The sequence below is a fragment of the Lithobates pipiens genome, unplaced genomic scaffold (genome assembly GCF_037356315.1).
Source record: "Lithobates pipiens isolate NorthernLeopardFrog02 unplaced genomic scaffold, aLitPip1_a1.2 Scaffold_13, whole genome shotgun sequence".
NCBI classification, from domain to species: Eukaryota; Metazoa; Chordata; class Amphibia; order Anura; family Ranidae; genus Lithobates; species Lithobates pipiens.
Genome location: NW_027507718.1, coordinates 309,525,841 through 309,670,019, shown reverse-complemented (window position 1 = coordinate 309,670,019; position 144,179 = coordinate 309,525,841). Strand labels below are relative to the sequence as shown.

Here is a 144,179-nt window from a genome sequence, read left to right as displayed (position 1 = left end):
AATGAGAAGGAATGGCTAAACCAACAACAGCATTAAAAGGGCAAGAACAGCTAAAGAGTCTCTGGAGGTCATCAGCGAAAAAACATATTATTTCACTATACATTCTTTTGATGTAGTGTTTTGTAGATGAGGTCTGTAGCGCCACCGAAGCTAATAAATCACTTGTGTTGATGACAGGCAAAGCACCTGTGCTTTATCATACAGGAAGCCTTGTAAATTACTGAAAGAAGCAACCGGTGACTCACAGCCTGGCTCTGGCATCGGCCTCCCCATGTACTCTGAAGCATGTTAGCGCTGTCTTTCTAATTAGATTTAATGAAAAACTGAAGCAGCCATGTGTACTTTTCGTTAGGAGGTAAAAACAAGATGAATGCAGATATTAAAGCATGCAGAATTAATCATACAAAGAGATGAGTGGAAGATCTTCAAAGGATTTGGTATTGTTAGAAATGTAAAAATGTTCGACTCGCCTTCAGAATACAAATCATAAGGATCTGCACTGAGTTATCCAGCCATATAGAGCAGAGCTAAAGCTAGAGAACACTACTTAATGCAGATGAAATTGAATAAAATGAGAATGAATTCTAAAAAGGCAACCTATCATAACAGAAATTTGGGAGCTGCCGACTTTGTGCCAGGAATGTAATCCCAATGCTTGCTGCACTGCCTAGTATGTCACCGACCTGGAAAAAAAAAAAGGGCATGTGCATATCAGGTGCCAACAGAAAGCTTTGGCAATGCAAAGGGGGTTATTTACGAAAGGAAAATTCACTTTGCACTACAAGTGCACTTGGAAGTAAAGTCGCTGTAGATCCGAGGGGGACATGCAAGGAAAATAAAAAACAGCATTTTAGCTGGCACATGATTGGATGATAAAATTAGCAGAGCTTCCACTCATTTCAGATCTACCCCTTAGGCTGGATTCACACCTATGCAGTTTTTGTGCTTTTTGCATTTTGCAGATTTGCACTTCAGATCATGTGCCATAGAAAACAATGTTAAATGGACTGTAGTGCAAATCTGCAAAATGCAAAAAGCACTAAAACTGCACAGGTGTGAATCCAGCCTTAGATTTACAGCGACTGCACTTTCAAGTGCACTTGTAGTGTAGAGTGGATTTGCCTTTCGTAAATAACCCCCAACGCATGAGGCTGGATTCACACCTATGCAGTTTTAGTGCTTTTTGCATTTTGCAGATTTGCACTACAGTCCATTTAACATTGTTTTCTATGCAACACGTTCTGTAGTTCAAATCTGCAAAATGCAAAAAGCACTAAAAATGCATAGGTGTGAATCAGGCCTTACAATTATCTTTAGACCTGGTTCACACCTATGCAGGTTGCAGTTTGCATATTGCAGGTGCATTTTGCGTTTTTCAATACACATTTTTGATCCATTGAAGTTTATGGAACCGAGAAACCAGAAAAAAGTCCCTGACCCATTCCATAAAATACACAGATGTGAACTACATCCTTAGGCTGGATTCACACCTATGCATTATTAGGCTGGATTCACACCTATGCATTATTAGGCTGGATTCAATTTTTTCCGCTTTTTGCATTTTGCAGATTTGCACTACAGAACGTGTTCCATAGGAAACCATGTTACATGGATTGTAGTGCAAATCTGCAAAATGGAAAAAGCACTAAAAATGCATAGGTGTGAATCCAGCCTAAGTGCTTTTTGCATTTTGCAGATTTGCACTACAGAACGTGTTGTATAGAAAACAATGTGAAATGGACTGTAGTGTAAATCTGCAAAATGTAAAAGGCACTAAAACTGCATAGGTGTGAATCCAGCCTCAGCAAACCACATTAAATGGACTGGTATTGTGTTTCTGCAAAACTGAAAATGCACTAAAAAAATTCATAGGTGTGAAACGGGCCTAAAAGTGGATCTTCACTGCATCGGAGCACCACATACCAAAAACACTATTTCATTTTTAATATTCAAAGCAAACTCCCCCCATCTATCCACGTTTCTTTGCTTTATTTTGTTCTGAAATCACCTTAAAAAACATCCTCCCAGCATTTCCGGCTGTGGCCATCTTGAGTAAGGGCAAATGATTCATGTAGCATTTACTTCCTGGAATCCATCTGCCCTTAACTCAAGCATGCAGGCAGGAGAGTGTGCTTAGCTGAGAAAATCACAAAAAGAGGAAAGTCCTGAATCCTTAGTCATAACACAATTCTCCAAAGGGTAGAAAATGTCTGTTTATTATAAATAAATCCAAGGCATACAGATGTGCAGGAACATCTCTTAAAAGAGAGGTATGGGGTTGGGGTTTTTTCCATGATCATACTCACCTAGGTGGAGGCAGCATTAGTCCTATGCCGCATCTGTCCCCTGTGGTCTCTACACTGAGAAACAAGAGATCAAACATCTCCGATCGCTCAGTTCTGATAGCTTAGTGAGCAGAGAGCTATAGACTGTCAGTCACAGATCTCTGCTCTGCCCCCTCCTCGCTTACTGGAGTGCTGGGCTGTGGAGGTGGCAGAGTGGCTGGCTCAGGCTCTCAGCAGCTCGCTGTCCATTGTATATATTTATTTTAAAGCCTTAGGGCTCATGCACACTGCAGCTAAAAAAACAGCTGCTTTTACAGGCATTAGAGATTTTATTTCAGTTTTAAGAAGGTTGTCCTTTCTGGGTCTTTTGTATGTTTTTTTGAGCTTTTTTGAGCATCTTTGAGCTCCTAGGAGCTTCTTTGAGCTTTTTTTAGTTTTTTTGGAGCATAAGTATTTTTTTTTTCACATATCCTCCCCTCAGCAAATTTTTCCTATTTTTGTGTGTGTTTTCAAGCTTCTTTGAGTGTATTCCTGCTCTTTCCCCCCTTTATGTGTGTTTTGGGCATTTAGGCGTCTTTTCTGCTCGAAAGCGCCTGTCAAAAACGTGAGTTTGGTGGGAGGGAGTTCTGCTTGTAAGAGCATATGCCTTGGAAGGGAATTTCCAAGGAGAAAAAAATGAGAGCTCAAAAAAAGCTCAAAGGCCTGTAGGAACAGCTTCTTTGAGCTGCAGTGTGCATGATCCCTAAGTTTTAAAGTCAGCACAAGCTCAACTTTGTGCTGATTACTCCTTTAGCTGAGATCTTTCTCCTTCAATCCTGCTCACCAGGAAATTATGGCAGCAGGGGTCATATGCATTCATCAAGAACACCAACTATGCACGCCCATTCTGACCCATTCATTCATTCATAGAATCTGTACTATATAGTAAACAAGCACTGCACTAAAGTGATACAAAAATAATGTGTGATACACATTTCTTTCTGAGTTTAGGCCAATATTTATTCTACTACATATTTTTGGTAAAAAAAATCGCAATAAGCCTATATTGATTGGTTTGCACAAAAGTTATAGCATCTACAAAATAGGGTATATATTTCTGGCATTTTTATTATTTAGCTTTTTACTAGTAATGGCAGTGAGCTGCGATTTTTAGCGGGACTGCGACATTGTGGCTGACAAATCGCACACTTTTGGGACCAGTGGCATTTATACAGCAATCAGTGCTATAAAAATGCAATGATTACTGTATAACTGACACTGGCAGGGAAGGGGTTAAGACTAGTGGTTATCAAGGGGTTAAATGTGTTCCCTGCATGTGTTTTCTAACTGTATGGGGGGACTGCGTGACTGGGGAAACACACAGATCCATCTGCCTACTTAGCAGAAAGACAGGATCTGTGTGATCTCCCCTGTCAGAACGGAGATCTGCCTTGTTTACACAGGCAGATCCCCATTCTGTCAATGCAGGGAACGATCACAGGTGGCCAGCGGGCATCGAGTCTGCCTGAAGTGCTGATTGGCTCGCCCGCTGGCCATTGGGAGCGCGTGTTCCCACAAAAGTGAGTCCCTGAGCCGAAGTACAGCTACCGCCATTCGCGGGATCATACCGCCTTGCTGCAGTATAATGACGACGGCTGGTCGGCAAGTGGTTACTGTTCCATTATAGCAAACATGAACAATGCAGAGTATTTTGACCACGTTTAGCATACTTTTTAATATCTGAAATCCAACAGACTGATACATGTATTTGGAGTGTTTATAATGTGCTATTCTATCTACACATTAGGACCACAATCCCACAAAAATATGTATAATGCAAACCTGTGAGATACTATCTATAGATTCACAGCACAGTGATGCAGAACATAATTTGAAGAACTCTAACACTGAACAATTGCTTCTCTATCATATTGGTTAATATCCACTTCATTCCATTACTCAGATAAGAATGGTTATCCCTTGGAATTCTTCTCAATTATCTTAAGTCTCTCACATGCTGTATTGTTATTGAGTAGAAAATGAAATGGGTATATGGTCAATTAAATAAATGGCTTGAGGGCATTGAATGAAAAGTGCGCTTTCTATATTGCTCTGCTGGTGCGGTAAAAATGTTTAAGTTATTCAAAGATTCCTATTCTTTGACAAGCATCAGAGTTCTTGATCAATGCTTCTTTAAGGTGAAGGGAATGAGACTGGAACTAAGCTAATATTGTAAGTAAATGTTTCATAGATTTTCTAAGAACTGGGCAAATAGAGCTTGGGGCATCTACTTTTATCATACCTCTACAGAAGTTGTATATAGTGCTGCACACATTAAAGTTTATTTTATGAGACATCATAATACTAATGGAGTTTGGGTACATTTCAAATATGACTGAATAAATAAAATGTATTCATTTTTTGGACATGATTCTTAAAGCGGAACTAAACTGTATCTGAGCACCACAAACCAAAAATGCAATTTAATTAAATTCATTTTTGATATTCAGAGCAAACTCACCCATCCATCCACGTCGCCATGCTTTATTTAGTCATGGCCACCTTGAGTAAGGACAGATGATTCATGTAGAATTTACTACCCGGAAACCATCTGCCCTTAGTTAAAGCATGCAGGCAGAAGGGTTTGCTTAGCTGAGAAAGCCCCCTCATTGATAGGTTTAGGATCGAGTTTGGAGACACAGATTCGGGGTTAATGTGAAAGCTGTATTTTATTCTGCTTATATTTAGCTTCCCCTGGATTCCCTCCCCTCCCCTACTTATTATGGTAATTAAATTGTTAATAGAAATAAGGTTGCGGAGCCTCCTTAATTAAAAGAAGTGAAATCTAATGAATGAAAAGGGTGGGCTGAGAGATTAGACTTGCCATAGATGAGCCAGTTTTTTCGTTCAATCAGTGGGTTGAACAAAAAAAAAAAAATCCACACATTCAATGTGGATGGGAGGGAATCTTGCCCACTGTGTCTTTGTATTCGGATAGCGGGGAGACTCCCTCTCAGTCAGAATACACACATCAGAACTGTAGGCTATATCCTGTAGCGCTGATCGAGCTGCTAAAATCCGACAGGGTGGTTGAACAGAAGTCAATCAGTGGATCAACTTTCTTTCAACCACAGTGGACATACATGGATCGAAATTCAACCCATACATGGCCAGCCCAAGGATATTGAGAAGGGAATTAAATAATTCTAGATCCTTCAGCCATAAAATAACAAGGCCTCTATCTCACTTTGATGCATACTGTGGAAAGTTCACAACGTCCAGTGAAATTAGAGTCATCAGAAATTTTAGTACAGAAAGGGAGCCTGTAGAACAATGCAAGCTCAGGCTGAGTTCTGTTTTTAGGTTTAGTATATATCCAAGGCATAGGGTGAGAGATAAGTGCTTTTTGTCCCGATGTTATATAAATAAAGGTTTAGTAGAAAAAAGGGAGGAGGGCAAAACATAAAGTTATACCCAAGCACTTAGAAACTCAGCCAAAAAATGTTTAAACGAGACGTTCAGCCTCAGCTTTTTAGGCTGGGCTTCTCCTATCCATTTTGCACTCCTGTGACCCATTTGCAGCAGAAAGTGCTCCGAAGTCTGCTCTCTGCTGACGTCACTGCAATCAGTCGAGGCACCACGTCATCCCGACTTAGGAAGTCTGGATCCGCCAGCAGCCTGGACTGATGGCAGTCTCGGCCTCTCAGCAAGCCACTGAGACGGCCGCTCCCCACCCCTCCACAGCTCAGCTCTCCAATGAGCATGGAGGAGCAGAGTAGGAGAGCTGCTGACTGACAGTCAACAGCTCTCCTCTCGGGGAGCCAAGAGAACCGAGCCATCAGCGGTGTTCGGTGGCTCAGTTCACAGTGCAGAGACTCCAGGGGACAGAAGCAGCATAAGTCTGATGCTGCATCCACCTAGGCAAGTATGAATCTAGAAAAAAAACAAAAGCATACTTCTCTTTTAAGTCCGCCCCCCCCCCTACGAATGTACATAAACTAGCATAAGCACACCCATTAAGGCAGTCTATGTAAGAAAATTAAGCTTGTGTGACACATGTTACATGTCACCATGCACACCAGAGTAAGAGAAATAATTCTAGGGTCAGTATTCATGGTTAACTCTAAAGTGATAACCTCTAGGGGCTTTTAAACATTGCCTAAGGAAAATATAGGGTGCCAAAGTGTGTTGTCATTTTGCAGGTGCACTCAATATAAAGCTTAATATCTTGGGTATCTAAGTACTCAGCACAAACTCGTCTTTTATATATTTTACCAAAATGTTGGTAATATATTGCTTTAGTGTATTTGTGTGCATTTGGAACTGCTACTATTTTATTCTCCAGTGTATCTGCTTTCAGAGAATATATCATGTTTGGGAGTTTTAACTAACCGTGATGGGGAAATTGTATATTTTCCCTTTATTGTTGGCTCACAATATCTAATAATAAATTCTAAACCTGGCTAAGGGGCATATAAAACATATAAGGATGGTCACTTTAGCTGACTTCATGCTAAAGAAAAGCCATTACAAACTGACCAGGTCCAAGTCCTTAACCACTACAATACAGGGCACTTTCACCCCCTTCCTTCCCAGCCCAATTTTCAGCTTTCAGCGCTCTCGCTCTTTCAGTGACAATTGCGCGGTCATGCTACACTGTACCCAAATGAAATTGTTATCATTTTTTTCGCACAAATAGAGCTTTATTTTGGTGTTATTTATTCACGACTCCGTTTTTTTTTTTTTGCGATATAAGCGCAAAAATAGCGGAAATTTGGAAAAAAAACTATATATTTTTTTCTATTTGAAAAGAAATCCAATAAAATCAAATTTTGTCATAAATTTAAGCCAAAATGTATTCTGCTACATGTTTTTGGTAAAAAAAATTCCGTTAAGTGTATAATAATTGGTTTGTGTGATCACGGACATATGTACGCAAATGATCATGTACATATGTGTGCAGGTGATCACGTACATATGTGTGCAGATAATCATTGGGACATGTGATTTTAGTGGGACATATGTGGGGGACATGTTTTTATTATTAGGGACATGTGTTTTTATTATTTGGGGACATGTATGTTTTGTGGACATGTGTGTTTTGGGGACATATGTGGGGACTGTGTTTGTACTGTGTGGTGTGTTGTGTGTGTACACTACACTGATGATCAGTGAGTAAAAAGCTGTAAAAAGCAGCCCATACTCACTGATCATCAGCCAGCTGCAGCGATCTGCTCTCTTCTCCTCAGCGGTGACTTCCGTGTGAGGAGAGGAGAGCCGATTGCCTAGCAACCGGCTGTTTGTTTACATCACATGACGGCCGTGATTGGACACGGCCGTCATGTGATCAGGAGGGCCAATCACAGAGCCCTCCTGCCGATCTGAGATGTGCCGTGTCCGGGTGACACGAGCACATCGGGATCGCGCCGCTGCGCAGGCGCGCGCGCGCGCGATCCCGCTGCTCCTGAATGACATTCCCAAACGTCCTATCAGGAGCAGGCGGCTCCCACCCGGCCGTATATACGCATTGGCCGGGTGGGAAGTGGTTAAAAGGTAATTTTGCTTGCAAGGGGAGCTGGCTGGGGGTAGGCTATTCCTTACACACAAGTCTATACGTACTACCGTTTTAAATTGGACATTCAGTCTCACATCAGTGCTACCATTAGGCATGTGTGTGAACCTGGTTATTGGCCATGCTATCATGGGGGTACTCCGTGGCAAACAGCATCTTTAGTATTCTTGTTATATTTTCTAATATTATTACATTTGGTATCTATATGTATCATTACTTGATTAAATGTTATATGTTTTGTGTGATCTCTTTGCACATATCAAATACAACCTTAAAAACTCAAACTATCACGTATCCATAATAAATGAAACCTTCATACCTAAAATGATTTTTAATGTGTCTAAAAAAAAAAAAAACTCAAAAAACTGTTCTGGCAGTGAAATAGTTAATGGATAGGGTTTAAGTGTGTGTACCCATGAAATTAACATGTACCTTACTCATAGTAGCAAGGTTCTCCTTATGGTGTGTGCAGTAAGGGCTCTGAACGTTACCACCTGTCCAGCAAAGGATACCATATACAGGGGCATCTCATAAAATTATAAAATCATCAAAAAGTTAATTTGAGTAATTCAATTCAAAAAGTGAAACTCATTTATTTTATACAGATGCGTTACACACAGAGTGATATATTTCAAGCATTTCTTTCTTTTAATTTTGATAATTATGGCTTACAGCTAGTGAAAACCCAAAATTCAGTATCTCAGAAAATTTGAATATTACATAAGAATTTTGTAATTTTTAATACAGAAATGTTGCTTACTAAAAAGTATGTCTATGTACAGTAGTATAGTATGTGCTCAATACTTGGTCAGGGCTCCTTTTGCATGAATTACTGCATCAATGCGGCATGGCATGGAGAGAATCAGCCTGTGGTACTGTTGTGTTATGGAAGCCCAGGTTGCTTTGAAAGCGGCCTTCTGCATTGTTGAGTCTGGTGTTTCTTACCTTCCTCTTGACATTGAATCTGTGGGGTTTAGGTCAGGCGAGTTTGCTGGCAAATCAGGCACAGTGATACCATGATCATCAAACCAGGTATTGTTACTTTTGTCAGTGTTGGCAGGTGCCAAGTAGCAATGGGCTGAATGTATCCCTGTTCCATTCGCATCAGATTTTTCGAACACCGCAAAAGTTTGGACCCAAATAACAAACCTCATTAAAAGTCAATGGGACCCAAAATGTCAAAAATAAAAAGTGCCCATTTTGAAGGCTTATATGCAAGTAATCGGGCATACAATGGTTGTAGGGGTCCGGGTCCTGCCCTGGGAGGCATGTATCAATAAAAAAAAAGTTTGTGAAAAACGTGATTTTTAAATGAGCAGTGATTTTTTTGTATTTTTAAAGTGAAAGCATAAAAATGAAAAATTCCTTTCAACATAGTGCCTGGGGGGGGGGGGGGTGTCCCCTTCGACTACCTGTAAAGTGGCAGATCTGTACCGTGTCTAGAATCTGCTGCAGAAATAATTGCATTTATAAAGCCCAAAAAAATTACATTTTCCCTGCAAGCTGCCTTTAGTTTGCTCAGCAACAGCTGGGGAGCCAGTGTGTATGATGATAGTGCACCGGGAACAAGATTAGAGATTTTTTGGATACATTCTGGTGTGCTTTGACTTTGGATAGAAGTAACGAGTGCATAAAAATTGGTCTTTGGCTGTCGGTGCGCCTTGCCACCTTAACCATACAGAGGTAATCTTGATGAAAGCAAGAATTGGCCTTGCTGTAAAAATTTGCAATGATATGCACCTGTTAAACAGGTGCAGAATAATTGGTCTTTGGGTGTCAGTGGTGCTTTCCCACTGTAAACCTGTAGAGGTACTCTCGATGAAAGCAAGAATTGGCCTAGCTGTAAAAAATTGCAATGATATGCACCTGTCAAACAAGCGCATAAAAATTGGTCTTTTGGTTTTAATTGTGCCTATGAAACCTATACCAAAAACATTCTTTCAGATGAAATGATTGAATACCCTCAAAGCTAGGCAGCCTTGAAGTCCTGCAGAAATTCCATATCCCAAAAAGACTTAATCAGTGACATCGGCATCAGGGGCTTCATAGCTGGTAATCCAGGACTGATTCATTTTTATAAAAACGGTCCACGGAGTCTGTGGACAGGCGTGTCCTATGATCAGTAACTAAACCTCCTGCCGCACTTCTGAAAGCATGCTGGATGCAGGGCAGACCATCAACTCAATAGCATACTGGGCAAGTTCTGGCCAGTGGTCTATTCTCATGACCCAGTAAGTCAGTGGATCGTCAGCTGGAAAGCTCTCGATCTCTGTTTTGGCCCGAGGTATTTAGTACCATTATGAATGTTTACTATTGTTTTATTATATTGGAGATTATCAGCATTTGAGCATTCAGTATATCAGCATTAGCACGTTTTGGAAGTGTCATTCATTCATCACACCTACTATTGTTTATTTATTTTTAGTTAGCGCCACATACCTATTTACTCTACCCTCCTCTTCCTCCTGCTGCACTGCCTCCAGTGCCCTGTCCATAATGCCTCTCAAAGTCTGCTCCAGTAGGAACATAACAGGGATTGTGTCACTGATGCATGCACTGTCACTGCTCACCATCCTTGTGGCCTCTGTCGGGAGCTGGGGTAAAGCCGAGCTGTGTTGTGTGTGTCTATAGAGTGAGACCACGGCTGCTCCCCATAGGAAGTCATTTTCTATTGTGGCACGCAAAGAAGAAGAGGCGCTAGGGGGTAAAAGAGCAAATAAGAAAAAAAAGTTTGAAAAAAGAAAGCCTTTACAATTACTTTAAAAACATAGTACAGTCTGTTCCATACTATTAACTTCTTATTGTTGTTTGAAATAGACTCTGCAATACAGTGTAAAGCTGTGACCATGTCATCCTGTACCATTGATTTCTGAATACCTCATTGTTCCGGATTGGAAATTGTACGTCCACATAACACTTCACATAGTAAATGTTTTTTTTCTGACAGTATTTACAAGCTGCTTTGCAGATGTTGAACATAGACAGAAGGATGCTTCTATCTTGAAAACTCAAGTGTTGTTCACTAGACAAAAAGCCGTTTACTCACCTAATTATTGTTCTCCGCCATATGTTGAAATGGAAATGTTACGCTTTTACATTCATTAAATGTCATAACTGATATATGGAATGTTTTGTGCTCAATTATACTAACTCGGGTATGCTACCGATTTTACAAAAACATATTTTTAAACGTCTTGTTTGGATAAAATGCTGCTGAAGGCAGCTTCAAAAGAGCACCAAAGTGAAAAGCAGAGAGAATTTTACATTTGCATCTCCATTACAGCCAAGGGAAGCTTGGCAAACTATTGCTCAGCTTATCTGGCAGTTTTAGCGACACACCTCATCTGCTTGCAATACATTTCTATTCTTTGCAGCCCCTAAGTTGGTCCATTTTTGCTCAGACCGCCGTGTAAAGATACCGCTGGAACAAAAATCAGCCAAATTAAACCTTGTGTTACCATCTGTACAGATAACTAGGGCTGCTGCTGCTGTTGAGCAGCCAGCCAGTTTCCACTTAGTGTTATATGAAATGTTATGCTTTATGTGAAGAGTATGCTGCATGAATACAAGTGATTCTATTTTAAAGATATATATATATGTTCTGTTCTGATGGATATTTAGAGGGAACTTGCCAGGCAGTACTAACCCTTGCCGAACACACCTTAATTGCCAGATCTGATAGAGAATGCTGAAGCGAACCGCTCAGATCAAAGCTGCACAGACAGCAGGCAATGCATTAATTGGGGCCTGATTACTCAGTTCTAACGTTTTCTGAATGCTAGTGTAATATTGCATCAAGAGTTCATGTGCTGGATGGTCTTCTGCATCCAACGATTATATGGACATAGGATTCATGCTTTACTCTTGCCTTGCTGAAACTGATGACCTTTAATCTTAGAAGCCCCAGGGGGGGTCCTATCGTCACTCCATGCCAGGAAAGTCTCCAAGACAGGCCAGCGGATTTCAGCAGTCTTTCATGTACACCCTAAGGTTGATTTACTTTACTTTACTTTACTAATTCAATTTGCAAGGAATACCCAATCATGTGCCAGGAAATTTTAAAAAAACTGAATTTTTGCTTGCGCATGTTTGGATGATGAACGTCAGCTGTGCTTCACCTCATTGGCTAAGCTCTGGGGAAAACTTTTCTTGCAGGATGAACAGCCTTTTTGCCTTTAGTAAATCGACCACTCTGACTTAGGGTAAGATTTAAAGCCCAATTTTAGTTAAAATTTGAGTTATAAAAATCAGCACAGGTACAGAGGTCTCAGGGGTCGCAATTGCAACCCTGCCCCATGCTCCATGAGCCTGTACAGCCCCTGACCACTTTGATAGCAGGGGAGGCATATAGAGGAACTGATACCATCCATTTTCCTCCTGCAGCCTTTCAGCGGCTTAAGTTTGTGAATGAACAGGAAGCTTTGTACAGAGTTATTCCCGTCTATTCATTCTCCCCAGCTAAGGCTGCAGTAAAGGCAATTGAGGGCTGTGTCCAGGCTAAGTTCGCCTTTGTTCACTTTTTTCTAAATTCCAGATCTCCTATGTGCCAATATAGCATTAATATACTTCTTTTGCAAAAATAAAAAAGCTTTCCATTTATTTTACACACATTCCCCTCACTGTCCTCATGGGTGGTTAAAAACACTGCTCCATTACTTCTGCCTTACTTCCTGGACAGACTTTAGGTCATGACACAGGAAGGAGTTGACCAGCTGACCTCATTAGCACATACCCTGCATCACCTACCCTCAGCTGGTCAACTCCTTCCTGTGTCATGACCTAAAGTCTGTCCAGGAAGTAAGGCACAAGTAATGTAGCAGTGTTTTCAAACAACCATGAGGATAGCAAGGTAAGCATGTGTAGAATAAATGGAAAGCTTTTTTCATTTTGCAAAAGAAGTACATTAATGCTATATTAGTGCATAGGGGACCTGGAATTTAGATGAAAAAAAGGTGGACTTAGCCTTTAATCTCCTTTCCCTGCCTCAAAGGTGAAACATCAGAGATCTGTTTAGACCCTTGATATTTCACCAAAGCTCCCCAAAGCGCCTAAAAATGTAAAAAAAAAATGTAAAAAGAAAATTGTAAAATCAGTAAATACATGAAAATAATAAAATAACAAAAATAAAAAAAAATAGTGACACCAGTGGCAGAATTACCAGAGTTGCCAGAAAGCACTTGCAATGGGGACCTGGCATTCTGTCACTGTGGGAGGGGGCTGGCTGGAGGGGTCGGGGGCTACCCTTTATGGTTCCTTGCATTGGGGCCCTAATGGTTCTAGTTATGCCCAGTACAAGCAGTTCTCCTTCCTCCTCCTTTGAGGAAAGTTCTTTTGTTGATGACTTTGCTTGTAACAAGATCTGTGAATGGAGCAAGAGAATCCTGTGATTTGTCTGAATCTACCTAATTCACAGATTATGTAACAAGCAGCATAATCAATGAAAGAACTCTTCTGAATTGAGGAGGAGGAAGGAGGGGGTGAGTCCCCATCAGACCAGTTATACCGCTGTTCTGAGCTGTTAACATTGTTAACATGCAGTGCCAGAAGTTCAGAGACAGGAAGAGGACAAGCATCCCTGCAGTGAAGATTTCTCTAGGATCCAGCTGCCTGCATCATTTTGGACATACCTAATTACAGGTAGGTGCTGTGACTGAATCTGTAGGGAATTTTTTAAAAGTTTTTTTTACCAAAACTTCAGCTTTAAATCTGCCACTATACTTTAAAGTAGGATAACATGTTGTGTTTAAGAATAAAGAGCAAACACTTAAAGTGTTGCAGTATAACTTCAGTGGAATCAATAGAAGTGTTGTATAATGTCACTAAAATGAAAATATGTGGTTGTGCTGCCTGCATTTAGAATTTATGGACTCTGCTCGCTGTGTTTAGGACACTTCTTGTTAAGCTGCAAACACTCTTCTTGTAATTTAGACTCATGAGTTTAGAGGCTAATGTGTTCAGAAAGCTGTATGGAGGGTTTCTTATTATTGCTGGAAAAAAAATAAAACAATTATCACCTTTCACCTGCTCAGTATCTTCTCTCTTGCATCTTGACTGTACATACAAGTTATTATAGAAATCAATGATTAGTTCTAACATTTTCTTTAAAACAAATTCCATCAATATTACACCTATCTTTCTACAAAACGACTTTCATTGCACAAAGCTATTCTCTCGCTGATTTTCACCTGAATTTTAAACTCTTGACATAGTTCCTCCAGATTTACCCAAAATAATAAAAAACATTTATGCTCCGTACACACCATCGGATTTTCCGCCAACAAAACCGTGGATTTTTTTCCTTCGGATGTTGGCTCAAAGTTGTCTTGCCTACACACGGTCACACAAATATGGCCAAAAATTTAGAACGTGGGAACGTGGTGATGTACAACACGTACAATAAGCCAAGAAAAAGGAAGTTCAATAGCCAGTGTGGCTCCTTCTGCTTGATGCAGAGCACGTGTGAACTTTTGTGCGACGGACTTGTGTACACACGATCAGACTTTCCGACAAGTTTTGTTGGCGGAAAATTTGAGAACTTGCTATCAAACATTTGTTGGTGGAAATTCTGACAGCAAATGTTTGATGGAGCATACACGTGGTCGGAATTTCCGACAACAAGCTCACATCAAACATTTCCCGTCAGAAAATCTGACCGTGTGTACACGGCATAAGGCTTCATTAAAGACAGGCATTGGCATCTGTTCTGTGTTCCCTGCATTTGTTATTGAGCTTGCATCTGGCCTGAGCTGCACACAGGCAGTCTATAGAGGTACATACAGATGCAGGAACTGCATGGACGCACTTGAAAACAACTGCATGTCAAAAGTGACATATGTACAGGGGTGGTTGCACAGAGCCGAGTGCACGCTGCTTGTGTTTGGATCTCAGCACCCATTCGTGCACGCATGACAAATTTTTACATGAGCAAAAAACACAAAAAAATTCTAACTGCATTCGCAGCTCTCTTTTTAGAACTACAAATACTCCCTCCTCCAAATAATAGAGATGAGGAGAGAGGAGGTATTTGCAGTACATTAGTTGACCAGCCTAGGGTAACAATGTTGCTTCTCTATAGATACAGTACAATGTGTGAGCATTGTCACTCTAGAACAGGAAAAATATGTTACTGGTAGGATCACCAAACACCAAAATTATGTTTCTAGTAGAAAGTATGGCACAGTCATTTACAAATAAAGCATTATATATATATATATATATATATATATATATATATATATATATATATATATATACACAGTAAAACTTTGGTTTGAGAGTGTTTTGTAAGAAAAGCATCATGTTTTGATTGATATACAAGTAGCGCCATGTCAGAACTGAATATAAAACAGAACAGAGGCGCCTCCAAGTGTAGCAATATGGTTACATTTAATGAAGGTGTAACATTTAGGAACTCGCATGGTTGATGATTAAAACAGACACATCTAAGTATACAGGCATCTGGGGTAAAGCTATCCACATAGACCATGCTCCAAGCTGCGCTCCACAAGCTCTTCAAGCCTCACTTTCAGATCGCTCTACTGCAGGGTAGTCTTCCCGGTCACCATTGCAGACTGACAGCGGTGAGAGCTGTCAATATATGCTTATTGGGATTTTTTTTTACCAAAAACGTAGCAAAATGTATGAAGAAATGTGATTATTTACTTTATTTTATTGGATATGTTTTATAGCAGAAAGTAAAAATTGTCAACCTTTTTTTGTTTATAGCGCAAAAAAAAAAAAAAAACGCAGTGGTGATCAAATACTACCAAAAGAAAGCTCTATTTGTGGGAAAAAAAATACATACATTTTATTTGGGTACAGCATCGCATGACCGCAGAAATGTCAGTTAAAGTAACGCAGTGCCATATTGCAGAAAATGGCCTGGTCATGGGGGAGTAAATATTCCAGAGGTCAAGTGGTTAATAATGAGTGCTGTATTTCTCATTAGGATGCAATGGTGGTCAGTGACAGCACCTCTTCTAACAGAATTCAAAAGCTCCTTATTATAATATTTTTTAGTAGTTTGGTTACTCTAAAGTGTAAGTAAACCACATTCCATATTTGCATTTACCTGTAGGTAAGCCTGTAATAGGCTTACCTATAGGTAGCAAAAATATCTCCTAAATGTGCTCTGTTTAGGAGATATTTAATTTACATGTAGCCGGTGACATCACTGGCGCATGTGCTCCGAAGGAACGGCCACCTGTGCCGTTTCTTCAGAGCTCCGTGCCATATACTGGTGGCTCCCGCGTGCATGCGTGGGAGTGACATCATCGTGACTCAGCTAGTCACAGAGCCAGAAGAAAGACGGGTGAAGATGAGAGCACCTGCAGCACTGACTTCTCGGCATGGGAATAGCTTTGTTTTAAGGTAAGTTTAAAATAATGTGCTAGTATGCGATGCATACTGGCACATTATAACTTTACCTTGCAGGTACAAGAAAAAAAAATTGTCCAGCACTTTACAACCACTTTAAAAAGGAACCTGAAAAGCCCCCTACTTCTGTGTTTTTTTTTTATTCCTTCTTACCTTTTCTGCAAAGTTATCAAGAAACATGCTCACAAGCCCAGTGAATCCAGTGTTGCTCTGCTGCGATCCACTGGTCAGTAGTCACATGCTAGGACCCACTATGTCATCATCATCCTTTCTGATGTTGTTTGGAGCCAGCTATCGCTTCCAGGTTTTTGCAGCCAGCTCCTGATGACGAGTCACCAGGTCAACCCTCTATTGTACCACCAGGTCCATCCCCCTGCCTCCATTCTCGCATGGGTGAGAATGAGATTTTCCTGCTCCTGCTCCATCCTAGAATATGTGATGGTGAAATCTCAGGAGGCTGGGGGATCAGGGATATCTCATCCTTGCCTGAGTGAGAAAGGAGGCAGGGGGAGTAAATAAGATCACAGAAAAATCTGGAGTGATTTTTTTAAGTGATGTTTAGAGCCAACTCACTTTTAGCAGTACTGGCTTTGTATAGGATTTGGAACACATACATTCTAACTGACATGGTTCCCTAGTTAGGACTAACATAACAATTGGTATAGTAAAAATGTATAGGCAAAGCACATGTACTTTAGTTAGGATAAAATTGTCATGGAGTACCAACCCTCAATACACACAATGGGAAAAGGAATTTGTAGTAGATATGTGCATTAAATGGTCTCCTCTAACAATTAAAGATACATATATGCATTTAAATATTTATTAGAAAATAGAAGACATATAAACATAAAAGAGTAGGGGGCTAACACACTCGCCCCTACATATATAAAACAGTGGTGTATATACAACATGTCAAATAGAGATGTTACATGGAAGTAGCCAACATGTTTCACTGTCAATGTATCTGCTTTTTCAGGACTTGCTTGCTTTGTAACTAACTCAAAATCTGTGTTAAACAGAGCGTAAACATACATATAAACAACTTTATATATTATGAGTTATAACTCCCTGTCCTTAGAGTGTGGCGGTATTGGAAGGGAGGGGGAGGGAAAGGAGGGTTGTACCTTTAAGCCATCCAGGACATCCGGATTAAGGGGAGACCAAAATGAACCCACATCGCAGGCAAGGACTACATAGCACAGAAAACACCCACAATCACAGGTTGGTTAATGTAAAGGCTCCTCACTTGAAAAAGAGAAATAAACACATATGTATATATATATATATATATATATATATATATATATATATATATATATATATACCTATTTGGACACCATATATTCCTCTAATAAAATGTAGCGTACAATCTAATACAGACAAAAAAGTAAAAAATAAAAAAAACAGCTAAGGTAGAGATATCTACATGTGAGCCAGAAGGTAAATGCTAACCTTGGGATGGAAAATGGATAGGGCTCCATTAAGAGATCAGTTCACTCCCTCCAGATATATGGTAGATCCACAATCATTGGTTGGTAATCCTATCCTAAAAGATGTAAACATACATGTATAAAAAAGAGGTAATGTCCTCCCATTACTGGAAGAGATACATACCCAAAAGGGTAAAAACAAAACCCAGACCGGTATTCCAAACATACCCAAGAAGTACTACAAGTATAGGTGTCACATGAGATCGCCCATGTGAAGATATAGGAAAATAAGTGTTATCCTCCTGCGGAAACCTAACAATTATTAGCAATAGCTTGTAGATATGATAGAAGATTTCCTACTTTCTGGATTAACATGCAAAATTTCTCCTAACTTTGTTTTTCTTCACAGTACTGAACATGACCGGATTTATACTTCTTTTTCCCTAAAGCAAGCTTTGGCTGTTTTGCATGTTTTGTTTGCTTCCCTCAAGCAACTAGAGATAAAAAATGAAAAAAAAAAGGAGAAAGCAGAATGAAGCAATGAAGAGATAGGGAGTGAAAGGGACTGAAAATAAATGGATGCAGATAAAGCTGAGATGAGTGTGATAGAAAAACCTTGAGAAAGCTACTTAGCTGAGTCTGTGCATGCAGGCTCCATACTGGAGCTGGATCAACAAAACATAGAGTCTTGAAACATCAGACTGAATGAATTCATTCATTTTCTGTAAAAAAGTGACAGTATCTGTAAAAAGCCCAAGCCTAGCCCACTGATACTCATTTTTCCACTACTGCGTCTTCCTTCTTTTCACGCAGAACCAATGTAGCCAGTATCAGCTGTCAGAGCCTAGCTGGAGTAGTAAAATTATTATTATTATTATACAGGATGTATATATCGCTGACAGTTTACGCAGAACTTTACAACATTAGGGCAGACATTACAATACAACACAATTCAATACAGGGGGAATCAGAGAGCCCTGCTCGTTAGAGCTTACAATCTAGGAGGGAGGGTCAGGTTATACAAAAGGGTAATAGCTGTGAAGGATGAGCTAATGTAGAAAATTGTGCAGTTGTTAGATGGAGGCAGGATAGGCTTCTCTGAAGAGGAACGTTTTCAGGGATCGCCTAAAAGTGGATAAATTTGGAGACAGTCTGACAGATTGGGTTAGTGAATTCCAGAGGATGGGCGAGGCTCGGGAGAAGTCCTGGAGTCGGATATGGGAGGAGGTGATGAGGGCGCTAGAGAGCAGGACGTCGTGGGAGGAATGAAGAGGGCGATTAGGTTGGTATTTTGAGACTAGGCTAGTGATGTAGCTGGGGACAGAATTGTGGATGGCTTTGTAAGTAAGTGTTAGTATTTTGAATTTAATTAGTTGGGCAAGTGGCAGCCAATGGAGGGGTAGCAGACACTGTGCGGTTTAAAATGAACTACTCTGTCATGTGACAGTGCTCAGGCCTAGTGATTAGCCACTAGACTCAAGCACTGTCACGTGGGATGAGGTCACCCGCTATACACCAGCTAAGATGTTAGGAGTGATGGGGATTGCTGAAAAGGTGATTATCAGTGGGTCATCGGGCACTTTTCACAAACACTTTCATATTGTGCTGCATGAGCAAAGTGACAAGGTATTCTTTAACATCATCCAAAGTATTTAGCTCCTAAATCCTGTTTTGGGCTGACAACATACAGCATTTTTGTGGACTGAATGTTGTCATCAGGGTTTAGACATATGTACCTGGGACTCTGAGACCTCCTACTTATAGAAACATGTAGAGGGTTCTCAAAGGATGAGACTGGAGGTGAGGAGCAGCTGTCTGGAGTTTTCTGAGGGCCCTGACCAATCCCCAAAAGGGATGGGTTGGCAGGGGGTAGGCCCCCTCAAATACTCATGGTCAGCACAGTTGGGGGGCAGTGGAGTGCAGGTGGAAGCTGGAGATGAAGTGAGGCTGTCGGTGGCCCTTGAGGGAGCCCCTAGTGGGGGGGGGGCGTGACCTCGGGCGAGCCTGGGCTCGGGTGCGGTAGGGACCTTGTTCCCCACACACAGAAGTGTCTTCACCAGAGGCACAAGAGCAAAGTAAGAGGACAGCAAGAGAACACTGTCAGGCAAATCTCCAGGGAGGAAGACAGCCAGCTGGGCTGGGTAGTGTTAGAGTCAGAGGATTGAAAGACATGCCTGATAGGACTGGGTGCAAGTAGTCTGGGATGGATGCAGAGTCAGTCTGAGAGGACTGTGGAGTCTTAGCCAGAAGGTCTAGTGAAAGGGGCAGCTGAAGCCAGGTGGGCTGGCAGTGCCTGAAGAGGTGATGCTGGGATCAGTAGCCACAGAAGAACAGCTGGGCACTAGGACTTCTTTTTGCTACACTAACAAAGGGGCCTGCGGTCCCTCCCTGTAAAGGGAATTTGCTATGATCTGATTACGCTCTTGTCAGACCTTCCATACAGTGCCAGCTGGTCCTGAGAGTTGTTGTTCTACAAGAAAGATTGTGCTGGAAGTAGAAGGAGAAGTATACCGACTGTATATAGTTGTGTCCCTGAAGAGCTCTGCTATTTCTTTGATCAAGTGGGCATCCCATGATACCCTCAATCCTATCCAAGTTCAATTTCCCTAATAAAATACAGAAACAAAGCTGCAAGCACTGATTCTTGTCTCCAGCATGAGATGGAAAATTCCGTGTGCCTGGCTGTGCAGGATGGGAGATACCTTCATTCACCAGCGGCTCCTGCTGGGGGTAGCGCTGCAAAAGCAAAAACAAAAAAAGTTGAAATATTCCTGTAGTACTGTCTAATGTGTGCTACTAGTAGTGAGAGTAGGTAAACTATACTCTGACTCATGCTACATGGTGAGTCTGTAATTAGGTAAGGTAACAAGAGTTCAGGGCTGGGTGACTCAATCCTGGCAGCTCTCTGGTGCTCCCTCCCCCCATGTCTAGAATGTTAGAGAATATTCTAGAAAATAATGGAAGGAGAATAGGAGGGGCTGCCTTGAAAATCATGGGCTCAAGTCAATCCCCAGGAGTGGGCCTGGCAGGGGACTGGGAAACCCATAGTGGTATGTCAGCAGGGTGTCAGGTGGAAGATGGAGAAGCAGTGCTGAGGGAGCCTGTCGGTGGTCCTTGAGGGACCCCTATCGGGGGGGGGGGGGGTTGCCTCTGGGCTGGAGCTTGGGAGGCTGGCCTGGAAGGATCTAACCACAGGAGGCAGTTGGAGGGATTCAAGCTGGAGAGGCAGCAGAGAGAGCAAGGAGAGACAGTAGATGAGCACGGTGCAGTAGTGCTCTCTCGAAGACAGAGGTGTGCCAAGTCTTCATCCAAACTTGCCCGGGGTAACCGGTGTGTATCAGTTGGGCAGGACTGGAGAGACAGTTAGGGGGACTGGGAAGAAAAACAGCCAGATGTGGCTGGTGGCAGCCAGGTGGGCTATCATTCTGCAAGCAAGTGGAACTGGGATCAGTGGCTACAGGAAGCAGATGGAGATCTTATGCTGTTCACTTCAATTTTGTACTTTGACAAAAGACTGGGGGTCCCTGCCTGTAATGGGCCTTTGCTGAACTAGTGAATTACTGTTAGTTCCCTTGGGAGTGAGCCAGCACGATCTGTATATAGAGGAACCAAGTGTATTCAGGAAGAAGTAAGAAGAAGAGTCCAAATATAGGGAGGAAGTTGTCCCTGGAGTTCTGTTTGTTGTTACCGTGGGGGCATCTCATAATCCCTTACCCTATCCAAGTTATCATCCCCTAACAAAATAACAAAACAAGCCAAAGATACTCTGTGTCTGGCAGAAATGTGGTGTGACTGACTGTGCAGCAATGGGGAACCCTAACTTAACCTCCCTGACGGTATGATTATTTCAGATTTTTGATGCTCAAAGTGGTACAATGTTTTGCATGGAAATTTGGCGTTTTATATTGTAGCCCTGTAATTCTTAGGAATAACTCAAATCTGTCTAAACAAGAGTCTAGTAGACAGCCCGGGTATGATAAAGTTTGAAACACAAAATCATAAATTATAATATAATAAATAACTATAAATAATCACAACAAATAATAATATAATAATAATAAAGATTATTTAATAATGCAATCAAATCAAAATCACTGAAATTTGCTCAGTTGCAGAATTGTCGCTGTCATTACTTTCAGTGTTTGATGATGGATTTCCCCACAATTCCCTATTGCTCAATTCTGCAAGTGATTCTAATTTATTATCACTGTTTTCTAGCTGGTCTAAAAACACTTGATGTAAAGGGACACTTTTTGGTTGCTTTGGACAATCTTCAGTTTCCAGGCAGAAAGAACAGTATTTTTAATATAAAACTGCATGCAGGGTACTGGAAAAACCACTAGGGACAAAAGGGATGTGGAATAATGTGATACAGTAATGTAATCTGTAAAATTACAGTGTATTGTGTTTTTTATTTTTTTTATTTGGCGCCGTTCTCCACCCCCGTGTGTTGCAACGCTCGCAGGGAATGGAGCTCGGCACTGTAATAGATCTGGCGGAGACACAGCTCGCACACAAAGTGGGGAGACATCGCAGGATCCTGGGGACAAGGTAAGTCACTTTGGCTGGATCCTGCGATACGATCCCGAGCCACACTTAAGGAGGAGATTAAAATTTTCCTTTAAATAGCATGCCTGGGGGGTGCCTTGGTCCTGCATGTGAAATCGGGTTTCTATACTATGTATAAATCCTAATAAAACAAAAATGACATTTACAAAATAAAAAAACGGCCAGAGATTGCATTCATTAATTTCAGATTCTTATCCTAGATGAGGGTCTGGTATAGATGTGGACAGTGATCTCAACCACCTGGAAAACGAATGGGGCCAGGTGGCAGGTGCTGGTACTGGCTGCTTCCTTTTATTTTTTTACCTTTACAAATGCCTTAAGCCCCATACACACTATTAGATTTTCTGCAGATTTTTGTCTTCAGATTTACCAAAACCATGAAGTGCAAGGACCTGCCTGATTGCATACAAACTGAAACTCCTAAGGTATGACCTCATATTATATGGTTTTGGTAAATCTGAAGGAAAAACTCAGCAGAAAATCTGATAGTGGGGGGGGCGTGTCCTACGGAGGAAGAGAGAGGACGTGTGGAAGCAGAGCTCCAGGATGGTGTTAACAATCCACTGCCATCCGGAGCTTAAACCAAGCCAGAAAGATACCATCCTTCACGGGGCTGCAGCCGCGGACACAATACGGCACTCCGCGGTGTTATTTGTGCGACCGGAACACTTTTTAACGCCGTTAACTGCCGCGAGGCTGAGAGTGTCAGCGGGCGCCATCTTGGGGCCTACGGATGAGCTGCCCCGCGCCGCATCCCGCCGCCGTACACACAGCATACCGGGAGAACACCACCCGAGGCTGAGGAGAGCGGCTCCCGGACAGGCCCTGAGAAGCCACGGGCCACCACCGGCAAGCTCCCGACTGCGACCCGTATTTAAAGGAGCGCAGGCTGCATCTCTGGCCTACAGCCTCGGCCCACAGCATGATCGGCACACAGTGAGTACTGCAACACTCACCCCCCCCCTTCTGCCAACTGCTGTCTGGCACCCTGACCCCCGCTGGAGCATATATCCTGGGGAGTATCCCCTTCCACCCTGCCCTACAGGACTTGGGTTATTTAAAGTTCAGGATCATTCTGTGGGACAACACATCCCAGCAGGCCCACAGATAGAAAGCCAGCAGCCATCTTACTACACCCACTTCAGCTCACCCCCTTCCAAAGAGGCCGCATACGCGGCTCGGAGCAGGATGGACGTTTGAGTTCTTAGCTCTGCTCCGTCCGGGACTTCTGCTTATCCCCGAGGGCTGTAAACACTGCGATTCGCTCTTTTTTCTTATATCACCCCTCAACCCGCGGAACCTTGGTGCATGCCGGCGAAGAAAAAAAAAGCACGGGGCATCGCTCAAAAGACCCTCACGCAGTATCTTCTCCGCTCTCAGGAACAGTCCGGCATGGCGCAAGATGGTGCCGTCAGAGGAGGCCTCTCCCCGGGTCCCGCCACCTCTCCACGTCCGCCGTGTCCATCCTCACTTGCTCCTTCATCTAACAGTGAGTGCCCTGGCTCCCTCTCCAAAGCGGATCTAGAGGAAAGTCTGGAAACCATGTACAACAGGTTGGCATCTAAATTCCAATCCGAACTGCACAAAACTTCACATGCCCTATCACAAGAAATCTCTGCCCTGGGAGCTAGAACGGAGAGGTTAGAGACTAAGCATGATGAGTTGGCGATTGCTCATAATGACCTTAGCAGAGAACATGAAGCACTATCCTCTACGGTCAAGTTGCTGCAGACTCAGATCGAAGACCTCGACAACAGAAACAGGCGCAATAATCTGCGCCTCCGTGGAATTCCTGAGTCTGAGTCTGAGCTCATTCCTGTGGTGATTAGATTGTTTAAATCCTTGCTCCCTGACCATGATTCCAACATGTTCAAATGTGATCGTATTCATAGGGCTCTTCGCCCCAAACCCCCGGAAGACAAACCCCCTAGGGATGTCATCCTTTGCATGAAGGACTTTCTCGTTAAGGAAGAAATATTGAGAGCAGCCCGCAACAAGCAGAGGATAACCCTTGATGACCACTTTATCCAGATTTTCCCTGATATTGCCCCGGCGACTTTGGAGAGGAGAAGGAACCTGAAGGAGATTACCACTGTCTTGCAATCAGCCCGTATCAGATACCGGTGGGGATTCCCGATTCGCCTGGTGATCCCTCATAATGGCACGACGTACTCCGCCACCACCGTTCTGGAGGGTCAAGAGATCCTGGTAAAACTTGGCTTATTGGATGCCTCTGCGATTCGCAGGCTACCCTCCACTCCCAGAGCTACACCTATATGGCAAACACCCCCTACCAGGAGAGACAGACGGAGGATCCGGTATGATGTTGGAGACCGGGTGGAAGATAGCCCTCGTTAATGGTACCTTACTCCGGCCCATCTTGAGGTTCTATATGCGGTTAACATTGACTCCCAGAGGACATTCACGCTATGTTTTTTTTTGTTTTCTCAAGAGATACTCTTTTTTTTCTCCTTTTTTTAGGTTTTTTTTTTTATTATTATTTTTTTCTTCTCTCTCTCTTCCTCTTCCCTTTTTTTTTGGGGGGGGGGGGGGAGAGGGAGAGGAAAAGCATATTTTTTCTACTGTCTTCTGCCCACTCCTCTGGAATTCTGCATGTCCCTAGGAGCTGTGTCATGGCTCCCCCTCCCAGTGGTTGGTTGCTTCTCTGGTGGGTGCTCCCTACCATTGCGCAACCCTACTGGGCACGAGACCTAGTTGTCTCGATGTATGACTTTCTCTTCGGTGTGGGAACTCTCTCCCACAGGCTACCACATCTATCATTAATGTTGTTCCCCAAGCCTATGTTAGAGGCTGGGATTGTTTTTTCAAATGTTAGTTTTATTTTTTTATGTTTTTTGGTTCTCTCTTATATAGGTCGATCATTTTTCAACTCCTACGATTCTTCTACAGCATATGTTCTTTTTATATTCCAGTTCTGTGATCTAATCATACTCTCAGTGTTACTGCATTGTACCCTACTCCTGTGGACTTTGGAGGATGCTGTGGGGACTCCCCTGACATTCTTGGACTTGGTGGACGAGTGTTCATTTGTGATTCCCCTCCCCCCTCCCTCCATCAGATTTGATTCCCCAACTATCTACGCGTTACCTCATACGCCATTTCAATAACATGTATTTCACACAACGTTAAAGGATTTAACTCCCCTTCCAAACGGCGTAAAGCCTTTACCTTTTATAAACAACTTGGAGCTAAAATCCTTCTTCTCCAAGAAACGCATTTCTCCCGCTCTTCCCATCCCAAATTTTTCCATAAAGATTTCCCTCAAGCCTTTTACTCGCTCCACACGTCCAAGACCAGGGGTACCGCCATACTCCTCCACTCTTCCCTCCCGATGGAGGTTAAGCAAATGTTCAGGGATCCTGAAAGTCGTTATATGATTGTGAAAGGGATTGTCCACAACAGGGAACTTACTATTGCTAGTGTTTATGCACCCAATGACGGCTCAGCAGCCTTTTTTTAGGTCATTTTTTGAGAAATTAGCACAATACCACTCCCCCATACGATCATAGGTGGTGATTTTAACTCAGTAGCTAACGCCACCCTAGACCGCTCGTCGACTACGGTCACATCTAGAGCATTCCCAAAATCTCTCACTAGTGGCTTACAGGATCTTCAACTCACTGACACCTGGAGGGCACATAACGTGGGTTGCAGGGAATTCACCTTTTTCTCCCATCCTCATAACAGTTATGCGAGATTAGACTACATATACACATCCCAAATCATACTTGCCAACTCTTTAGAGGCCTCCATCCACCCCTGTGTATGGTCAGACCATCAGGTTACATCCTTCACTACAGGGTTTATTAGGCTCGCCCCCACACCCCATTCCTGGAGATTAAATGAATCCATTCTCTCTGACCCAGCGGTAGATTCCCAATTAGCTCAATCTCTGGAGGATGTATTTTTCTCTTAACGCCCACCCAGACATTCAGCCCTCACTTCTCTGGACGGCACATAAAGCTGTCATCAGAGGGAAAATTATTAGTATTTCCGCTGCCCGTAACAAGTCTAATAGACTTAGAATAGTGGAGTTAACCAGGGAACTAGATCATTTATATAAAAATACGTCTCTACTACACTTAGATTCCACCAGGCAATCCATCGAACAAAAGCGCTTAGAACTAGACTCCCTTTTGTCATCCAAGGTGGAAAAGACACTCCGTTGGACTAAAGCCCGCTATTTACTATTTAATAACTCAGCATCAACTATGTTTGCTAGGAGATTGTCTAACTCGATTCGCCCCCCTCATTTATACCGGCTGTCTAATAAGGACGGATTTGTATCCTCACATCCCAAGGAGGTACTCAAAATCTTCGAGCAATTTTATACCAAACTCTTAGAGCCCCCCCACACTCTCCCCTCCCCTGAAGACCTGTCATGGCTTCATGACATCCCCTTCCCGACTCTTTCCACCTCACAACTTGACGAACTCAACGCCCCTATCACAACTCCGGAAATCTTAGGGGTCATCAAATCACTGAAAACGGGTTCTGCCCCAGGCCCTGATGGCTTTTCGGCCATTTATTACAAAAAATACTCCATGATCCTGGCCCCTAGAACATCCGCTTAGCGATGGACGTTATCCAAGACGCTAACCTATTTTCCCGCAAGCTCCTCCTGTTAAGCCTAGACATACAGAAGGCGTTTGACAGTGTTACATGGGATTACATCAACACGCTTCTACCACGCATGGGATTTCAGGGGAAATTCCTAGTAGGTTTCAAAGCCCTTTACGATAACCCTATGACCCGCATTAAGCTGCCTGGCTGTTGCTCTGAATTCTTCCCAATAGGTAGAGGCACTAGACAAGGGTGTCCCCTTTCCCCTTTAACCTTTGCTTTAGCCCTGGAGCCCCTCGTGATTGCCCTTTTGAGACATCCTGATATTACTGGTTACACTAAGGGTGACGAAATGTACAAATTTTGCATGTATGCAGATGATGTTTTGATGTTCATAACCAATCCCCATGTTTCACTCCCCAACCTTTTTCTGACACTGTCAAATTTCGCGAAGGTCTCTGGTCTATCCATTAATGTCTCCAAATCTGTGGCCCTTCCTATAGGTTTTGCTCCCACTGATTTAGCCCTTATTAAACAAAACTACTCCTTTACATGGGCCACTTCCCACATACCCTACTTGGGAGTAGGACTGCCCGGAAATTTCCGCGATCTCTTTGGGGTTAATTACCCCCCATTGATTAGAAAACTTAAAAATACTATTAAAAGCTGGCTTTCTTTACATATCCCCTTTATAGGGAGAATCACAGAGCTCAAAATGGTCATCCTTCCCGGGCTCTTATATCTGTTTCGCTCCCTACCGGTTAAGCTTTCCAAATCTTTTCTCCTCAACCTTCAGTCCCATTTTAACAGATTCATTTGGAATAATAGGTCGCCCAGGTTTGCCAAGGGAGTCCTATACAGCTCTATGAGAAGTGGAGGCCTAGGGGTTCCTCAAATTTGGTTGTATTATCTTACCTGCAGATTTACGCAACAAGCACAGTGGTCGATCCCTAACTCCAGAGTTCCTTGGGTACGGTTCGAGAGTGATTCGATAGCACCCTTTTATCTCCCTGGCCTTATGTGGTCAATGCATCGACCTCACTCAACCTTATGCACGCTTAATATTATAGTTGCGGACAGTCTACTGCTGTGGCACCGCTACAAACACAAATACAACCTCACTTCGGATAGCTCTGTGGGCGCCTCTTTCCTGGGCGATCCTAGGTTCCCCCCAGCCTATCTCCATCCTGAGTCTTTCAGAGTGTGGGTTCAATGCAAACTTACTCAGTTAAGGGACTTCGTGACGGGTTCTGACTTCATTCCCTTCTCGTATTACAGACCCAGCACCAACTCCCCGACGGAGAACTTTTCAGATACCTGCAAATCCGTCACTTCTTTCTCTCCCATTACAGACTCCGGTCCCAGGTCCAACTCACCATCTTTGAGGATTTATGTTTTAACTTCCCACGCCAAAAAGGCCTGATTTCCCTGATCTATAAAGCTCTTGAAGAACTTACAGTGGTTCAGACTCTGAAGTATAGATCACAATGGGAACAGGAGCTTGCACTAGGGGCCGGTGTTTTGGACTGGGAGGAAGGATGGGACAACATGTGTAAATGCACCAGATCCTTAACAATTAGGGAAACAGCTATTAAAGTAATTACCAGATGGTACTACACTCCGGTGCGTTTGCACAAGATTTACGTTCGTACATCCCCCAGCTGTTTTAGAGGTTGCAATCACCTGGGCACCTTTGTTCAAATTTTTTGGGACTGTGAGCTGATTCGACCAGTTTGGCAGGAGGTTTTGAGAATGATAGACAAACTCGCTGGTCGTGCGTTGTCCCTTACTTACCACCACTGTCTTCTCTTCCAAACCCCGCAGGACACCCCTAAACCCCTAGTAAGGCTCGTTCATTCCATCTGTGTCTCTATGCTATGGACTATAGCATTGCATTGGAAGTCCCCGTCGATCCCTTTATCTCAGGTTCTCTCACGCATTGATCAAGTAATGCTGACTGAAAAGATTTTACATACTCTGCATGACACGACTCATATATATGACTTAAAGTGGAACCCCTGGTTCCTATTCCGATTACAAAAATGATCACACCTTGGATTTTTTTCTCTTGGCTATCTGAAGAAAAAAAAATTCTTTTTTTATTATTTTTTTTCTCTTTTCTTTCTTTCTAGACTTTTCTCATTTCTTTCTTAGTGTTGTCTATTTTTATACATTACAAGTGTGAAGGTCAGGACATTGAATATTTTAGCTTTCCCTTTCTTGCAATCTTTCGTTGGATATAAGATCTATACCAATGTTTATATTCTTTGTATGGTCCGTAGAATCCTATGGTCTGTTCACCATGTTATTATGATCTTGTCTTCCAACTGCTTATGATGTATGTCATTTGATCCTTTTTGCTGACGCTGTTTTCTATTTATCGCTTTAATAAACTTTTTTGAAGTAAAAAAATAAAATCTGATAGTGTGTATGGGGCTTTAATGTTTTATACCATAATATTTCAGCTACTTACAGCAATCACAGCTCACATCAAATAAAAGGCTAGTAGAGCAGTATTCTTTGTAGGTTATTCCATTTGCACAGTTCAAGAAAGCATTATTTTCACCAGCTACAGGGTATAGGCCATTGGCTTTCCCAGCTCAGAATTCTTTTTGTTAACAATTTTAAGAATTTTACATACAGATAAGAATGCTGAAAGAGTGCATACATACTTTAATATAAGCCATCACAAAAGCAATATTGCAAAATAAACTACACAGAAAATCACCCTGCCTGTCGAATAAATAGTTGCTTGTCAGGGTCAGAGCCCAAATGGCAAGTTAAAGAGCATATGCACCTCATTTGTAATTTTATCAAAAAATTAAGTATATAGCTAATTTTTAACATAGCATCAGACTGAAATGACCAGAAATAGAAAAGGGGAGGAAGAATGAATGGAAGAATAAAAAGAAGAAGAATGGATTGGGGGGGGGGGGGGGGTAGGAAAGGGAGATTAGAGAATGGAAAAAGGGGGGAAAATCTCACTCCCCCATGACCGAAGTATATTTCCCTGGACAAGTAAAAAAAGTCCAATAGAACCAGTCAAGATTGAATTTTTCCTCTTTGCCCCGAAACGAGACAGTGATATTTTCCATGGAATAAATTTCAGTAACTTAAGTAAACCACATGAAGAGCGATGGGGAGGTATCCTGTTTCCAGAGTAGCGGTATGCATGCCTGGGCAGCATTCACCAGGTGGAGCAACAGAGAATATTTATAGTGTTTTCTAGATAGGTCAGAGTGGTGCAGGAGATACCTGGCTTGGTCAACATCCGTCAGCTGTTTGATAGTCCCCCTAACTTGATACCAAAAGTTGGTCAGCTTGCTACATGACCAGAATATATGTAGCAACACCAACAAATATTCAATGCTTTAGGATAGAGCTTTCCCAATAGTTTGGAACCCTATACCAGCATGTGAGCATTTTATACCCCAATTCTTGGTATTGGATGAGTAGTGAGCAAAGTACATAATATGGTCTCGTTGTTCCATTGAGAATTCCCCACCCAGATCTCGTGCGTATTTAAGTAAATAAGGAGGTACAAAATAATCTTGCATCTGGTAACCCTGGAAGAAACCCTGGCTGCTTCCTTAACAACCACTGACAGAGGAAAAAGCAAGTCACCAGCATCTTGTTCTGTTCTGTTGTATACATTGTATGAGATTGCATAACATTTCAGAATATGTAGTATAATACCCATCATGAAGGCTCGTAATATCAGGAAGTTTATACATTTGTACCATTTATTACTGGTGGCTAGCAGTTGTTGTGGTTAAATGTTTCTGACTAAAGAACCCGCTTAAAGCCATTAAAGCATTCGTTACACTAAAAAAAATAAAAATAAATGGATCTTGTCCCTTTGAAGCATGTTATATAGCACAGTGTTTGTGCTGTGTAATTTGACCCTCTCTATCACCTGAAATACCTGGCTGATCCTGCATGAGTCTACCCTCCCCCTGTAAACTGACCACTGTATATCATGGCTGCTGAGCCCTGGCCCTGAAGTCAGCTTACGTGTCTCCATCATCCACTGTCGCTCCTGTCTGCTCTCCTGCGTCTCCCCCATCCTCCTTCCCCCTCCCTGCCTGTCAGCTAGTGACAGTAACTCCCCCCCCCCCCCGCTGTTGGAATAATATCTACAATTTTATACTATCCATGCTGTCTCCTAATGCTGTGTGCCCCTGTGTGTGATTTATTTAAAAAAATGCAGATTATAACTTATTTCAGGGCTCTGCTCGGCACTTACGGGATGGGCTGGCTCTCTCGTACACTCCTCTTCCCATCCCAACTGACATCAATCAGGAATCTCAGCCCCTGTCAGATTGGGAGAGGAGAGAGTCGGCCAGTCACTTGAGTGCCAGGAGACACTCTGAAATAAGGTATAACCACTACAGCCCCGGACCAATAAACACCTTAAGGACCAGAGGTCTTTTTCCAATTTCGCACTGCGCTGCTTTAACTGGTAATTGCGCGGTCATGCAATATTGCACCCAAACGAAATTTGCGTCCTTTTCTTCCCACAAATAGAGCTTTCTTTTGATGGTATTTGATTGCCTCTGCGATTTTTATTTTTTGCGATATAAATGGAAAAAGAGCGAAAATTTTGAAAAAAAATGATATTTTCTTCTTTTTGTTATAAGAAAAATCAAATAAACTAAATTTTAGTCATACATTGAGGGCAAAATTTATTCAGCCACATGTCTTTAGTAAAAAAAATGTCAATAAGCGTATATTTTTTGGTTTGCGCAAAAGTTATAGCGTCTACAAACTAGAGTACATTTTCTGGAATTTACACAGCTTTTAATTTATGACTGCCTATCTCATTTCTTGAGGTGCTAAAATGGCAGGGCAGTACAAACCCCCCCCAAATGACCCCATTTTGGAAAGTAGACACCCCAAGGAAATTGTTGATGGGTATGTTGAGCCCATTGAATATTTTTTTTTTTTGTGTTAAGGGATTGAATAATGACAAAAAAAAATGATATATTGCTCACACATGCCATGGTTATATGTGGAATTGCACCCCAAAATATATTCCGCTACTTCTCCCGAGTATGGGGATACCACATGTGTGGGACTTTTTGGGAGTCTAGTCGCGCACGGCACCCCGAAAACCAATCACCACCTTCAGGATTTCTAAGGGTGCAAATTTTTGATTTGACTCCTCACTACCTATCACAGTTTCGAAGGCCATAAAATGCCAAAATAGCACAAAACCCCCCAAAATGACCCCATTTTGGAAAGTAGACACCCCAAGCTATTTACTGAGAGGCATGTTGAGTCCATGGAATATTTTATATTTTGCCACAAGTTGCGGGAATATAACAAACTTTTTTTTTTTTTGCACAAAGTTGTCACTAAATGATATATTGCTCACACATGCTATGGGCATAAGTCAAATTACACCCCAAAATAAATTCTGCTGCTTCTCCCGAGTACGGGGATACCACATGTGGGGGACTTTTTGGGAGCCTAGCCACGTACGGGACCCCAAAAACCAAGCACTGCCTTCCGGATTTAAATATAAAATGCTACCAAAAAAACTGTTAGCGATCGCAGGGATCAGGCCTGACTCTGCGATCGCTGCAGTTATGTGTTTAGTGTTTTGTAAGTGACAGTGATCAATCGATACTGCACTTGGGTGGGCTGGGCAGAGGGGCAAAACGCAGGTGCTAGCAGGTATCTGGGCTGATCCCGCTAAAAATGCGTTTTTTTGGAACCCTGAACTGCTGGGGACGCTAGTATAGATCTGATGAGATCAGATATTGATCTGTTCTATACCACTACAGGAGGTTTATGCTTTGCGTGTGGGTGTTAGCGGTACTGGCACTAACCTAGCGCTGCCTGGGGCGACGCAGACCCTGACCCTAAAACCTAATTGATATTACCCGCTGGGTGATCAGGGGGTTAAACCTTTATTGGGTAATAAATGGTGGGTACCCCGATGCTATAAAAAGCAAACTAACCAGAGTCACCTGTAACACTTATACGGTGATCAGTGGTGAAAGGGTTAACTAGGGGCAATCAGGGGGTTCAAATTTTTATTAGGTAGTATATGGGGGTCCCTGGCACTATATAAAAACCTGACGGGGAACCTAAATAACTAACTGGCTAACCAGCGTCACCAGTGACACTTATACTGTGATCGCTGGTGAAAGGGTTAACTAGGGGCAATCAGGGGGTTAAAACCATTATTGGGTAGTATATGGGGGTACCTAACGCTATAAAAACCTGGCGGTGAACCTAAAAAAATAACTAGCTACCTAACGACACTAGTGACACTAATGCAGCGATCAGAAAAACGATCGCTTAGTGACACTGGCAAAAGGGGGTGAAAGGGTTAACTAGGGGCAATCAGGGGGTTAAAACCATTATTGGGTAGTATATCGGGGTACCTAGCGCTATAAAAACCTGGCGGTGAACCTAAAAAAAAACTAGCTACCTAGCGACACTAGCGACACTAGCGACACTAATGCAGCGATCAGAAAAATGATCGATTAGTGACAGTGGCAAAAGGGGGTGAAAGGGTTAACTAGGGGAAATCAGGGGGTTAAAACCATTATTGGGTAGTATATCGGGGTACCTAGCGTTATAAATACCTGGTGGTGAACCTAAAAAAATAACTAGCTACCTAGCGACAGTAGCGACACTGATGCAGCGATCAGAAAAATGGTCGCTTAGTGACACTGGCAAAAGGGGTGAAAGGGTTAACTAGGGGCAATCAGGGGGTTAAAATCATTATTGGGTAGTATATCGGGGTACCTAGCGATATAAAAACCTGGCGGTGAACCTAAAAAAAAAACTAGCTACCTAGCGACAGTAGCGACACTAATGCAGCGATCAGAAAAATGATCGCTTAGTGACACTGGCAAAAGGGGGTGAAAGGGTTAACTAGGAGCAATCAGGGGGTTAAAACCATTATTGGGTAGTATATCGGGGTACCTAGCGATATAAAAACCTGGCGGTGAACCTAAAAAAATAACTAGCTACCTAGCGACACTGATGCAGCGATCAGAAAAATGATCGCTTAGTGACACTGGCAAAAGGGGGTGAAAGGGTTAACTCTAGGGGCAATCAGGGGGTTAAATCTTTATTGGGGGGTGATAGGGGGCTACCCTGGACCTAACACTAACTGCCCTGACAGTTTTAACTGTTACAACTGACACTGAATGCATTGATCAGTAAAGAAATGATCAATGCAATCAGTGACACTGTGACTGGGGGGGGAGGGGGGGGCGATCGGGGGGGGATCGGGGGGGGTTTGTGTACCTATGTGTACCTATGTGTCAGTGTAGTGTTTTGGTGCACTTACTTTTAGTCTTCTCCTCGTAGTCCGGTCAAAAAGACCGCCCCGAGGAGAATGACATCACTTCCTCCTTCCTGTGTAAACAATACACAGTGGGAGGAAGTTCGTCATTGGTCAGGAGCGATCCAGAGGGGGTGGCCAGAAACCAACAGCCATCCCCTCATCACGGATCGCTCCTGGAGGGAAACGGACCGCCGTATCCAGCGGGAGGGGGTCCGATCGGACCCCTCACCCGCTGGAAGGCAGGCACGTACATCTACGTGCTTGTGCCTGCCTGTGCCATTGCGATGACGTATAATGGCAATACGGCGATCCTTAAGTGGATAATCAGCATTTTTTCATAAATCGCACACATGGGCACACAGCATTAGGAGACAGCATGGATAGTATAAAGAGGTTAGAGTGGCTTAACCACTTTAAGCTTATTTGATGGACCATTGTATAAAAACCTTCCTCCACAATCCATCCCTATCTCTACCAATAAACCTGTAAGAGTGAAACATGCCAGAGCAGGACAGTCCTAAGGCAGGATCTTGAGAGCATCTATGATTGACCCAAGTAAAGTTTGTTTAATTTAGTGAAGTTATCAGTGTATGGTCCCTAGCTTCTGTTCAAACGAGTGCCTAAAGAAGCAAAATTGGGTCCGAACCCGTGTTCGGACTGAACATTTAGCTAATACCTAGTTGTTATCCCTGCCCGATAGAATAAGAAGTGTGCATAAGACACAGGATACTGTATCTCAAAAAATTTCAACATTGTTTTTTGCATTTATCAAACAGATATAACACAATGCTTTTAATGGTATGATTAACCAAATAAAAAAGAGTTAAATGAAATTGTTTTTTAAATACACTTTAAGCAGTGAAAGGCCTGTAGACTGTGCTGTAGAATTTATGTTCTTCAGGGGAGAACCTTGATGCTGTTCAGTTTATGCCAGCTGTCTTGACTGCAAACCAAGTGTGGTTTGCAGTCAAAGCTGAGAAAACATCTCTTCTAGATTTCTGTATTTTATTTATTCATATTTCTCCATGTGTACCTGAGTGCTGTTTATCAACAGAACCTTCATGCCAGACAATGAATTCTGTGACTTGTATCACCATGTCTATGTACTGTATATCAAATGAATAATATTCAATTCCTTCTTAGCAAATGAAAATGTTATTCTGAATTATTTTACAAACATTTGATGGGTAGTAAATGTTCACATTAGGAGGTATGTGAGATATTCTGTTAACAATAGGGGTTATTTGCTAAATATAAACTATTACTTTTACTATTACTTTTATATATTAACTGCTTCCTGGCCAGCCGCCGCAGTTATACTGTGGCAGAATGGCACGGCTGGGCGAAACTGCATTACCTTATGTTGCTTTGCCTTTTGGCCACTAGGGGCAAGAGCGTGCCGCCAGAGGCAGTCCCGATAAAAATCACAGATCGCCACCATTACTAGTAAAAAAATAAATAATAAAAATGCCATAAATCTATCCCCTATTTAGACTCTATCATTTTTTTGCAAACCAGTCAATATACGCTTATTGCGATTCTTATTACCAAAAATATTTAGAAGAATACTTATAAACTGAGGAAAAAATTTGCTTTTTTTTAAAAAAAATTGGGGATATTTATTATAGCAAAAAGTACTAAATATTGTGTTTTTTTTTTTTTTTCAAAATTGTTGCTCTTCTTTTGTTTATAGCACAAACAATAAAAACGCAGAGATGATTAAATACCACCAAAAGAAAGCTCTATTTATGGGAAAAAAAGGATGTCAAATTTGTTTGGGTACTACGTAGCATGACCGTGCAATTGTCAGTTAAAACAATGCAGTGCCGTATCGCAAAAAGTGATTGAGCAGCCAAGTCTTCAGGGGCTGAAGTGGTTAAGGAAGCACTTGCCACAGCATGATCTCAGTGCTCTCATATGGTAAGATGGCATTCTGAAGAAAAGTATTTTAGCATTCCATAGCTGGAAATAATATGTCAATAGCTGAATCAAAGCTGAAAATAAAAAAAATATTAATAACCTGTGTATATAAAGCTTACTAGTATATAAATAGTATGAAAAGGGGTACTTTTGAAATGTGGTGTGAAAAGGCTTGAAAACATTTCGATGTACTGATGTTAACAAGTACATAGATGGATTAATTCAACTTATATGTTTTGAGGAGTACAGAAAAATAGATTTTATACAGTTCCAAACCAGAAATATTTAGTAATTTTCTACTCATAATTGAAAAGAAAAGAAAGGGATTTTTTGTTGTTGTAAAGAAACTTACCTAGGTGGATACTTACCTAAGTGGATGCAGCATTAGGCCAATGATGCATCTGTCCCCAGCCAGCTCTACGATTGAGAACCGAGTGGTCAAACACAGCTTATTGCTCCATTCTCAGAGCTCTGTATGCAGAGAGCTGGTGACTGTCAGTCATTACTATCTGCTCTGCCCACAGCTGCACTCACTGGAGTGCTGGGCTGTGGAAGTGGGTGGGAGCAGCGGCAGCTCACTGAGAGGCTGAGCCAGATGCCGGTTCAGGGTTGTGAGTGGATCCCGACCATATTTTCTGAATCTTTCCCCAGTCTGGACTGGCTCTGTGACATCAGCCAACAGCAGGCTTCAGCCCACTCTCTGATGAAAGCAGGTCACAGGAGTGCAGAAAGCACTCCTGTGATGCACAAAGTACAGCCAATTTAGCTTTATCTTTACTTCTCCTTTCAAAGCTATTTTGGGTTTATAAAAAAAATAAACATACATACTGACCTGTATGCTGCAGTATTAGTGTGATTCTGAAGCTGCCCCCCCCCCCCCCAACTCTAACTGAAAGGTCTCATGACCCCTGATCACTCAGCTCTCAGACTTCTTGCAGCTGAGAGCAGTGATTGTTAGTCACTGCTCTCCACTCTGCTGCTCCAGTGGAGCAACCGGCTGAAGAGGGGGTGGGCACAGCTGGCTTTGGCTCTCAGCTGTCCACTGAGAGCCAGAGCCAACTGTCAACCAGGTAGCTGGGTGGATCCCGAGAATATGGTTGGGATTGTTCCAGAGCCGAGAGTGGCTCTGTGATGTCAGCTGACAATGGACTTTAGCCCTAAAGACCTTGGAGCATTCTGTTGAATTGGAGGCACCCTACTGGAGAGAGGAAGGCTATCTTCTCTCTGCCTTCTGGGTGCATGGGGATTTGGTAGTACCCACCCTTCGGGTCTAATACACTGAACCACTTTGGCCCACGATAGACATTTTAGGGCATCTTCTACCTGAGGTTTGGTGTACTGGTCAGGGATAGTTCTCCTGTTGAGTGTGCAGTAGTCAATACACATTGTCAGGGAACCATTTTTCTTTCTCAAACCCATTATGGGAGAGGCATAACAGCTCAGTGATTCTCAAATGGTCCCCATTCTCTTTAACTCTGCAAGCTGCTCACAGAGATTTTCCAAATCACCCAGTGGAATCTGTCAGGCTCTTTCTCTGAATGGCTCAGGAAGCTTTATCTCCTCCACAACACACAGGACACTTAGGGACCAAAGGCAGGATCCAGCTCTCCTTCTACTCATATAAATTAACAGCATGCAAACACAGACCATAAAGAAGCCCATTGCGTAAACTCTTTATCTACTAAGACATTACAATAGTGACAAGTAAAAACATACTTTCAATTGTGCCTCTGTTCAGCACTTGGATAAAACCTGTAAACCTCTAGTGGGAGTGCCACTGCTCCGCAAAGCTCTAAGGAGCCAGCGTGCATTCAACAATCAGTAGAAGTGATGTCACACCCTCCAGACTCCACCTCAATGCATTCCATTGTATCCAGATTTCTTCAGGAAGCAGTCCAGTTGTAATGTTAGTGCACATGAGAATTGTCCCAGTCAATCCTGCAGGCAGAAATAAGAATACTAGATGGCTGTATGGTCAGTCCCTATACGGCTCAGTCTCTCTAGCGGCACATAGTAAATCCCTGCAGCAGCAGCTCACCAGTCCCAGCAATATTGCAGCTCACCATTCGGTCATACAGAGCGATTAGTCCGCTATCTGCTCTGCACCCAGGTGGCTTTGTCTGTAGGCACCCCAAAATTCAGCATTCTGGATCCCGCTCAGGCCACCAATGTGCAGAAGTTGTAGTGCACACTGGACAGTGATGTGCACTCTCAAGTCTCCCTTACAGCTAAAGGAAGTTAAGTCATGTACAGCCCAGGAAAATCATCACAGCATGGTCTCTCCTCTAGACTACAGTTCCCACAGTGCATTGCTGCTCGGTTTAGCCTTTGGAACTCTCCCTGCTCAGCAGCTCCCTCCTCTTGCTGAAACAGCACCCCTACACACAGTACTCATTATCCTGTCTGCACCACACACACACACTTGTTCCCATAGTAGTATTGAGATGGTATCTCCTGGACACAGAGTTCAACAGTCAGTTTTCATGCCAAGGGTGTATGTGCATTAACCTCTTAGTTACCAGGCCCCAGAACATTGTGTTATCCCATCAGTGATCAATCTCCAAAATATGTGCCTTAGTGGCCAGTCTCTAGAGTATCAACTCCCCAGTAACCAATCTAAAGAGTACAAACATTAAATTATCCAGTAGCAGTATTACGATAGTGTTTCCTGGATATAGAGCACAGTAGCCAGCTTTCATGTCATGAGTCTATATGCATTAAATCTTTAGTGATCAGTCTTCAGAGTATTGTGCTAACCATCAATGACCAATCTCCATTGTGCAATAATCCCTTAGAGCTCTTTCACACGGGACAGATCAGTGATGATCCGCCCCGTGGACATCCGCTGAGCAGGAAGATGACATGTCCATCTCTGCAAACTGTACAGGGACGGACCTGTCAGAGCGCCGCTCTCCCCTATGGGAGATCGGATGACGACGGACCGCAGAGTCCATCGTCACCTGATCCGATCTGCAGACGGATGGAAAAGTAGGTTTTTCCTCTGTCACACTTTTTTGGATCAGAGCGGGTCGGATGTCAGCGAACATGTCACCGCTGACATCCAACGCTCCATAGGCCTCTATGGAGCATCCGTTCCGGTCTGCCTAAAAAGCTGACAGGCAGACCTGAACCGGTTGTGTGAAAGAGGCCTAAAAGACCAGTTTCCAGAGCATGTACACTAAGTCCTCATTAACAAATCTAGATTGCATTAAAGGATCCCCTAGAAAACATCTAGATCAGCCTTTCTCAAGCTTTTCAACGCAGAGGAACCCTTGAAATAGTTCTCTGATCTTCGGGAACCCATGCTAAAAATTAGAGATCTACAATTCATGATACATTAATGTGATGGTCAGTGGGAAGAATGGTCTTTACACTTGTGGTCATTGGGAAGAATTACCTCTTTACAGATAGCTAAAAAGATCATTGGGATCTTGGGAACTTATCTGAGAGGCAGAAATTGCCCAATGCTGAAGGAACCCCTAGCAACCTCTGGAGGAACCCTGGTTGAGAATCACTGATCTAGATACACAATTAAAATACATATACCCTGTAATTCATAAGGACTGACACAGGCAGATTTAGCAAAAGTGTCTCTCATGCATTCTAAAAGTGGTGAAGAATGTGCTTAAGTCTAGAACTTGTACTTGAATTTAGCTCATGCTGCGCAACTTTTAGAATGCATGTGAGACACTTTCGCAAAATCTGTCTGAGACAGTTTTTAATTCTGTATGACAAAAAAGAGTTGGTTTTAATTTGTTTTAATTTTACATTTGGTGCATCCAATGCGACACAATGTAAAAGTGGCACATTTTCGAACTACCTGAATTTGGTGCATGAATTGCTGTCAGAACCAAAAGTGTTGCAAATGCTTCATAAATTTGGTGCAATATATGAACAAGAGAGATCAATGCCAATTATACTCACTTTTTGTTGCCATCGGTTTAGACAACAATGTGTGTTGAGTTATTTTGAGAGGACAGCAAATTTACACTGTTATACAAGCTGTACACTCACTACTTTACATTGTAGCAAAGTGTCATTTCTTCAGTGTTGTCACATGAAAAGATAATAAAAGAGGCGCATGCGCGGAAGCGTCCAAGATGGCCGCATAGACCGGGAGCTCCGCGCCACCCTGGACTAACGACGTTCTGAGCCCTCGTTTCTACCGGCAAACAGTCACTTCGGATTGGGGAAAACGCAGGCTTCACACGAATGCCCGGTTCTAAGTCCCGACGGAACCCCAAACCCGCGCTTTCCACAGCGTTAGAGAGGTCAGGCCGATCCAAGATGGCCGCCGTTACCTCACAAAATACAGCCTGCAATGAGGAATCCATAGCGGACCAAGACTACACAGTTAAGCACCTTTCTTCCACCTCAACTTCAACTTCAAACGGCACAGTGAGTGAAATTCAACTCGGGACCCTATCCCCAGCATCCACAGACCCTCTTTTGAGTCATATTAGGGGGGAAAGTAACTCATCCATACAGCATATTTTACCTGTAAGCTTTACCCCATGGGACATAGTTCCTAAAGATGCGCCCTCACCTCCCACAGATTTTGCCTCCATGTTGAACGCATTTTCTCAAATGTTGTCCAGAGGTTTATCTCAGACTGCCACACAGATCACAGCTTCCATCCATGCTGATTTGCAACAACTAGGAACCAGGATTGATGTAATAGAGCAAAAATCAGATCAGTCATGCCTACGCATTAACCAAAACACAGCCAGGATTCAAGAACTCCAGGATCATTTAGAAACAGCCACAGCCAAAATTGACGACCTCGAAAATAGGTCGAGGAGATATAATTTCCGTGTTAGAGGCATTCCTGAATCTATCAAGGACATTCATCTCGCTATCCAAGACCTCATCAAAAGCTTAATTCCCACTATTTCACAAGATCGTCTAGAATTAGACAGGGCTCACAGGGCTCTGCAACCTCTTCGCACAGATGGTCTTCCTAGAGACATTATAGTGAAACCTCACTACTATTCAGTGAAAGAAGAGATAATGAGAGTTTCCAGAACCTCAGATTCTCTGACATTTCAGGATCATTCCATACAAATTTTTACCGATCTATCACCATACACAGTCCAAAAAAGACGAGCTCTTAAACCTCTACTTCAAGTTCTGACGAGCAATGAAATCCCTTACAGATGGGCCTTTCCTCTCCGCCTGAATTTCTCTTATAATAATAAACCATACCACTTCTCGACGTTCCAAGATGGTGAACGGCTTCTGCTTCAATTGGGAATGATCACCCAGGAACTTCCACAGACTTCTACACCGAAAGGATCCTCGTCATCCAAACGCCCATCACCGACAAGCCCCTTGACGCAAATATGGCAGAAACAGATGCCCAAGAGATCGAGGGAATCTCCACCAACCTGAAGATACACCTGTACTGTCCAATTTTTGTGGAAGGAAGGAAAAAAAAAAAGAAAAAGGACAGAAAAAAGGAAGAAAAAGTTTTTTGTCCTCCTTACGGTTTGTCCTTAGGGCCGAACCTTTACCAGGACCGGGTTGACATTTGGTCCTGTTTTTCCTGGAAACTTCTCCAGGCTTTTTCCCACAGAAGACATTAAAAAGGATATTTTTTTTTTTTTTTTTCTTTTTTTTCTCTCTTTTCTAAAGTGGAAAATTTCAAAATATTTCTCCTTTTTGACATATAAATTTACTGTAATGCCTGTATTAGACCCCTCTTCCTCTATAATTTTATTTTTCTCTTCAACTGACCTTTTGGCTTTTTATTTGATGGGTTTTTTTTTCTTTATTTTTATTCTTATAATGGCTCTTTTTGACGTTAAGTCAAGGTCACTCATATTGTAGAGGAAGAGGGGGGCAGTTGCACTTTATTTATATTTCCCCTATGTTTATTATAGTCTGGGCTCAGATTTTTTTTTGTTTTAGTGCCTTTGAGATAATCAACCTATGTGGCGAGGTTGTCCAGGGTGGGTACAATGCACCCCCCTGTTTACTTCGATAGGAGAACTATTTCTCCTACCGGGGTTTGTTTACAGCGACCCTTTTGGGCCGCTTTGGGATTTTTTTTCCCTTCCTATTTTTATTTATTGTATACATTACTAATTTTTTTTTTTTTTTTGGCTTGAATTGTTATTTTATATAATGCATATTCTGATGTACTTTTATTTTATTTCTATCTCCCTACTTTCTTCTTCCCCCTCTCCACTCTCCCTTTTTTACCCTTCCCAGTCTAATCACATCTTCCTTCCCATCTCCCTTGTACAGGATCAGGGCCTGGTTGGATTCTCCTCGTTTTTTTCTCACAAGCATTTCCTCAAAAGAACAGGTGTCATCTCCTATCTGCCAGGGAGCACCACAAAGACAGGTATTCCTTTTGTTCATAGTATTAACTCCTACATGCTCTTCCCATGAACTCTACCTCACCGGTACAATCTGATCTATGTATAATGTCCAATAATGTTCAAGGCCTTAATTCCCCAGTGAAAAGGCGTAAAATCATGCAACAATTTCATGCCCTCAAAGCTGATGTTATCTTGATGCAGGAGACACACTTTCCCATTTCTTATAACCCCATTTTCCTTCACAAAAACTTTTCTCAATTTTATTTAGCTAATGCTTCCAATAAAACAAAAGGGGTTGCGATATGCTTTGCCAACAAAGTTCATTTTCATCATTCTAAAACAATTAGAGACCCAGAAGGCCGATACATCCTGGTCTCTGGATCAATTAATACAGTAACATACACATTTGTTTCCTACTATGCTCCGAACTCCCGCCAGGACAAATTTTTTGAAAAGACTCTCTTGACGCTGAAATCCCATCTGAAGGGAATTGTTGTTCTGGCGGGAGATTCGAACATCCCATTTGACCTTTCCTCAGACAGATCCAATCCTACTAAGCCAATGCCCAAAAGACCTCCTAAATGCAGTCTTAGGGTTGCACATTCCATCCAAGCAGCAGGCCTAATAGACATATGGAGAGAAATGAATCCCCGATCCAAAGACTACACTCACTTTTCTATCCCTCATAATACATTAACCAGAATAGACCATATCTTTATTCCTCCACATTTCATATCTTTGGTTGAATCCTCCAAAATTTATGATTCCTCTCTCTCTGACCATTCCATCGTTTCATTAATTATTAGAGGGGGAGGAGGAGATAAACGACCGTTCCAATGGAGGCTTAATGAGTCTCTTCTAAACAATCCAGCTCACTGTGCGGTATTAAACTCAGCCCTTTCGGACTACTTTACAGATAATAATACAGACTCAATTTCGCCAGGCTCCCTGTGGGCGGCACACAAGGCGGTCATGAGAGGTAAAATAATTCAACTCTCAGCCCGACTCAAAAAGGAATACTCCGCAGAGCTTATACGACTCAAAGAGGAATTCCAAACACTTAGAAAAAGTCATAAAAAACATCCTACCCCAGAGAGCCTGGCTGAACTTGATAGAGCACGCATTGCACTTAATCTCTCACTCACTACCTCAGCAGAAAAACATCTGCGATGGACAGGTGCTCGCTTCTATTATCAAAAAGATAAAATAGGTGCCAAACTCGCGAGTAAATTGTGTCCTCGAACTCGTACCTTGGTCTTCCCTAAAATCAGACAATCGTCGGGTACCCTTACACAAAATCCGGTAGAAATTTTGAAATCATTTCATGATTTTTATGAAAACCTCTACTCTAAGACAACTCATACACATTCCAAAGCTAGAAATCAGTTTCTCGATCACCTCGATCTACCTCACATACATCAAACTCATAAAGAACTAATGGATGATTCCTTCTCCCCTGCCGAAATACTTGACGTCATAAAAGCCCTTAAATCAGAATCAGCACCGGGCCCCGACGGTTTCTCAGTCAGATATTATAAGACTTTTGGTCCAAAATTAGCTCCCTACATGGCTCGTTTCTTTAATTCTCTCCGGGATGGAGCCCCCCTCCCGAATGATTCTAACACTGCATTTATCTCTGTTATTCCGAAACCTGGTAAAGATACTAGTGAAGTGGGAAATTACAGACCCATTTCGCTGATCAATAATGATCTTAAAATTATGACTAAAATATTAGCCAACAGAATGTCCAGTTTTATATCTAACTATATTCATAAGGATCAGGTGGGCTTCATCCCGGGGAGACAGGGAACGGATCAGGTGAGAAGGGCAATTGACTTAATATCATTATTGAATTCGCACTGGGACGGGGGCCCGGCACAAGAAGGCCTTCTGCTGTCTTTGGACTTGCAGAAGGCATTTGATTCTGTTTCATGGCCATATCTTTTTGAAATTCTCACCAAATGGGGTTTCGGAGCAAATTTTATGAACATTCTAAAATCCCTATATTCAACCCCCTCTGCTCAAGTACGTCTATTAGGCCACCTCTCTCAACCATTAGATATCCATAGAGGTACTAGACAGGGTTGTCCCTTGTCACCGTTAATCTTTATTATAGCTATAGAAACTCTAGCCATCGCCATTAGAGCAGATATAAATATTAAAGGTGTTCGTTGTGGTTTAGAAGAGCATAAATGTGCTCTCTTTGCTGATGATATGCTTATATTTCTGACCTCACCCTTAATTTCCACCCCCAACTTACTTCATCTCCTTCGGGATTTCGGAACTATTTCAGGTCTCCAAGTTAACATTTCCAAGTCAGTTGCTCTCAATATTTTGGTTCCCTCATTAACCATCTCCCGACTTGCGCCCTTCTTTCCCTTTTCCTGGGCTACAGATAGGATTCCCTATTTGGGTATTTCTCTCACCAAAAGCGTCAGTAATTTATACAATGCTAATTACCCACCCGCCTTCAAATCTTTAGAAGCAGATTTAACTAAATGGTCTAAAGAAGGATTGTCTTGGCTGGGCAGGCTCAATGCAGTCAAGATGAACTTATTTCCTAGAATTTTGTACTTATTCAGAGCCCTTCCCATACCTATTAAAAAATCGAATCTCAACAAATTCCAATCAAAAGTGATTGGATTTGTCTGGGGAAAACAGGGACATAGACTGGCGCGTGACATCCTGTTCCGCCGGACAACCCAAGGTGGTTTAGGACTTCCTAACCTCTTTATATATTATCAAGCAGCACAACTAGCACAATTTTCAGCAATATATACTAAAACCAATTGTCCAGACTGGGTTTCTATTGAGAACCAGGCAGTACCTGACTACACATTAGATCATCTAATATGGAGACCAACAAAGCAAAGACCTGCCATATTATCTCCAACGCTTTCTCAATCCCTAGCACTTTGTGACAGACTATACAAAAACGAACACCTGATTTCCCCACTGAGACCTCTCGTACATTTATTCCATAATCCTGATTTCCCTCCTGGCCTGAACATCCAAGATTTTCATTGGTGGTTGAACAAGGGCCTTTTCAGAATTGGACATTTCATTACACCAAATGGACCCATCTCCATGGGACACTGCTACTCCAAACTAGAGATGCCCGATTCAGAACAATTGAGACTTTCACAGATTAAACGTTTTATACATTCTCTGGAACTTGACAAACCAAATAGTTACAATGTTACGATTTACGAGCAATGGTGCTTAAAACATGGTCATCGCAAAGGAGGTATTTCCCTTATCTACTCGTCCCTGGCAGATAGGAGTGACAAACCGACATATGCTTGTTCTTGGGAAGAAGACTTGGACATCCAACTAGATACGGAATTGTGGTTTCAAGTTTTTAGACGTTCTTCCAAAGGTATTTTAAATATTTCCTTAATCAAAGCTAATGTCAAAATTCTAACGAAATGGTATTATGTTCCTGTGAGACTTTCAAAGATGTACTCAGAGGTTTCACCGCTCTGTTTCAGAGGATGTGGTCTTTTAGGTACAATGTTACATATATGGTGGTCTTGTCCTCGCATACGAAACTTTTGGAATAACTTTATACATCTAGTGAGGAAGGTCACGAAAGCCCCAATCCCACAAGATCCTTCATATATCCTTCTGAACCGTAGGCTACACAATACCCCTAAACATACTCAACAACTAATCTTTTTTATGTGCTTGGGAGCCAAGATCACTTTAGCAAAAGCTTGGAAAACTTCTAGGGTTTCTCTTGTGGCTACCAGGCAAAAAATTTCATGGATTATGATTCAGGAACAAATAGTAGCTAAATTACGGAATACCACTCAACAATTTGAAATGACATGGGATCCATGGGCCCAACACATCAAAGTACAATTGTTTCCAGGACACCTTCTGTCTTAAATTCTACATGGATGGAGCCAGGACCCTGAATCCTGTACAACTCTCCCTTCCTTACCCTCCCTCTTCTCTCCTGACTACACTTTCTACTTTTCCTTTTTTTTTTTTTTTTGTTTTTCTTTAAGCAGGATTTCTCATATTTAGTAATTGATCAGATGTTACCTTATTCTACTACATTTTTCCATAGTTAACCTTTGTGGTTCGGACTGGAGTTTACTAGTTCTAAAGAGTTCATTTGGAATTTAATTGGGAATTTTGAAGTCCAACTGTTTACTTCCCTCCGGGGAGCACAATTTCTGGGTGCTGTCCGGGGGTTTAAAGGGACGTAGTTGGGGAGTTCTTCGGCGGGTGTCCCCCGAGCTATCCCACTCCACAGTGTGAGCCCATTGGGGTGGAGTGGTGACCTTGGGGGTCTCCTTAGAAGTTGCCGATATGTTTATATCTTAAATCTTCTACACCTCACATTTAAATCTAATCAAATTCCTTTCTTTTTTTTTTTTTTTTTTATCTATGTTTCTGTATGTATATTTATATATATATATATTTACATATATATATATTTTTTAATTTTTGTGTCCATTTTTCTTATATACATCTTTATTACAAATTTTCAATGAAATGGATCTTTACACTCCAAGCCCTTCTTGACATATAATATCCCCAATTATATCTGTATAAGATACCTTGTATATCTTGACTTTTTTTCTGATTGATGCATCCTGCTTCATTTGAATTCTCTGTTCTTTTTTTATGTTATGTTTTTGCTTTATTTCTATTTTCTGTCTATACATGATGTATTTACCAAAGAATGAAATTCAATAAAAATTATTGAAAGAGAAAAGATAATAAAATATTTACAAAAATCTGAGGGGTGTACTCACTTATGTGAGATACTGTATAACATTTTCCTATACAGTATTCATTGTGAGTTTGAATTCACCTCAGCGATCTGTTCTGTAGTTTTATGAACTTTGTGTGACACTGCTTCTCTCTTACCACTGCTTATCTCTCTACCATTGTACCTAATGTTCCATCGTGATGTGATTGTACAAAGTATAGCTGTGCTTTTTTTAGGCTATCCTTAGGATCCTCTCACAGGCCTCATTTGCTGACTGACCACCTTGCGAGAGAATCTGAAAGAGCAGCCTGGTGATTGACTCACCTGTTCTTCAGCACAAATATCGCTAAAACATGAGTTGCTAGTGAAGCCTGAGGACATGTTTAAAAGATAAAAACTGTTTACAGAAGTGGGCTTGTGTGTTTTGATTCATAATAAGGTTTATTTTCTCCGGCAGATTATGCAGTGCAGCAGGAGAGCCAGCAGTAAAACACTGTATGATTTTAACCTTAGTCCTCTGCAAAGTTATTTTTCCGACTCAATGCCAGACTGACTATTGTTGCCTGGGAACAGCCTTTTATATCTCTCAACTCCCACCATGCTTTGCTCTAAAAACACATATTTGTTTAGGCATTAAACGAGGAAAATTAGAGCAAAATACGGTTATTTTTTTATTTATATTCTTCCTTGGTATAAATGTACAATGTGGAACAAAATGAGATTTGTGAAGAAATATAGGTTTTCCATATCAATTGGCTATTCATGATATGCAAGTCCTATTTACCTTAATGATTGCTGTGAACTGTTTACTGTAACATATAGGCTCTTCATCATTACACTTTGCATGTGTTCTTCTAAAGAAAATCTGTGCTGAGAGAAATAGGAAGGCCGCCATTGTTGACTTGATTCTTACAATACTACCTGCATTCTTATCTCTGCTTCTGGATCAGCATGACAGCCAGGTAGCCAGCATGTACAAAAGGAGAGTGATGGCAGGCCACATATTTCTTTATGTACATGTCTCCCTTTGATTTTTTTGTTTGTTTGCTGCAAAGCGGGGGATGAGTTATAAAAAGGGATATAGCAATAATTTAGGAATAAAACTGTGACCTGTTTGTTCTTAAACATTTGTACTTATACAGTATATTGAGAATTGCAATAAGGCACAGCACAACTTCTAAATATATATATATATATATATATATATATATATATATGTAGCACTGACACCCGAAGGAGCGGCTGATTTATTTGGGCTTACCGTTACCTTCTTGACCTCGTGTATGTCTAGGGGTTTCCCCAGGTAGATGGCCCATGAACTGTGGAGACTGACACCAGATCCGCTTGAGGGATTTTTATTTGCAAGAAGAATAAACAAAACACAGTCCCTCAGAAAAGGGTTAGAGCAGCCTTTCTCAACCTTTTCAACACAGAGGAACCCTTGAAATAGTTCTCTGGACTCGGGGAACCCCTGCTGAAAATTTGAAATCTACAACTCATGATACATTAGTGTGATGGTCAGTGGGAAGAATGGTCCTTACACTTGTGGTCATTGGGAAGAATTGCCTCCTTACAGATAGCTAAAAAGATCAATGGTGTGAGAGGGAAGTTATCTGAGAGGCAAAAATCTAGCAACCTCTGGAGGAACCCTAGGGTTCCACGGAACCCTGGTTGAGAATCACTGGGTTAGAGGGTTTAGGTAGAAAATACAGGTACTCTTGTAACTTATCAAATAGAAAAGTCTCTCACATTAGGTAATACAGAGAATAGCCATTCACAACTGGATCCTCACCCCTATCGGATAGTCCTTCTCTCACTAGGCCTAGCAGCCGATAGGATGCTCAAACAAAGCGAAGCCTCTGCCACAGACTTGCTACAGGACACTTGAAATAAAGTCTCTGCCACAGACTTGTTGTAGAACACTTGAATAACTGAGGGATGTAGACAAACTTAGAGAACCCTCGTACGGTACCAGTATCTTGCAGCCAGTCCGGCGATACAATACGAGACAAGATTCACTTGGGGTCTTTCAACTAAGCCTCCAGGCTCCTTCTGAGAAGCCAACCTTTTGAGTGGCCCTCTCCCAAATAGTCCTCCCCTGGATGCTCCTCCAGTCACTGGGCTTCTCCACAAACTGAGATGGCACCGGACCACCTCTTAATCCTCCTTCCAGTTACTTTGCCTTGGGCCAGCCAGCCCCAAGACTCGGAATTGGGTGGATCCGCACCCCAGGCCATGAGAGCCCTGGGGGCTGGTCAGGAGGACCAGGACCAAACAGACAGAAAGCACTTCTGGACCTGAAACCCCTAAGCACGTGACGTCAGCACCTTAAGTACCCTCTCCCAGAATGCACAGCAGGATGACACTCCCACTGGGCTGGTTCCGAGAAAGAATTTGCACTCAATGCACCTAACTGGACTGCGTTCTAGCACCTGCCAGAGATGACAGCACCACCTATGGTCAACAAGCAGAACAAAATGCAATCCAGCTAGACTGGTACTGAGATCAAGATTTAGTATAATTGAACCCAAAACCAAACTGCGGTTCCAGGAATATTAAATGGCAAAAACACATAGCGCGTACTCTTCAGGAGTCGGTGCTACATATATATATATATATATATATATATATATATATCTACAGGTATCTCCCCCAGTTAAGACCCCATTACAACAGGTACAACTGACACTCCCCTTATTCAAATCTGCTCCTACAGACAAAGTTGCTAAACTCCTTTCTAACGCCCACCTAACCACCTGCCCCCTGGACCCTATTCCCTCTCAAACACTACGATCACCCTCTGACTCTGTCCTACACTCTCTAACTCACATCTTCAATCTCTCCCTCACCGCTGGCATTTTCCCCAATGCTCTAAAACATGCACTGGTCACCCCCATATTTAAAAAGTTGTCCTTGGACCCTACCTATCTTAACAACCTATGCCCTATCTCTATCTGACCACCTCATTAAGAATAACCTTCTTGATCCCCTTCAATCTGGATTTTGCCCTCAATACTCCACACTAACTGCAAAAACCAGCGGACACTATTCTGTACTCCTAATTCTGTACCTTTCAGCTGCCTTTGACACGGTTGACCACCCTCTCCTCCTCAAAAAACTTTACTCCCTTGGTCTCCATGACTGTTCTCTTCAGTGGCTCTCATCCTACCTATTCCAACGCACCTTCAGTGTCACTTACACTTCTACTTCCTCCACTCCTCTTCCCTCCTCCATCAGGGTCCCCCAAGGTTCTGTTCTTGGACCTCTTTTATTTTCAATCTACACCTCTTCCCTGGGTCAGCTGAATATCATTTCTACGCTGACGACACACAAATCTACAGAATCTCGCCACCCCTCATCTCACTCCATCAGTCTCCTCACGCATTACTAATTTACTAACAGACATATCTGTATGGATGTCACAACACTTCCTCAAACTCAACTTGTCCAAAACCGAACTTATAACATTTCCTCCCCCACGCGCCTCTTACCCTGACTTCTCTGTCAAGAACAATGGCACAACCATCCACCCATCCCCACATGTCAGCATGCTAGGTGTTATCCTGGACTCTGAACTCTCTTTTCGGCCCCACATCCAATCACTTTCCAAAGCTTGCCACCTCAACCTCCGCAACATCTCTAATCTACGTCCCTTTCTAACCAATGAAATCACAAAGCTCCTGATTCACTCCCTGGTTATCTCTCGCCTTGACTACTGCAATTCCCTCCTCATTGGCTTACCTTTAACCTCCCTGGCGGTATGATTATTTCGGATTTTAGGTGCTAAAAGCGGTACCATTATTTTGCATGAAAATTTGGCGTTTTATATTGTAGTCCTGCAATTCTTAGGAATAACTCTCTTAAATCTGTCCAAACCAGAGTCTAGCAGACATCCCGGGTATGATAAAGTTTGAAAAATTAAATCATAAATTATAATATAATAAATAATTATAAATAATTGTACCAAATAATAATATAACAATAATAAAAATTATTCAATAATGTAATCAAATCAAAAACACTGAAATTTGCTCAGTTGCAGAATTGTCACTGTCATTACTTTTCAGTATTTGATGACGGATCTCCCCACAAATCGCTATCCCTCAATTCTGCGAGTGATTCTAATTTATTATCGCTGTTTTCTAGCTGGTCTAAAATCATTTTTGATGTACAGTGACAGTTTTGGTTGCTATGGGCAATCTCCAGTTTCCAGGCATAAAGAACAGTTTTTATTATATAAAACTGCATGCAGGACACTGGGCAGACCACTAGGGACAACGGGGATGTGAAATATTTACATACAGCAATGTAATCTGTAAGATTACATTATACTGTATGTATACTGTTTGTTTCACTTTTTGAATTTGGCGCCGATCTCCGTGCCCGTGCGTCGCAACTCTCGCAGGGCACGGAGATCGGCGGTGTGATGCATCGAGCGAGACACGGCTCGCTCGTACAGCGGGGAGACAACGCTGGATCCGAAGGAGAAGGTAAGTAAACCTCCTCCTGGATCCAGCGACGCTGTCCCGAGTCTGACTCGGGGATACCGCTCTTGGTATAAAAAATCCACCCCGAGTCAGACTCGGGAATACCGTCAGGGGGGTTAATTAGACTATCCCCCCCTTCAGTCCACCTTGAATGCTGCTGCCAGACTCATCCACCTTACAAACCGCACAGGGTCTGCTACCCCTCTTTGCCAATCCCTCCATTCGATGCCATTTGCCCAACGAATAAAATTCAAAATACTAACGATAACTTACAAAGCCATCCACAACTCTGCCCCCAGCTAAATCACTAGCCCTGTCTCAAAATACCAACCTAATCGCCCTCTTCATTCCTCCCAAGACCTCCTGCTCTCTAGCCCCCTCATCACCTCCTCCCATATGCGCCTCCAGGACTTCTTCCGAGCCCCACCCATCCTCTGGAATTCACTACCCCAATCTGTCAGACTGTCTCCAAAGTTATCCACTTTTAGGCGATCCCTGAAAACTTTCCTTTTCAGAGAGGCATATCCTGCCTCCATCTAACAACAACTATTTCCTCTATTGACTCATCCCCCACAGCTATTACCCTTTTGTATAACTTGACCCTCCCTCCTAGATTGTTAGCTCTAACGAGCAGGGCCCTCTGAATTCCCCTGTATTGAATTGTATTGTAATGTCTGCCCTAATGTTGTAAAGCGCTGCGTAAACTGTCAGCGCTATATAAATCCTGTATTATAATAATAATAATAATATCTATCTATGTATATATATATATATATATATATATATATATATATATATATATATATATATATATATATATATATATATATAAATATAGATAGATAGATAGATAGATCTATTTTAACAATTATATGTTGTCATCCTCTTCTGAAGAGTCCCTTTTCTTCTGTAGCCAGCATCATAATCCATTTGTAGGCGGGTACAGTTTTGTGATATGTATAAATTACAAAGTGATGGCGCCAAACAAATAAATTAGTATTTAACAAAATCCAGAAAAATCTGCCCCTTTTTAACCACTTCACCCCCGGAAGAATTGGCTGCTCAATGACCAGGCCATTTTTTGCGATTCGGCACTGCGTCGCTTCAACTGACAATTGCGGGTTTGTGCGATGTTGTACCCAAACAAAATTGATGTCCTTTTTTCCCACAAATAGAGCTTTCATTTGGCGGTATTTGATCATCTCTGTGACTTTTATTTTTTGCGCTATAAACAAAAAAAGAACGTACATTTTTAAAACAACACAATATTTTGTACTTTTTGGTGTAATAAATAGCCCCAATTTTTTTTTTTAAAAGCTAATTTTTTCCTCAGTTTAGGCTGATATGTATTCTGCTGCATATTTTTGGTAATAAAAAACACAAAAAGCGTATATTGATTGGTTTGTGCAAAAGTTATAGCGTCTACAAAATAGGGGATAGATTTATGGCATTTTTATTATTATTATTTTTTAACTAGTAATGGCAGCGATCTGCGATTTTTATCGAGACTGTGACATCTGCGATCGGACACTTTTGACACATTTTTGGGTCGATTGACAATTATACAGTGATCAGTGCTATAAAAATGCACTGATTACTGTTTAAATGTCACTGGCATTGAAGTGGTTAACACTAGGGGTGATAAAGGGGTTAACTGTGTTCCCTGGGTGTGTTTTCTAACTGTGGGGGATGGTAGTGACTATAGGAGCTGAGAGATCGTGGTTCCCAGCTTGTAGGAACTCACAATCTCTCTCTCCTCACAGAACTGGGATGTGTGTGTTTACACACAGACATCCCTGTTCTGCCTCTCATTCCCGCGATCGCTCGTGGCCAGCGGTCATCACAACCGCTGACCACAAGTATCGGTACCCCCACTGGGCGCCCCGACGTATAGCTATATACCGACGTATAGCTATGACGGTTCGTGGGATCATGCCAACCTACCGCCGTATAATGACACCGGCTGGCCGGCAAGTGGTTAAAGTGAACTGATCACCCATAAACCTATAAACATGTAAAACAAAACAAAATGTAAAGGACGGCACTAATTCATCAAAAAAATTTAAAAACATATATGATTGCATCACACCTATATAATGTGCATAATTGGGTATTAACATTCCTAGAAGAAAAAGGCCACACACCAAAAAATAAAAAATGTGTAGTAGGTGATCTTAATTGTCCACGCTCCACCAACACTCATGTGAGAAGAAACAAAGTCACCAAATAACTAGATGGAAAAAAAAAACTTACTTAGGATTCAGATCCTTAGAAGGATAAGCCACATCAAAGGGAGCTGATCCTTGGCTTATTTCGCATCAACTGATAGATCTTTAAATTCATATGCAAGCAAAAGCTAAAAAAAACAGAGTACATCACATAGCGCAATATAGCTTGTAAAGGATAAACCATAGACAGCTAGATTGTGCACTTACATTCGTTGGTGCTATAAGCTAGCACTGGCATGTACTATGTACAGCTCTATAGTGGGGAATGACACCGTTCCTCTGACTCCCAGCATGCGTTCCAACACTCCAGAGACCGGAACTAGGCTTACCGGAAGTGATGTCCGTGTGGGCGAGAGCGCAAACCTCAATGCATTTCGTGATTTCACATCCTCCCTAGTGTCATTATAGGGGTTGTCTAGAGTGTTAGTGTTGGAATTAGAGAAGGTTTAGTGTTAGGGTTGGGAATACAGGGAGGTTTAGTGTTAAGGTTGGGGGTTAGTGGGAGAGCAAGTGTTAAGGATAGGTTAACAGGGAGGTTTAGTGTTAGGGCTGGAGTTACTAGGAGAGTTAGTGTTAGGGATGAGGTTACGTGGGAAGGTTGATGTTAGGATTGGGGTTAGTGATAAAGTTACTAGAAGAGTTCGCTTTAAGCCTGGGATTACTGGGAGGGTTATCGTTGGGGCTACTGGGAAAGTTTGTGAAGGGATGAGGTTACAGGGAGGTTTAGTGTTGGGGTTACTTGGAAATTAGTGCTAGGGATAAAGATCCAGGAAGAATTAGTGTTGTGCTTACAGTATAGGGAGGTGTAGTCTTAGGATTGGGGTTACAGAGTGGCTGGTGTAACGTGAAAGCTTAGAGTGAGTGGGGACCTAGGATAGGGCCTTTCTTTCTGTACTGCTAGGAAACATATCATATATATGCAAGAAGTAAGGTTTATTCATAGGCTGTGTAAATCATTCACTGAAAGTCAACACAATGAAGGTGCAAGATGAACTGTATACGGTAAATCACTTTTCAAATCTTCTCAATGTGACAGTGATTCACAGACATGACAATCCCACCACTGTTTACATTTTAAGCTTAACGGATAGCAAGCTTGTTATTGCTTGCAGCTATTAACCCCGCCTGGGCCTTTTAACCTCCAGATGGGTCCAAGCAGTAACTCTCATTCAAGGGTTTCAATGGAGTCGGACAGATGATATTGAGCTTGACGGCAGATCCCTGGTAAAAGCAACCCCAGTCCTAGATGATGATCAGAATGACCTAGGGAGTGCCAAGGAGAGAAGCAGACTCACCATAGATCTGGGGCCCCATGATGGCATCATATTGTGATGAAACACATCGGGCATCTTCATGAACCTGCAGGAACGGGAGTTTGTACTTAGCTGGCCAGATCTATATCTTATGCTGTTTTTAAAGCTTCTTGAGTAAGTGTGCTACATTCGTTGTAGCACCTTGCACCTTCATTGTGTTGACTTTCAATGTGTGATTTACACAGTCTATTTTTACACCTTTATTGTGTTGATTTTTGCAAAGACTTTCTGTTATTGACTCTTAAAACCAAGCGAGTCACATATTTTTATATATTTTTTAATTTTGGTTTAATTGATCACATTTGGTTCCTAATTTGTATATTTAGTTTTGGTGACTGTTTGTGGTCATGTTTAGTCTTCTATATTATCACTTAGTTTATTAGCAACTTGAAAAGCGATTCACATGCTTTGAACAGTGATCCACATGAAAATAAAATTTTTGGTTTTTCACATTCATTAGTACAGCTGTTTCAACCCCTTACTATTTTTTGTATGTATCTTACAGTCTAGCTGCTGCTCTTTTTTTTAACTTGGTTGTTAGGCTTAGTGCGGTTTGCTCCTTTTTATAACATTTATTCATACTAAAGGAGTTGCTTTCTGATATCATATTTAGGTTATATCATGTGGCTTATTTTAGATGCAAACAGGGTATTGCAGAACATATAGTTTATTTGGCACATGGTAAAATGTGTAATGCCCCTTACACACGATTGGAAATTCCGCCAGCAAAAGTCAGATGAGAGCTTTTCGTCGGAAAATGCAATGATGTGTATGCTCCATTGGACTTTTGCTGGCGGAATTTCGGCCAGCAAAAGATTGAGAGCATGTTCTCAATTTTTCGGTCGGAAAAAGTTCAGATCGGAAATTCCGTTCGTATGTACAAATTCTGACACGCAAAATTCCTACGCATGCTCGGAAACAATTTGACGCATGCTCGTTAGCATTGAACTTCATTTTCTCGGCTTGTCGTAGTGTTGTACATCACTGCGTTCTTGGCGGTGGAAAGTTCAGAGAACTTTTGTGTGACCGTGTGTATGCAAGCCAAGCTTGAGTGGAATTCCATCTGAAATACCATCCAAGTTTTTTACGACGGAAAATCCGCTCGTGTGTATGCGGCATAACTGTCTTGCTCCATCATCCTCTTGGCAAAATCCTGCACTCCTGAAATACTGAAATACTCATTTTCTGTACCATTTTATATTTGCTGTAGGTTGTGAGACCGTTTGTGCAAAAAGTTTGGACTTTTTTTTACTGTTGTCACACAAGTCACATCTTTCATTTCATCCCTTCTAATTGAACAATTTGGCACATCCAAAATGCAGGTTTTATGTATGCCAAATAATAGCAAACTGACAATAATTTATATGGCCCAATGGGCCAGCTAAAGAATATATGGCGTACTTCCCTGCACTACACTATGCACAATATATTTGTGCAAACAGTGCCCCTAATAAAACAGAGGTGCCCCAGGGACCTCTTTTTATCAGGCGCATATTGCACACTGACAGCATACACCTGTCACTATGTTACTGTGCAGGGAGTGATACACCGAGCTATAGCAGCTTAATGTATCCCTTCTTCTCTCTCCCCTACCATCAGTAAGTGGTCACAGGGGAAAGGAGCAGTGCAGGTAGCAGAGCAAAACAGAACTCTTTGGTGCCTACTCCATCTAGTAAGCATCTGTCTAAATGCTCATCAGAGGAAACCTGCAGCTGACTTCTCCCCTCTGCTTAGCTATGAAGAGGGAGGATGGAGAGAAGAGACAGCTTCTCCCAGCTCAGTCTCCCTCTAGTAAGTGTCTATACAGATGTTCATCAGAGCCTGCTGCACAGATCTGCAACTGTTCAGACCAGATGGAAGTCTGAGGCTAATATCTGCACCACATTGTAGAGCAGATATTAATGTACTGTATAGGGCATATACACAGAAATTCATTTGACAAATAAGGATTTGTCAATTTTGTTCCGCACATGTAGCAAATCATTTTAAACATAGGCTCACTATGTTGCTTATTTGGTGTATGTTATAAAAGAAGTTTCATTTGTTCTTTTCCCTGGTAGACAAAGTACATGTATAACTTCTTCCTATGGCCATCCAACAATGCAGCTAGCAAGGATATAGGTGCATTGATAGCTGGTGCTTGTCTCTGCCTCCAGGCACTTTCCTGAGACAAGTGCCAGCAGGTGGAATGCAGAGAGACAGGGGACTGGCACTCTTTCCTTATGCACTATCTTTGCTGTTGCTTGTCCAGGGAAAGGATATGTGGCTGGAGATAAGTGCCACCTATCATCAAGCTTTTCCTTGCTAGCTTCATTGTTGGACTGTCATGGGGCAGGGGGAGAGAGGACATCCAACATTTGTTTTCCCAACACATGTTCCTAATATTACATAGTTACATAGTAGGTGAGGTTGAAAAAAAAGACAAAGTCCATCCTATGTGTGTGATTATATGTCAGTATTACATTGTATATCCCTGTATGTTGTGGTTGTTCAGGTGCTTATCTAATAGTCTTTTGAAACTATCAATGCCCCCCCCCCCACGCTGAGACCACCGCCTGTGGAAGGGAATTCCACATCCTTGCCGCTCTTGCAGTAAAGAACCCTCTACGCAGTTTAAGGTTAAACCAATTTTCTTCTCATTTTAATAAGTGGCCACGTGTCTTATTAAACTGCGTTCTGCAAAAATGTTTTATCCCTATTGTGGGGTCACCAGTAGGGATGAGCTTCGTGTTCGAGTCGAACATACGTTCGACTCAAACATCGGCTGTTCGCCCGTTCGGCGAATTCCGAAAGGTTATGGGCCGTTCGTGCCAAATTCGTGTGGCGCTCACGGCCCACAATGCACTGCGATGGCGCAGTGCATTGCTGGCTCATGATTGGCCAAGCATGCACTGTGACCCCGCATGCTTGGCCAATCACAGCGCCGGCAGCGAGGAGAGCCATGATTGGCCACAGGCAGGATGCCTGTGGCCAATCATAGCTCAGGCTGGGTAGTACACGCCCCACACTATATAAGGCCGCCAGCGTGGCGGCCTTGTGTAGTGTGTTGGCGTCTGTAGCAGTTAGTGGGTGTTCTGTGTACCTTCAACACAGTATACACCGATCGTTATCGGCCGATTTTTCGTTCTTGCTCTTCTATAGTGGTTGTTGTCTGCGTGCCCTGACCGCAGTATACACCGCTATATTCATCTATATAGCTAGCGATATATCTATCTTTTATAATAGAGCTTGCAGTCAGTGTTAGGAGATTGTGCGTGCTGTCTGCGTGCTCTGAACGCAGTATACACCGCTATATCCACCTACATAGCTAACTATCTTGCTCGTTTTAAATAGAGCTTTCAGTCAGTGTTAGGAGATTGTGCGTGCTGTCTGCGTGCTCTGAACGCAGTATACACCGCTATATCCACCTATATAGCTAACTATCTTGCTCGTTTTAAATAGAGCTTTCAGTCAGTGTTAGGAGATTGTGCGTGCTGTCTGCGTGCTCTGAACACAGTATACACCGCTATATCCACCTATATAGCTAACTATCTTTCTCGTTTTAAATAGAGCTTTCAGTCAGTGTTAGGAGATTGTGCGTGTTGTCTGCGTGCTCTGAACGCAGTATACACCGCTATATCCACCTATATAGCTAACTATCTTGCTCGTTTTAAATAGAGCTTTCAGTCAGTGTTAGGAGATTGTGCGTGCTGTCTGCGTGCTCTGAACGCAGTATACACCGCTATATCCACCTATATAGCTAACTATCTTGCTCGTTTTAAATAGAGCTTTCAGTCAGTGTTAGGAGATTGTGTGTACTGTCTGCGTGCTCTGAACGCAGTATACACCGCTATATCCACCTATATAGCTAACTATCTTGCTCATTACCATGTCTGGAAGGCCAACAAGGAGAGGCAGACAGGCGCGAGCCGATAAAAGAGGGCAAGCAGGCTCTGTGTCTAGAGACAACAGTGCTGGTCGTGGACGCGGTGCATCGTCATCATCAGCACGTGGCCATGGGACACACTTGTCCTTCTTTTGGGCAGCTGGACATGTTGAGCCGCAACATGCCAACGACTTGGTAGAGTGGATGACCAAGCCCTCTTCATCCTCCTCATCCTCTCTCACCCAGGCTCAGGGTACTAGCAAAGCAGCTGCCAACGCATCGTCTTCCCTCCTCTCAATGTCATCATCAGTGACTCCTTCCCTAGACCCACCACGTCCTCCTGAGGAGTCTCCTGAACTCTTTGAGCGCAGTGTTGGGTACATGCTCCAGGAGGATACCCAGTGTTTTGTAGGCTCTGATGATGATACTCAGCTAGAGGAAGGCAGTAACGTGAATGCAGAGAGAGGGGATGCTCAAGAAGGACAGCAATCTGGCAGTCATGTTCCACAAGCTGCAGCATACTGCCAGGTTTGAAGAGGGAGGGGATGATGAGGGCACTGACTCCACGTGGGTGCCTGGTAGGAGAGAGGAGGAGGAGGAGGAGGCACATGTCCAACAAGGCAGGATGCCCTCTGGGGGCCAGCTTAGGGGCAGCACACCGACTGAATCACACCGCAGAGCTCCGCCTGTGCAGGGCGCTGCCTCTGCGTGTTATTCTAAAAGTTCTTTGGTGTGGGCCTTTTTTGAGACGAGTGCATCAGATCTCACCGCTGCTATTTGCAACATATGTATCAAGCGTATCTCGCGTGGCCAAAACATCAGCCACTTGGGCACCACATGCTTGACCAGACATATGTTGACCTGCCATGCAGCTCGTTGGCAAGCGTACCTCAAAGACCCACACCAATGAACAAAGCGGACCTCTCCTTGCTCCTCATCAGCTGGGATCTCCAACCCCACTAGACCTTCAGTCCTCTCTGAAACCTGCTCTGAGAGGAATGAAGGTGTAGAATTAGGTGTGTCACAGCGAAGTGCTTCCGGGCACTCTGCTAGCAGTACACCCACGTCCGATTATAGCAGGCAAATGTCCCTGCCCCAGCTGCTGGGCCAGAGAAAGAAGTTCACTCCCAGCCATCCACATGCCCAGCGGTTGAATGCTAGCTTGGCTAAATTGCTAGCACTTCAACTGCTGCCTTTTCAGTTGGTAGACTCGACCCCCTTCTGTGAGTTTGTACAATGTGCGGTTCCTCAGTGGCAGGTCCCCAAATGCCACTTAAAATGTACCAGTTGAAAATTACAAACAGATTCTACTTAACACAACAAACCTACACAGTCCCTGTCTTGTTTGCACCGCCTGTATACTGCTGTTCTGAGTATATAGGGCCTGGGGGCCACACGTATTTCCTTTTTTTAATATGGGTACGGGGTTCCCCTTAATATGCGTACAAGACCCAAAGGGGCTGGTAATGGGCAGGGAGGGCTACCCATGCCATTTTTCTCAATGATTTTCAACCATATTGCAGGAACCAGATATAACATTAAAACCGCAAGCAGTTTTAAATGACGTTATTTCCGTTAAATGTCATTTTGTGCAGGGACTGTTCTAAACACGGGAAACACATGGCACTTCACAGGCATACTACAGACACCCCCCAGGCACGATATTTAAAGGAATATTTCTTTTTTTTTTTTTCACTTTAATCGTCATTAAAATCAGTGCTCCCGCCAAAACGGCCATTTGTAAAAACATTTTAGGCATTGACCCATGTCCCCTGGGGCAGGAGCCAGGTCCCCAAACCCTTTTTTAGGACAGCATCTTGCATATTAGCCGTTAAAATTAGCACTTTTAATTTTGAACGTTCGAGTCCCATAGACTTCAATGGGGTTCTAATGTTCGTACGAATTTGGGGTCCATTTGAAAGTTCTGGTGCAAACCGAACCGGGGGGTGTTCGGCTCATCCCTAGTCACCAGTATGGTATTTCTAAATTGAAATCATATCCCCTCTCAAGCGTCTCTTCTGCAGAGAGAATAATTTCAGTGCTTGCAATCTTTCTTTAACTAATATCCTCCAGACCCTTTATTACATAGTTAGTAAGGTTGAACAAAGACACCAGTCCATCCTGAGTGAGTGTCTACAATTGTCCCTATCCCTTTGCATTGTACATCACACACTCACATTGGTCCCTACCCTCAAGGAGCCCACAATCCAAGGTCCCCATTCATATACACTAGTGCCAATTTTGGACAGAAGCCAATTAACATCTCTGCATGTCTTTGGAGTATGGGAGGAAACCAGAGTAAACCCACGCAGGCACAGGGAGAACATGCAAACTCCAGGCAGGTAGTGTCATGGTTGGGATTTGAACCAGTGACCCTTTTTACTGCTAGGTGAGAGTGCTACCCACTACACCACTGTTGCCCTTCTTTGTGCTTGCTCCATTTCCAGTACATCCTTCCTGGGGACCGTTGCCCAGAACTGGACAGCATACTCCAGGTTCGGCCGGACCAGAATCTTGTAGAGCAGGAGAATTATTTATCTTTATCTCTGGAGTTAATCCCCTATTTAATGCATGCCAATATTCTGTTTGCTTTTCTTGCAGCAGCTTGGCATTGCATGCCATTGCTGAGCCTATCTTCTACTAGGGGGACCCCCGGGTCCTTTTCCATCCTAGATTCCCCCAGAGGGTAACCCCCAAGTGAGTAGATTGCATTCATATTTTTGCCACCCAAATGCATTATTTTACATTTTTCTACATTAACCACTTAAGCCCCGGACCATTTGGCTGCCCAAAGACCAGAGCACTTTTTGCGATTCGGCACTATGTCGCTTTAACTGACAATTGCGCAGTCGTGCGACGTGGCTCCCAAACAAAATTGACGTCTTTTTTTACCCACAAATAGAGCTTTCTTTTGGTGGTATTTGATCACCTCTGCGGTTTCTACTTTTTGTGCTATAAACAAAAAAATAGTGACAATTTTGAAAAAAAAAACTAATTTTTTTTTTGACTTTTTGCTATAATAAATAGCCCCCAAAATATATATAAATAAAAGCATTTTTTCTTCAGTTTAGGCCAATATGTATTCTTGTACATATTTTTGTTAAAAAAAATCGCAATAAGCATCTATTGATTGGTTTGCGCAAAAGTTATAGCGTCAACAAAATAGGGGATAATTTTATGACATTTTTATTAATAATTTTTTTTACTAGTAATGACGGCGAGCTGCAATTTTTATCATGACTGAACATTATGGTGGACAGACGTTAATATGCCTGTACGTGCCCTTCTGCCGATGTATATCGGCGTGAGCCGGTCAGCAATCGGTTAACCCTCATTTGGCATGTAGTTACCCACCTCATTAATTTGTTAAGATCTTCTTGCAAGGTTTCCACATCCATTTGCAAATACAGAGATTGAACTGTTTACCCCATCCTCCAGGTCATTTATGAACAAATTAAACAGGATTGATCCCAGCACAAAACCCTGGGGGACCCCACTACCCATGTGCCTGCTCTACCATATACTTGTATGAGAAAGAATCCTGTTATCTTTGCATTGCTTCCTTTGTGTGAAATCTCTTGTGTTCCTGCCAGTCCCTCTGCTTTCCTATTAAAAACTGACCACAATAAGCAAGAGCACACATCATGGTCAGTTCTCTAGCTGTGCTGGGAACTTAGCCTGTTCTCCTCCAATGATCAGACTTGTCCTGACACCCCCCACTGCAAAGCCATTAACTAGAAAGCTCAGTGCCTCTCCTCCCCCCAGCTCTTTTGCAGCTGAGAACAGAGATAATGTGATTACTTATAAAAAAAAGGGAGGAAAAATGAAAATTGTATCATACTCACCGTCATTTTACTTTCCTGGTGCCTATCCATGGCAGCATACATGTGATAAAGCTCCGCCTCGAATCCTCCTTCAGGACTAGTGAATAGCATAACTTAAAGGCATAGCCCCTCCCCAAACATTCTCCGTAATATAGAATACTGAAGGTGGCAGTTTATGCTGCCATGGATAGGCACCAGGAAAGGAAAATTATGGTAAGTATGATACAATTTTCCATTTTCCTGGTGCCTCCATGGCAGCATACATGTGATAAATAACTAGCTCACACAGGTGGGTTTAATGCTTTAACGAAAAAAAAAAAAATTAGACACAGACATAGCGGCATGAAGTGCTCTTCTCCCGAACTCTACTGTTATAAGAGCCCCGGGATCAATACGGTAGTGTTTAAGGAACGTGTGGCGAGAAGATCAAGTGCTGGCCCTGCACACTGTTTCTAGAGAAACATTCGCCCTCGCTGCCCAAGATGCTGATACCACTCTCGTTGAATGAGCATTCACCTGAGCTGGAGGTGTTCTTCACCCTGTAAGCTTTTTGTATTAACTTGACAACCCAGGACGCCAAGGTTCTGGGGAAAGCTTCCCTTCCTCTATTTTTGCCCTATGGAATGATGAAAAGTCTTTCAGAGTTCCTAAATTTTGCTGTAGCTTCCAAGCAGGCCCTGAGGACTTTGGATATATTTAACTCATGGCAGGAGTTTGATTCTGAGTCGGAAAAGACTGGTAATGCCCATGGTTCCAATAGATGTGCTGTTGTGATGACTTTAGGTGTTCATCCCCCATGCCCAGGGAGTGAAGTACCAAAATCCTCCTTCCGGATGTAATAGCCAGGAGAAAAGTTGTTTTTAAGGTTAGATTCCAAATTGAGATTTTTTTCTACGAATGGGTGAGAAGATAAGACTTACAGTTTTAGAGGAAGGTCCCATTTTGGAAAGGAATGCCTGGTTGGAGGATGTATCTTCAGTACACCTCTGAGGAATGTAACCACTTAAGGATCTTCTGCCCACCTTGAGTTAATCGCTGCAGAGATTGCCGACACTTGCACTTTAAGGGAGCTCCGGCTGAGTCCCAAATCGAGACCAGTTTGAAGAAAACTCAAAACATCAGCAGTGGCAGGCAAGACTGGATCACACCCCTTTCCTGTGGCGTAGGCTAAGAACTTGTCCCAAATCTTCACATATATTGCATTGGTTGTTGGCTTTCGGGCTTTCAGCAGGGTGGATATGACTTCTTGGGAACACCCTAACAACTCGAACCTCCTCCTTTCAACCTCCATATTCGAAGATCCGGTTTGTGTGGGTCTGGGTGGACCAGCCTGCCTTGGGTCAACAACTGCGGGAAGGGGGGAATTCTGATAGGAGGCTTCACAATGAGGTGGCTGCCTAGGGGAAACCAAGGTCTCTTCAGCCAATAAGTTAGCACTTCTAGTATTTGGACGTGTTATCTTAGGAGCCTGAGGAGAAATTTTGAGATAAGTGGTCAAGGAGGAAAGGCGTAAGCCGCCTTGAAGTTCCATGGAAATGAAAACATGTCTACTCCCTCCACTTGTGGGTGTGAAAGGCGAGAGAAGAATCTCCTGAGCTTGGTATTCTCCTAGGTAGCAAAGGTCCACCTGTGGGGTCTGCCATAAATGGTGAATTTGGTTGAACACATGGGGGTGGAGTAACCACTCGTTGTTGTCCCCAAATCTCCTTGATCAGACACCACATAGTTATTTAAAGGTAATGTCACTATTAATGTGGGCAACATTTTTGTTTCCCTGCTGTTGTAAATTATTAACAACTTGCCGCCCGCCCTATTACAAATTGACAAAAGTGGTGGCAAAGTGGTGGCAAAGTTGTGGCAAAGTGGTTTCATAATCCTGATCGGACGTCATATGACGTGATCAGGATTATGAGCCGCTGCGCGCCCCCGGGGGCGCGCATCGCGGTGATCGTTGTTGCGGGGTGTCAGTCTGACACCCTGCAACTACGATCTCGGTAAAGAGTCTCCAACGGAGACTCTTTACCACGTGATCAGCCGTATCCAATCACGGCTGATCACAGTGTAAATAGGAAGAGCCGGTGATCGGCTTTTCCTCACTCTCGTCTGTCAGACGCGAGTAGAGGAGAGCCGATCGGCTGCTCCTCTGACAGGGGGGGGCCTGTGTTGATCGATTATCAGCACAGCCCCCCCGAGGATGCCCACACTGGACCACCAGGGACGCCACCAGACCACCAGGGATGCCCAGGATAAGGTATGCCACCCTAGACCACCAGGGATTCCAGTCAGTGCCACAATGCATGCCAATCAGTGCCCATAATGGATGCCAATCAGTGCCCACAATGGGCATCACTGATTGACATGCATTATTGTTTAGCACTGATTGGCATCCATTAGTACAGTATATTATAATACAATGCCGCCTATCAGTTCCCATCCGTGCCCACCTGTGCCGCCTACCCATGCCCACCTGTGCCGACTACCCATGCCCACCTGTGCCGCCTATCCATGCCCATCCATGCCACCCATCCATGCCCATCCATGCCAGCTATCAGTGCCAATTTGTGCCACCTATCAGTGCCCATCCGTGTCGCCCATCAGTGCCCCCCATCAGTGCCGCCTATCAGTGCCCATCAGTGCCGCCTATCAGTGCCACATATTAGTGTCCATCAATGCCACCTCATCAGTGCCACTTCATTGGTGCCACCTCATCGGTGCCCATCAGTGCCGCCTTATCATTGCCCATCAGTGTATCTCCATCAGTGCCCATCAGTGAAGGAGAAAATTTACTTATTTACAAAGTTTTGAAACTGAAACAAAAAAAAAAACATTTTTTTTTTTCAAAATTTTCTGTATTTTTTTATTTGTTTCGCAAAAAATAAAAACCGCAGAGGTGATCAAATACCACCAAAAGAAATCTCTATTTGTGGGAAAAAAATGATAAAAATTTCATTTGGGTACAGTGTAGCATGACCGCGCAATTGTCATTCAAAGTGCGACAGCGCTGAAAGCTCAAAATTGGTCTGGGCAGGAAGGTGTTTAAGTGCCCGGTATTGAAGTGGTTAAATTTATATATTTTTTTACATACCTTTGACATATACTATTTGAGTGTTCCTCTCTGCAAGCATTATCAACGCGCCTTCCCTGGGCCTCTGGGGCTATCTCCAATTGTCCAATTTACTTATTTACAAAGTTTTGAAACTGAAACAAAAAAAAACATTTTTTTTTTTTTACATTTTCGGTATTTTTTTATTTGTTTAGCAAAAAATAAAAACCGCAGAGGTGATCAAATACCACCAAAAGAAATCTCTATTTGTGGGAAAAAAATGATAAAAATTTCATTTGGGTACAGTGTAGCATGACCGCGCAATTGTCATTCAAAATGCGACAGCGCTGAAAGCTCAAAATTGGTCTGGGCAGGAAGGTGTTTAAGTGCCCGGTAATGAAGTGGTTAAATTTATATATATTTTTACATACCTTTGACCTATACTATTTGAGTGTTCCTCTCTGCAAGCATTATCAATGCGCCTGGGCCTCTGGGGCTATCTCCAATTGTCAATATTTTAACACACTTACCTTCATTTTGGGAATTCAAAGATATGTGGTGAGACCTGTCTTCCTACGTTTTTATCATTTGTTTTCTATGCCCTTGTAATTTGATAGTTTGTTATTGCTTTTTGAATTTTTGCTTGATCCTTGGTACAGTCACTAAGCCTAAGTAATAAATAAGAGATATATGTGTTGTATTTATGCTATATGCATTTCAAAAGGATATTTCTGATTTATGCTTTGTTATTGCAGCATACAAAAGAGCTTTACCATCAATCTCCTGAAGAAACTCTAATGAGTGAAACATGTCGAGAGTGGTAGCACTTTATATGTTTATGTCAGAATAACTTATATATCCTGTTGTATGGATGTATTATTGTTTTCCTTTTGTTTTTATCAATTTGTAATTTAATAAAAACCAATGTTTTTTTATACTTCTACTTCTGGTTCTTTGACCCATGCACCTGATACCGCTAAAGTCCCGAGGTTTGTTACCTATCAGCTCCCCTCTTTCTGCTTTATTTTATTGCCATTAGGTAAATCATTTGTCATGTTGGAATTAGCTGGCTCTTTCGGTGATTCACTAACCATCTCAGCTCTGATAATGACCGCAGAAGTATTTCTCTGTGTGCTAAAAGTTGATTCGCCCTTGTGATTTGATACTTCGTTATTGTTTTTTGAATTTTTGCTTGGTCCTTGATACAGTCACTAAGCCTAAGTAATAAATATGAGATATATGTGTTGTATTTATGCTATATGCATTTCAAAAGGATGTTTCTGATTTATGCTTTGTTATTGCAGCATACAAAAGAGCTTTACCATCAATCTCCTGAAGAAACTCTAATGAGTGAAACATGTCGAGAGTGGTAGCGCTTTATATGTTTATGTCAGAATAACTTATATATCCTGTTGTATGGATGTAATATTGTTTTCCTTTTGTTTTTATCATTTTGTAATTTAATAAAAAACAATGTTTTTTATACTTCTACTTCTGGTACTTTGACCCATGCACCTGATAGCGCTAAAGTCCCAAGGTTTGTTACCTCTCAGCCCCCCTCTTTCTGCTTTATTTTATTGCCATTAGGTAAATCATTTGTTGTGTTGGAATTAGCTGGCTCTTTCGGTGATTCACTAACCATTTTAGCTACAATAATGGCCGCAGAAGTATTTCTCTGTGTGCTAAAAGTTGATTCGAGTTGGTTGATAGTAAGAGGATTTCATCCAGATAGCGGTACATTCTTAAACCCCTCTCTCTTAGAGGGGCCAGAACAGATATCAACACCTTCGTAAACACCCGAGGGGAGTTGCACAGCCTGAAGGGCAGAGCCTGGAATTTCAGGTGGACATGACCCACTGCGAACCTTAGATACTTTTGAAAAGATGGTAGAATAGGGACGTGGAGGTAAGCATCCTGCAGGTCTATCGATATCAACCAATCTCTTGGTTGTATGACTTGGATGATTGTCTGCAGTGACTCTATCTTGAAACTCTCGAGATAGATGTATCTGTTGAGTCTTTTCAAATCTATTACAGGTCGCCTGTTTTCTTCTGTACCAGGAAGAGGGTAGAATAGAAACCTGTAAATCGTTCCGATGGGGGGACAGGTACTGCTGCCCCTTGAAGCTGTAGCGAGTTTATAAACTGATTTAAGGCCAGAGCTTTCTGTGGGGAGGTTGGCATCTGGGTTTCTTTGAAGGATGGGTGAGGATGCTGATGATAAAAGGTCCAGAAATGTCCGTACCAAACTGTTAATATGACCCATGGGTCCTGCCATCTGGCAGGCCAGACTGGGAAGACATATTTTAGTCGGGCTCCTACTAGGGGCGTCTCCACCCTTCTGACGTCAAAAAGACTTTGTCCCCTCCTGAGGAGTGGTGAGGGTCTTGTTCCTTCTGGCACCCAGAAAGGACTATGAGTTCCTCGCCACGATAAAGGGGCAAGACTGCCTAAAGTCTCTGGAGTTTGATTGCCCGAAAGTGAGACAAATAAGTGAGACAAATAATGAAGTAAGCCGGATTTCCCCACTGTTACTCAGGAAATTGCTTTATCAAGCTTCTCGCCGAAGAGGGATTTGCTATCAAAAGGAATCTTGAACCAATTTTGTTTTGATACAAGATCAGCAGTCCATGGTTTCAGCCATAGGGCCGTTTTGCCATGACCGAATGTAGCATTAAGTTAGTCAAACAAGGGACCATGTCAATGGCTGCTTCACCCACAAAATCCAACGCCAACTTAAGCTCCTCCAGAGCCTTGATTATGTCATCCTTGTGGACATCTTGGCAGAGGGCTGTCTCTATGTTTTTTGTCCATGACCTAATAGCCTAAAAAACAGACGTTAGCGCAATGGCAGGCCTGCAAGCCGCTCCTGCGGCTAGATAGCTCCTCTTGAGATCCAGATCAATTCGTTTGTCCAGGGGATCCTTGAATGACCTTGAATCATCCATCGATAAGGTCAAATTTTTTGCCAGGCGTACAACTGCCACATCTACTACAGCCACTGAACTTAAAGACTGTGTACCTGAATGCCTGGCTGTGCTTTCTGATGTAGGTAGCTGGTTACTGCTCGTTGAGGACCTGTCGTGCCAGGGTCCAGGTCTTGTGCCTGAACAGCCTGAGAAGCCGAATGGGCAGGAATTATGGCCGCCAGTTCTGAGAAAGAATCTTTCATGGTCTGTATGAGCAGATTGACCACCTGTCGACTCGCTAGTTCTCGGTTGGCTGCGTAGTCCCTGAGACATTCCATACAGACCAATTTATCAGGGAGTGGTACAGCACTACATGCCCAGCACTTCTTGCTTTGACCCTCAAGATGGGGGTAAAGGAGAAGGATGACGTCTTTGAGACCCAGATCTCCTGGAAGACTTATGATGTGAAGTGTGTGATCCTTGCTCTGGACTGCCGTCATTGTCACAGCGTCTTGAAGACATTCTAGACCGCTTTGCGGGAACAGGGCTGAAACAAACAGGGTTTGTTTGTAAGTGGCGCACTCTTTTTTTTTTGTATACTCACAAACATATGGTCGAATACCTATTGGATATAAGAGGATCTTGACTTTGTGACAAATGGCTCCAGGCAAAAATAGGCAGGAGGATCAGCTGCAGGAAGACAAAGCAAGAGAAATAATAGATTTATTCCAGAAAAACCAACAGAAATACTGCATTAGGAGTGGAAGTAAAGAATGTTACATACCTATTTTGCTGAAGCGTTTTCGACTGCAGGGCACACACTGGATATGCAAAGCAGCCCTGATACCAAAGTGGAGCCAAATTTTAAAGGGAAAAGAGGTGGGAAAAGCTTAATTTAAAAGTCCAACCCCTTACTGGCAACAGAAATTGATTTTAAGCAGTTTTCCCTGACGCAAGATGGCGGCCGAGGCCTCATCACCCAATGCGCAGTACACACGGGCTGAACGTCGACCAGTTTCTATTGAACCAGCCAATGCTGTCTGACATATGGCCCATGTGTACTACGCTTAACACAGCATGTAAAAAGATGGGACAAAGTACTACATGCACTGTAATAAGAAAGAAACAAGACTACTTTAGGTGCACATCATATGTGCACCAAAAAACTGCCAGAAACACAATAGTTTACAAGGCCCAATGTCTTTTTGAGCACCCATTTATATGAGCTAGAACTATTAACAGTAAGGTAAGAGATCAGTTTCAGTGAGAGAACAGAATAAAGAAACACAAAGAATTTTCATCCATATGTTACTGCAATACCAAAAAAATCTCATCTTTCTATTAATTATTAAGGGACGTTTGGCTAGCTACTCTTTGGATTTTGTAGGCAGAAAATAAAACATTTACTTTGTGCAGTTTTCGCTGCCAGAACTCACTTCGAATGACCCAGGAGCATTTCCTATTAACAGTGAGCTAACAATAGTGTCTAAATCATTTAGATTCTTCTAACTCCTCTGTACTTTACCCTCTAAGGGGGCTTTGTTTTTAAGAAATCTGCACATCTATGTATTTAAATATGTATACATAGTGTATAGATTGCTTTACCTCCCCTTGGACTTTTCTACATTTTGTGGTATTAGAGCCCAATTTTATGTTACACAGCCACACAATGTAGTTCAGAATGTTGACTCAGGAGTAGGTATGAGCTTGGTGTTCGAGTTGAACGGATTTTCGACTCGAACACCGGCTGTTCACCCGTTTGGCAAAGCCAGAACTCTGTGGGCCGTTTGTGGCATATTCGTGTGGCACTCACGGCCCACAATGCACTGTGCCATCACGGGGTCACAGTGCATGCTTGGCCAACCACAGCGCCGGCAGCGAGGAGAGCCATAATTGGCTACAGGCATGATGCCTGTGGCCAATTATACCTCAGGGGGGTTTAGTACATGCTCCACACTATATAAGGCTGCCAGCGCGGCGGCCTTGTGTAGTGTGTTGCGGCAGTCAGGGAAAGAGCACGATAGGCAGGGACAGTGTCTTTATTGCTTGGGAACCTAGCGCTTGTTCAGTGGGTGCTGTGTGCCTCCTGCACAGTATACATCTGAAGCTACCCTTTATTACTGGTGTTCTGTTTCTGTAATACAGGCATCTGCAGAAGTTAGAGTGGGTGTGGTGTGCCTCCTGCACAGAAGACACCTGAAGATACCCCTTATTGCTGGTGTTCTGTTTCTGTAGCACAGGCATCTGCAGCAGTTAAAGTGGGTGTTGTGTGCCTCCTGCACAGTATACACCTGAAGATACCCCTTATTGCTGGTGTTGTTCTTTTTCTGTAATACAGGCATCTGCAGAAGTTAGAGTGGGTGTTGTGTGCCTCCTGCACAGTATACACCTGAAGCTACCCTTTACTACTGGTGTTCTGTTTCTGTAATACAGGCATCTGCAGAAGTTAGAGTGGGTGTTGTGTGCCTCCTGCACAGTATACACCCGAAGCTACCCTTTATTACTGGTGTTCTGTTTCTGTAATACAAGCATCTGCAGAAGTTAGAGTGGGTGTGGTGTACCTCCTGCACAGTATACACCTGAAGCTACCCTTTATTACTGGTGTTCTGTTTCTGTAATACAGGCATCTTCAGAAGTTATAGTGGGTGTTGTGTGCCTCCTGCACAGTATACACCTGAGGATACCCCTTATTGCTGGTGTTCCGTTTCTGTAATACAGGCATCTACAGCAGCTAAAGTGAGTGTTGTGTGCCTCCTGCACAGTATACAGATACCCTTTATTATTGGTGTTCTGCTTCTGTAATACAGGCATCTGCAGAAGTTAAAGTGAATGTTGTGTGCCTCCTGCACAGTATATACCTGAAGCTACCCCTTATTGCTGGTGTTCGATTTCTGTAATACATGCATCTGCAGAAGTTAGAGTGGGTGTTGTGTGCATCCGGCACAGTATACACCTGAAGCTACCCTTTATTCCTGGTGTTCTGTTTCTGTAATACAGGCAGCTGCAGAAGTTAGAGTAGGTGTTTTGTGCCTCCTGCACAGTATACACCTGAAGATACCCCTTATTGCTGGTGTTCCGTTTCTGTAATACAGGCATCTACAGCAGTTAAAGTGGGTGTTGTGTGCCTCCAGCACAGTATACACCTGAAGCTACCCTTTACTACTGGTGTTCTGTTTCTGTAATACAGGCATCTGCAGAAGTTAGAGTGGGTGTTGTGTGCCTCCTGCACAGTATACACCTGAAGCTACCCTTTATTATTGGTGTTCTGTTTCTGTAATACAGGCATCTACAGCAGTTAAAGTGGGTGTTGTGTGCCTCCTGCACAGTATTTACCTGAAGCTACCGTTTATTGCTGTTGTTCTGTTTCTGTAATACAGGCATCTGCAGCAGTTAAAGTGGTTGTTGTGTGCCTCCTGCACAGTATACAACTGAAGCTACCCCTTATTGCTGGTTTTGTTATTTTTCTGTAATACAGACATCTGCAGCAGTTAAAGTGGGTGTTGTGTGCCTCCTGCACAGTATACACCTGAAGCTACCCTTTACTACTGGTGTTCTGTTTCTGTAATACAGGCATCTGCAGAAGTTAGAGTTGGTGTTGTGTGCCTCCTGCACAGTATACACCTGAAGCTACCCTTTATTATTGGTGTTCTGTTTCTGTAATACAGGCATCTACAGCAGATAAAGTGGGTGTCGTGTGCCTCCTGCACAGTATACACCTGAAGCTACCCTTTATTACTGGTGTTCGGTTTCTGTAATATAGGCATCTGCAGAAGTTAGAGTGGGCGTTGTGTGCCTCCTGCACAGTATACACCTGAAGATACCCCTTATTGCTGGTGTTCTGTTTCTGTAATACAGGCATCTGCAGCAGTTAAAGTGGTTGTTGTGTGCCTCCTGCACAGTATACAACCGAAGCTACCCCTTATTGCTGGTTTTGTTCTTTTTCTGTAATACATGCATCTGCAGCAGTTAAAGTGGGTGTTTATGCCTCCTGCACAGTATACACCTGAAGCTACCCCTTATTGCTGGTGTTGTTCTTCTTCTGTAATACAGGCATCTTCAGCATTTACAGTGGGTGTTGTGTGCCTCCTGCACAGTATACAACTAAAGCTACCCCTTATTGCTGGTGTTGTTCTGTTTCTGTAACACAGGCAGGCAGCTGTTACAGTCGGTGTACTGTGTCATCTGCTCAGTGTGCACCTAAAGCTACCCCAATTGCTGGTTTTCCCATTTCCCTGCAGGCCATTACTATGTCTGGAAGGCCAACAAGGAGAGGCAGACAGGCACGAGCCAATAAAAGAGGGCAAGCAGGCTCTGTGTCTAGAGACAACAGTGATGGTCGTGGACGCGGTGCATCATCATCAGCATGTGGCCATGGGGCACGCTTGTCCTTATTTTGAAGGCTCTGATTATGATACCCAGCTAGAGGAAGGCAGTAGCATGAGCGCAGAGAGAGGGGATGCTCAAGAAGGAGAGCAATCTGGCAGTCATGTTTCAGCAGCTGCAGCATACTGCCAGGTTTGCTCCAGTGATGAAGAGGGAGGGGATGATGAGGTCAGGAGGAGGAGGCACATCTCCAACGAGGCAGGATGCCCTCCGTGTGCCAGCTTAAGGGCAGCACACCAACTGAATCCCAGAGCTCCGCCTGTGCAGGACGCTGCCTCTGCACGTTATTCTAAAAGTTCTTTGGTGTGGGCCTTTTTTGAGACCAGTGCATCAGATCGCACCTCTGCTATTTGCAACAGATGTCTCAAGCGTATCTCGCATGGCCAAAACATCAGCCGCTTGTGCACCACATGCTTGACCAGACATATGTTGACCTGCCATGCAGCTTGTTGGCAAGCGTACCTTAAAGACCCACACCAAAGAACAAAGTGGACCTCTCCTTGCTCCTCATCAGCTGGGATCTCCAACCCCATTAGACCTTCAGTCCTCTCTGAAACCTGTGCTGAGAGGAATGAAGGTGTAGAATTAGGTGTGTCACAGCCAAGTACTTGCGGGCACTCTGCTAACAGTACACTGACGTCCGATTGTAGCAGGCAAATTTCCCTGCCCCAGCTGCTGGACCGTCAAAAGAAGTTCACTCCCAGCCATCCACATACCCAGCAGTTGAATGCTAGCTTGGCTAAATTGCTAGCACTTCAACTGCTGCCTTTTCAGTTGGTAGACTCGGCCCCCTTCCGTGAGTTTGTGTAATGGGCGATTCCTCAGTGGCAGGTGCCCAAATGCCACTTTTTCTCACGGAAGGTGATTCCAGCTCTCTACTGGCATGTGGAAGGCAATGTCCATGCCTCATTGGACAGGGCCGTCAGTGGTAAGGTGCATATTACCGCTGACTCATGGTCCAGCAGGCATGGACAGGGACATTACCTATCTTTCACGGCCCATTGGGTCAATTTTCTGGCAGCTGGGAAGGATGCAGGACAAGGTGCAGTAGTGTTGGAGGTTGTTCTGCTACCACGCCTCCAAAATGCTACTACTGGTTGTGATACACCTCTCTCCTCCACCCCCTCCTCTTCTTCTTCCTCCATGGCCTCTTCCAGTCCTTTGTACTTGGAACCAGAGGTGCTCCGTAGGCGTTCAAGAGGCTATGCATATACGCAGGCAAAAAGATGCCATGCCGTGCTTGAGCTGGTTTGTTTTGGGGACAGGAGCCACACTGGGGCAGATATTTTGTCAGCTCTGCAGAGGCAGACCGAGAGGTGGTTGATGCCACACCAGCTTAAGCCAGGAATGGTGGTTTGTGACAATGGCACCAACCTCCTCACTGTCCTCCAACAGGGACAACTGACCCATGTGCCCTGTGTGGCTCACGTCCTTAACCTGGTGGTGCAGCGGTTCTTGGGCAGGTACCCGGGCTTACAGGATCTCCTGAGGCATGCCAGGAAAGTCTGTGTGCATTTCCACTGATCATATAATGCCATTGCTCGGCTGGCTGAGCTCCAAAAGGAGTTGAACCTGCCCAAGAACCGCCTTATATGTGACATGCCCACCAGGTGGAACTCAACGTTGGCCATGCTGCAGTGGCTGCACAAGCAGCAGAGTGCCATCAATGAGTACCTCTGCGACTACAGCACTAGGACAGGATCAGGGGAGCTCGGTTTTTTTTCATCACGCCAGTGGGGCATGATCAGGGATGCATGCACTGTTCTGTCACCATTTGAGGAGGCCACGAGGATGGTGAGCAGTGACAGTGCATGCATCAGTGAAACTGTACCTCTTGTCCACCTCTTGGAGCATACGCTGGAATAATGGACAGGGCATTTGAAGCAGAACAGAGGCAGGAAAAGGAGGACTTCCTTGCCTCTCAAGCCCCCCTTTATCCAGACAGTGTTCCTGCTGTCCCACCCATCACACAGGAAGAGGAGGAGGAGGATTGTGTCAGCATGGAGGTGGAGCCTGGCACTCAGCAGCAGCAGTCTTTTAGGGATGATTTACAGTCCCAAGAAACCCGTGGACGAGTACATGGCTGGGAGGAGGTGGCTGCGGATCGTGTTGTCCTTAGTGACCCAGAGGACTCTGGACCGAATGCATCAGCTAACCTACGCTGCATGGCATCCCTGATCCTGCAAAGCCTGCGGAAGGATCCTCGTATTCTTTGGATCAAGGAGAGGGACCATTACTGGCTGGCCACTCTCCTTGATCCACGGTACAAGGGTAAGGTTGCGGACCTTATCTTGCTGTCACAGAGGGAGCAGAGCATGAGACATCTCTGGGAGGCCTTGCAGAAAGGTCTGTGCAACGCGTTCCCAGAGACTGGGAGGTTATAAAAACTCCTGGTCCTGGACAACATGTTGCTGAGGCTTCGGTCAGTCACAGAAGGAGCAGTGGAGAAGGTAGTCGTCTGACGGATGCGTTCAGACAATTTTTTAGTCCGCAGCCCCAAGATATGATCGGTTCCAGCAACTATCGCCAGCGTCTGATTTACATGGTGCAGGAATACCTAGGGGCAAGGTCAGACTTGGACACCTTTCCCACAGAAAATCCTCTGGCTTACTGGGTCTTGAGGATGGATCACTGGCCAGAGCTTGCACAGTAGGCAATTGAGCTACTGGCCTGTCCTACATCTAGCGTTCTTTCGGAACGCACCTTTAGTGCCTGTCCACCAACTCGGTTGATCGACTGACCTTCATAAAGATGAATCAGTCTTAGATCACCACCAGCTACCAAGCACCTGAAGCTGATGTAACTGAATATTTTTTTTTTTGAAATGTCACATCCCTTCAAGACTACCTATGCTGATGCTGAGTGACTGTCTTGTTATGTTGACTGACTATCCTCTTCCTCCTCAATGATCCTGCTGATAGCTTGGAAGAACATTTTTGGTTCTGGGTGACACCACCAGTGGCTAAAGCCCAATTTGTCAGCCCCTGTTTAACAGGGGCATGTAATTACAATTTTTCATGCAATGCTTTACAGCAAGGCTCATTCCTGCACTCCAACTAGAGTATCTGAGAGAGGGGTCAGTGTCGTGGCACCAGCACCAGTGCCTAAGGCCCAATTTTTCAGTCCCTGTTTAACAGGGGCATGTAATTACAATTCTTGATATAATATTTCACAGCAGGGCCTGTTCTTGCGTCCACCGAGAGTAACTGTGAGAACTTATAGTGTTGTGGCACCAGCACCACCACCACCACCACAACCACCAAAGGCCTAATTTTTCTACAACTGTTCAACAATGGCATGTAATTACAATTATTGATATAATTGTTCACAGCAGGGCGCTCCAGCGCCCACCAAGAGTCACTTTGAGGGCTTACAGTGTTGTGGCAACACCAACAGCTTAGGCCCACATTTCTGCAGAGCATATAGGGCAGACCCCTACTTTCAAACATCCAACTTACAAATGTCTCCTACTTGCAAACGGAAGGAGACAACATGAAGGGAGATGAAAAAAGACTGACGGCAAAATTATACCCTTCCCTATATTTTCCAAAAAGCTTAAAAATAGATTTTTTGACTGGAGCTGCACTTTAAAAATGTACTAATTCAAAATTACAAACAGATTCTACTTAATACAAAAAACCCACACAGTCCCTGTCTTGTTTGAACCTGCCTGTGTACTGCTGTTCTGAGTATATAGGCCCTGGGGGCACCATGCCTTTACTTTTTTTAATTTGGGTACGGGGTTCACCTTAATATCCGTACAAGGCCCAAAGGGGCTGGTAATGGGCAGGGGGGGCTACCCATGCCATTTTTCTCAATCATTTTCATCCGTATTGCCGGAACCAGACATTAAGCAATTTTAAATTACTTTTTTTTCCATTAAATGTCATTTTGTGCAGGGACTGTTCTAAACACGGGAAACACGTGCCACTTCACAGGCATACTATAGACACCCCCCAGGCACGATATTTAAAGGAATATTTCACCTTTTTTTCACTTTAATCATCATTAAAATCAGTGCTCCTGAAAAAAGCCGGGTTCCCAAACACTTTTTAGGATAATATCTTGCATATCAGCCATCAAAATTAGCACTTTTGGTTTTGAACGTTCGAGTCCCATAGACTTTAATGGGGTTCTAAAGTTAGTACAAATTTTCAGTCCGTTCGAAAGTTCTGGTGCGAACCGAACTCAGGAGATAATACAGCAGCAACAACGAAGACCTCTTGAGCTCCATAGGGAAAGAGAGCCTTGACTGATGAGGGCATGGCCAGGTGCCGGACAAGGTGGGTGATGGCAATGATTGGTGGAAACATGGGGGATATGATGGGCCTGAGCTCAGAAAACATTTGTCCCTAGTGAATTCTGGGTCTTTTGAAGAGTTGCCACCCTCCCGCAGCTGCTGTTTCTTGACCTTGCCAGCATTTAAAGTTGCTTTAATGTAATGTAAAATCAATGCCCTTGATGAAAAAATTAGAAGTAGGCTGTCTGTTCAGCATTTATGGTAAGGACAGCCCCCCCCCCTTTTGGAATTGAGTGCTCACAGTACGACTGTGACTGGCAGTGGCTAAATGTGTTGGAATTGAGTGCTCACAGTATGACTGTGACTGGCACTGGTTAAATGTGTTCACATGTTATGTGTTGGAATTGAATAAAGCTGTGGTGTTGCCCTTTCTAGCCAAATGGTTGTAAGTGTTTTATTTAATGGGGTGAAGGGGCAAGGGTTGTGGGGGTTCTTTGATCCCATTATGTTACATTTCATTTGTACCTAGGCCCCATTACACCTCAGCAGTCACGGAAGAAGTTTATAATATAAATATATAATTATATGATATAATCCAAAGTAAAGCTTCAACTGTCACGTACCTGGTCGAAGGCCGAAGTGCTGAGAGGGCTTCCCTTGCAGCTGAGTGCAGGGCACCCCTGAAGGTGGTGACAAGGAGTGCTATGCCCAAAGAAAAAAAATATGGGACCAAACATTTAGGCTTTAAATCAAGTTATTCGGTGCACCATTACAAGTATGGAAGGAGTGGAAATGTTTAAAAAGCACTGTACTTTCTTGCTTAGTTATTTTAGGCTCTGTTCACATCTAGTCGTTGCTATTTTTCAGGCATTTTTTTCTGGTGCTTTTTCTGGTGTTTCCAGGGCTGGTGCAAGGATTTTTGACAATGAGGTTTGAAACCTCATTTTGCCTAACCCCCCCCCCCCCCCCCATTGGCTCCACCCCTCACTGAGATTTTTGTGTCGCCTCTTCACCTGTTTCTTCAGCCTGAAGACAAATAGTGATGGCACCGGCTCGCTTCCTCACGCCAGCCATGGTCCACAGGTAAGGGCAGGATACAGACCATCTAGGGCAGCATACAAACAGCCTAGGGCAGTATATACAGTATCTCACAAAAGTGGGTACACCCCTCAAATTTTCATAAATATTTTATTATATCTTTTCATGTGACAACGCTAAAGAAATTACACTTTGCTACAATGTAAAGTAGTGAGTGTAGTGAGCTTATATAACAGGGTAAAATGTGCTGTCCCCTCAAAATAACTCAACACATTAAGGTCTAAAGCGCTGCCAACAAAAGTTCAAATAAAAGAACTCCAGGTGAGACAGGAAGCCTAATGACATCACAGGTGCCCGCCTCGGCTCGACTCCGCATACGATTAACACTGAAGAAATGGCTGCACTCCAAGATCCATCAAAATTCTTATTCAATAAACGACCATCCCAAGTGTTAAAGACAGTTCAAATGGTAGATGTGTTTAGTCAAGCAAAGTTAGTACACCCCTAAGTTAAAATGTCCAAACTGGGCCCAAAGTGTCAATATTTTGTTTGGCCACCATTATTTCCCAGCACTGCCTTAACCCTCTTGGGCATGGTGTTCACCAGAGCTTCACAGGTTGCCACTGGAATCCTCTTCCACTCCTCCATGACGACATTATAGAGCTAGTGGATGCTAGAGAGCTTGCTCTCCTCTACCTTTCGTTTGAGGATCACCCACAGATGCCCAATAGGGTTTAGGTCTGGAGTCATGCTTGGCATGTCCATCACCTTTACCCTAGGCTTCTATAGCAAGGCAGTGGTCATCTTGGAGGTGTGTTTGGGGTCATTACCATGTTGGAATACTGCCCTATGGCCCAGTCCCCGAAGGCAGGGGCTCATGCTCTGCTTCAGTATGTTGCAGTACATACAGGCATTCATCGTTCCCTCAATGAAATATAGCTCCCCAGTGTTGGCAGCACTCATGCAGCCCCAGACCATGACACTCCCACCACCATGATTGACTGTAGGCAAGACACACTTGTCTTTGTACTTATCATCTCATTGCCACTAGACCCGACTGACCCCATCTTAACCAGATACGTTTATCTTGCTCTCATCAGATCACAGGACACGGTTCCATTAATCCATGTCCTTAGTCTTCTTGTCTTCAGCAAACTGTTAGCGGGATTTCTTGTGCTTCATCTTTAGAAGACGCATACGTCTATTTCCCAAAGACAACCTCTGAATATAATGCTAAGTCCACTTTTTTTTTTCCTGTATAGGGCAGTATATAGACAGGCTAACTGTGTAACTGCCTGTCTGTACGAGATACACTGACAATGCTTTACAGGCTCCTAGTAAAAATAATATTGAATGCACATTTTTTTACCTACAAAAAGATCTGCATTTATTATTTTTTTTACAAAGGTAGACTTGAACCTCCACACCTAAAATCACCCCATTTCCTGTATTTTCAGGTCTCGGGTCACCACAATTCTTCCACGTTCACAACTCAGATCACCCCATCATTGTGTCACCCTGAACGCCTGTTCCCCTCTGCACCCATCCCCCCCCGCACCTCTGTACCCCTCTGCACCCCCTCACACACATATCAGTTCCTCTCTGTACCCCCCTGCAATCTGTCGCCCCCACACACACACACACACACACATTAGTCCCTTTCTGTACTCCCTGCACATCTGTTGCCCCCCCCCCACACACACACAAAATCAGTTCCTCTCTGTACCCCCCTGCACCCCCCTGCATATCTGCCCCCCCCCACACACACACACACACACACACGCACACAAATCAGTTCCTCCCTGTACCCCCCTGCACATCTGTCACCCCCCACACACACACATCAGTACCTCTCTGTACCCCTCAAACCCCCCACACACATATCAGATCCTCTCTGTACCCCCTGCACATTTGCCCCCCCCCCCCACACACACAACACACACACACATCAGTTCCTCTCTGTACCCCCCTGCACACCTGTTTCCCCCCACACACTCGCATACACACAACAATTCCTCTCTGTACCCCCCTGTACATCTGCCCCCCCTCCCCCCCCCACACACACACACACACACCAGTTACTTTTTGTACCTAGCCAAACAAAGAAGCTCACGTACTTTTTTTAGTGACGGATGTTTTGCTTAACCACTTAAGGACAGGAAGGATTTACCTCCCCAATGACCAGGCCACAACTGCGCAGTCGTGTGACGCTGTACCCAAACAAAATTGATGTAATTTTTTCCCATAAATAGAGCTTTCTTTTGGTGGTATTTGATTACCTCTGCAGTTTTTTTTTTTTGTGCTATAAACAAAAAAAGTGTGACACTTTTGAAAAAAATATATTTTTATTTTTTGTTATTATAAATATCCCAATTTTTTTTTCCCAAAAAAAAAAAATCTGTTCTAGTTTAGGCCAATATGTATTCTTCTACATATTTAAAAAAAAAAAAATCACAATAAATGTATATTGATTGGTTTGTGCAAAAGTTATAGTGTTTACATAATAGGGGATAGATTTATGTCATTTTTATTTTTTACTACTAATGGCTGCAATCTGTGATTTTTAGTGGGACTACAACATTGCGACAGACAGATAGGACACTTTTGAGACTTTTTTGGGACCACTGACATTTATACAGTGATCAGAGCTAAAAATATCCACGGATAACTGTATAAATGTCACTGGCAGGGAAGGGGTTAACACTAGGGGGCAATCAAGGGGTTAAGTGTTACTTAGGGAGGTGTTTCTAACTGTGGGGGCAGTGTACTGACTGGAGGAGGAGAGAGATTGCTGTTCCTGATCACTAGGAACAGCAGATCTCTCTCTTTCAGACTACGGGGTCCCCCGGTTCGGGTTCAGTCCGACAATGCCACAGCAGTGGCCTATATCAATCACCAAGGCGGTACCAAGAGTCTGGTTGCGCAAAAAGAGGTGAATCGCATACTTGTCTGGGCAGAAAGGCATGTTCCATGCCTTTCTGCAGTCTTCATTCCAGGAGTGGAAAATTGGCAGGCAGATTTTCTGATGTACTCTCAAGAAAAGGATTTTACAGGTAAGCTGTATATAAAAATCCTATTTTCTTGATCATACATCACGGGACACAGGAGCTTCATTACATAGTGGGATGTCCCAAAGCAATGCTCAGATTGAGGGGAGGGAGACACAGATCATAATTATAGACCGCCATGGACCAGAGGACCTAAACTGCAGCCTGCAGTACACTGCGCCCAAAGGCGATATCCTCTTGCCCTCTGACATCCACCTGATAGAATCTGGTGAATGTGTGGACTGATGACCAAGTTGCAGCCTTACAGATCTGAGCCAGGGAGGCCTGGTGATGCACTGCCCAAGAAGCACTTACAGCCCTAGTTGAGTGCGCTTTCACTTGAAAAGGAGGGATCTTCCCTTTAACACTATAGGCCTGAGAAATAATCTGTCTAATCCACCTTGAGAGAGTGGATTTTGATGCCGCCTGGCCCTTTCTAGGGCCTTCCGGCAAAATAAATAAGCAATCAGTTTTCCTTATCTGAGCAGTTGCCTGAAGATAGATACTGATTGCCCTTACCACATCCAAAGTGTGCAAAGATTCTTCTTCTGCGGACTGTGGGTCCAGAAAAAAGGATGGTAGGATTACATCTTGATTCAAATGGAATCCTAAAACCACCTTAGGCAGAAAGCACCTGTTGGGACGCATTACCACCTGGTCCTTATGAATAATTAGATACGGCTCTTTGCTGGAGAGAGCTGCTAGTTCTGACACTCTTCTAGCCGTGGATATGGTTACCAAGAAAACCAATTTTTTAGTCAAAAGAACTAACGAAGCCTGATGCAAAGGTTCAAAAGGTTGCGCCTGCAAAGCCAAGAGAACCAAATTCAGATTCGATGGGCATACCGGATGTTTGACTGGCGGCCTTATCCGCATAGCCCCCTGGATGAAAGCTCGCACCAGGGAATGCGATGCAAGTGGCTTCTGAAAAAACACTGACAAGGCCGAAATCTGCACCTTGATAGTGCTTACGGCCAAATTCATTTCTAGGCCTGACTGGAGGAAGGCCAAGATCCTGCTAATGACATACTTTCTAGGATGCCATTCCCTGAGTTCACACCAGGAAACATATGCCCTCCAGATTTTGTAGTAAATAAGCCTGGAGGCCGGCTTTCTGGCATTGACCAGAGTAGAAAGGACTGGTCCCGAAAGTCCACGGTCTCTCAGAATGTGGGTCTCAGCAGCCAAACCGTCAAATTCAGACTGTTTAAAGCAGGATGGTAAATTGGACCCCGTGAGAGCAGATCTGGCCAGAGAGGGAGGATACACGGCCTGCCTACTGCCAACTTCATGATCTCTGCGTACCACGGTCACCTGGGCCAAGCCGGGGCTACCAAAAGAACTGACTTTGTCTCCTCTTGACTCTTCCCAGGAACCGCGACAGAAGCGGGCACGGGGGGAAGGCATAAATCAAATTGTACTGATTGGAACATACCTTTCTGCCCAGACAAGTATGCGATTCACCTCTTTTTGCGCAACCAGACTCCTGGTACCGCCCTGGTGATTGATATAGGCCACTGCTGTGGCATTGTCGGACTGAACCCAAACAGGGAGACCCCGTAGTCTGAAAGACCAGTTTATGAGAGCCATATAAACTGCCCGGATCTCCCAGACATTTATGGGCAATAGCTTTTCGATCGCAGACCATTTCCCCTGCGAGCACGTCTCCTCCAACACTGCTCCCCAGCCTGTCAGGCTGGCATCTGTCGTAATAATCTTCCATGGAAGAGGAAGAAAAGTTTTGCCTTTCAGCAAATTCTCGGTTTGTAACCACCAGACGAGACTCTTGCGTGTCCCTGGGGATAGACGCATAGGAAGATCCAAGGACTGGGGCTTCCTGTTCCAAGCCGCAAGGATGCATCTTTGCAGAGGCCTTGAGTGGAACTGGACAAATGGAATGGCCTCGAAGGAGGCAACCATTTTCCCTAACAGTCTCATGCACAACCGAATGGGGGAAGATCTTCTGCCCAGAATTAGGCACACCAGATCCCCAATGGCCAAAGCTTTTGGCCTTGGTAGAAACACCTTGCCCTGAGCGGTGTCGATAACCATATCCAGGTATTCCAACCTGGTAGCAGGCTGTAGGGACTTTTCTAGGTTTATAATCCAACCTAGGCGTTCCAGGTGTTCTAGCGTTCTGGTAACACTGTGGTTCAGGAGCCTACTGTTTTCTCTATGAGAAGCAAATCGTCTAGATAAACCATGACGGCTATACCCTGAGCTCTTAGGTTTGCCAAGAGAGGGTCCAGAGTCTTTGTGAAGACTCGAGGGGCCGTAGCGAGCCCGAACGGCAACGCCACAAATTGAAAATGGCGCCGCTCTACCGCGAACCTTAGATACTTTTGGTGTGTGGGAAAAATTGGCACATGGAGATATGCATCCTTGATGTCTATTGATGCCATAAACTCTCCCCCTTGCAGGGAGGAGACCACAGTGGGAATTGACTGCATTCGGAAGGACCGGATGCGTAAAAACCGATTCAGATCCTTCAGATCCAGGATAGGTCTGACACTTCCATTTGGCTTTGGAACGGTGATTCGAGTAAATCCCTGAACCCTGTTCTTTTGGGTCCACTTCTGCTATCACCCCCTGGGATAGTAAGTGATCTAAGGCCAGAAATAGCGGTCTTTGCTTTACTGGGTCCCTGGGGATCCTTGACCTTAGAAAGCAAGAAGGTGGAATCTCCTGAAACTCTAGCTTGTAGCCCAGAGATACCGAAGAGACCACCCACTTGTCCCGGATTTCTTCCCGCCAGGCTTCCGCAAACTGCAGGAGCCTTTCCCCCACTTGGGCTCTGCTTGGCAGGCTTTCACCCCCAGGATTTCTACTGCCCCTGGGCCCGGCCTTGAGCCTTTCTTGTAGAGGAGGGTTGAGAAGGCCTTTGCCACTGCTTAGAGCTTGATGCTGCGGGAGAGAGAGAACGCCTAAATGATGGACGTTTGCTCCTTTTGACTGGAAGGAGATTAGATTTACCCCCTGAAATTTTTTGGACAAATTTGTCTAATTCTTCTCCAGACAAATGTTCCCCTTTAAACCCAATCAAATGCTTCTTGCATGATAGCTCAGCTGCCCAATTCTTTAGCCATAGGGCCCTTCGCATGTGTACCAACAGGAGAGACAAACGAGATGCTTGTTGGACAGACTCCAAAATCGCATCAATCATGAAACACAGAATTTGAGGTATTTCTGCATAATTCTCCACTTCCTCACTGGGAAGGAGGCCAAGCATCTGCTTAACCTGTTCCTTGAGGAACTGACACAACCCCACAGCTACGACTGCAGGTTACACTACAGCGCCAGTCATGGAAAAGGAGGCTTTTAATAATGTTTCCAGCTTCTTATCAGTTGGATCTTTAAATACCTGAGCATTATCCAAAGGACAGGTCAGGTTTCTATTCACGCAAGAAACAGCCGCATCGACAAATGGGACCCCCCATTTCTTGGTGAAACTTTCCTCCAGAGGATAAAGCATAGAAAACCTTTTAGGAGGAGCAAACAGTTTATCGGGATGTCACCAATCCTCATACAACAATTTATCCATTAAGGGATGAATTGGAAAGGAAAAGGCAGTCTGTGGGATTTTCCTGACTCCCAAGGAAGAAACAGAGGACGTAGCGACCTCAGCAGCAGGCATTCTGAATGTGGTACGCACCAATTCAGTATAATACTGCACCTGTTTTCTGAGCGCCTGGGAGGAGGGGACTCTCTCCTCTTCCTCTGATTCATCCGACTGCTCAAGATCCCTGTCCCAAGATAGGGATCTCTCCTCATTGTCAGAAGTGTCATCTGAAAGAGGAATCTCAGCAGAGGGAGGGGATCTACCCCTTTTCCTGCTATCTTTCAGGGAAGCTGAAATAAAATTCATGATTCTCCCTTCAAAACCCTCCAATGTAGCCCTAAGGGAGTCCTCAGTGACGTATACCGGTGCTGAAATATTAGGAGAGGCTGCAAAACCTGACAGGGGTACTGACTCATCCTGTGAGGCTGGCTCCAGTCTTGCAGGGGGGGATGGTAACCTACAGGCATTTTTAGAACCCCTAGACCTAGGCGGTGACTTACCAGTGCCCTTGTTACCTCCCCCTGAGACCCTCTTACTAGGAGACATAGTCCTAAGCTACAAAGCAGAGGTACTAGTACAAAGTGCAATCACTGTTGTGCTTAAAGTCTCACAATAAATATATATGCTTAAACTGCACAACCTGATGCTGAGTAGGTGTCTTAGGTTTGCCTGGATCCAATCCCTTGGGATGCTCACTGCCCACAGCTCCTGTGTCTCCACTTATAGCCCCCTGATGCTCTGGGCTTTTTAAAACTGCCGCCTGGCGCCTGCGCAGTACAGCGCAGTGCACACCGACGTGCACGGTTTGCAACCACACTCCCCCCTCCTCCTCCGTTAGCACAGGAGTGCACTCGGCGCGCGTGCATGCGCGTGCACGAGGACCACCGGTATCCAGAGGGGAAGGGAATCGCCATCGGAGCTGCGTGGGACCCCCAGACTACGTGGGACCCCTGTATTACCTTCATTGTGGCAGAGATTGCAGTGGAAACGTGAGTCATCTGGGAGAACCAGGCTTCACTGAGCGTGTGTATCTGAAAGGCATGTAAGTATGCATCAGGCTGCTCTTACTCCCTCTAGTGGTGGAAACCAGGTAAGACATACAACTACTCAATGAAGAAATCCATAATATAATTTATATAGGATTAACTTCCCTTACCTGTCCTCGCCGCAGGAATTGCTGAAAACAGACAGATTCCAGCCTTCACCCATCACGGCGGACAGAGTTGTGCCAACCTTCAGGTTTTTTTTGGGGTTCCTTCTCAGAAGAACCTCCTACCTGGACCTTGTAAAAGACTCTGCCAGAAACTTTCGTGCCACTATGTAAATAGTACACCTGGTTTTCCCAGAGCCCGGTCTTCCAATAGGAGAGGACTTACAGGCAAAACTTTGTTTCTTCGGATGACAAGGCCCGGGTACCATATCATCTTGGGAGTCAAAATATTGGCCCAAGATATGGATCCGGTTTGTTGTAGCCCGTAGGCCCCCGCAGGGACCTGCACAGAGCTTTCTTCATAGCACATGTTTTACGTGACCAACCACCATAGACACTGGTGAAAAAACTGAGGTGCCTCCCATATGGGAGGGGTTATATAGGGGAGGAATTCTCCTTAATTGGGGGTTAACCAGTGTCCAATCATCAGAGGTGCCTATATAACCCATTATGTAATGAAGCTCCTGTGTCCCGTGATGTATGATCAAGAAAGACCAGTAGTTAGCTTAGACTGTCCCTTTTCTTACTGATGCAAAACTGGCCTGCCGTCGGACAATTTCTACCAAAATTTCATTACCAATTAAGAGACCACAGATGATACAACAGTGTAAAATTGGTCAGCAGCAGGACATTTTTAATGAGGAAACTTTTATTGAAATTTACAAGAGTAATGTAAATTGGCTAGTAGCAGAACCATTTTAATGAGTAAAGCGAGGTTCAAGTTTGATAGAGATAAACAGCACAAGCAGGAGATTTAATACAAGATTTGAGGTACTTATACAGCATATAACAGATAATAGGCATAACCAGTATATGCCTAACTTTTATTTTTACTTTGGGGAATAAGGGGGTGCTGTAAAGTTGAATGATATCATTTCAGATGGATTAGGTGCACACTGTTTTTGCAGGAGATTTGACCATACAAATAGGTTTGTAGTTAGATTGGTTGTAACAGATGATACGTCTTCATTAAATCCCAGTGCTGTCATTGTTAGAAGGTGTTCTTGTCCAAATTGAGATTGCTTCTCATTAATCCAGGCACTGAGATCTCCAAGGATGAGCAATCTGGGGTGATTTATGTCCAGTAGAGTTATAATGCTATTTATTCCCTAAGGAAAGATATTTACATCTCCTGGTGGTTTAAAGTTGAGTAACATTTTAAAGCTCATTTCTCCAGATAGTTGCACACCTACAAATTAAAATGATCAGGTGTCAGGCTAAGAGCAGATAACAGGTAATGGTTCAAATGTGCTGAGTATGCAAAGAGTTCAATGAACAAGAGCACATACCATGAGCAGGTTTAAGCAGAGTGGGGTCAGCTGGAACCGCAGTGGGGATGAAAGTAGATATTGGCTGGACCTTGTAGTTAACCGCTGTAGATGAAATATAAAGAGTAGATATCAGCTGGGTCAAGCAGTAGCACACAAAGGTAACAACAGTGGCGGCTGGTGAAGTTTTAGGATGAGGGGGCGCCAGACTGCGCCCTTCCTTTTTGACCCCTCCCACTTGGTGAAAATGGGCGTGGTTTCAGTGAAATAGTGGGCGTGGCTCTAACATGGTGTGGTTAGTGTCTGAGATGAACGAGCGATGGAGGGAGAGGGAGAGAGTGATCGAGGGACAGCAGGCCCAGATACTACACAACAATAGAAATATGTGTATTTTAGAAAGTTTAACAATTAGTAGATAAAGATATTCCAAACACCTGGTGTTAGCGCTTCAATAATCCCGACACCATGGTTGTTATGGTGTCAGGATGATTGAAGCACATTATTTCTATTATTACATAGTATTATAAAATGAAATCATTCAACTCACCATCATGCAGAATCAGTAGGAGCCCTGAGCGTGTCACTAGCCACGTCGCCTGCCACCAGATGCCATTAGGTGTCCCCAGTGGAGTCCCTCCTTACATCAGGTGCCCCCCAGCAGAGTCCCTCCTTACATGCAGCCTGTGTCACATAAAATTCAGCCTGTGTCCCACCAAATGCAGCAGCCTGTGTTCTACCAAATGCAGCAGCCTGTGTCACCACCAAATACAGCAGCATGTGTCACCACCAAATGCAGCAGCATGTGTTACCATCAAATTGCAGCAGCATGTGTCACCACCAAATTGCAGCAGCATGTGTCACCATCAAATTGCAGCAGCATGTGTCACCACCAAATTGCAGCAGCATGTGTCACCACCAAATTGCAGCAGCCTGTATCCCCACCAAATTGCAGCAGCCTGCCTGTGTCACATCAACCCCCCTCCCCCCGTTGCTTACCTTGCTGTGTGTTGTCCTCTCCAGCGGTGTCTCCTGTGGAGAGGTCCGTTCCAGTTCCTGTTTCTTTTCTCCTGGGCACAATTGGAGAGAGGAACAGGAAGTGACATCAAACTGAGATGTCAATCAAACCGAAGCCACTCAGCACCTCAGAAAGCACCGCGAAGCGGCTAAACGCCTGCAAATGAAGCGCCACGTCTGCAATCTTGTGATTGCATAGACGTGGCGCTTCCCATAAGTGCACTGTGTCTGGCGTCGCATTGTGCACTTAAGGACCTGTTTTTGTATTTCTTTTTTTAAAGGGCCAGCTTTAAAAAACAGGGGCCGCCACTGGTTAACAACCCTACAACGAGCACTGATTGTATGCTGATATAGGTTATTTAAAGGTGACCTGGCCAATCACTGTTGTTTCCCATGCAAAGGCTGTGTCAGGTGAGTTTTGCTGGGTCTTAAAAGGAATCCTGGTACTGACATCAGGTTGGGCCAATGAGGAGGGGTTTAAGTTCAATTTGGATTTAAGCAGATTGCAGTTCTCATCTTGGTTGTGCAATACTGAATAATTTCTTGCATTGATACTTCAAGGATGGGTCCTGCATTTTCATCTAGCCAAGTTTCTATGATGGATGTTATGTCAAAGAATTCAAATAAATCAGCTATGACAGCTGACTTTTTTTTTACTGAGTTAACATTACATAGAGTAGTTGTGATGGGAGTAAGTATCTTTCTTCAAAGAGGCAAGGATTCTTTTATTTCTGATTAAAGAATTTTGTGAATCAGAGTAACTATTTTATAAATATTGTTTAAATGAAAATAAAATTAGTGCAATATTTACAGAAAATATATGACAAAATAGGCAATAGCAACAGCCAAATAAATTTGATTAAAGTATTTAGCAAAGTTGGCATGGTTTTTGGCTCTTGTACAGAATTAAGATCAATTCAGAGCGAATACAATTCTGACAGAGTCATTGGCTCTCAAAAGCAAAACTGGAATCTGGAAAAAGAGACCCCCAACTGTCAATTGCAGCAGCTTTTTTGTTGAATTTCCAGACGGTGTCACTCAGCCTATCCGCAACCCAATCAATAGAGCTGGGGTGAGATGTAGAAGTGCTGAAGCTTTCAGTATCCCTTATTAGACATGTGCGATTAGTTTTGTACGAATCAAAAATTCGGACGAATTTCCGTAAATTCGTACATTCAGTAGGATCCGAAATACGAATTGCTATGCTTCCGAATTTGGTACGAAATTTTGTTTACAACAATGGAAATGTGACAGGTGTTTTGTTGATCAATGAGAGGTTTTCTTCTGCTGCTGAGTGAGGGTTGGGAAAATGACCTTTTTTAATATAGGAGAGGGAGACTGGTACTGGTAGTCGATGGCAGATTCAGAATTGGATAAAATAAGAATGTTCATTAATTACGATTATTCGTTATGATGAAGTTAAAAACCCAGGAAGTCAGCACAGCACAGGGATGGTGGGAGCCCCTCATAATGATAGATTGATCATAACGAACGTTCGTAATTGTTAGGAAAAGTTATTGAACCTAACGAAAATTCGTATTTCGTACAAATCCAAATTGAATTTCGGACACAAATTAAGAAATACGAATTATCGGCTAATATGAAATGGTAACGGAACAAAACTAAACAAATTTATTGATGAAGCACATGTCTATTCCTTATTGGACACTTCTTTAATGCCAGTTTACTTATTACTGTATATCAATGTTTCCAGATGCCTATGCTTTACCATCCAACAAACAACATATTACTGCGCGGGATGCAATCACAATCTCAGGCATTATATGGATTTTATATGTGGCGTCCTCAGAAAGGTTATTTTGTCCTGTCAGCTTTTTGCACCTTATAATTTAGGGGTGTTTGGTATCTAATTGATTGTTGTTTTCTTATACATTCTGGTAGATGCTTGATATGAATATAATTTTATCATATCACGTTTTATGTGTAGAGTTTGAGAGCTGGAGATGTATTAAATGGCCCGTTTCACGTCAAGTAGAGCATACTTTAAAATGTTTATTGCTTCTAAATGGTTTTACAATCATTTTACAACATTCTATGACCAGAATACCTAGAGCCTGTTGTGGGCCTGCTAGAAGTTTTTTGACAGTTTTGAAATTAGGCCCCTTTCACACTGACGTCCCGTTCAGGCCCGCCTGTCAGTTTTTCAGGCGGACCTGAACGGGTGCTCCATAGAGCTCTATGGAGCGTCGGATGTCAGCGGTGACATGTCCGCTGACATCCGACCCGAAAAAGTGTGACGGAGGAAAAAGCTATTTTTCCATCCGTCTGCGGATCGGATCGGGTGACGACGGGCACTGCGGTCCGTCGTCATCCGATCTCCCATAGGGGAGAGCGGCGCTGTGACAGGTCCGTCCCTGCGCAGTGTGCAGAGACAGACCTGTCATCTCCCTGCTCAGCGGGGATCGGCGGAGTGATCCCCGCTGAGCAAACGGATATCCACGGGGCGGATCAGAACTGATCCGCCCCGTGTGAAAGGACCCTTAGGCTTAAAGTGGAAGTAAACCCTTCTATCGTTTTCAGTCAAGGAAGCTGCCATCTTGGCCTCTAATGATTCTTCAACTGCCATAATGCTGCACATGTGATCAGTTATGAAACCAGCCATTGGATGGTTTGAAAGTTTGGTTGAGAGCACAGCCAATGTGAAAGTTAGCATTTTTTTTTTTAAACTGGGTTTACTACCGCTTTAATTAGAAGTCTTTTGAGAATCTGCAGACCCTGGTGAAGTATTATTTATGCATTCCAACTCAATCTGCTTAATTCACCTGACCTGTTTTAAGCTGATTATTTTAGTGGGGGGGGGGGGTCATAAAATTTGATTGTGCTGTCTTGCAACTTTTTAAGAAGATAAAGTAGCACTGTGTACAACACAACTTGCCCCTTCTCCCCATTGGGGTCTGCAGACCTTCCTATATCACCACAGTATGTATTTACTGTGTTTTGTCCCTTGGCAGTCTGGCTCTAGGCTGGTGTTTAGTAATCTTGTATGCAAACACATAGACACACACATATACACAGGGAAGCACACACAAAAGCACACAAATATAAAGAAGTGCACACTCTCTTTTTCTCTGTCTCTCTCTTTCTATATTTCTATGAAGGTGTTTAAATGGAAGCACATGAGAAACTCCTGTTGGAAAACAGTGATATTCAGAAAGCCCTCACGCTTATCCTATGCTTTTGTTTAACATCATGGTGTGATTGCACAAGCATCAATGAAAACAGCTCTCATGAATAAACCCATTATCCATCTGCTTGTTTTGTTTCCTCATTTTTCCTCATGCAGTGGAATGAAGTAAATTCATAAAGAAGAGAAATTATAGGTTGTGTTTTTACAACATTCAGACACGACAGGCATATTTAAACATTAACTTTCAAGTAAAAGCATAAACACATACACTGTGAGTGTAATTTTCACCCACGGATATGACCTTACGTTTGCATAAAAAGATTTGAGGATGCATATGGGCAGTGAATGCTTTAAAGTGGTTGTGGCTAAAGGCTTAAGTTTTGTTTTTTGTTTTTTTGCCTTAAAGCAGAATTCCAGGCTTTTTTTGTTTATTAAAAGTCAGCAGCTACAAAAAGATTACCTGCTGAATTTTAATAAACAGACACTCACCTGTTCCACGGTCCAGCGATGTAGCCACACGGCCTCTCCTCCTAATCACCTCGGCACCTCCATTGAAACTGTGGGCACCCGGCAATGACAGCTTGTGGCTTCACGGCCGGGCGCGCACTGCACATGCACGAGTCTCGCTGCGCTCTCCCAGTGGACAGGCAATCTTCTGGGACTTGTCACATGTCCCAGAAGATTGCTGAGAGGGAGGGGCCGCCTAGGTGACTCCTCCTCTCCCCCTAGGCGGAAGCAGGAAGTCGGACAGGAAGTCCCACTGAAAACTAAGCACCCACTCCCACCTCAAAAAAAATGACATGCCAAATGTGGCATGTAAGGGGGCGAGGAGTGCTTAAAGCTGAAGTGGAACTCCACTTTAATTCATTCTTTGCATTAAAGTGGATGTAAACCCCATTCATGAAATTTGAGCTGGGCACAAATATCTTCAGAGTTTTGCATAGCTGTCTCCTGCTCCGTTCTTCTGTTACCAGCCTGATAACGTCTGACAAGTTCTCCATCACATATGATAAAAGCAGTTGGAGTTTTGTGTTGGGGAGGATGCTATAAATAGATTAGCAGAGCCCTCAACTATTCAACGATCAAAGCTGAAAGCCTCTACCTATGAGGAAAGGGGTGTGTGCCTTTCCTCCAATCAGCTGTCTTGGCTGTATGACCAGCCTTCACTGCAGTTGTGAACAGGAAGAGAACATCTACCTACACGATCTGAACTTTAAAAAGAATATATAAAGCTGAAGACAGCTGATATACATGTAAAACTTAAGTAGGGAGATTTATTTAATCTCTGTGTATCATCCGAGGCAATTCACTTTACTTGGTGTATGTGAGGGTTTACATCCACTTTAAGGTTAAAAAACCTTCCATGATCAGCACCACCCCAGCCCCCTGTATACTTACTTGAACCCAATCAGTGTCCGAGAGCAGTGGTGGTCTCCTCTCTCCCTCTCTCTTGCTCTCTCGCTCTCTCTCTCCTAACAGGACATGTAGGCAGCGGCAGGAGCTATTGGCTCCTGCTGCTGTCAATCTAATCAAATCCTGTGAGGAGGGGGCAGGGGCAAGGCCAAGCCACACTGTCAGGAAGGGCATGCCAGAACCCAAGATGGCTGCCGAAGAAGATGACCTGTTACCTCTGCCCCGTCAGAATGCTATTGGTGCACAGGCACCCTGTGACAGCTTTTGCCGCCAAAACAGGCTATTTAAACTCAGCCAGTTTCCAGACTCAGTGTTTCCTGTGTATCCTGCAATTACTTACCTGACTTCCATTCCTGTTGTGACCTGGCTTCCTGACTTTCCTGTTTCCTGCCTGCATCCGATCCCGGCTTGTCCTCTACTCTGCACCTGCCTGCTCCTTCTGCTACTCCACTGCCAATCTGTTGACGACCCGGCCTATAATCTGATCCCACTTCAGCCTCTGTTCCTGACATGCCAGTTTCTGTATGACCCGGCCTGCCTGTACCAGCCTTCTGTTTAGCCTTGAGGGTGCCACCATCCCTTCTGCTGCACCTGCACTTCTGCCTGTGGGGACCGGTTGCCTACTCGCTCCAGCTACCTGCCTACCACACCTCTACAGCCCGGCCAAGTGCTCCGATCCAGCTCCAAGTTCAGCGATCCCGCCAGGCACTCGTGCGACTCTGCATCTTGGTGCTTCCTGTCAGCTCTATCAGGGGCTCCAAGTCAGAGTTGTAAGAGAGGCCATCAGGGTCCATCACCAGGTACATGACACACACGCACACAGCCAGGCTCAGGATCAAGCCCACACTAGTGCCCCTGCAGCAAGCGACTTACTATGGGGACACTTGGAAGGGAGGAGAAACCAAGAGCACTAGCGGGGATCCCAGAAGAGTGTGTTCAGGGCACAGAGCAAGTAAGCATAATTTTTTTTTTTTTAAATTAACCTTTAAAATCACTTTAACTCTCCCTAATCACAACTTACAAATTGCATTACAATAATTTATAGCACACGGTGTACCTGCTCAATAACATACATGGCAATACTGGCCTAAATATCAAAAGAATATTCAAATAACTTAAGGAATACATTTTCAGTTTTCATTCATAATTATTTATTTATTTATTTGCACAGTGGTTAAAAATAAAAAGGGGACAGTACAATTACAATACAAATCAAGTCAAGTACGTTAGGAGGGCCTTGTTTGCAAGAACTTACAATCTAAAGGGAAATGGCAAGCAATACAACAGGAAATAATTGTGTGTGAATGAGTTGATGAAGAAAGCAGAATTTTCATTATCTTAGGTAGAGGCGGAATACTCTTCATTGCAGATATATGTTTTCAGGGATTGCCTAATGGCACACAGAGAAGGAGATAGCCAGATGGAGTAGGGAGATTCAGGGTGAGAAAGAGGCCTAAAGGTAAGTATGTAAGGGAAGAGTTGTAAATGGCTTTGGGTGTGGGTGTTAGATTTTCAAATGTTACTTGTTTGGTAAGTGAAGGCAGAGGAGGGATTTGCAGAGAGGGATAGCCTATGTAGAGGTAGGCCATTGAGGAATGAGTTGCAATATTCAAGTTGAGAGATAGCAAGAGAGTGAAGTAGTAGCTTGATGGTGTCATTAGGTAAGAAGGGACATATTTTGTAAATGTTACAGAGGTGATGACAGCAGGCTTTGAACAGTGATTTGATGAGTGTGAATAGGATAGGGCAGAGTCCAGGATTACACCAGAGGGGAGGGACTTAAAGTTGTGCTATTGATCTATATGAAGAAGGCAGTGAGGGGAGGGCATATGGGAGGAGAAAAATGTGCTATTTTTTTTTTTTTTTTTTGAAGATTCAGTTTTAGGTATTGGTGTGACATTCAGAATATGTCAGTTAGTTAAATAGTTATGTGCAAGGGGACTGAAGGGGTGAGCTGAGGGGTAGAAAAATGGATTATGTTGTTATCAGCATAGAGCTAGTATTAAAAGCCATTGAAGATTTCTAACTAACCAAAGGATGAGGTGTAGATAGAGCACAGAGGGAGCCTAAGGACAAAAGATGAGATTAGGCCAAAAGATAATGTTAGGTGGAGAGGTTGAGAGGTAGCTGGGGTGTTAGCATTAACAGGTAAAGTGACAGTCACCAAGAATGAGTGTGGTTATTTCAGAGAGAAAGTAAGGTAACCAAGGTGACCATTGTCAAGGAATCATCAGTCCAGAACATCATTAAATTACAGCAATCCTCAGAGAAATTGGTGAAAAAAGAAGTGGGCAATAATAGATATGTAGGCCTAAAAAATTGTAAAAATGGTATTGGCAGATTGGCAGTGGTATTGCACAGAATGACCCCAAATGTCTTCTGCTGGGGCCAATTCTCCCCCCCCCCCCAGTGCTCATGGCCCCTCCACCTTCTCAGTGCACCCCCATAGTAAGGCACTTCCTATTGGGGCATACTCACAGGCTGGCTCTCGAGTCGGGTTGTGTACATCTATAGGCACACAGTGTGGATCAGCCCTGCCCCCTGATCCCTCCTCACAGGATTTGATTGAATGCAGCAGGAGCCAATGGCTCCCGCTACAGCAGAGTCTCCTGTGGGAAGAGAGAGGAGAATAACTGCTGCAGAAGGCAACGCTGGATCAAGATAGGACTCAGGTATGTGTAAAGGGGGTGAGGGGGCAATACAAACACTGGGATTTTTTTTTACCTTAATGGAGGAAATACTAAAAAAAAACAAAAAAAAACACAGCTACCTAAAGTTGACTATATATATCTGCAGCGGGTTTCAGTGTCGCTGTTCTGCCAGGCTTTTCTGATTGGGGCAAAACATTTAAACTTTCTGCTGCAGCCAAAGCTTGCACAATAAACTAAAAAAAAAATATCTGTCTATGAATGGAGGCTCGGTGGGTGAATCAAAGGTCCTTCTCCACCATTAAGAGATAGTTTTTCATTTAAATGATTTATAATACAGCTTTGATAAAAGGAGGAAGGGTGGGTATTTTTGGCACTCTTAATTGGTGCAAATGACAGGTACCTTGGCTCTATTAACCCATGCAACACCGGCAGATGATGGCGGGGGGGGGGGGGGTGTATGGGAGATGGAGGATATTAACTAAACAAGGAGCCAGAAATACAAGGGACAGTGGTGTCTTTTTGAGTTGATTTTTTTTTTCTCTTGACTAAACTTGATGATTGTAAAGTCTTGCTTTTTTTGTTAAAAATAACAAGCATGTTATACTTACCTGCTCTGTGAAATGGTTTTGCACAGAGAAGCCTAGATTCTCCTCTTCTCGGATCCCTCTTCGATGCTCCTGGCCCCTCCCTCCCGTTGAGTGCCCCCATAGCATGCGGCTTGCTATTGGGGGCACCCAAACCAAGTCACAGCTCCGTGTGTCCATTCAGACAAGAAGCTATGGCCCAGCCATGCCCTCTTTCTCTTCTCATTGGCTGACTGACATTGACAGCAGCGGGAGCCAATGGCATCATGCTGCTGGCTCAGCCAATGAGGTGGGGAGTCCCAGGCAGACAAGACACTGTTCCAACATCACTATCTAGATGGGGCTCAAGTATTAGGGGGGCTGAGGGAAGGCTTTTTAACTATAGATAAAAAAATATTTGGTCTTTGCAACCACTTTAAGACAAAATCTGGCACTCAAACTAATAGCATTTATATATACTTGTAATTAACATATAAATGAAATAATCAGTATATTTTTATATCTTCCTGCAACTAAACTTTAATTAATAAATAGTAAATTATTTTTCTGTGACAGTATTATTTTGTTCCCAAAAAAGTAGCTAAAATGATGCAAAGCTTTAAACATGCACACCTTAGACTCAAGAAATAAAAGGGACAGGCTGTAAAGTTACAATAAGAAAAATAATAATGTCTCATAAACCCCTACTGGGAAAGAAAAAGCCTTTTTTTTTTTTTTCAATGCTGGAAAACAACCATAAAATGTGTTTATAGAGTACTTCAAAATAAAAAAAAGTATAAAATGTGATTAATGAAATTTCTAAAGTCATTGTTCCCTGCTAACAACATATTGCACACATGCTTGATAGTCAGGCCTTAATCACATACAGTAAATCCATTTTTGTCACAATACAGTTGAAACGGCTCCAGTCCTGCCGAACTGTCAACAAAGCACTTCTGAAGCCGAGAACGGTTTTGACAGGTGACAATTTGTAAGAGCTGACAATCTCAAACTACCAGTTAGCCACCATTTTATGGCTCTTTATTATTTTATTGACCCAGATATCCTTGGAACCCACTACCGTGTGATGTCATCACTCTCAGCCATATGTGATCATGCTTTATTGATGTTTAATTGAGGACCGATGTGAAAATGAGCAATTACAAGTCACAATTTTACAAAGCACTATGTAAGCGTACAGAAATGTCTGTTAGTTCTACATGAATTGTTTCAGCTGAAAGCTGAATAGAAGCTATTTTCCAAAACTTACTTAGCACTCCGGGCATCTGTCCAAATGTCAGTATTTAACTTGCCTACCGTCCAAATGTTTATATGCAAAGCAGGATATCTGCGTTCATCATTCCTAAAATTGTTTTTGTTCTCCTTCTTTTTTTTTTTTTTTTATATACGCATACAGAACACAAGAATCTTATTGGGCCATAATAAACATAACCAAAATGTACAATAAAAATAACACATACAAAGGAAACAATAACTTGTGACAAGAAGGTTTTATTTTGTCTGTTTACAGAGAAACAGGGGCATTGTAAAGCTTCAGTGGAGTGTCCCATAGTCTCCTTGCTGGTTTTACTCTGAAAATATAGCCAAGTGATTTACACATAGAAACAATAAAACAGGTGCGCGAGGATGATAATTTTGCCCAATCAGACAAAGCTACCAAATCATGAAAACACGAACAAAACAACACAATCCAAATATACATTGAGGTTCAGCAAAGTGTCACAAAACCTCCAGATAAATGATTTATTGAATTAATACAATGTGTTCAAACATATGCTTGAATGAATGATGTGATGTGCAGAAAATACTTTAAAAGAATGTTTTTATTTTTTTTCTTAAAATAACAAATCCACCTAAAGAGATCTGCAAATGAAAAATTGTTTTCATAATCAGTAAACTGGAAAAGTTTTTTTTGTCAGCGAATTAATCAAAAATATAAAGAATTTTTATTGAAGGTACAAACCACAAATGTATTTGTCCCATTTATCATTTACAGTTTAGATTGGTGGGTTGAATTATCCATTTAGACATGCCACAATCCAAAGCTGGTTGAAAGTGATTCAAACTGCTTTAAAATTTCCTTAACCACTTGCCGACCGCCGCACGACGATATACGTCGGCAGAATGGCACGGGCAGGCATATGGGCGTATATATAAGTCCCTACCTGCCCGCGGGTGGGGGGCCCGATCGGGCCCCCCCCCGGTGCCTGCGGCGGTCGGCATTCCTTCGAGAGCGATCCGGGATGAGGGGGCGGCCATTCATTCATGGCCACCCCCTCGCGATCGCTCCCGACGAATAGAAATCCCCCGTGACATCACTTCCTCTCCTGTAATGTAAACACAGGAGAGGAAGTGATGTATTCTCTCCTCCGTGTCGGTATTTTTCGTTCCGACACGGAGGAGAGCGGATCGGTGAGTTGCACAAACACTCTACACACACAGTAGAACATGCCAGGCACACTCACACCCCCCCTTTACCCCCCGATCACCCCCCCAATTACCCCTGCCCCCCAGTCACAGTGACACCAATGTCATTTTTTTTTTTTTTTTTTTGCATTGGTGTCATTTGTGACTGTAATAACTGTTAGGGCAGTTAGAGTTAGCCCCCTTTAGTTCTAATGTACCCCCCTAACCCCCCCAATAAAGGTTTAACCCCGTGATCACCCCCCGTCGCCAGTGTCACTAAGGCTGGGTTCACATTGCAGCGGTTTATGAGAACGATGTGATTCGCACCGCACTGCAGTGCAAATCACATCCGATCTCTGTGCGATTCGAGTTCAGCCATTCGCCGCACCCGCCGCACCCGCCACACCCGCCGCACCCGCCGCAAATTCGCACGGGACCCTTTTTTTGGCCCGCAGCAGAATCGGATCGCATGGGTGTTCACACCATGCGATCCGAGTTTGCAGATCGCACTGCGATATGCGAACTGATCTGGGGGTGTCAGTAACATTTCACTGACACTCCCAGCAGTTCGCATAGGGCAGTGTGAACTGCCGCCGGGAGGCATGCGATGCGGGAACCCGCCGCGGATTCGCGGCGTTTCCGCATCGCTCCAGTGTGAACCCAGCCTAATAAGCGATCATTTTTCTGATCGCCGTATTAGTGTCACAGGTGACGCTAGTTAGGCAGGTAGGTATTTAGGTTCGCCGCAGCTTTTTATAGCGCCAGGGACCCCCATATACTACCGCATAAAGCCCCCTGATTGCCCCCTAGTTAACCCTTTCACCTGTGATCACCATATAACTGTTACAGGTGACGCTGGTTGGTTAGTTATTTTTTTATAGTTTCAGGGCACCCGCCATTTATTACCTAATAAAGGTTTAACCCCCTGATCACCCGGCGGGTGTCATTTGTGACTAATAACTGTTAGGGCAGTTAGGGTTAGCCCCCTTTAGTTCTAAGGTACCCCCCTAACCCCCCCAATAAAGGTTTAACCCCGTGATCACCCCCCGTCGCCAGTGTCACTAAGGCTGGGTTCACATTGCAGCGGTTTATGAGAACGGATGTGATTCGCACCGCACTGCAGTGCAAATCACATCCGATCTCTGTGCGATTCGAGTTCAGCCATTCGCCGCACCCGCCACACCCGCCGCACCCGCCGCAAATTCGCACGGGACCCTTTTTTTGGCCCGCAGCAGAATCGGATCGCATGGGTGTTCACACCATGCGATCCGAGTTTGCAGATCGCACTGCGATATGCGAACTGATCTGGGGGTGTCAGTAACATTTCACTGACACTCCCAGCAGTTCGCATAGGGCAGTGTGAACTGCCGCCGGGAGGCATGCGATGCGGGAACCCGCCGCGCATTCGTGGCGTTCCCGCATCGCTCCAGTGTGAACCCAGCCTAATAAGCGATCGTTTTTCTGATCGCTGTATTAGTGTCACAGGTGACGCTAGTTAGGCAGGTAGGTATTTTGGTTCGCCGCAGCTTTTTATAGCGCCAGGGACCCCCATATACTACCGCATAAAGCCCCCTGATTGCCCCCTAGTTAACCCTTTCACCAGTGATCACCATATAACTGTTACAGGTGACACTGGTTGGTTAGTTATTTTTTTATAGTTTCAGGGCACCCGCCATTTATTACCTAGTCTCACTAGTGTACCCCTAAATTTAGGGGTGTCTACTTTCCAAAATGGGGTCATTTGGGGGGGGTTTGTGCCATCTTGGCATTTTATGGCCTTCAAAACTGTAACGCCCTTAGAAAGCCTGAAGGCGGTGCTTGGTTTTCGGGGCCCCGTACGCGGCTAGGCTCCCAAAAAGTCCCACATATGTGGTATCCCCTTACTCAGGAGAAGCAGCAGAATTTATTTTGGGGTGTCATTTCACATATGCCCATGGCATGCGTGAGCAATATATCATTTAGTGACAACTTTGTGAAAAAAAAAAAAAAAAAAAGTTTGTAATTTTCCCGCAACTTGTGGCAAAATATAAAATATTCCATGGACTCAACATGCCTCTCAGCAAATAGCTTGGGGTGTCTACTTTCTAAAATGGGGTCATTTGTGGGGGTTTTGTGCCATCTTGGCATTTTATGGCCTTCAAAACTGTAATAGGTAGTGAGAAGTGAACTCAAAAATTTACGCCCTTAGAAAGCCTGAAGGCGGTGCTTGGTTTTCGGGGCCCCGTACGCGGCTAGGCTCCCAAAAAGTCCCACATATGTGGTATCCCCGTACTCAGGAGAAGCAGCAGAATTTATTTTGGGGTGTCATTTCACATATGCCCATGGCATGCATGAGCAATATATCATTTAGTGACAACTTTGTGAAAAAAAAAAAAAAAAGAAAAAGTTTGTAATTTTCCCGCAACTTGTGGCAAAATATAAAATATTCCATGAACTCAACATGCCTCTCAGCAAATAGCTTGGGGTGTCTACTTTCTAAAATGGGGTCATTTGTGGGGGTTTTGTGCCATCTTGGCATTTTATGGCCTTCAAAACTGTAATAGGTAGTGAGAAGTGAACTCAAAAATTTACGCCCTTAGAAAGCCTGAAGGCGGTGCTTGGTTTTCGGGGCCCCGTACGCGGCTAGGCTCCCAAAAAGTCCCACATATGTGGTATCCCCGTACTCAGGAGAAGCAGCAGAATTTATTTTGGGGTGTCATTTCACATACGCCCATAGCATGTGTGAGCAATATATCATTTAGTGACAACTTTGTGTAAAAAAAAAAAAATATTTTTTTTTTTGTCATTATTCAATCGCTTGAGGCAAAAAAATAAAATATTCAATGGGCTCAACATGCCTCTTATCAATTTCCTTAGGGGGTCTACTTTCCAAAATGGGGTCATTTGGGGGGGTTTTGTACTGCCCTGCCATTTTAGCACCTCAAGAAATGAGATAGGCAGTCGTAAACTAAAAGCTGCGTAAATTCCAGAAAACGTACCTTAGTTTTTAGATGTGACAACTTTTGCGCAAACCAATAAATATACAATTATTGACTTTTTTTTTACCAAAGACATGTGGCTGAATACATTTTGGCCTAAATGTATGACTAAAATTGAGTTTATTGGATTTTTCTAATAACAAAAAGTAGAAAATATCATTTTTTTTCAAAATTTGCGGTCTTTTTACGTTTATATCGCAAAAAATAAAAATCGCAGAGGCAATCAAATACCATCAAAAGAAAGCTCTATTTGTGGGAAGAAAAGGACGCAAATTTTGTTTGGGTACAACATTGCATGACCGCGCAATTACCAGTTAAAGCAGCGCAGTGCCAAAGTGTAAAAAGACCTCTGGTCATTTACCAGCAAAATGGTCCGGTCTGAAAGTGGTTAATATTACATAGCAGGTCACAGTAAATTTTGCTTTCTGCATGTAACAACTGCAATGAATTACAGTGTAACAAAATATTTACACTATTTACACCATCAATGAAAGATTACTGTAGCTAGCAGTTACCAAGTAGGGATTAGCTCAAGGTTCAGTCCAAACAAAAGTTCAGACTGAAGATCAGTTGTTTGGGTAAATGCCACTTTTTTACTCCCCTTGGTTGGAACTGGACATCATATATAATAGCAGCAATATTGGTACTGTATATGACAGATACTTATCTGTAGATAATTGCTAGAGAATTGACGGATGACAGCACCCATAGCATCTGGTGAGATTACCAGGTCCTATTCATTTACTGGTCATGATATCGTAACATCACTGACCAAATGCAGCCATATGGGTTTGGGGGGAAGAGGCCATGTCTTCCCCCCCTCGCAAAGTACCCCACTTCAATGTTGAGGACATGTGTCCACATATGGTTTAGGATGGGGGCATGCACTCTCATCCCCCCCCCCCCTTTGATGGCCAGCTAAACTGCATACTCAGATTAGAGTCTGCTATAGTTTTTTTTGGGGGGTCCCCATGAAAATTTTTTGTTTTTTACATGAGATACCCCTTAACATAAATACAAGACTTTCATCAGGGTGAACGTCTGGTATTTGCAAGGGGAACTCCATACCATTTTTTGTGGGGGCCCCTATTAACATCTATAACAGAACTTCACCTAGGATAAGGGTATGCTATAGATTAAGTGATTCCCTGGCCATTTGTTTTCAAACAGCCAAACTGTAATTTGCCAGCAATGTAAACAGCATTTTATTATTTTTTAAATGTCAGTTTTGCTGCAGTAGGTTGTATACACTGTACATATGTGTCACTTCATTGGCAGGTTAAGGGCACCCACAGGCATGTTTTAAAAAAATGAATATTACATGTTTAATATTGACATTGTAGAATTATTAAGATTTCTATTCTCTGCAAAATGGATTTTGTTTTTAATTGTTTTTGCTTTGGTACATATCCACCAGGGTGTCCAGATTCCCATATCATTTGTTTGACAATTTCCTGCCCTTTGGTTTGGAAAATTACCATTAATGTTTTTTTTTAACATTTTGGCTTCTTTGACTTTGATAAATGGCCTTGGATTCAGCCACCGGAACTTTAGTCATGTTCTACAAACCCATCTCAAAACAAACCCAAGGTATGTTCAGCTCATCCCTATTACCAGGCTTGACAGTGGCTCTTGACAGTGCCAGTGAATTGTACACTGGTGGGGGGGAGTGACTTGTAGGACATACTAGAATCCTAGTATCTCTTTGCCATATACACAGTTAAAGCAGAACTTCACTGAAAAAAACACTTTTCCTCCTGCTCCCACCTCTGCCAATAATGAAAATGCTTTTTAGAGGGGGGGCGGGTACATAGATTTGACAGGTACCTGCTCTCACTTTTGCTGGAATCACCTAGGCAATCCTAGAAGATATGGAAGCATAAAAAAGTGGTGCTTACTCTAATGACATTGCTTACATGACATGTCAGTGCTTGGAAATGTCATGTTTGGAATGAGGCTTGGGTCATCCATGTGCTCTCCATAGCGAGGCTTGGTTGTGTTGTGTGAATATAAGCAATGATGGCGCAGCAAGCATGGCGACTGTGCCTCAGATGACATCACTTGTGAACGTAGGGTGGAGCAATTTGCTGACGTCATCACTAGTTCCAGAGAGCACAGGTCAGTTGCTACTCCAAGTAATCTCACTCCAGCTCACTGTGTTAATAACACTTTGCTCCAATTTTGTGCAGAGTGATCACTCACCTTAAATACAGACCTATAGTTTGATTCAGGTCTCTGTTTCTCTCCTCAATATAACTCACTAGCGATAATCATGTATATAAAAGGAAGCCTCTTATAGTGTAAAACTGTATAAAAGTCACTTTTATTCTACACACTTACATAAATATATAGACACCCACAAATAATACGCATTAGAATCAATAGATTTATAATCAGTAATTCTCACACCAGGACTTCTGGCCTCAGCCACACTGGAAACCACGTTGCCTAGCTCCAACACATTGTGCCATCGATCACGTGACATCTTCGGGGAAGTCACGTGATTGTGACGAAGTTCACCCCCCCCCCCCCGCCTGAAACCTCCTGGGACATGTCACAATTCCCAGGAGGCTTTGGGATCATTCACAGAGCACAGTACAGCACATGCGCAGTGGGGAGTCATCTGTGAATCCGCAAGGAGTCATCATGGCAACATCAAAGATTTCAGATTGAGCTATGCATCTATAAATCAGGCAGGGCACATCATATACCATATCACTGTAAGCTATTAGCAATCTCTAATAAATCTAGCCCTATTACAGAAAACATGTTACCAAAGCTGTTCCCTTTCGACATAAGCATTTATCTTTACATCAATGCTAGTATATGTGTGAAAATACATCCTAGCAGGTTACTTTACTAAAATATACTATATAAAAATATATATTTAAATGATGTCTTCTTTCATAAAGTTGCAGATGTGCACTGTTCATCTAAAGCAGGGATATACAATTAACGGACCTCCAGCTGTTGCAAAACTACTAGTCCCATCATGCCTCTACCTCTGGGAGTCATGCTTTGTGGCTGTCAGTGTCTTGCAATGCCTCATGGGTTTTGTAGTTCTGCAACAGCTGGAGGTCCGCTAATTGCTTATCCCTGATGTAAAGCCATCAGACCTTGTGGGAGTAGCACCTTAGGTGTTTCCATGTTCAACTACTCGATTATATTGTTATTGTGACTTTTAATTGCAAAAACTATTGGATAAAATCCATCCTGAATTTTTTGGATACCTTCCAGGCAAGTTTCCTATATGCTAAATTATTTTATATAACGTATGTACCAAAGTGCTCAATCTTCCAGATTGGACAAATGCATGTTTTTTTTTTTTCAATAAGATTTTTATTGCATGAGAAGAAATATTAACAGTTGGACAAGGATGATAACAGTTGTACAAGGCTGATAACAGTTGTACAGATATATGTATGTATTATAAATACAACAATGAGTATATAACATCATCAAAATAGATGTTAGACATTAATCAATATGATATAGGCTAATCGTATACTTTGTCAATTGGTATTACAACTTTAATAAGCAAAACCTTTAGGCAAGGCTAGTCCAAATATTGTGGATAATCTGATTGTTTGCTCAGAATTGTTTATTCATTATAAACTCTATACATACTGTATATATGTTACATAAGATATAATTGTGTAGAAAAGGATAGCAGAAATGACAAATGAATGTTCAGGATAGCCTACCTATCAGATTCAACTGCTTAGTTAGCTAATCTCTACTACTGAAGTTTTAGGCACTGCTCTGCATTTTTCAAGTTAGATCCAATTACAAAAAGAAAAAAGGGATGAATGCACAGCCGCCCTAGTATAATACTGCTTTATTAGGGATATACATGAAAGCTCACAGTAGTTGCATGCCCTTTTTGAGAAATAAAAACAAGCATGACATACTGCCACCCTGAAGCTGGATGAAAGATCACAGACCACCCGACCAGCGTGCATGGTGGAGTACGCATGTGCTCAGGCCAGACATTGAGAACAAAGCTGCTGGGAGAAGGTGGAGGAGGCAGGGTCAATATGTCACCATGTAGGTTGCTACAAGGGTGTTCTGATCAGCGCATAAACTGGTGATTTTTTTTTCCATTGTTTTTTAAGTAAAATTGAATGCCATCCACAAAGACACTGTCCAGTCTGTTAATCATTGGTGTAGCTTTCTGTACCTGCTCTCCAGACAGGTTTCTCAATCAGCATGGTGCCAGACACAGCACAAGGAGGAGATTAATTACTAATTAGTCTGTTTTACGTGTAAAAAGGAAAACACCGTACAGACTAGGCATTACCTTTAATTTGAAAAACACTGTAGTTCTGGTCTCAAAAATATATTTAAAAATGTAAAATATATTTTTCGTAGTAGAGGACGCTGAAAGTTATACATCAATGACAAATACACATTGAAATATTTAGCATGTGTGTGACAACCCAAGATCTCAACAATGTGTTTAGTCACTAAGAGACATTCTTTTCAGCTTGCCAGAAAGCATAGTTTTGGAATAAATGTAACCGTAAAACTGTCTACCTTATTAAGATCTAAAAGTGCTAACCCGAGAAGCTTGGCTGCTTTCGCTAACTTGGCAATTGATTTTAGGTTTCATTTCTTAAAGAACTCTAAATAGTGAAGTGTTTGCCAATCAAGTGTTTTATTTAAACTCATCCAATCCCATTCTTATCAGCGAGCCAGTAAAAAGAATGGCCTAGAAAGGTTTCTAGCTGTGTGGGCAACAGATCAGAAATCAATTATTTTAGACAGAAGGCAACGGCAAGTACAAATCAAGCCTCCTCTCATCAGATTCTAATTTATGTCCTAAGAAATATGCATGTAATTGTAGATAGAGTTGAATATTTCAAACATTCAACCTGCTTTTTAGAAATCATTATTGCGTGTAGGAGACTGGCACCTTGTGTAAAATATTCCAACTCATTTTCTCTTCTTGATGAGTGGTAATAAAGTACATTCTCTCTTTGTCAAGCATGTTAGCACAAACAGTAACTTGTCTTTATTTGTCTCATTTTATTGTAATTTGTTTTGTTACTTCTTCAAGTTTTCAGAAAACATAGTGGAAATGCTTTTTTGCTGAACATTTCTTTCTAATTGGATAAAATCTGAAATGTGGAACACAAAGGCTTTTTACTGTGTGATAGGACCAATTAAAGGGATGGGATGCAGCATATATATTGCAGCAACTTGTACTAAACGGCCTCTCTGGCACTGTGTCTAGCGCCTCCATATGTTCAAAACAAATATTGTGGTGGAACTAATGCCAAAGGAAGCCAAGGAGGCCGCTATGCATGATAAAATAGTCACAAGGCTCTCTTGTGTTTCCAACTCACCAGTGGAGGTACAAGATCTATTTTGTAGCTCCATTGGATAATTTCTTCCCTCTGGTTCTTAACCTAGTAGGCATAACTCATAGAGCTTCAGTGTTGCTTGCTAGTCTGTTTACAGTAAAGAATAGGCGTAAGCTACTGAAATGAAGTATGGGTAAATGTGCACTCAGTTTAGATAATTACAATGACTAAAAAAGCTGAAATTAGATGATGTGCCCTTTTAATAGGAAAAACAGCTGCATTAGAGGTAGTTTCCTCCCTTGTGTATGCATCATTACAGCAACTAGAGAAATGGAGTAATACGTCATTCCCCTAATTCATCTCTCCTGTGATCTTGCTTACTACACCAGTTGGCGTTCAAGCTTTACTATCACCCAAACAAGATCTGATAATATAGCTATAGAAAACACACTGAGGTTGGAGTCAGAGAAGCTGACCTAGTGAATTTGCTTACTCTACCTTCGTACACCTAGAATTCACTACTAGGAATATCACCTTACTCTGAGCGTGCCTACCCAGAATGGGTGATTTTTATGTACATCATACATTATTATATCAAAAATAAGTCACAAATTGTACAAGGACAGCAACAAAGATGACCCCTTGAACTTTCACTGTCAGATAAGGGTTGGGGGAAGACTGGAATATTTTATTACACACAAGAGAATGTATTAATTACAGTCAGCAAGGTAATATGTAGGTAGATGTGAGCCACCTTCACAGCCCTGTCACTCAGGGCGTTATTGACTATGCAGAATGCTCTGCCAGCATTGCTCTCAACAATGAGCAATAAATGTGTTGCCTCCCACAGATGTGTGTATACATGTTTGGTCCCAGATTTCACCATTCATTAGGAGAGGAGGTGAGGATACATTTCCTAAAAGGGGACACAGACATCAGTAAAAACCCTATCATCTCTGTTCTAGACTAACATGCAACAAAAAGTTATGCTAGTTTCATTTTTAAGTACCTAATTGTCAGAAACCATGAAATCAAACCGAGACAGAAGTACAGTTAAATCACACTTGTTTAATAATAAAAGTAAAAAGAACAAAGGTAGTCAAAACATAGCCAAATTTCAGCAACTGGAATGGATAGTCAGCCAAGCCAGAAGTCAGGGATCAATGTAGTGGAACAGCAAGCAGGATCTGCAGCCAGAAGGGATGTCAGCAAAGCAAGTCTTGTGCAGGATTGCAGGAGATAGTTTCTGTGATGTTGACCAAGGCGAAGGCAGAGCTCCTCTGGACTGGACGGCTTAAGTAGGCAGGACTGATGAGCAGGATATCATCAACAGCTGTGTAACTGTGGAGAGATGGTTCTAAAGGTTCTAAAGTGGTTCTAAAGCCCTAACGTTTTTACCTTAATGTATTCTATGCATTGCGTGGCAGAGTCCCCTCCCCGAGCCCCCCTTATACTTCCCTGAGCCCGATCTCGATCCAGCGCTGTGCCTAGCTCTTTCCCTCCTCACTGGGCAGATTGGTAGCAGCCGTTGGCTCTTGCTCCTGTCAATCAAGTCCTATGACAAGGGGAATTCAAAATTTAAAAAGTAGGAGATGGCACATCACTGAAAAACATATAAATAGTACACCGCTGACTCAACCAAATACTGGGTGGGGTTCCTGGAGCCAAAGCTACTGTAAATACAAACGGATGTAACCTGAGCTCAGAGGAGCAAAAGTTATCAAAGGGGCTCCCTATAGAAACTTTCACCATACCATGATTAAAACATTTGTGACAATGTTGCCAAGAAATGGATTAAAAATAGGCTGGACTCACAAGCATAAATTTAATCAAACCAAAGGGCTAGCATGAATGACCAGTGGATAAGGCTAGTTATAGCATCCAATGACACCTAATACCTAGACAGTTAAAGCTTGTCCATGGAAATGTGGCAAATAGGGGGAGGCATGGCAAGCAGGCTTTGAATCTCAAGCCATAACAGGTGAGTCACACATCAGCACTGCATTTCAGAATATATAGTGTAATTGTGGGACCTCACTTTCCCATGCAAAGATCACCCACAACACGGCTCGATCCATGATCCGTTTGAGACCATAATGCGTGACTTCCATTATGCTCCTTCAGTCAGACCTCTAAAGGTGTTGTCAGTGTCTGTGTTCTCCCAGACTGATGCCATTCAACAGTTCCTCGTCATGCTAATGAGCTCAGTGTGGAGTGATGCGATGCGCAAGATGTAACTGTGTGAGCATGCCAGAAAGACCGGGTCACATGGCACAGTGACGTCAATGCATTTCGCTCAGTTTGTCAGGCCATGGTAGTGATCAGCTTTGAGGGCTTATAATAGGAGGATAATGCTCCTCCCCTTCGGAGTCTTCATCCCCTAGGCACCACCAAATTATACAACCAGTATCATGGTTTAAAATAAAATGAAATAGTTGAAAAAAGTGTAAATACATTCTGGATCTAAAGTTATGATGGTCAAACTTTTAAGCTACATTCTGTCCAGCTGGGAAATTCGTCTAAGGCATTCAAAACATATAGACTCAGCAGTAGATATCTAGATGGCATTTGAGTTAAGCAAGAAGTTAAAGGGGAACTCCACCATTGGAGATTCTCCTAACAGAGCACAGTATCATTTAACTCCAATTAAAAAAAAAAAATTTTGATGAATGATCAGGTCTAGGGGTCAAGGAATACTTTCAGACTCAATTCAATATTGAGTCCCTTGGGAATCAATGTATGTATTCGATAGATCCACTATCTTTCCCTCCGCAGGAGGACTGTGTCAAAGTTCCCCCTGCAGTTGGACAAGGTAAGAGCAAAAAAGCCCTTTACCTTAAGACCTTCAGGGGAAGAATTGTGGTACCTATCGAAATTTTGGGCTATAGGGCCCCGTTCTGGGTTGTCTTTATTTTTGTTTTGATTTGTATTTCTTATGCTACACAGATGTTCACCGATGTGGATACGCAGCTGACGTTTGGTCTTTTCAACATACAATTTTTTGTAGGGACATTCAAGAATGTATAGAACCAGTGCTGTGCTGCAACTGATAAATTGTTTGATCCTATATATCTTTTTAGCATCCGCATCAGTGAAATTACCTGTGCGCTCCACAAATCGACAGATGTGACAGTGCCCACAAGGAAATATACCCCTACTGTGGGGCATGTCAGTCAGCCAGTTTTTGGATGGAGCGCTAGAAGCCAGTAACGGTCTTGGACCAACAATTTGAGAAAGGTCAGGGGGTCGAGTCAAGTAAGCCAATGTTCGGTTAAGATTGACCGAATTTCGTCACATTGAGACCCATAACGGGTGATGATACTGGAGAATGTTGAGACAAAGGGATTGATATTGAGAATCCTGTGTCACTTTTGTACCAATGAAGTCCTCACATTTGGCCCGAAGAGGCCCTCCTACGTGCAGGTCTGATATTTTTATGAGAGTAGCCACTATTCCTGAATCTCCTATAGAGCTCATCAGATTCCGATTGATAGGCCACCTCACTGGAACAATTCCTCAGAATACGGAGGAACTGGCCAGTCAGAATGCCTTTGATGAGTGATGGAGGATGGTGGCTTGAAGCCAGGAGGAGTGTGTTGTCTGCTGATTCCTTCCTAAAAGTCCTAGGTTCCAGTTTACCATTGCAGGCAGATATAGAGAGGTCAAGGAATTCAAAATACCAGATATATGTAAGTTTAATATTCCTGCCGTTATTTAATTCAGACATAAAGTCATGTAGCTCATTCATCTCATCGCCCCAGATGGCCAGAATATTGTTGATGTACCACAGCCACAGGTGTACATGGAGGAGGTATATCAACAAACGGTAAACAAGACACTTCTGCCACCCCCAAAGGTGAAGGCAGGCATATGCAGGTGCCCAAGGTGCCCCCATAGAGGTCCCCCTTCTTTGCTGCTAATTTGTTCTAAAGAACAGGAAACACTTATGAGTAAGGGTAAAATCCAGTAGCTCCAGAATGAATTCATGGGATCCAATTGAGGGATATTTGTCCTCTAAGAAGTGGGCTACCATGGTCATCCCCCATTGATGGGGGATGGAGGTATAGAGGGACACAAAGGATCTTCGGCATCAGGGAGGAGCCAGGTGTCTCGTTCGTCATTTTCGGCCGTGGCCGAGACCGGAAGATCCTTTGTTTACAAGCGCGAGATAATATATTTAAATGTAAGTGTGGATTTTATATTTTAATTAAAAATTTGGATTACTACACATGAGAGTCACCCTTTCTTTCCCCATGATCTGTTACACTACGTTTTGAGTTTATGGATGAGTGGGTCATTTGAAGAAAAGCCAGCATCTTTCCCTTACAAGTGCTTTTGACCCTGAGGGGTCTTGAATTAAGGTGAGAGGCCGGGGGAAACGGGGGGTGCACTACTAGAGCACTGAAGGTGGAGCGATATAATTGTGGAGCCTGCTTGCACTTTTCAAACACTGCATGAATATTTTTGAACTGTCACTATTGGATATCAGTTTACTGAACAGCACTGGATATTTTTGAACACTGGAGTTTCTGATGGACTTTCTTTGTTTGCTATTTGCACTGTGATTGTGTCACTTTTTTGCAAAATTTGCACATTTCATGAGTGTGGATTGATATTGCATGTTATATGTGATTTTGCACTTTAGTCATTGTATTACTATTTTTGCACTATTTACTGTGATTGCACATTTATTCATTTATGTACAGTTATTAGATTTTTTCACCGATTGATTGATTAGGTGTTTCATATATTTATAAGATTTTTATTTATTCTTGTTTTAAATAGGTAGCGCTACATAACTTTTTTATATTTAATAGATAGTGTGGAGATCATTATTTATGTTGGCAGCTTCCCGTAAAGTTTATTTATATTAGTTAGATTTGTTAGGGTTGTTTATTTGGTGTTGTGCACACTAATACCTTCTTTATAATAAGGTAAGTATGACATGTTTATTATTTTAATTCTTTTTAAAATTAACCTTTACAATCACTTTAATTAAGTGGATAACAGAACACTAAAACTTTTAAGTGCTGGCAACCATTCATTTTGTACCTCATCACAGTTACCAGCTTTGCTATGTAATAGTGATGCCTGTTAACTCTAACATTGCCTTAACACCTTATATTAAACGATTAAAGTAGTATTGAACCTTCTGTGTTTTTTGTGGTTGAACACATTGAGCACAATAAAATAAAAAGTCCCATGTAAACTGTTTGGTAAAATTCTTACCCCAGAACTTGCAGTTTACAACTTTCAATGCTGTTGGCTCCTGCTCCTTTAGTGCTGCTTCCATAAACTTTTCAGGCCAGTCTGTTAGCCAGACAAGCTTGCTTGGAGAAGAGGGAGGAAGAAGGGAGGAGGGAATTGCCTTGCTGTTCTGCTTTGCCAATCTCAGCATTGCATGTGGGATCTCTATGACTTATACAAGTCGTGGTGAGACAGCTATAACTTACAATCTCAGCAGTGCTGGCAGACAGTGACTCAATTGAACTAATATCTTGCAGATCATAGAAAGTTTTAATCAAAAATGTGTCAAGATCTTTACAAATGAACACCAGATATGTAAACAAGTAAAAAAAACATAGTATGTATAGCTCTAGCAATTACATATACTGAAAACAGCAACTAAAGAAACACTAAAAAGAGGTTGAGAAAGGCCGTATGGAGCAGCTTTTAGCTACGGAGTGAGAAAGGAACAAAATTATTTAAAGGCAAACAAACAACAATGTGTAACATGATACTTGTCATCTTAAAAGGGTGATGGAAAAAAGAGCTGTGTGGAGACACCTGTCTTGGAGAAGTGTGCTGAAGGCTGCTAAAATAGCCAGCAAGGACTGTGCTAAACCTTGGAGCGAAGACCCACCCATGAACTATCTAATGATGGAATAATGAGGAGACATCTTGGCTCATTGTGGAATCTTTTATAACCAATGGTGTAAGGAGATATCCTGATCATTGTTGGATAAAGACCTTGCGTGTTTATAACTTATTGCTGGTGAATGGAGACCCAGGAGAGGAGCACAGGGTGGCACTCGAATCCTCACAAACAAGAGTCTACACGTGTATTTTGTATTGAAAGAACTTGATACAGTTTTGCAATTTATTGCACATTTTGCACTTTATGTATTTAATTGCACTATATTTTATGGTTTATTGATTATTAAGAATATTTACTTGGAGCAGCGCTGAGTTTAATCATTTGTATCACTTGTCATCTTAAGCCTAGTACACATGGGCCGAATGTTGGGCGGCATCGGACAGTTCAATAGAAACCGGCCAACATTCGACTTGTGTGTGTACAGGAACCTGATCAGCGCTCTCAGTTAATAGCTGAGAGGGCTGACCAGAGTGTTCTGGTGGGAGGGCTCTCCCCATGTCATAACACAATAGCACAGCAGGGGAGATTACTGTACTAACATCAGATAGTACAGAGGCTCCTCCTAAGCTGTTCGTTTTTTTTTCTTTCAGCCATGCTGGGTTGAACGGAACAAAAACTACTACTCGGTACTAGGCTTTTGAGCTACAGGGTTTTGCGTTTCTGTTAATGTACACAGTATAAGGAGGCACAACACTAGTCCCTGCATGCAAGGGTGACTCCATAGGATAAAAAAAGGAGCCACCCTGAAACATTAATCCCAAGACAGTGATCATGGCAACAGTTTAAACTGAAACAAAATATAGAGAAAGATTAAAAGATGAAGAATCTGCATACTTTGTAAATGATCAAATCAGCTGTTGAAAATGCTTAGAAAATGACGGTTTATTATTACTTTACTCTTTCAAATATATCTGTTCCGTTCTAATGTAGTTTTTAAGTAATTTTTCAAATCAATAATGACTGAAATAACCAAAAGAACTGAGCTTGCAAGGTTTATTAAAAACTGACCCAGTTTCTGTGCTCAAAGGTGTTTCAAAGGTTTGGAAATATTTTTTTTTCTATTTCCAATTTGTCCAAATAACCACACACGCAAAACTAGGAACTATATAACACAGACCTGAAGTTATTGTTAGGATGTGTGGAGGATGTCAGAGCTAGAATTGTGTGGCTGAAAGTACTGTAATGTAGAGGTATTGGGTACAGGTTAGGTGTCATTAGGTCAAGGTTTTAGGTACTGGGGTTCATATAGCAAACATGACAGCAAAAGGGGTTGGTGACATTAAATCAAGAGCCATGACTCATACTCTAGAATATGAGCCCATATTTCTAACTAATATGATGAAGATGGTGTAGTTACACTTTAACCACTTACAGACCGGACCATTTTGCTGGTCAAAGGCCAGACCACTTTTTGCGATTCGGCACTGCGTCGCTTTAACTGACAATTGCGTGGTCGTGCGACGTGGCTCCCAAACAAAATTGACGTCCTTTTTTTCCCACAAATAGAGCTTTCTTTTGGTGGTATTTGATCACCCCTGCGGTTTTTATTTTTTGCGCTATAAACAAATATAGAGCAAAATTTTGAAAAAAACACATTATTTTTTACTTTTTGTTATAATAAATAGCCCCCAAAAATATATAAAAAAAACATTTTTTCCCTCAGTTTAGGCCGATATGTATTCTTCTACATATTTTTGGTAAAAAAAATCGCAATAAGTGATTATTGATTGGTTTGCGCAAAAGTTATAGCGTTTACAAAATAGGGGACAGCTTTATGGCATTTTTATTAATAATTTTTTTTTTACTAGTAATGGCGGCGATCAGCAATTTTTATTGTGACTGTGCCATTATGGTGGACCCATCGGACATTTTTAACACATTTTTGGGTCCATTGTCATTTATACAGCAATCACTGCTATATAAATGCAGTGATTCCTGTGTAAATGACACTGGCAGTGAAGGGGTTAACTAGTGGGTGGCAGTGTAGGGGTTAAGTGTTCCTAGGGGTGTGTTACTAACTGTGGGGGGCTGGGCTTTCATTTAATGAACACTGATCTCTGCTCCAATCACATGGAGCAGAGATCAGCGTCACTAGTTGCTAGGCAGAATGGAGAAATGCTTTTTACAACGGCATTTCTCCATTCAGCCACCCCGTGAGACGATCGCGGGTATGCCAGGACTCACGAGGGTCCCGACCAGCATGCGAGCGCGCCGCCGGCGGCACGCTCGCGATGGCAGGGCGGCATTGAAGATTGGACGTACCTGTACGCCAATATGCCTGCCCGTGCCATTCTGCCGACATACATCGGCGTGCGCTGGTCGGGAACTGGTTAAAGTGGTTGTAAATCCTCACATATACCCAGTGAAGTGACCGGTCTCATATGATACGTAGGGATTAAACACATTCTCCTGCATAGGTTTTACTTGTTTATCTGCAGTCTTCTCTTCCCTAAACCCCTTCAAAAGGGCAGCTTGTGTTGAAAATCTTTCTTTATCTGTCAGTAGCACAGAGGAGGAGGTAGAGAGGCTGCAGTTACAGTGTGTGAGAGCTGATTGGAGGAAAGGCACACACTCCTCTCCACACAGCAGAAGGACTGTGTTCTGAATAGACAAGCTGTCCGCTGAGTTCTCCCCCCATCCTCTCCCCCCGACACAAATTAATCTCATGTATCAAGAAAACTTCTCAGAAATGACTCATGCTGATAACAGAGGAACGAAGCTCCAGAGGGAAAGGACACTCAGAGCTTTGGAGAGAGATAAGTAAACACTGCAGATGTATGTGCTTTGCTCAGATTTCCTGACTGAGGTTTACAACCATTTTAAGCCTTTTGCTGCCAGAGCCCTTTTTATGTTTTTTGCAAACAGATGTGGTGCCACACTTAATCATTTTAGGCCTGAAGATTATTTAAAACCTCCAAATATTATACATATTCTGAAAGCAAAGGAATTAGAGAATAAAAAAAAGTTACTGGATATTAGCACAACCGTTTATCCAACGCAAATTTTGAGCAAAAAATACACATGTTAATAATAGGGCACACAAATGAATAGATGAATGAATAGAACTACATTTTGTTGTTAAAGTATACACGATGAGGTTGCGTTGAGTGTGGAGATGCCTAATATGTTGAGCCTTAGGCCCCTTTCACACAGGGCTGTCTGCATTGAGCCCCTTAAATAGCTCAGCGGGGATCGCTCAGTTGATCCCTGCTGAGCCGACAAATGACAAGTTCGCTTCTGCACTCTGTGCAGGGATGGACCTGTCCGAGCCCTGCTCTCCCCTATGGGGGATGGGATGATTATGGACCGCCTGTCTGTTTTCATCCGATCCGATCCACCAGAAGGATGAAAAATAGGGTTTGCATCCGTCTGGTTTTAGCGGAGAGGATCAGATCGGGGCTGATCAGATGTCAGTGGACATGTCTCTGCTGACATCTGACGCTCCATAGAGGTACATGGAGCTCCCATTGAGATCCGCAGGTGTGAAAGAATTGTGCGCGCCCGTGAAACAGCAATCAAATTTGGTGTTCCCTTTTTTCTGTAGGCTACATTTTAAAAATATCTTACAGGTCACCCGTTTAGAGTTAGCCATGAATATTGTCCCTAAAATGATTGCTTGCACTTCTGTGTGCGCAACATTATGTAACATAGCACAATCAACATTTTCAGATGTAGGCACCCCTGATGCATGTGTTTACATAAGTACAGTATGTGTGTGGAGGTGGGGGGAATTAAAGTGCTATATCCAATTAACACTCTCTAAGCTGTTACAGAAACAAGATTTTTTTTCCTTTTGGGATAAAATTACATAACATGACATAACACTCAAGATGAGAGTCTGGTATAGATAAAGGGAATCCCCTGCTGCTTTCTTTACAAACAAAAACTAAGTGGCTGGGAGCCGTCATTTGCTCGTAATTTTAGCTGCATGTTTTTCTTTATTATAGTCAATTTTGCTCTATTATGTTGTACATGTAGCACTACCCCCATAAGACCCGCTTGAAGATAACTGTCCCCAAAGATTGCCCTGAACCTTGCAAGCCTCCCAACACATCTGACATCCTGGGTTTGAACATAATACAAAGAAAGAATACAATTACAAAGACACCAGACTGTAGCAAAGTACAGTATCTCACAATAGTGAGTACAGCCCTCACATTTTTGTAAATATTTAATTCTACCTTTTCATGTGACAACACTGAAGAAATTACACTTTTCTACAATGGAAATTAGTGAGTGTACAGCTTGTATAACAGTATAAATTTGCTGTGCCCTCAAAATAACTCAACACACAGCCATTAATGTCTAAACCGCTGGCAACAAAGGTGAGTAAACCCCTAAGTGAAAATGTCCAAATTGGGTCCAATTAGCCATTTTCCCTCCCCGGTGTCATGTGACTCGTTAGTGTTACAAGGTCTCAAGTGTGAATGGGTAGCAGTTATGTTAAATTTGATATTATTGCTCTCACTCTCACATACTGGTCACTGGAAGTACAACATGGCACCGCATGGCAAAGAACTCTCTGAGGATCTGAAAAAAAGCATTGTTGCCCTACATAAAGATGGCCTAGGCTATAAGAAGATTGCCAAGACCCTGAAACTGAGCTACAGCACGGTGGCCAAGACCATACAGCAGTTTAATAGGACAGGTTCCACTCAGAACAGGCCTTGCCATGGTTTACCAAAGAAGTTAAGTGCACATGATCAGCGTCATATCCAGAGGTTCTCTTTGGGAAATAGACATATGAGTGCTACCAGCATTGCTGCAGAGGTTTAAGGGAAGAGGGGTCAGCCTGTCAGTGTTCAGAACATACGGCACACACTGCATCAAATTGGTCTGCATGGCTGTTGTCCCAGAAGGAAGACTTTTCTAAAGATGATGCACAAGAAAGCCCACAAACAGTTTGCTGAAGACAAGCAGACTAAGAATATTACTGGAGACCAGGATAAACTTATTTGGTTCAGATGGTGTCAAGCGTGTGTGGTGGAAACCAGGTGAGTAGTCTTGCCCACAGTCAAGCATGGTGGTGAGAGTATCATGGTTTGGGGCTGCATGAGTGCTGCCGGCACTGAGGAGTTACAGTTCATTGAGGGAACCATGAATGCCAACATGTACTGTGACATACTGAAGCAGAGCATGATCCCCTCCCTTCAGAGACTTGGCCGCAGAGCAGTATTCCAACATGATAACGACCCCAAACACAACTCCAAGATGACTACTGCCTTGCTAAAGTGGCTGAGGGTAATGGTGGTGGTCTGGCCAAGCATGTCTTCAGTTCTAAACCCTATTGAGCATTTGTGGGACATCCTCATCCTCTCAAATGGAAGGTGGAGGAGTGCAAGGTCTCTAACATCCACCAGCTCCGTGATATTGTCATAGAGGAGTGGAAGAGGACACCAGTGGCAACCTGTGAATCTCTGGTGAACTCAATGCCTAAGAGGGTTAAGGCACTGCTGGAAAATAATGGAGGCCACACAAAATATGCACACTTTGTACCCAATTTGGACATTTTCACTTAGGGGTGTACTCACTTTTGCTGCCAGTGGTTTAGAAATTGATGGCTGTGTGTTGAGTTATTTTGAGAGGGCAGCAAATTTACACTGTTATACAAGCTGTACACACTACTTTACATTGTAGCAAAGTGTCATTTCTTCAGTGTTGTCACATGAAAAGATATAATAAAATATTTACAAAAATGTACGGGGTGTACTCACTTTTGTGAGATACTTTAAAGGAAGGGTAATGCAGATATCTTTCAATCTCAAACTTTAGCGAGTAGCAAAGGATATACTGTACAATGCAAGGAAAATCACAATAAATCAAACAGTGATAACCATAAGGGACTGGAAGAACCTATGACTCAGGTATAAAAGGATAGAGGAAGACCTTTCGGTGTCAAACCGCTCCTTTAAAATCCTGATGCCATGGGCCCAGAAGGTAAGCAGCACAATTTATAAGAACACTATATGTAAAGAATACGATAAGCAAATTCTGAGTGAAAATTCCCCTTAATGTGCACAGATGTTATGAACGGAGTCCTTTATGTTGGGGGGGGGGGGGGAGTCCTTGTAGCATAGGTGTTCAGAATCGTCAGCTTGCTCAACAAGGGCCCAGAGAGGTTACCGTGCAATGGCGATTAGCAATAGCGACTAGCATATGCAAAGTGTTTCCCTATTAGAAGCTTTTGTGTAAAGAGATGGAAACTCTGCATGCAGTGTCTTTTGTAAGATTTATTCGGGGTGGGTTTCTGCCCCATTACCAATCATGATGATACCAAGGCTCAAGGGAATAGGATGTCCCGGAACAGGCTCTTGAAGAATCTGCAACAAGTGAAGGATGCCTGACTGTGCACCTGGTGACACTGGGTCTGGGTCTGTAACGGTGATGATGAGAGTGATCCCTGATAGTCACTTAGCCAACAGGGAGCTGGCGATTGAGGATCTGCCTGCAGGTGTATGGCTCGCTTGCTGAAGACTCTCCACACCATCCAAGCCGCAGTGCCTGCTCACATCCCCCTGAGAACAGCCAGGTCCCTGCTTTCAGCTGAGGACCATGGTTCCAAGAGGAAGAGCTCCTCCTCGGACGAGCCTATTTATGTGCTCAGCCAGCATTCCTCTCTCTACAGCCGGTTGGAACTTGCAGTCTGCAGCAGCACTGGCTCCATTTAAATCCTGGCTCTCCGTACTACATGTCCCACGATCCCCTGCTTTCAGTAGTGGTCTCTCTCTCTCTGCCTTCAGGAAATGATGTCACAATGTCCAGGCTGAACACTAGAGGTAAACAAACGCAAGGCTGCCCTTGATAAACAATGTCCCATGATGACACAGGCAGGCTAGCCAGCACCTACACTATATTGTCAAAAGTATTGGGAAGGAAGAGTTGAAGCTATTATAGCTGGACCAACTCAATAGTGAACCCTGCAGACTAAGACTGGGATGCCATTAATGTTCATGTGCATGAAAAGTCCCAATAGTTTTGACATTATAGTGTATATATCATACAGATGTGCCACTTCACAGACAGGTTGAGGGCATCCCCCAGGCAGACAGAATTTGAAAGGGTTTGTAAACCCTCAAGGTTAATGCATTAAGGTGAAAAACCTTTTTTGCTGCAGCAGCCCCCCAGAGCCCCCCTTTAACTTACCTGAATCCGATCATTCCAGCGACGGGGATGAGCACAGCAGCTCCAGCCACTGTCTCAGATCCTCATTGGATAGATTGATAGCAGAAAATCCAGTAACACGGGAGCCAAGGGGGTGGGCCTAAGTCCTGCTGTCTGTGTCAATGGATGCAGCAGGACTCGGGAGTTCCCCCATAGAAAGTGGCTCTCCATGGGGGCACTCGAGAAGAGGAGGAGCCAGAAACGCCACAGGGTCCCCAAAAGAGGAAGATTGGGGCCGCTCTGTGCAAAACCACTGCACAGAGGCGGTAAGTATAGACATGTTTGTTAGTTTAAAAAAAACAAAAACAAAGCTTTACAATCACTTTCAGTTCTTATTATTTCACTTAAAGCTTTATTTAAAATTGCCAAAGGGACTTTTTTTGTGTGTTTTTTTTTTGCTTTGGTACAGTCTCCCCAGGACAGTGCCCATTCCCCCAAACAATTTTTTGTTTTTTTTGTTTTTTTTGGGGGGGGGGGGGGTTGGGTTCAGCCCATGTACTTTAGTATTATTCATAGAATGTGGCTTGAATTGAACCCAGGTCCACCACCTCTCAGACCTGTACCACAAAGCTAAGGAGGCATTTCTGTGCCATTCCCTTGGCTCTGTGCCACAGGTCTGACAGGCATTGGGCAGACCAGTGGATGGGGACAGAAGCTGGCTGATGCTGAAGGGACCTGAAGCATTGTCTGGAGTTGCAGCAAGTACCAGAGACCGTAACATTCATAAATAAAATATTAGGAGGGCTGGGAGGGAGGGAGTGTGAGACATCTAACATTTTAAGGGGACAGGATGAATGGAGAGCTTCCCCTGGGACTGGCACCATTAGTGACATGCTTATCTGTTTCAGATGTGACAGGAACCATCTGATCAGAGATAAGATAACACTCTCCCCAGCCACTGTCAGTTGCTCATGCTCATCTCCAGTATTACATGCACTGTGATTTTCTACTACATATGTAAAAAAGAGAAATACATTATCTGCTTTCTCACTGATGGCACTTCACATCAATGTATGTGTTGTCTTCTTCACAAAAATTTCCTAAAACATTACTTTTGACAGCTCCTCTTCTTTAAAGGACAAATTTAGCAAAGTTGTCATTTCCATTTTTTTCTCTCTCTCCTCAGTATAACCCTCAAGGATAAATACTTACCTTCTGCCCTACTCTGAAGACACCACACTTCTTTTATGTGGCACTGCACAGCCCTGCACAAGAAATGTCCAAGCCAGGCCTTGAAGGTACTCCAGAGGGGTACAGACCAACCATAGTTCTGAACTAGGCTGTATTACCTGTGCAGTCGGACCATGGTTTTTGTTTTTCCATTTTTTTGGTGATTTACGCAGCCTTTGGCATCAGCCCCCACTTGCCAGTCTTGTAGCACAGAGCCAAGGAGGTGTTTCAGTGCACTCCCTTCGGCTCAGGTCTTCTAGGCAGTGGGCAGAGAGAGAAGTCCTCAGCTGCATAATTCACATATAGGATGAAATACAGTGGGCCCCAGGGCACTCACCAGCAAATGCAATGCAATGGCAAGGTCCTGTTAGTACAATTCAGGGAGTGAGGGGGATTTGTGCTGGAGGTAGTTTTACCATGCTGCCATTGGGAGAGGTTGTAGTAGGAGAAGGGGAGAATTTCAGCTTGGAAGGCACTTTGTGAATTACTTACTCTTGAACTCTTTGCATTACTTACTTGCCACCTCTACATTCCAAACGTTACATACTCCTGACCCCTGCACTCTTTGTGATACATGTTCCTGGCCCATGAACTCTGTGAACTTTGCACTCCTGACCCCTGCACTCTGTGTTTTACACACTCCTAAAGTATTACTAAACCCAGGACCCTGCATTCACTATATCTGGTCTCCCACAATACACAGAACATGGAACAGCAATAGTTTTAGTAAATACAAACTGCTAAATACCTTTTTGCATCAGCAGTTAGAGCAGTCTTGTGACTTCTATTAATGTCTGATTAAAGCTTGTAGGAGGAGTTTTTATTCCCTCATTATTGTCCTATGATAATGCAGGACCCCTGACCCTGATAAGTCCAATGCTGATCACATGCACTCTCCCAAGGACAAAAAAACTCTCCAGCAATACATGCCAAACTGAGCATGTGCAGCTTGTCCCCTAGCCTCTGTACTATGCAGAGATGGTTTGGAGAGTCTGGAAGAAGGGATCAAACAGCCTTTTTACATAATGTAGATAATTAACCCCTTAGATTCCACAGTGAGTAAACCAAGCATGCTTTACTGCATGTAAATATTGATTTTATTGTGGGTTTAGTAACACTTTAACCCATTTACTCCATGTGCTGCACACTCCTGACCCCTGCACTCTGTGCACTACACACTCCTGACCCCTGCACTCTGTGCACTACACACTCCTGACCCCTTCACTCTGTGTGCTACACACTTCTGACCCCTGCATTCTGTGCACTACACACACCTGACCCCTGCACTCTGTGTGCTACATACTCCTGACCCCTGACACTCCTGACTCTGGCAATGTGTATTATTTACTCTTCAATCAAAGCAGAGCAGGCTTAGGTTTTATTTAACCATAAATCTTTAGGTACCTCCAACTGTTAGTGTTATTCTCCTCAGGGTGTCCCAGGTCTTTCACAATCCTAGCAAGTACCACTGAAACCTCTGCTTTTTTTTTTTCCAATACAATTTTATTTTAATTCTTTGATCTGTCATTAGTCACCAAACAATGTAAAGACAAACAGTACAGCTACACAGCTAATGATAGTTTCATAAGAGATGGGTTACAGCAGGACCATTAGATAACAGAGCACTATATAATTATTAATAATCAATTCAGAGAAAGTGGGCATAGGTCAATGCATACAAATATGCTGTGCTTCTGTTTAAGCATTTCAGGGAACCAAAGTACATCACTGTTACAACTAGTCCCTAAAAGGCTCAAACACATCTTTCATATACATCCTTAGTCGGGTATTATGAGTTTAAGCCAGGGGTAGGCAACCTTAGCCCTCCAGCTGTTTTGAAACTACAAGTTCCATGAGACATTGCAAGATCCTAACAATCACAGCCATGGCTCCTAGAGGCAGAGGCATGATGGGATTTGTAGTTTCACCACAGCTGGAGGGCCATGGTTGCCTACCCCTGGTCTAAGCCATCCCCAGCCTCATGCCAGTGGTCCCAAATTAGGTCGTATTTTTTAGGAGAGCACCTTTTTTTATATGTAATTCTTTCAGATACTATTCATTTGTTAAGTTCAGAGATCCAATCACATTTAGTAGAGGAAGCAGTGGCATTCTATGTAAGCATAATAACTCTACATCAGTGATGGCGAACATTGGCACCCCAGATGTTTTTAAACTACATTTCCCATGATGCTAATGCACTCTGCAGTGTAGTTGAGCATCCTGGTAAATGTAGTTACAAAACATCTGGAGTGCCAAGGTTTGCCATCACTGCTCTACATGCTGCATATTTGCACCGCAATAGTGGTGTAAGCATCAAAGTTACCAAATATACAAGTGAGTGATTGCAAATGGAAATGCCATATACTTCATAGACATGTGCGATTAGTTTCGTACTAAACTAAAATTCGTACGAATTTCCGGAAATTCGTACATTCGTACGAATCCGAAATACAAATTTTTATGCATACGAATTCCGAACTAAATGCGAAATTTCATTTTCGAATTTCGGATCCAAATTCATAACGACATTTCATAAGTTAAAGAACCTAAAAGTTAACTACCCAGGAAGTCAGCACAGCACAGGGATGGTGGGAGCCCCTCATAATGATAAATTCATCATAACGAAAATTCATAATTGTTACGAAAAGTTAATGAACCTAAAAGTTAAAACCCCAGAAAGTCAGCACAGGGATGGTGGGAACCCTATGGGAAATTCTATGCTTACGAATTTCATACAAAATATGAAATTTCATTAACTAATGTCGGAATTTCGGATCCAAATGAACAGAAACATGACTGGAGTTTTGTTCACCAATCAAAGGAAGTCAGCACAGCACAGGGATGGTGGGAACCCCTCATAATGGGCACAGCGGGTGTACAGACCCGGGAACTCAGCACAGGGATGGTGGGAACCCCTCATAATGGACACAGCAGGTGTACAGACCTGGGAACTCAGCACAGGGATGGTGGGAACCCCTCTTAATGGGCACAGGGGGTGTACAGACCCGGGAACTCAGCACAGGGATGGTGGGAACCCCTCATGATGGGCACAGCGGGTGTGCAGACCTGGGAACTCAGCACAGGGATGGTGGGAACCCTATGGGAATTTCTGTGCTTAAGAATTTCATACAAAATACGAAATTTCGTTAACGAATTTCGGATACAAAAGAACAGAAACATAACTGGTGTTTTGTTCACCAATCAGAGGAAGTCATCACAGCACAGGGATGGTCGGAACCTCTCATAATGATAAATTCATCATAACGAACTTTCATTATTTTTACGAAAATTAACCAAACTAAAGGTTAAAAAAAAACAGAAAGTCAGCACAGCACAGGGATGGTGGGAAACCCTCATAATGATACTTTCGTTATTTCATTATTTTAACGAAAAGTTCGCAAATCTAACGAAAATTCGTATTTCGTACGAATCCAAATTGAATTTTCTACACGAATTACAATTTTTTGGACGACGCCCATGTCTAATATTTCATTTTGAGGATTATTGCATCCCAGTGAGTCCTTTGCTTTCTTGCGCTGCCAGGTAGCCATGTCAAGGATGGCGCCAGTAAAAATCCCTCTACAAATGGGAGTGTGATTCTGCGGGTTCAGTTAAAAAATGGCCATGGTCGGTAGGGTGCCCCCTGGATTTCATTTGGAAGTAAGCAATATTTATGGATAATCTGCTTTTTTCTCATAAACTAACATCTACTATTCAGATTGTGTTTGTTGAAGATGATCACTGAGTGCAATGGTAATGTGGACTGCTGAAATCTGGAAACTAATTATCTGTAATACTGGATGGGGTATAATAGCTTTTAATGGATGGCAGTGAGTAATGGCCGTCTTGCTTAAGACTAACATATTGCTTTCAAATATGACTATACACACTGTCATTTGTCTGCTTAGCAGATATAGTGGATCACTTTGAAACCACAGAGAATAAATGAAAAACATAATTATATATGAAATGTAGTTATATATGATGAAGATAGTTTGCAGGTACAGCCGAGGAAGTCTACTAGTTCTAATACCCAGTTCTGTAATGCTTTCACTCTATAAAATCTTAGCTGAAATAAATGAGGTCCAGCATATAATAACAGGCAGCTATTTTAAGTATTGCATAAAAAGTAATGGGCTATCAAAGATAGTCTGAGTATTTATAGCGTAATAAAATATGGAGCATGTAGTTACACATATGACCTTCTTTGAAATTCTGCTACTGTGACTTTAGATGGTGCTGAGCTGCTTCTGGGTATCATTGTGCCAAATGTGCCCTCCAATATGCAATGTGATCCCCCTATTGGCTGACAAAAGATCAAGGTTGTTTGTATGTTATGCTGTCTTAATATATATTTTTTTTTTTTTTTTTTTTTTTAGCCATACAATATTATATGGCTTGGTTGTTGGCACAAAAGGTAAAATCAGGGTAAATGGCATTTTAATGAGGTCCACAGTGTCAACTTTTCCTACCTGAATCGCAATCTTTTCGCACTTTGATGTGTGCTCAGATTGAAGTCTCTCTGCAGAGAAATAAAGAGATCAAAATTTTAACTCCCAGTTTGATTCTAGTAATTGAATGAATGATTTGTTCAGCCACATCTTGCATGCAGTAAACATACAAGTGGTAAAATTGTGTATGTTAAAGTGGTTTTAAACCCTTACAAACCACTTTGATCTACAGGTAAGCTTAGATTAAGGCTTACCTGTAGGTCCAAGAAATATCTCCTAAACCTATACGGTTTAGGAGATATTTACAAAAAGACAGGCACCGCTGTGTACGGCTCATGTGCCATAGACAGCGGCGCGCAGGCGCACTGAGCACGCCGCAGATCACGGCGATATGCTGCTCGTGTCGGCTCCCATGCGTATGCACGGGAGTGACCTCATCGCGGCTCCAGCGAATCACAGCGCCGGAGCAGCGAGACCCAGAAGTCACTCCGGGATACATGGCAGTGGTGAAGATAAAGGAGGAGGACCGCTTGGGGGCTTCAATCTCAGGTAAGTAATTCATAATGAGCTAGTATGCTATGCATACTAGCTCATTATGCCTTTGCCTTGCAGGTTGCATTTAAAAAAAAGTGCCTTTACTTCCTCTTTAAGGCCCATACACACGATCTGACTTTTTGACGACAAACATGCAAATTAGCTGTTTTGGGGCAACATCCGAGCGTGTGTACGCTCCATCGGACAAACTTTTTCAGTTTTCATCTGACTTTTGTTGGCTGTGCGAACGGACAAACTTTTTGACAACATAAGTCCGATGGAGCAAAGTCTTATCGCGTGTACACAAAACCATAGGACTTTTGTACAAAGTACAAACGCATGCTCAGAACCAATGTAAAAGATCAGACAACAATACAGAAGTCGACCAAAGGGGGCGCTGGAGTAATTGAACGTCCTCTTTTGAAGTGTCGTCAGTACGTTGAAACGTCACTACGTTCGTGTTTGTTGCCTAAAAAGTCTGATCGTGTTTATGCAATACAAACTTACGGCCAACGCCTTTTGTACAAAAGTCCAGGGGAAAGTTTGTACAAAGTCCGATCGTGTGTATGCAATACATACTTATGGCCAATGCCCTAAGTCCACGGGAAAGTTTGTACAAAGTCTGATCGTGTGTATGAGGCTTTAGTGTAAAGCCTCATACACACGATAGGACTTTGTACAAACTTTCCCTTGGATTTTTGTACAAAGGGCGTCGGCCCTGAACTTGTATTGCATACACACAGCAGGACTTTTTCAGCCAACTTTCACCAAATCATGTGGGTTTTCTGCTCTTTATCGCCACCTTTGGTCAACTTCTGTATTGTTGTCTGATCTTTTGCATTGGTTCTGAGCATGCCTGTTTGTACTTTGTACAAAAGTCCTATGGTTTTCTGTACACACGATCAGACTTTGCTCCATCGGACTTTTGTTGCCAGAAAGTTTGTCCGTTCACACAGCCAACAAAAGTCAGATGAAAACCCAAAAAGTTTGTCTGATGGAGCGTACACACGGTCGGATGTTGCTCCAAAACAGCTAATTTGCATGTTTGTTGTCAAAAAGTCTGATCGTGTGTATGGGCCTTTACAGTGGGCAGATATCTCACCAAGCACAACAGGTGGTGAGGTGTGCCAGTCTTCTCACCAAGGTTAGGGAGAGTCAGAAGTGCTCAGCAGGGGGTCGATCCACATCTGATTCCATTTTAATCTGATATTGATCATATGAAATGCAGCCAGGCTTAGCTGGCTTCTCTTTGAATATCTACGAAGCACTGCAGCCTCCTGTCACATGATCCTGTGTGCTGCAATCTGCCTCTCATGCTTGAATGTCTGTGAGCAAGGCTACAGTGTAATGAAATTCAAACTGACACTTGAATAATTGAAGCCGCTAGCCTGTGCTTTTAGAGGCTCGGGCTTAGAGCAGTACTGCAATTATAATCAGTTTACTTTCAGACTTTGGATGTACGATGGAGTGTATTCCTCTAGTGAGCAGGATTAATGTGTATTTCAACCTCTGTAGTCAAATCTTTAAAAAAAAAAAAACATTTGTGGGGGTTATTTACTAAAGGCAAATCCACTTTGCACTACAAATGCAAACTACAAGTGCAAAGTGCACTTGAAATTGCACTGAAAGTGCACTTGGAAATGCATTTGCTGTAGATCTGAGGGGGACATGCAAGGAAAATAAAAAACAGCATTTTAGCTTGTACATGATTGGATGTTAAAATCAGCAGAGCTTCCCCTTATTACAGATCTACCCCTCAGATCTACAATGACTGCACTTCCAAGTGCACTTTGCACTTGTAGTTTGCACTTGTAATGCAAATTGGATTTGCCTTTCGTAAATAACCCCCATGTTCAAATATAATTTACAACTGATAATGAGATTTACCGCCACAAAGTGTTTCTATGGACCCTGTATTCACTATTATTCACTATACTGTTGTGGATTTAGTAACACTTAAATTTTTTTTTTACCTTATTGCCTTCTCTGCATTAAGATAAAAAAACTCCTTACTACCTATCCTAAATATGTACTTGGTTCCTGTCACCACTGCAGCACTGTCTCAGCTACAGAACTACTCCCTTCACTTGCTGGTCTCACAGGAGAGCAGTGGAGTCATAGACTCCCACTACCGTCAGTCAAACACCTGTGAAGAGAGATCGGGGAGTGTGGCCTACCGTCACTGTGTGTGTCTATGAATTCACACAGCCTACCTGAGGAACTTGCATGCATGGGTGCCTCCTTAGCAAGCCAGGTGGAGGAAAGAGAAGTTGACAGCACCAGCGGGGAGACTGCCAGAAGGGGAGGCAAGGCTTCTTTTTTTATTTTAAACAAAAAAAAATCTATGACCTTTATTACCACTTTAACACCCTAGCCCCCTCATAAACAAAGAGAACTACGTAGGATTGTTCAGTGCTAGTGTTATCGGAATAGACCATCTGAAAATATTACCAGTCATTTTTATTTTTTTAAACCTTTGTTATGCTATTGGAATGGTAATGTGTATATACCCTGTTTTCCCTGAAAATAAGAGCTAGCGTGATCGGCGGTGATGGCTGCAATATAAGCCTTACCTCCCAAATAAGCCCTACACTTTTTCCATGAAAATAAGCCCTACCCTGAAAATCAGACCTACAAGCACTTTAACTAGGGCTTATTTGGGGGGTAGAGCTTATATTGCAGCCATCACCGACAGTCACGGTAGGTCTTATTTTCAGGGAAACAGGTAAGGGGGGGGTAGGGCTTATATTGCAGCTATCACCGACAATCACGATAGGTCTTATTTTCAGGGAAACAGGGTAGGTTTGTGCACAGGGTGTGCCCCCCCCCACCTCCCGTGGGGTGCAGATTCCCACTGGTGCTGATCACTTCTGTGTCCATTCATAACTGCATAATAGTAAACTGTGTTTAATAGGCTTCAGTTTGTGAATGAACAGAAATTCACTCAGCACAGAGCACTTCCCATCCATTCACTGTTCAGTGCAGCTGAGGCTGTAGAGAAAGGAGCTGAGGAATCTGCGTCTTCAATCCCTTTCTCTCTCTCAAAAGTGAGACATCAGGGGTCTGTCTAGACTCCTGATATTTCACCAAAGCCCCCAAACAGGACTCCTAAAAAATAAAAAATAAATAAAAAAATAAGAAGTGTAAATTTTTTTTAAAAAATAATAAAAAAATTAAAATAAAATAATTAACATTTAAAATGATTGACAATGATCACTGCACTACTAACTGACACATCTACTGCAATACTGACACCATCCATGTATAAATATATGTATACACACGTGTGTCTGAGCTTTGGGGTGCACACCCTAATGCAGTAGGCTGCGCCCACCTATGACTGCATAACAAAATTAAAGTAGTCGTTATCCCAATTTGGCTGCAAAAATGGAAATATGCTTTAATCTAAAGCAGGGGTATGCAATTAGCGGACCTCCAGCTGTTGCAAAACTACAAGTCCCATGAGGCATAGCAAGACTCTGACAGCCAAAAGCATGACAGCCAGAGGCAGAGGCATGATGGGACTTGTAGTTTTGGAACACCTGGAGGTCCACTAATTGCATATCCCTGATCTAGAGCCAGTTGTTTCACCAGTTTCTGGTTTGAAAGCGTTCAAACAGCAAACGTTACTTGTAAATGCAAGTTTTGTTTTCTGCTTAGCATTCTATGACACGAGTACAGTGGTTCTTTAAATTAGCCTCTAATTGTAGGTTAATTTGGGAGCTCTATTATACCAACAAAAATCCCATCCTAAAAGGAATTACTTTTTTTATGACTTTACTTTACAAAACGCTTGTAAATGGCAATAATCATAAATACCCCAAAGCCAAATATTAACAGAATTACAGCTACTTAAAAAAAAAATTTAAAAAAATATGCCACTTATGTAAACAGCAGTTATTGCACTTCGTTAGTGGAAAATTTATTCCCTTAATAGTCAAATTCCCTGTACAAATCTGCCATTACTGACCCTAAATGCTATTTCGGTGAAATGTCCTAGTTTATTGGAACTCACAAATAGGGCACAAGTTCCAGAATTTCTTCCAGCTGCAGAGCAAGCGATTATCGCAACTGGTGGCGCTTGCACATCAGCACTTTACATGCTAAAAAAAAAAAAAAAACGCTAAAAAGAATTTGATCCAGGGACATTTTGCCCGTTTTTACATTTTCATAATGCCACAGGGGCCTGTTCGCCATTCGAGCATAATAGTTCTCATTTCTAGAACGGCTTATGTAATATGATAGTTTATAGAGCCGAAGAAAAATACGTATGCGATCATATTGTCCTTTACGATTGTAGCTACATTAAACGTATTTGTTAATCGCGCCATTGCTGATTTTTATATAAAAGACAGCTCCTCGCGGTGAAACTTCAAATGAATTAACTTAAGGCAGCACAACAGGCAAATATAGAGTGCGTCTTCCTTCTCTCTCTCTCAAGAGACTCGACGCGCTGATTGCTTTTCATCTATCTTTTTAAAAATACTGTCACCGATATAACTAAGAGGACACGGCTTTCAAGAAAAGGCACGCGCAGAATAATAATAATAAAAAAAAAAAACGAGGTATTATTCATGCCGCGTTCTATTTTCATTATACATGCAGCACAAAAATAAAACATCCCTCTCCTTACCTTCTCTGTCATTTGAAAACAGACATGGTGGGTACATTTAGTTAGAGAGTCATAATCAACAGTGTACAGCACCATTAATCTTTCTTCTTGTTTGGGTGCTTGCATTGGGTGTGTTCATTTCAGCATGTATGTTGTGCTCTGCTGCCATCTTCAGGATTTTTTTGGAACAAGGTGCATGTGTTCTTTTCAAGGAGGTCAAGCTGGGAAAGAGTTTGGAAATGAAGTTTAATCTTTCACGCTTTTAGAGGATAACTGTGAGTATTCCCCCGAACGTTAGGTTCGCACATATCTGGCACGTTCAGTGACCCAGAATATTATCCTCGTTGAGATTAAAATTGGAGCTTGCGGTGGTGACTTGTAAAGTAGAATTCTTTACTGAAAAAAAAAAAATCTTTATGGTGCATTAACCACTTGCTTACCGGGCACTTAAACCCCCCTCCTATCCAGACCAATTTTCAGCTTTCAGCGCTGTCGCACTTTGAGTGACAATTGCGTGGTCATACAACACTGTACTCAAATGACACTTTTAGCATTCCCCCCCCCCAAATAGAGATTTCTTTTGGTGGTATTTGATCACCTGTGCAATTTTTATAAAAAAAATGTAAAAAGACAGAATAAAAAAAAAAAATATATATATATATATATATATATATATATATATATATATATATATATATATATATATTTATTTATTTTATTTTTTTTTGTTATAAAATTTTAAAACAGGTAATTTTTGTCCGTCATTGATATACACTGATGAGGCGGCATTGATGGGCACCGATAGGTGGCAGTGATGGGCACTGATGGGTGTCAGTGATGGGCACTGATCGGTTACACTGATAGGCAGCACTTCTAGGTGGCACTGAGTGGCACCACTGGTGGGCATTGATAGGTGGCACTGGTGGGCATTGATATGTGGCACTTGTGGGCATAGATAGGTGGCACTTGTGGGCATTGATAAGTGGCACTTGTGGGCACTGTTAGATGGTATAAATGAGGCATAATTGCCAATGTCCCGAAAATGAGATGATGAAAAGATGAGCCAGTGATCGGGGTTTTTTTTCTCCTCCGCTGTCAGCGTGAGCTTTTGTTTTGATCATTTGATCAGCTGTCATTGGCTGACAGCTGATCACCTGGTAAGGGGCCGAGACCGGCCCCTTACTCGGATCGGTGATCACCCGAGTCTCAGTGACTCGGTGATCACAGCACACTCCGCAGGGAGCAGGGCGCGCTCAGGGAGTGTGCACAGGGGAGGCCGTCATATGAATTCACATCTGTGATGTGGCCGTCATTCGGCCATAGTGCAGATGTCAGGTGGTTAATGTGTATTAGCAAAATAATTATAAAGTACCGTATATACTTTTTTGCTTATAGATTTTGTTCCTCTTATCCCCCCCTACACACGGTGGGACATTTCGATGACAAAATCCGTCTGATTTTTTACAACGGATTTTGGCCCAAACTTGTCTTGCATACACACGGTCGCACAAAGTTGTCGGAAAATCCGATCGTTCTGAACGTGGGGATGTACAACACGTACGATGGGACTATAAACGGCCAGTAGCCAATAGCTTTTGTCTCGTAATTTATTCTGAGCATGCGTGGCACTTTGTCCCTCTGAATTGTCTACACACGATCGGAATTTAAACGATCGGATTTTGTTGTTGGAAAATTTTAGATCCTGCTCTCAAACTTTGTGTGTCGGAAATTCTGGTGGAAAAAGTCAGATGGAGCCCACACACGATCGGATTTTCCGACAACAAGATCCTATCGTACATTTTCCGTCGGAAAGTCTAACCGCGTGTACAGGGCATTAGGGCCAGTTCACACCACTCGCAGTCCGTGCGTAAACGCATGGAAAGTAGGTTATATGGTTTCTAATGGCATAGTTCACACCAGTGTAGTAAGTTACAGGGCTTTCCAGTTCCAGAAAAAAAAGGAGAACAGGCTGCATTTTTCCTGCACTGGACTGTACTAGAATACGTAAAACACATCAAAAATGCACTGGAACGCATCAAAAATGCACCAAACCCCAGTACAGTGAACGTGAAAGCCTGCTCACACCACATGTAGTCCAGTACATTTTTTTTTTTATCAGAAACACATAGATAGTCAGTTATATGGTTTCCAGTGGCACAGTTCACACCAGTGCGGTCAGTTCCTGTGCTTTCCAGAAGAAAAAGTAGAGCATGCTGCATTTTTTTCTGCACTCAACTAGACTGGAATGCAGTAAAACACGTCAAAAACATCCCTGTTTAAGGTGAAAAAAAGGGAAAAATGCACTGGAAAGCATCAACAATGCACCAGAAACGCATCAAAATTGCACATGCAGACAACCCCCGCGAACGCATCTGGACTGCGTTTCTATGGTGTGAACTTATCTAAAAAAGAAGAATAAAAGCATCTGGAATGCATTCAAAAATGCATCAAAAACGCAACCAGAGCGCGCCAAGAACACGTTAAATAAATGCGCATGCAGAAATGCATCCAGAATGGATCTGGAGTGCGTTGCTGTGCTGTGAGCCACAAGGCTAGAATTAATATGATAGATGGGATTAAAAGAGGGCTAATTACTGAAGCAGAATAGGCTGTTTTACCTATTTATAATATTCAGGTAATGTAATGGCAGTCATTACAGTCCCCTTTATAAATCAGTGCTCCCACAGTGAGTTCATACCACTGTTACCGCCTTTGACCATTGTCAGCTGTCAATCAGAGCCAACACATATACACATGACATGCGAAAGAGGCAGAACAAACACAGTAAGGAAAAGGGTACAGAAGAAATGCTAAACTCACAACTAAAAAATGAGCCTCCATGCAAATCAGGTAGCACCAAGCTAATTAAAGTGTTACTAAACCCACAACAGTAAAATCAGTCTGTATATGCAGTAAAGCATGCTTGTTATACTCACTGAAGGGTAATTCTGTGCATTGTGTAAAAAGGCTGTTTGATCCTGTCCCCTCTGATCCTCTCCTTCTTCCAGAGTCCCCAAACCATCTCCAGATAGTACAGAGGCCAGGGGACAAGCTGCACATGCTTGGGTGTGTATTGCTGGAGAGTTTTTTTATTTTTCTTGGGAAAGTGCATGTGATCAGCACAGGGCCAATCAGCACTGTCCAGACAGAGGGCCAGGGGGTCCTGGATGCTCATAGGACATTAATGTGAGAATGAAATCTCCTCCTACAAGCTTTAACCAGACATTGATAGAAGTCACCAGACTGCTCTAACTGCTGATGAAATAAAGTATTCAGTAGTTTATATTTACTGTAATAAAACGATTGCACCTCCATGTTCTGTGTACTGTGGGAGACCAGATATAGTGAATGCAGGGTCCGGGGTTTAGAAACACTTTAAGAGTGTTTAAAACACAGCGTGCAGGGGTCAGGAGTGCATAGTCCACAGAGTTCATGGGTCAGAAACATGTATCACAATGAGTGCAGGGGTCAGGAGTAGGTAACTCAGAGTATAGAGGTGGCAAGTAAGTAATGAGTTCAAGATAATAGGTAAGTAATTAGGTAATGCACAAAGTGCCTTCCAAGCTAAAATTCCCTCCTACCCCTAATACAATCTCCCCCTACGGCAGCATGGCAAACCTACCTCTAGCACAAATCCCCCCTCCCTCCCTGAATTTTACTACTGTTTCCCCAAAAATAAGCCTGGATCTTATATTAATTATATTAACTTTGCCAACCAAAAACACAGTAGGGTTTATTTTTTGGGGTAGGGCTTGTCGGTTAATGTGCTGTCTTCTCTCCCCCTCTCCCTCCCTGCCTGTCAGGAATCCCCAGTGTGAGCAGAGTAAAAGTGCTTGTAAAATGCTAGAATCCTCGCTATTACAGTAGTATATATTGTAAAAGATGTGTGTTTTTGTATTCTAATTATATCAAGTATCTTCTTATAGCGCCGCTCTGCGCTTCGGTGACCCGCCTGAGTGGTCTTCCCTGTTTCGAGCACTGCAGAGGGAGGGGGGCCCGAGATCCCCCGCTAACAGCTGGGAAAAGATATCAGCGGGAGATCAGCTGAGCGCCGCTCGGCGCTTCAATTTCCCGCCTGAGCTGTCTTCCCCACTCCAAGCACTGCGAGGAGGGGGGGCAAAATCCCCCGCTGACAGCTAGGAGAAGAGGAGGAGAGTAGCGGGAAATCAGCTGAGCGCCGATCGACGCTGTACCAAAGGTATTTGACTCAATTATATTACAGAAACACACACCTTTTACATGATATACTTCTGTAATAGAGTGTATTCTAGCAGTTTACAACCACTTTAAACTAGGGCTTATTTTCAGGGTAGGGCTTATATTGCAGCCCTCCCCGAATATCACAGTAGCCCTTATTTTCAGGGTAGGTCTTACTTTCAGGGAAACATGATAACAGGACCTCGCATTTGCCTTTGAGTGCCCTGGGGCCCACTGTATTTCTTCCTACACGTGAATTATGTAGCTGAGGACTTCTGTCTCTGCCTACTGCCTAGCAAACCTGCACAGAGCCAAAGGGAGTGCAGGTCTGGCCTCAAGCCAAAAGCTGCATAAATCACCAGAAAAAAAAAAAAACATGGTCTGGCTGCAGCCTAATTCATAACTACGGTTGGTCTGTACCCCTCTGTATATGCAGTAAAGCATTCTTGTTATGCTCACTGTGGAGCCTAAGGAGTTATTGATCTGCGATAATCTGTGTAAAAAAGCTGTGCGATCCCATCTTCTCTGATCCTCCCATTTTTCCAAAGTCCCCAATCCAATCTCCTGATAGTACAGACCCTTCTGGGTACTCTGCATATGCTCAGTTTGGTGTGTATTGCTAGAGAATTTTTTCTCTTTCTTGGGTGAGTGCATGTGATCAGCTCAGGGCCAATCGGCACTGTCCAGTCAGAGGGTCAGGGATCATGCAGCCTCATAGGACAGTTTGAAGAGAATGAAAACTCAAGCTTTAACTAGTGCTCAACCAGGCACTGATAGAAGTCACAAGACTGCTATATATTTCTGATGAGAAAAAGTATTTAGCAGTTTATATTTATTAAAATAATTGCATTTCCACATTGTTTACTGTGGGAGACCAGATATAGTGGAGAGTAATAGGTGTCCCAGGAGCTGCACATCAAGTCAAAGCCAGCTGTGTAATAGTGAACAGCAGTCTCAGCCTGGACTACCGCCAGTCCATGTCACTAACGCGTTTCACTCCGCCACCGGAGCTTACTGATGGGGAGACCGGATATAATGACTGCAGGGTCCTGGGTTTAGTAATAATTTAACATCAGGGATATACAATAATAAGCCATGATAACGGCTGCAAAATAAAGCACATGGACACCCATATAAACCTCTCCCCTATGTATTACCTGTACAACAGGCAACCTTAGGACACGATGCAGGTTACTAGGGATGGGGTGGAGAGCAAGGTGCTTTCACTGGCACTGAGGAAGTCAGTGTGCAGGTAATGACAGGCAAGCCTGCCCACTGGCATCTGCTAATGTTTACAGTAAATGAGATAAACTTCATTCACTAAGATGCGCGTAAATTTCCCCTGAAAAGTGCAACTCCCCTTGTAGCTCCTACCTTTAATAAATCAGCCCCAAAGTATCTTAAAGTGATACTAAAGCTAAACAAGTTTTTTTTTTACCTTTCATTAAGGAAAAAAACGTTTTCTATTTCTCTTCCTCCCTCTTCTCTGTGTGAAGGGGAATAGATGGGAGAATAGATCCAGGGCTGTGCATGGCTGCATCTATTCTCCCCTTACTTCCTCTTCACACAGCATCCAAGCCATTGGCTCTTGCTGCTATCACTCAAATGCAGTAGGGAGGAAGTGAGGGCGGGGCTAAGTAGCGCTGTGTAAGTCTATGGAGTGCGGCTCCATAGACACACAGCTTGGGAGAATGCAGATACTGTGTGCTTCCATAACAAGCTGTTTGCTATGGGACACATGAAGAAGAAGAGCCAGAATTGCTTCCAGGGGACCCAAAAAGAGGAGGATTTGTGGCCACTCTGTGCAATACCACTGCACAGAGAAGGTGAGTATAACATGTTTGTTATTTTAATTAACCACTTACGGACCGCCCACGGTCGTTTTAGTCATTAGCTAGCTGCCATAACCCTGGTATCCGCTTCTTCAGCGGGTGGTCTGCTTTCAAATAAAAGTGGTCCCTGCTGCAGATTCGCCACAAGATCACTTTTATCGGTGATCACTTTTATATATACATATATACACACAGAGACACACACTCATATATCAATGTAAACAAACATTTTAAAATGTATTAAAACATGAACGGTGTCAGTAGGGCAAAGGATGATGTCAGTCAGTAGAGCAGAGGTTGGTGTCAGTAAGAGAGAGGATGGGGTCAGTCAGTAGAGCAGAGGTTGGTGTCAGTAAGAGAGAGGATGGGGTCAGTCAGTAGAGCAGAGGTTGGTGTCAGTAAGAGAGAGGATGGGGTCAGTCAGTAGAGCAGAGGTTGGTGTCAGTAAGAGAGAGGATGGGGTCAGTCAGTAGAGCAGAGGTTGGTGTCAGTAAGAGAGAGGATGGGGTCAGTCAGTAGAGCAGAGGTTGGTGTCAGTAAGAGAGAGGATGGGGTCAGTCAGTAGAGCAGAGGTTGGTGTCAGTAAGAGAGAGGATGGGGTCAGTCAGCAGAGCAGAGGTTGGTGTCAGTAAGAGAGAGGATGGGGTAGGTCAGTAGAGCAGAGGTTGGTGTCAGTAAGAGAGAGGATGGGGTCAGTCAGTAGAGCAGAGGTTGGTCTCAGTAAGATAGTGGATGGAATCAGCCAGTTGTTTTTTCAATTTTTTTTTTTTTACAATATTATTCTTTATTTTTTTCAAATTATTTGGGGAGCTTTTTTGGGGGATGGGTGGTGAAATATCAGCACCAGACACTAGAGGGAATCTGTGCCGCACAGGGTAATTACACATATCTACACATATCTATGCTACTGTGATTGACGTGTGAAGACCCACCTCAGTGCTGTTTTTCCTCTGTGAAGAGGAAAAGTTACATTGTATCCATTCACTAGAGTACTAATCTGTACCAAACTAAATAAATAAACAAAGAAATACTACATCAGGGCTTGATCTAGTTTAGTAAGTGGTTTTAAGATTCAGTGTCAGTGAGTAACAAAAGGTTTTAAGATTTAGTGGCAGTGCAAGTGTTATGCCCTGTACACATGGAAAAGGTTCAGACAAAAAAATCCGATCTGACTTTTTCAGATCGTTTGTAGAATTCTGATGGGTGCCACGCATGCTCAGATTACGAGACCAAAGCTATTGGCTACTAGCCTCTACGTAGTCCTGTCGTACGCAACGAACGTCACCACGTTCTGAACGATCGGATTTTCCAGCAACTTTGTCCGACCATGTGTATGCAACACCAGTTTCGAACAAAATCCGTCTGAAAAAATCTGACAGATATTGTGGACGGAATGTCCGACCGTGTGTACAAGGCATTAGTGTCAGTGTGTTTGAGCAGGACATACAATATGTGTACTATTGTTTTTTTGGCCCCACTACGAGTACAAAGAACAAATAACACACACATATGTGGTATCACCATGATCATCAGGATTAGGAGAATTTATTTTACAGGGTTTTTTTTTTTTTTGTTTTTTGGTGGTAGGTCATGGTAATGGCATAAAAATACAAAGTTGTCCGTGGCCTTATTGAAGACCTAACCAATTTAGAAAGATCTTCCCCTGACGACTTTCTACTCTCCTCCCCTCATTTTTGTACCAATTCTTATTGAATGATTCAGAGTAGACAAGTGCAAATTAATATTCGGACAAATTTTTCATTATTTGGAGATTTGGATATATCGGAATACCTGAATTACAATCTAAACAAATTTTACTGAATACTCCGAATAACGTAACGAAATTTAGACTGAAATTTTAATTGAATTGAATTGAATTTTACATTGAACTCCAGTCGAAATGTAACTGGACACATATTGCTGAAATCAAAGACCGTGTGTGTTATTAGAGTACCATTGCAAAATAATGCTGTTGTTGTTAAGCCAAAGGTGATTTAAAGTGGCAGTTCCGCGTTTTTTTTTTTTTAAAAAGCCAGCAGCTACAAATACTGCAGCTGCTGACTTTTAAAATAAGGACACTTACCCACCCAACACGCCCGCAATGTTGGCACCCGAAGCCGATCTCTCGATCGTCTCTCGGGTGCTGCCGCCGCCATCTTGGGTATGGGAATCAGGAAGTGGAGCCTTGCGGCTTCATTTTCCGGTTCCCTACTGCACATGCGCGAGTTGCGCTGCGCAATAAGGATAGTCCCCGCTGTCTCTGGGATCCGTGTGTTTCCCAGCAGACAGCGGGGACCTTCGGAAAGGGGCGTAGATTCTGCGGAAAGGGGCGTAGATTCTGCGGATATCTATGCCGGAAGTGGGTGCAGATACCTGTACTGTACAGGTACCTGCACCCCCCTCCCCCCTGAAAGGTGCCAATTGTGGCGCTGGAGGGGGGGGTTCCAATGTAGTTTCACAACAGCTGGAGGGCCGCCAGTTTGAGACCCCTGCTCTAAGGAGAGAGAGTGCCAAAAGAGCCTCTGAATCGAGATCTAGCTCAAGTAAGTATAAAGGGGGGGGGGGGTTTACAATAATGCACGCCGTTTGTTTGGCATAGGAGGTTCCCCTTAAAATCCATACCAGACCTAAGGGACCTTGTTGCCTCTCTCCTCTCTTGCAACTCGCTGCAATAAGAAAATGTGTTTTTCCTATTGCAGTGAGCGCGAGATTACAGTACCCTGCAGCCGAGAACCAGCGAGATAGAATCGTGCTGGAAACATTTTCACGGGCAAGTGCTGTAGCTGCCCTTGAGTCATATTTGGTCTGACGGACCAGCATACAGACGAACGGGTTTCCTGCCAGGAACTGGGTGCGACGGAGTTCCGTCACGAAGATTTAAAACATGTTCTATTTCTAAAGTCTGTCAGATTTTTGGACAGCAAAGGTCCGATGGAGCCCACAAACGATCGGATTGTCCGACGGATTCGTTCCGTTGGACCTTTGCTGTCAAAAAGTCTGGTCGTGTGTAAGTGGCATTAGAGTCTCCAAAAGACTTGAGACTGGGGCGGAGGTTCACCTTCCAGCAGGACAAGGACCCTAAACATACAGCCTGAGCTACAATGGAATGGTTTAGACCAAAGTATATTCATGTATTAGAATGGCCCAGTCAAAGTCCAGACCTAAATCCAATTGAGAATCTGTGGCAAGACTTGAAAATTGTTGTTCACAGACACTCTCTGTCCAATCTGACAGAGCTTGAGCTATTTTGCAAAGAAGAATTGGCATTCCCAAAAAGACTAATGCCACATACACACGACCGGACTTTTCAGCATTTCAGCGGAACTCCATCAGAAAGACCGTCAGAGTTTATTATGACCGAAAAAACAGTCGTGTGTATGCAGCATTACAGCTGTAATTGTAGCCAAAGGTGGTTTTACAAAATATTGCCTCAGGGGGCTGAATACAAATGCACGCCACACTTTTCACATATTTATTTGTAAAAAAATATGAAAACCATTTATCATTTTCCTTCCACTTCTCAATTTTGTGCCACTTTGTGTTAGTTTATCACATAAAATCCCAATAAAATACATTTACATTTCTGGTTGTAACATGACAAAATGTGGAAAATGTCAAGGGGCATGAATACTTTTTCAAGACACGTATATCTATAGAGGGCTTCAATACGTTGCCAGTGGGAAGACCCGAGGCATTGGCATCACATCCAGTGGTTTAATTATTGCATTTGAAATATTTACATTTTCGGTTTATATTAAAAACGGGGGAAAGCAAAAGAAGTTATAATTGCCTCTACTCAGCTGTGATTCTTTTTATCAGCAATTCCTTGGTATTAGTGCTGTTTTATCACTTTATGAGATTACCATTGTTTCTTCTAACATTCTCAATTCTGTCTTCCAATGTTATGTCTATAGTCTATGGACTTGTTTACATGTGCTGCTAATATTGTCGCCCCTCTGAAAAGCCTTCCGTAGTGGATCGTTTTTTTAAGGGTGTCTGACAAGCGGTGAGGAGATGGCGCCTCCTCACTTCCTGTTTTACCCTTAAAAGGCCAACCCAAAGGTATACATTGTGGCATGGTCCTATTCACCTGGATGGGTCACGTTCAATGGTAGTATCACCCATCAAATGTGACAAGCAGTTTCATTTGATGCAAAGTGCTGCAGCTAAAGCATGTGTACAGCCCTGAACGGATTCATTTCTGAATTTAGGTGGGCAGTAAAAACGAGGCTGAACCACCTGCTTTTACAGCGCCCTGGTTAACCATGTTAAAAATCTCTATAAGCCATTTCATTGGATTTCTGAACCAGCATTTGAGTTTAGGAAGCATATTCTGACCCTGAATATCACATAAAAGAGATGGCTCCAACCCTCTAGAAGGAAAATCAGAATAAAGCATTGTCAAGGGGAGTACTGTGATCTATGTGACAGGTAATAATGTATACATTTACACATTACTTAGTTTGGATGCATCTAACATAAACATTTCTGATACTAGGTCCACTACAGAAAACATGGAATTCACCCCAAAGCACTTGTTGATTCTCCTTGATATACTGTACTGTAACAAATGTGCCGGAGTGATTGTATTCTTTGGAAAAACTACTCTACATAACACAGAGCTGTGCGGAAAGTTGACCTGACTGCAGTAGCGGACAGATTATCTGGAAAGACAATATAAGATCTGCATTATTCACTTTTAAATGAATGGCCCTGAAATGATTTGATATACTTATTCCCCGAATAGCTAGATTACTAATACTGTAGGGTGTATAATAGACCTTGAGCAACAAGTGCATTATCTCAGCACTCTGGCAGTTGTGCTTTCTAGCATAATTACCCTATTTTTATAATGTATGCCTTTACTTTGCAAAATATTGTAAATACAAATGCTGAACACATAGAAATGGAAATTTTAATGGAAATAAATCATAAAAATGCAGGTTAAATAATAAGAATAACCTTGACTGTTTTGTCCTTGCATAGTTATTAGAAAAAAATGGCATGTATAAGGCTAAATATTTACAGGTAGGACACTTTTAATGCTAATATGATTATTCTACAAATAATGCATTAAAAGTGGTAAAAAGTAACTTTTATATTTGGTTATTAAAGTCTAACTACAACCCTAACTTTTTTTTTCATTTTATGACAGAGAAGAGTTGGAACCCATGTTAAAACTTAGTAAAGGCAATTTTTGTTTTTCTTTGGAAAATAGCATGTAAGCAGGTTGAGTTTAATGCTGCCCCAGCCGGGAGGGTGAGAGTTAACATGCTTCCCAGGTCTTTTTTTGGCAGGAGTTTTTAGGTCTGACCTCCTGATCCTGTTTTGTATAAAATTGGGACAGGGGTCTGATCCAGGGGTGTGCATGGTATACAACATGTTGCCATTTTCAGAGTCTTTCTATCCAGCCTACAGCTGCAACTGGAGCACCTATGGATAAAGAGCCTTCTACAGAGTATGGGACCAGTGAGATCTGTAACTTTCCCATGGATACCAATCCTGGAGATCTGCCATAATGGACTCTATCATGTGCAGGTATGCTGGGGCAGCTACAAAGCCTGAGTTAGGGATTTAGGGAAAAGACTGTGCACTTTGTTCTCTATGCTGAGAGTTTTCAGTACAACTGAAAACTTTTTCCTTGCTGGTCTGAAGTTTTTAAAAGGGTGTAATGCAAGTAACCAACACACACATAATTCACAGTTGAGTCAGTTAAAGCACAACGGAGTATGAAGACAGCAGTATATCAGTAAAAGTGGTACAGAAGAAATCAAGTGGTTACCAAGGCTAACAAAAGTTTCACATTCAGCATATCATAAGTGTGTACATGGGGCAGGTGGGATAGCCTCTTGCAGGAAGAGTTGCTGTTGACACTTTCTCCGTGAGCAGGTCCATCTCACATAGCAATGGGAGCAGATCAGCACCACAGAGGTCCTCAGCCTGTGCATATGTACGAAACATGAGTTGGGTGAGTGCATGCATGGAGTCCAGGCTAGGTGCACAATGGGACTCTTACGAGTTAGTGAAGATACGTTGGACAGATGGCGAGGGCATCGGCTCTGTGTGTCCCTCCGAAATGCAACAGTGACCATAGTGGTATATGTTAACATCAAGGGAGCTAACTAGATTTCAGTCGTCTGTTCAAGTAAAGGTACCCCATGTTAGGGCAGTGACCCTGTTTGATGTGCCTAGCATGGCCCAGAAGAATCCATCCCAGGGTTGGCCTCCTATGTGACCCATGCTTGGTACCCAACGTGAAGGAAGTGTCACCTACCCTACCAACCACAACCTACAAGCAAACATGTCATACTTACCTACTCAATACTATTGCACAGAGCAGCCTGAACTCTCTCTCCTGGGGTCTCACGCTGGCATTCCCCCTTTCCTTTCTTCTCAGTGCCCCACCATATGAAGCCACTTCCTATGGGCATGCACCTAGGACCTTGATCCTAAGCCAGGGATGTGTGCATCTATTGAAACACACAGGACAGCTGAGCCCCATGGCCCCTGCTCTCTGCTCACCCTATTTGATTGACAGCAGCTGGAGACAATGGCTCCTGCTGCTGCCTCTTTGAGCAGAGAGAGAGAGGAGAGAGCCACTGCAGAAAAGCACAGTGCTGGATCAAGATAGGACACAGAGAATGCATTAAGGTAAAAAATGTTGAGTTGTCAGAACCAATTTAAGTTTTTACTGCTAAGGGCTCTTTGGTGGAATTTCCCATGTGTTTGCTATCTCAGTAACACCAAGATAAGAAATGAAAGGGTACAGTTGCCACAGGGGCAGAATAACCAAAAAAAAACAGATGTTCCAAACTATTTTTGAAAACTGAAATATCAGGTGGGGGAGCTTATAGAAAGAATACAACGACACAAACCCCAAAAAAATCAAAAGAGAAAGTAGAGTGTTCCCTGGTCTCCCAGTAGGGAACACTCAGGTATGTGGGAATTTTTAGTGTGCCAGAAATTATGCTTACATGGAAAAATCAATATGTTTAAAAGCAGACATATTTATTAAACACCATTAAAATCTAAAAGTACAATTAAAATCATATGATAGAGATAGATGCTGCCAAGTCTGTTATACAACCAACATAGCAGGCGGTAATGATAGGGTCAATGCGTTTTGCCCATTTTGAGCTTCTTCAGGATCCGCTTTGTTATTCACAGCATATTGACTAATGAAAAATAGAAACAGTAAAATATATTAACATAATACAACCTACAAATAATACATTACATATTGGGAAGTAAAAAATAGACAAAAAAAGAAGAAAAAAAAAAACCGAGGTTGTCTATAACATCAGCAAGAGAAAACCTGCAAAAAAAAAAAGAAAAGGTAAGGGGAAGAAGGA

At 42.9% G+C, this 144,179-nt stretch overlaps 1 long non-coding RNA gene across 1 annotated transcript; it reads right to left on the bottom strand.

Annotated features, from left to right (window-relative positions):
• Positions 1-86,832: 86,832 nt before the first annotated feature.
• On the bottom strand, positions 86,833-130,917 carry LOC143976113 (uncharacterized). The gene is made up of 4 exons (XR_013272515.1): positions 130,820-130,917; positions 125,674-125,723; positions 87,514-87,597; positions 86,833-87,413 (listed from the first exon to the last, which is right to left on the bottom strand). It is a non-coding gene; the product is annotated as an uncharacterized LOC143976113 (long non-coding RNA).
• Between the last annotated feature and the right edge of the window lie 13,262 nt (positions 130,918-144,179).